At 41.8% G+C, this 144,179-nt stretch overlaps 3 protein-coding genes and 1 non-coding gene across 9 annotated transcripts in view; all 4 read right to left on the bottom strand.

Moving 5' to 3' along the window:
* Positions 1-15,705, bottom strand: part of ankrd39 (ankyrin repeat domain 39) — a 21,916-nt gene extending 6,211 nt beyond the window's left edge. The window contains exons 1-4 of the mRNA XM_063055341.1: positions 15,550-15,705; positions 13,262-13,413; positions 6,420-6,523; positions 1,383-1,586 (exon numbers count right to left, since the gene is read on the bottom strand). Of these exons, the coding sequence (XP_062911411.1) occupies positions 1,383-1,586; positions 6,420-6,523; positions 13,262-13,364 (411 nt within the window). The 5' untranslated portion in view covers positions 13,365-13,413; positions 15,550-15,705. The remainder of the gene's footprint in view (positions 1-1,382; positions 1,587-6,419; positions 6,524-13,261; positions 13,414-15,549) is intronic.
* Positions 15,706-19,451: 3,746 nt separating this feature from the next.
* c8h2orf42 (chromosome 8 C2orf42 homolog) lies at positions 19,452-55,668 on the bottom strand. Of its 6 annotated transcripts, none has more exons than XM_063057190.1 (9): positions 55,561-55,659; positions 53,343-53,508; positions 47,515-48,362; positions 45,190-45,306; positions 43,969-44,073; positions 41,676-41,783; positions 37,927-38,027; positions 32,812-32,974; positions 19,452-23,770 (listed from the first exon to the last, which is right to left on the bottom strand). In XM_063057190.1, the coding sequence occupies exons 3-9, from the start codon at positions 48,332-48,334 to the stop codon at positions 23,562-23,564; spliced, it is 1,623 nt and encodes a 540-aa protein (XP_062913260.1). In that variant the 5' UTR covers positions 48,335-48,362; positions 53,343-53,508; positions 55,561-55,659; the 3' UTR covers positions 19,452-23,561. The 6 variants fall into 6 exon arrangements, with proteins under 6 accessions (XP_062913260.1, XP_062913261.1, XP_062913259.1 ...); XM_063057191.1 differs by having other exon boundaries at positions 53,343-53,449; positions 55,561-55,587; XM_063057189.1 differs by lacking the exon at positions 53,343-53,508 and having other exon boundaries at positions 55,561-55,668.
* Positions 55,669-60,546: 4,878 nt separating this feature from the next.
* On the bottom strand, positions 60,547-127,891 carry LOC134351106 (cytotoxic granule associated RNA binding protein TIA1-like). Its single transcript, XM_063057187.1, has 12 exons — positions 127,653-127,891; positions 102,756-102,852; positions 99,253-99,348; positions 96,779-96,833; positions 95,447-95,534; positions 84,112-84,187; positions 77,637-77,745; positions 75,636-75,731; positions 71,493-71,577; positions 68,607-68,730; positions 67,754-67,905; positions 60,547-64,286 (listed from the first exon to the last, which is right to left on the bottom strand). The coding sequence occupies exons 1-12, from the start codon at positions 127,685-127,687 to the stop codon at positions 64,163-64,165; spliced, it is 1,137 nt and encodes a 378-aa protein (XP_062913257.1). The 5' UTR covers positions 127,688-127,891; the 3' UTR covers positions 60,547-64,162.
* A 2,781-nt stretch (positions 127,892-130,672) lies between these two features.
* Positions 130,673-130,743, bottom strand: trnag-ccc (transfer RNA glycine (anticodon CCC)). The gene has a single exon. It is a non-coding gene; the product is annotated as a tRNA-Gly (tRNA).
* Positions 130,744-144,179: the final 13,436 nt, after the last annotated feature.

The following is a 144,179-nucleotide window of genomic DNA, read 5'->3' as shown; positions in this document are numbered from 1 at the left end:
GAAGTCCGAACCTATTCAACCTTTCCTTGTAACTCAGGGCTGGCAGTGGAGGCAGATACATTAAGGACTTCTAAGACACGTTTGGATAGGCACATGAATGCAAGGAAAAAGGGGAGTTATGGACATTGTGTAGACGTAAGGGATTAGTTTGGTTGAGCATTTGATTACGAATTTATTTGGTTCAGCACAACATTGTGGTCCACAAAGCCTGTTCCTGTACCGTTCTATGTTCTTTGGTCTAAGCAAAAATAGAAGTCAAAAATAGATCACGGGACACAAAAGTGTAACTGAGAAGATGATTCATTTGGGTTATTTAACAGATACGATTACAATCAATTAGGTGGGTTTTTCCCCCCAGTTGCAAAACTATTGAGAATAGTAGCCAGCTTCTTAAAAACTATAGGCTGAACAAGGATGGGTGTTTTACAATTAGGTTGGTCTCCTCCCAGCTGGGAAAGAATTGTCAATAGTGGCCAGCTTCTTAGAAGCTATAGGCATAACAAGGATTGGCGATTTACTATGGGGCATTGTAAGGGTGTCATTCTTGAAATTGATAGCCACCCTTTAGCAAAGAGAAATGTATCAAAAGGGGGAAGGCAGAATACTGTAAACCTGACCACATCTTCAGCTCAATCTCCAAACGTGGAATTTTTAAATGAAGGAATAATGGATTGGAGCAAAGCATGATATCAGCACAGGTAGATAGAGTCATAAAGAAAGCTTTTGGCACGATGGCTTTCATAAATCAAAGTATTGAGTACAGGAGATGAGATATTATGTTGAAGTTGTATAAGACTTTAGTGGGGCCCAATTTGGAGTATTGTGTGCAGTTTTCGTTGTCTACAGGAAAGATATAAATGATGTTGAAAGAGTACAGAAACTTACAAGGATGTTGCCGGGACTGGAGGACCTAAGTTATAAGGAAAGATTGGATAGGCTTGGACTTTATTCCTTGGAATGTAGAAGATTGAGGGGAGATTTGATAGAGGTATACAAAATCTTGAGGGGTATAGATAGGGTAAATGCAAGCAGGCTTCCCCCCCCCCCCACTGAGGTGGGTAGAACAACAACTAGAGGTCATGGGTTAAGGGTGAAAGGTGAAAAATTTAAGGGGAACATGAGGGGAAACTTCTTCACTCAGAGGGTCATAAGAGAGCAGAACGAGCTGCCAGCGCAAGTGGTGCATGTGAGCTCGATGTCAATGTTTAGGATAAGTTTGGATAGGTACATGGATGGTAGGATGGAGAACTATGGTCCAACTGCAGATTGATGGGACAGGGCAGTTTAAATGGTTCAACATTGACTATATGGGCTGAAGGGCCTGTTTCAGTGCAGTATTTTTTTTATGACTATGGTGTGAAAATACAGCTACATTACCATACCTTGTGTAAAGGGGTCGCACCATCATCGTCTATAATAGCAGGAGTGGCTCCATAGGACAGTAGAAGCTTGAGCACAGGAAGGTGGCCACAGTAGGCAGCCCGGTGGAGTGGGGTTGCCCCTCCTTTGGTCTGAGCGTTGCTGTTTGCTCCATTCTTCAGCAAATATTCACAGATCTGATAATCGCCACGCCGGCTGGCATAGTGCTATGAACAAAAGGATAACAGTAACCTGGTAGAAACATGGTCTCTAGACCCAAAGATCCAATTGCTCACATGGAGAGAGCAAACGTAATATACCAAATCTAATATGGAGACTGCCCCAAACACTATGTCGGACATACGGGGAGAAAACTATCCACAAGACTACATGAACATCAGCTAACTGTAAGAAGACATGACCCTCTATAACCTGTCTCAGTACACAAAGACAAGTTCGTCTGGGAATCTACAAAAATCCTGGCAGAAGCACAAAACATGAAATCAAAAGAATTCTTAGAAGGATTGTTCTCAACGGAAGACTCTATTAACAAGCATGTTGAACTGGATGCAATTTACCAACCTATGCATCTGTGGGATTGGGGCTGAGGGAGTGAGCCACAGACACCCGAGGAACCAATGCTCACAATGACTGATAACCAGGGATACGGGCCAGTGGAGATTATTCAGCTCTCTGATTGGCCAGGACCCACCAGAGACTAGTGGCCAGCATGACAACCAACCAATCAGAACAAGTCGGGCCAACATAAACATGAGCACTCAGCAGAAAGAACACTCAGTTGCGCACTGATGATATCACCTCGATTGGTGACGAAACATTTGCAACCCAAACTCCAGGCTCAGTGAACAGCCTTACAAACAAGAATTAAATCTTAGCAACACACACACACACACACACACACACACACAAAGTGCTGGAGGAACTCAGCAGACCAAACAGCATCTATGGAAGAGTACAGTTGACGTTTCGGGCCAATACCCTTCTTCAGGACTGGAGAAAAAAATGAGAAGAGTTAAAGGTGGGGGGAAAGGGAGCGAGAAACACAAGGTGATAGGTGAAACTGAGAGGGGGAGGGGTGAAGTAAAGTGCTGGGAAGTTGATTGGTGAAAGAGATACAGGGCTGGAGAAGGGGGAATCTAACAGGAGAGGACAGAAGGCCGTGGAAGAAAGAAAAGCGGGAGAAGAGCACCAGAGGGAAGTGATGGGCAGGCAAGGAGACAAGGTGAGTGAGAGGATACGGGGCCATTACCGGAAGTTCAAGAAATTGACGTTCATGCCATCAGGTTGGAGGCTACCGAGACAGAATATCAGAATCCTTTATTATCGCCAAGTATGTGGACACATACAGGGAATTTGATGCCGGTTTCCCTGAGCTCTCGCTGTACAGAATCAAAAAGCAAACAAAACAATAGTGCAAATAATTGTGAACCATATACAATGAGGTGTACCTGTGTATGTACAGGTGGACTTGGTTTATAATAGACTAAAATTCAAGTGTTCGTAAGACTGATGGCATACGGAAAGAAACTGTTCTTGTACCTATTTGTCCTGGCATACAGTGATCTAAAGCGCCTACCAGAAGGAAGGAGTTGGAATAGGTGATGTCCAGGGTGTGACAGGTCTACAGTGATGCTGCTTGCTCATTGTATATAAAGTGTTGTTCCTCCAACCCAAGTATGTCCTCATCACGACAGTAGAGGAGGCCACGGGTAGACATACTGGAATGAGAAGTGGAATTAAAATGGGTGGCCATGGGGAGATACTGCTTTTTCTGGTGGACAGAGCGTAGTTGTTCGGCAACACAGTCTACCAATCTACATTGGGTCTCACCGATATATAGGAGGCCACACTGTGAGCACCGGACATGGTTTATGAACACAACAGACTCACAGGTAAAATGTCGCCTCACTTGGAAGGACTGTTTGGGGCCCTGAATGGTAGTGAGGGAGGAGGTGTAGGGGCAGGTGTAGCACTTACTCCTCTTGCAAGGACGTGCCAGAAGGGAGATCAATAGGGAGGGACGAATGGACAAGGGAGTTGCGTAGGGAGCAAACCTGCAAGAAGCAGAAAGTGGGGAGGGGAAAAGATGGGCTTGGTAGTGGAATCCCATTGGAGATGGTGGAAGTTGCAGAGAATTATGTGCTGGATGAGGAAGCTGTTGGGCTGGTAGATGAGGACAAGAGGAACCCTACCTCTAATGGGGTGGTCGGAGGATGGGGTGAGAGCAGATGTACATGAAATGGAAACGATGTGGTTGAACACTGCATGAAATGGATCACACCCTTTAATTGCATCCTGAGAAAAAAATTCACCTCCCCTTATATCTGTTGCCAATCAGCATAAATGTGTCCACTATTGATCAGTGAAAAGTCCTCCCCTATCGAAACTACAGCTGCAATGTGTACCACGTGCATAATGCACAGCACCTTCTCACCTCGGCTACCATGACAGTGCCTCATGCCTCAGCACTGAATGAGCAGCAGGCTCCCCTCGCAGCTCCCCTCACATCAGAGTTGTAACAGGGGAGAAAAAACAGACCATTCAGCCCACTATGTCAATACCTAACAACTGAAACATCTAGAATTGAAAATAAATGTGTTTAGTTTTTCCACTGATTCTCTTGTTTCTTTGTATCTACTGTGAATGACCACAAGAAAATGAATCCTGTGGTAGTATATGGTGACATATAGGTACTTTGGAGATAAATTTACTTGTACTTTAATTGCTATTCCTTCTCCATTGCCAGGCCTAGATACTGGAACTCACTACCCATGTACTGAACTACATGGAAAAAGGCACATTCTTAATTCTGGTAACGATTTCTGCATCTGGCATTGTTTAGATGGGCTGAAGAGTCCGTTTCTGTGCTTTATCTGGTCTGCAATGCTTACCAACCCTAGCTTCTCCTTCTGTGTAAGTTCCAAAAAGTGTGGTGTGTGTGGTATTGGAAGCAATATTTTTATTTTGCTTCTTTTATTTATGTAAAAGTTCAGTGATAAACTTCTTGCTTTCATATTCTGTCCTTCAACTTAAAAGAGAAACAAAATGATAAATGCTTTTCTAAACAACCTTCTTGACACCTACAGAGGGTCAAGTAACAGCCCAGGTACTGATGTTGGATTATATTGATTATTGGATTTATTGTGTGTGCCCATAAGAAAACTAATGTCGGGGTTGTATATGGTGACATAAGTACTTAGATAATAAATTTACTTTGAACTGGCCTAGTGCCCTCTAGTGAACAATTCAAGAACAGCAAGGAACAGTAACCTAAGTTAACGCCTTCAAGGAGGAAACCTAAGGAACAAATTCCACTCCTCCAAAATATTAATTAGAAAACAAGCCATAGAATATGCAGAATGACTTTCAAAGTGACTAGGCTTCAGGACACTGACAGGATTTCAATTCCAGTTTAAATGTATTAAGTCACAAATCTTCATCTATATCGGAACAAATAAGTTGATCTTTTCAATCCATTGCAAGATTCAAGATAGTTGATTGTCATCCTTTATGCAAGTGTAAAAGAATGAAATGCTTGTTACTCTGGATCTGATCTAGCTTAAAGAACACTAAGCATGAAACACAATAAATATGAAAGCAATCCTATAAAATTAAATGTAGAAGTACCTGCCGAGTGTGGTCATATATACACAGGATTAGCTGCTATACGTGGACTGTATAAGTGATGCTAAGTCAGGGGTTCCCAACTTTTTTTTTGTCGTACACCAACATCATTAAGCAAGGGGTCCATAGACCCCAGGGTGGGAATTGCTGCTCTTGGTGGAGGAGTATGTGAACATAAGGGGACTCTGACAGTAAATAACAAAGTGACTCTCGGCGAGCGGAAATCTTAGGTAGCAGCAGGACACATGAAAACACAAGACAGTGACTGTCAGTGTAGAGATCAGGTCTGGAGTGTAAGCGTAAGGTGGCAGTGCATGGGACCGAGGAAAGGGGCTGAGGGGCTGTGGCGGCGAGTGGCTGAAGCGGATATATTGCTGGAGGGATGGGTTAATGGTCCATCTCCAAGATAAAAATTGCTCTGGCACTAGAAATCCTGCAGATGCTGGAAATTCAAAGCAACTACACACAAAATGCAGGAGGAACTCAACAGGTCTAGGGAACATCTATGGAAATAAAAGGAAAGGAGAAAACAGAATAAAATGGTGGGGGGAGGGAAGGAGGATAGCTAGCATGTGATAGGTGAAGCCAAGTGGGTAGGAAAGGTAAGGGGTTGGAGAAGGAATCTCATAGGAGAGGAGAGTGGACCATGGGAGTAAGGGAAGAAGGAGGGGCACCAAGTGGGAAGTGAAAGGTAGGTGAGAAGTAATAAGGGGCCAGAGTGGGGAATAGAAGAATAGGGGAGGGGGAAGGATTTTTTTTAACCAAAAAGCGAAATAGATATTCAAGCTAGCATGTTGGAGGCTACCCAGATGGAATATATGGTGCTTCTTCTCCACTCTGAGGGCAGCCTTGACATGGCACAAGAGCAGGCCATGGACCGACGTGTCAGAACAGAAGTCAGAATTCAAACGTTTGGCCACCGGGAGGTTCTGCTTTTGGCAGATGGAGCAGAAGTGTTCAATGAAATGGTCCCCCAATTTACAGTGTGTCTCACCAATGTAGGGGAGCCCTGTAGATTTGCAGGTGAAGTGTTACCTCACTTGGAAGGACTGCTTGTGGTCCTGAATGGAGATGAGGGAGGAGGTGAATGGGCAAGTGTAGCACTTTGGCTACTTCCAGGGATAAGCGTGGGGAGGGATGAATGGACAAGGGAATCAGGGAGGGAGTGATTCCTGCAGAAAGGGGAGAGACGGGGGAAGTTAAAGATATTTTTAGTGCTAGGATCCCTTTGGAGATGGCGAAAGTTGCAGAGACTGATCCTCAGTTACTTTCCTATTAAATATCTATCTAAACATAGCACTTTACAGTCCTCTATCATGGACTGTCTGGACAGCAAATTTAATTGAAATTGTCTGAGGTAAGCTTCTGTCTCGCTGAGTTTACAAATGAGATCACTTTGCAAAGCATTAACTCACCAATGCTGTGTAGCCTGACAGATCAGGTGAATTGGGATCAGTTCCCTTCTCCAGAAAACTCTGCACCTTGCTGAATTCACCATTACAGGCAGCTGACCAGATGCCTGCACGGAGGGAAGAGGGGAAGTTGAGGCAAAACAATTCACCAGTTATTTATTCAATAGAACTACAGTAACTCCATGTAACTACCACTTTTTTTCCAGTTACTTCCTACCCAAATACAGATAATTTACAATTACATGATCTATTGAGATCCTCCAGCATTTTGTGTGTGTTACTCTGGATTTGTAGCATCTACAGAATCTCATGTTTATGACCAGTGCCCAAGTGTTGCATCTCAAACAATTAGGTTCATTTAACACAGTCCCTCAGCTTTACTGGTGATTTGCTTCCACATTGGATTGCTGTTTCTGAAGGGGCCGATAAGACCAATGGACTCTACAAGAAGCAGAGCTAGAGATACTTAAAAGGGTTGGTGGGTGGTCTGTGATGTGGTGCACTCCTTCCACCATTTACAGAGAGCTTTTGTTTGCTTCTATTGTAGCTCTGTCATGGTCACTAGCCTCCTCACCATTTATCTTCATCATGCGATGAATCAAAAAGGCAGCATTCATCATGAAGGACCCTTACCATCCAGAACATGCAACTCTGTGATGAGACTTGTTGGTAAATATTAAGTAGAAAGATGTGATCATTTAGGTGTTTGTCAGACCTTTATTTTACCAATGCCAATTATTGTCCTACGTACACTGTCTAGTATGAAAAGACCAATGCCTAGGATTGGAAAACGCTGCAAAGCATTGTAAACTCAGCCAGCTCCATTGTGGGCTCTAGCCTTCCCACCGTCGAGGATATCTTCAAAGGGGATGCCTCAAAAAGACAGAATCCATCATTAAGAATCCTGATCACCCAGGCCATGCCCTCTTCTCACTACTACCACCAGGAAGAAGGTGTGGGAGTCTAAAGATACCCATTCAATGTTTTAGGAACAGCTTATTCCCCTGGATTTCTGAAGAGCCCATGAACACCACCTCACTATTTTGCTTTCATTTGGCGTAATTTATTTGGTATTTCTTACTGGAACATAGTATTTTTATATATTACACTGTACTGCTGCCACAAAACAACAAATTTTATGGCATATTGTATGTCTCAGTTGGGTTCAAAGTTCTTAGTGTCATTCTGAATGCCCCTTCTCCACTTTGAACAATTGTGAACCAGGAATTCCCAAGAATCTGTAAGATGCTTCATTCTCTCAAGGAGGCTTTGAACATATGCATGAATCCGTTCCTCTGTCTGCCTGGTAATCCCTTCCCAGGAAAGAATTTAGAATGTTCATTTTGAAGTTTGATGCCAGCCATACAGGCAACATAGCATACCCAGCATGTAATCAGAGACTCAATTGCAAAAACATTGATTTGAAGTGTATGCAACTATTGCTTTACTTAATCTTCCCATGAATTTGGACAGCATTGATGGATTCTCTCTAGAGCTTCAAGGTGCCTGTTGTTGGTAATTCAGATGCTAGAAGCATATAGGAGGGTAAGATCACCAGTAAACCATGAGCTATGGCTCCCGGGTTTGAGGTTTTCCCTCCCTGTAGGTGATGTGAAATTTCATCATCAATTTCACATATACATGATAAAATACAAATTCCTTCTTCTCCAGCCCTTAACCTTTCCCACACACCTGGCATCACCTATCACCTTCCAGCAATCCTCCTTCCCCTCCTCCCACCTTTTTATTCCTGAATCTTCCCCCTTACTTCCCAGTCCCAAAGAAGGGTCTTGGCCCAAAACGTCGACTGTTTATTCTTTTCCAACATTTTGTGTGTTGCAGTGAAATACATCATGTATGTTTAAAACCAACATTTCAGATGATGTGCTGGGGTGCAGCCTGCAAGTATCCCCACACATTCCAGTGCCAGCGTAGCAGGCCCATAACGTTCAGCAGAACAACAGAAGCAGCAAAAACAACTTAAAGAAAGACAATGGCAAAACAGGCCCCTTTCCCACCCTCGCACTCACTCACACACACACAGGCCTCCAACCCCAGGACAGGACATCTCTGGGTCTCCAGTCCTTGGCCCCAGACTCTCAGATGTCAGGCCTCTAACTCCAGTCTTGCCTTTGCTGAGAGGTAGATTCTGAGGTATCACAGATTAAATGGTATAGAAGATTCAAGGTACATTTATTAGCAAGCTATGTATGCAGTATACAACTCTGAGATCTGTCTTTTCTTGACATCAATGAAACAAAGAAAACCATGGAAGCTGTTCAGAGAAACATCAAACCCCCCCCCACCCATGCACAAAAAAAAACATGCAAACAGCAACAAGAACATCAACCATCAACCAGCCTGTCCGCACTCTACCAATACAACAAAATCTAGGCTGATATTCTTTATTTAGTAGTTGTGGGGGCTGTGATTGTTGGACTTAAGTATTTTCAGCTCCTGTTGCTTTTTAAGAGTGGATATAAAAGGTCACAAAGCACTGTTAAACGAGATGGAGGGACTTCCCTGCTACCCTGGCCGATATCCTTCGAAGCAGCATTGCCACAAGAAAGCAGCATCCATCAGCAAGGGCCCCCACCATCCAGGCATGCTCTCTTCTTGCTGCTACCATCAGAAAGAGTACAGGAGCCTTAGATCCCACACCACCAGGCTCAGAACATTATTATCCTTCAACCATCAGACTCCTGAACCAGCATGGGTAACTTCACTCACTTCATCTCTGAAATGATTTCATAACATATGGACTCACATTCAACTCATTTTCTCTATATTCTTATTAATTTATTATTAGGGTTTTTTGTATTCTTATACATATTGGTTGTTTTTCCATCTTTGTGTAGCTTTTCATTGATTCTTTTGTGTTTCTTTGCATCTACTGTAAATGCCCACAAGAAAATGAATCTCAGAGTAGTGTATGGTGTACATTGATAATAAATTTACTTTGAAAGTACTGTGACCTCTTGAGTACAACACTGCCCATGAAAAACAGCATAGTAGTTAGCACAACGGTTGACAGTACAGGCAATCTGGTTTCAATTCCTGCCACTGCCTGCAAGAGTTTGTACACTCTCCCCATGACTGTGTTGGTTTCCTCTGGGTGCTCTAGTTTCCTCCCTCATTCCAAAGATGTACAAGTTGGTCATTGTAAATTGTACAGTGATTAGGCTAGAATTAAATTGGGGGTGTGGCTTGAAGGACCAAAAGGGCCTATTCTGCACTGTATTTCAATAAATAAATTAATAATAATAACACTGGGACTTCCTGTGAGTGACAAAATAAAAGTGAAATTCTACCTTTGATTCAATGTGAATTTGTAAGAGTGTAGATAAGCTTTCCACTGAAGAAATTTTGATAAGAAACCATCATGCCAGTACATTGGATGCATCACAGTACAAGAGCAAGATAAGACACCTAGTTGAGTGTTGCCACGAGAACCTCTCACTCAATGTCAGTAAAACAAAAAACTTGATTGTTGACTTCAGGAAGGGGAAGGAGGACAAAAATATGCTGGTCTACATTGGGGAAAGTCAGTAGTACAGAGTTAGTAGCTTTAAATTCCTGGGCATTAAAGATTCAAAGGTGTATTTCATTATCAAAGTATACATAATACAACTCTGAGATTCATCTTCTCCAGATAACCATGAAATACAGAAAGCCATGGAAGTCATTGAAAGAAGACATCAACCCCAACACATGAATAAGAAAGAGAAACAGAACTCACAATCCCCAACCCCTCCTTCGCACCAAAACTAACAGATCGCCCACCTGGGTATGGCAGCTAAAACATCAGACCCCTAACCTCCAAGCAAAAAAGCAGCGACAATAATTTCAAACCCCTAACTCTCTTATACACAAAAATCTAACAGATCACTCATGTAAAAAAAACAAGAACATCAGACCCCAAACGCCCAACCCCTTCTTCACCCAAAAAAGTAACATATCGCCCACCCATTAATGAATTAGGTTTATTATCACCGTCATGTGTCATGAAATTTGTTAACTTAGCGGCTGCAGTTCAATACAATACATAATCTAGAAGAAAAAATAATAATAAATAGATCAATTACAGTGTATGTATATTGAATAGATTAAAAATCATGCAAAAAAATAATATATATTTAAAAAGTGAGGTAGTATTCAAGGATTCAACGTCGATTTAGGAATCGGATGGCAGATGGGAAGAAGCTGTTCCTGAATTGCAGAGTGTGTGCCTTCAGGTTTCTGTACCTCCTATCTGATGGTAACAGTGAGGAAAGGGCATGCCCTGGGTGCTGGAGGTCCTTAATAATGGACGCTGCCTTTCTGAAACACCACTACTTGAAGATGTCCTGGGTACTATGGAGGCTCATACCCAAGATGGAGCCGACTAAATTTACAACCCTCTGCAGCTTCCTTTGGTCCTGTGCAGTAGCTTCCCCCCCCCCACCCCCCCACCGCCCCATACCAGACAGTGATGCAGCCTGTCAGTATGCTCTCCACGGTACATCTATAAAAGTTTTTGAGTGTATTTGTTGACATACCAAATCTCTTCAAACTCTTGATGAAGTATAATCACTGTCTTCCCTTCTTTATAACTGCATCAATATGTTAGGACCAGGTTAGACCCTTAGAGATCTTGACACCCAGGAACTTGAAACTGCTCACTCCCTCCACTTCTGATCCTTCTATCGGCAACAAGAAACATTGGTCGACTCAACCTAGGCCCAGCACAAAGCTGACATCACAAGGAAGGTGCCTTTACTTTTTTTGCATGGTTCAGCTTGTCAACAAACACTTTGACAACCATGCTGTATCACTAAAAAGAACCTTCTACAGATGTACTATTTATTTATTTCATTTAAAGATACAGCATAGGAACAGGCCTTTCAGGCCCAATTACATCCATGTGACCAATCAATCTACTGACCCAGATGCTTTGGAATGGGTGAGGAAACCCAAGCTGTCATGGGGAGAAAGTACAAACACATTACGGACCTGCAGAATTGAATCCGGGTCACTGGTATTAGCAGTATACCAATGTGCCACTCTCTTGAAAGTATCCTGACTGGTTGCATCATGGTCTGGTATGACAATTCACATGCACAGGAACATCAGAAACTGCACAGGGTCGTGGACGCTGCCTAATACACCACAGGCTCATCACTTCCCACTGTGGGTAGAATCATGGGACAGGAGATACAGAAGCCTGAAGTCACACACAATAAGGTTCAATAACAGCTTTCCTTTAACCATTTGGTCTTGAACCAGCTGCACAACCTTAATCACTACAGTTTAGCAACTAAAAACACAAGAGATTCTGCAGATGCTGGACATCTTGAGCAACAGACACAAAATGCTGGAGAAACTCAGCAAAGCAGGCAGCATCTAAAGAGGGGAATAAATAGTCAACATTTTAGGCCAGGGCTCCTGAGGCTGCTTGACTTTCTACATTCCTCCAGCATTTCCTATGTATTGAGCTACACTATGACCACTTTGCATTGAAACATTTTTTGTTCTACTTGTGTTCTTTCTTGTAAAAATTGTGTATATAAGTAGTTTTTCTCATGAATGCTGTTCATACGAGCCTGTGATGCTGCTGCGAGTAAGTTTTTCCATTGCACCCGTACATACAGTTGAAGTCAGAAGTTTACATACACCTTAGCCAAATACATTTCAACTCAGTTTTTCACAATTCCTGACATTTAATCCTAGAAAACATTCCCTGTCTTAGGTCAGTTAGGATCACTACTTTATTTTAAGAACGTGAAATGTCAGAATAATAGTAGAGAGAATGATTTATTTCAGCTTTTATTTCTTTCATCACTTTCCCAGTGGGTCAGAAGTTATCAACGTAACCTGAAAGGCTGCTCAGCAAGGAAGAAGCCACTGCTCCAAAACCGCCATAAAAAGCCAGACTACAGTTTGCAAGTGCACATGGGGACAAAGATCTTACTTTTTGGAGAAATGTCCTCTGGTCTGATGAAACAAAAATTGAACTGTTTGGCCATATTGACCATCGCTATGTTTGGAGGAAAAAGGGTGAGGTTTGCAAGCTGAAGAACTCCATCCCAACCGTGAAGCATGGGGGTGGCAGCATCACGTTGTGGGGGTGCTTTGCTGCAGGAGGGACTGGTGCACTTCACAAAATAGATGGCATCATGAGGAAGGAAATTATGTGGATATATTGAAGCAACATCTCAAGACATCAGCCAGGAAGTTAAAGCTTGGTCGCAAATGGGTCTTCCAAATAGACAATGACCCCAAGCATACCTCCAAAGTTGTGGCAAAATTGCTCAAGGACAACAAAGTCAAGGTATCGGAGTGGCCATCACAAAGCCCTGACCTCAATCCGATAAAAAAATTTGTGGGCAGAATTGAAAAAGCGTGTGCGAGCAAGGAGGCCTACAAACCTGACTCAGTTACACCAGTTCTGTCTGGAGGAATGGAACAAAATTCCAGCAACTTACTGTGAGAAGCTTGTCAAAGGCTACCCAAAACGTTTGACCCAAGTTAAACAATTTAAAGGCAATGCTACCAAATACTAACAACATGTATGTAAACTTCTGACCCACTGGGAAAGTGATGGAAGAAATAAAAGCTGAAATAAATCATTCTCTCTACTATTATTCTGACATTTCACATTCTTAAAATAGTGATCCTAACTAACCTAAGACAGGGAATGTTTTCTAGGATTAAATGTCAAGAATTGTGAAAAACTGAGTTTAAGTGTATTTGGCCAAGGTGTATGTAAACTTCTGACTTCAACAGTAGATGTACTCATGCATAAGACAATAAACTCAACTTTGACTTTAGACCATCCTAGAAGTAAAACTGAAATGCTGCCCTACCTCTGTCAAAATCCATTTCCTCTAATGTCTGGTGTACACTTCTGGGGACTGAGGAGTCAATGGAACAGCAGGTACAATCCAAACTATGGTTAGCCGATGCCATAGTTCTTGCTGAAAGTAGGAGCTGTGGCCCATAGACCAGTAAATCCCAGCTACAAGAGGAAAAAGTAAATACATTTAACAAGTTGTTAACTGCATTAATTAAAATTCACAAGTTTGCTGTCACCCTCCTTCATCTCAGCCGGTTTGCCTTAGACCATAAGACACAGAAACAAAATTCGGCTAGTTGGCCCATCAAATCTGCTCTGCTATTCCATCATGGCTGATTTATTTTCTCTTTGCCCTTTTCTCCTGTTTCTCCCCATAATCTTTAACACCCTTATTAATCAAGTACAATCTCTGCTTTAAATATACCCAATGCCTTGGCCTCTACAGCTGTCTGACAGTGAATTCCACAGATTCACCACCCTCTAGCAAAAGAAATTCCTCCTCATCTCTGTTCTAAAGGGACATCCTTGTATTTTGAGGCAGTACCTTTTTAATGCATTGTTTTCCCACTATCACAGCAAAGTTTAAGCAACATTTTTTTGTTCTTTGCATAATCAAATTTTACACTTTGTTATTCACTCTAACCATGGCACCTAGGTGGCATTCTGCAGTCAGGCTTCTAGCTCTTTGTGGAGCAAGATGTTTACAGTGATCTATCTCTCTCTCTCTCTCTCTCACACACACACACACACAATGGAACACAAACACACACACGAGGAATTAGTGTCCTTCAGAATGTTGAAGCCCCAGTCGTAATATATTTGCGAACAAGCTTGTTGGCCTCAAAAAAAAACCTTCCAGCTTTGAGAATTGATTTAGAGTTGATGCTGTAATTCAACTTGACAACTGGAGTACCTGCTGTTAGTAACTATGGATCACAATCGGGCTGCAGGTCCCGCTGTCACCTCTCCAAGATAATGGTGACGATACTGGAACTCAGTGCCACAAAGGACCAGAAGCAAATACAGTAGCAGGAATACATTTACAGGAAGGTTAAGCAAGTTCATGAGTGGGAAAGGAATTCAATGTATACTAAGGACAAAAGGCAAGTTTATATGGAATTAAAATAATCACGGATCGATTTCTAGAATTATATAAATCAATCTATTTGTATGATAGACCAATCGGCCCAACTAATTCATTCTGCTAAACTCCACTCTCTGATCCTTTAACTCCTACATCTTCAGCTACCCTTTAAATCTATCCGTACTTATGCCCTGTAGAATTGAGTTGTAAATCTCTCAAGGTAAAGATATTTTTAATGAATTGATTTTTCGATGACAGTTGTGCTATCCCCCTAAACTGGAGGACGGGTACTTCACGCCGTAAATGCAGGCCTCGCAGCCAGATCTTGTCCACAATTGGTCAGCATGGCTCGTTCATACAACACACACAAAATGCAGGAGAAACCCCAAGCAGCATCTATAGAAAAGAATAAACAGTCGACATTTCGGGCCAAGACCCTTCTTCAGGACTAGAGAAAAATATGAGGTTCTGATGAAGGCTCTCGTCGGAATCTCGACTGTACTCCTTTCTGTAGATGCTGCCTGGCTGCTGAGTTCCTCCAGCATTTTGTGTGCGTTGCTTGCATTTCCAGTATGTGCAGTTTCTCTTGTTTGTGATGGCTCGTTCAAACCTCGCGCCAATATTTCTCGCCAGACTTTAATGTGTCTGGTCGCCTGCACTCTGTCCGGTAAACTGATCCAGAAGCTGTCATATAATTGCGGGAAATACCAAACAAACTACTGATGGAGGTTCTAATTCCACGATTCCCTTGGTCTTCGACAGTCTGCCACATCCGGACTTTAAATGTTCCTTTCCACAGGTACTGCCTGATTCGTAGAGTTCTTTAGCATTTTCAAATTTAAACAAAACTATTTCGACACCATTTTTAAAAAAGGCTGCGTCAATGTGCTTTGCAAGGACCTGTCGGACAGTTCTCCGGCCACACTTACAGTTTGAGACTGTAGGTCTTGTGGAGTTCACGAACGTGGGATCAAAGTTACCTGGCGCTACAACACCAAGTTTCATAAAATGATAACCTTAACCACAAAGTGGGCCGTTGTCCAAATCCTGGAAGCGTTATAAGATCCGGCCTACTGAATATGGCCGCGAAAGCAGTGTGCACTTACAGACAACTGCCGGCAAATCAACACTTCCTATACAGTACCACCACCGTCGGAATAACAGCGGCCTAAACTCTGACCATTTCAACATGCAAACACCTCCGTTTTACTCACCTCTTACAAATCAAAGGAACCCGACCTGACTGAAAAGATACAACCAAATCCGCAGCCAATCAGAGCGGTGGGGCGGGACCCGACCTGAAGCGTTTGAAAACCAGCCGAGCTGGGGGGGATTGTAATTCCTCGTCGGCTACCCGTGCCGGAGTATTTGTTATTAACCATATTCACAAATAATTACTTTTTCACACTGACATTGTATGCGAACATCACATGAGTAAACACATATTAAATTACTTTGATTAAACCGACGGGTTGCATTGCGGTGTTCCTCACGAATCTCAACAATGTTCAACGCCGCATTGCTTTCCTCTCGAAACGATGGGGGTTTTAAAATCGGGCACATTGCAGGTAGTGTTTCCTGCCAGTAGCTCTTGTGCACTATGTAATGCTTACGAGACTCAGTTATAATGTTAGGCCAATATAATTATTTCTGAGATGAAAGCCGGTAGGTTAGAAGGTCTGTATTGTGCTGTTATGTTTTATGACATTTCTCATTTCTGGTCGTCTTGACTGATAGAAGTCCTGGGAAGAGGTGGAATGTGTAAGTAATCGTGGTGGGTTTCCACAGACCATTCAGGGTTCAAAGTAAATTTATTTTCACTTACATTATCCTGATATTCATTTTCTTGTGGGCATTCACAGCAAAACAAAGAAATACAATAGAGTCGATGAAAAACTACAAAGACTGACAATCTGCAGAAGAAGACGAACTGTGCAAATACCCAAAATTATAGATAAATATTGTGAGCATGAATTGTAGAGGCCTTGAAAGTGAGTCTATAGGTTGTGGCACCAGTTCAGAATTGAGGTGAGTGAAGTTATCCACACTGGTTCAGAGCCTCATGGTTAAAGGGTAAGAGCTGTTCCTGAACCTGGTGGTGTGGGACCTGACACCCGCAGCAGCGAAAAGGGAGCATGTCTTGGATGGTCGGGGTACGTGATGATGAACGCTGTTTTCTTGTGGCAGTGCTCCGTGTACATGTGTTTTTGCTGTGATGATGACTTGCTCACACAGCATATCATAAGAAGAGGTGCCAGATGGTGATGCTGCACACTGTTCTACATGGCATTGAAGACAAAATGTTGCTGTGTAGTCCTTTCTAAGGTGAGAATTCCATCATTCTCCTGTTGAATCCTGCATGGGGCGAAATTAAGTCCTTTACAGGACAATTATATGATGTAGATCACAATCCAACTATATTATGAAGGCAGCACACTATGAGCTGTTTTGTTTTAAGAAAAATGAAATTAAAAATCTTGATCATTTAAGGAAATCACCACCAAATTCTTTTAATTTACTTTGTTTTTGAGATACAGGGCCGAGTAGACTCTTCTGCCCTTCAAGCCGGGTTGTCCAGCAGCCTCGATTTAACCCTAGCCTAATCACAGGACAATTTACAATGACCAGTTAACCTGCCGGTACGTCTTTGAGCTGTGGGAGGAAACCAGAGCAGCCGGAGGAAACTCGTGGTCATCCAACTGTTACAAAAAGAAACTAAATCACAAATGTCCTTAAACAAAGGAAACCTGACATTTTTACAGATAGAACACTGACCTTGCATTGACGTCTCTGGCTCTGAATTGAAACAACAGTTTTATTCAGCTGTTACAATCAAGGCCTTTCCCCATCATGTTGCGGATGCAGCTAAAGATAGACAAGAAGTGTCAGGTACAGCCCGTCTTGAGAATTTCTTGTTCATGTTTTCTTCTTGCAGTCCTGTGCTGATAAATCTGATTCATTTCAGCTTTTTAAGGTGAGAAGTTTTTTTTAAAACACAGAGTTGTGGGTGTCTGGAATGCATTCCAAGGGGTGATATTGGAGGCAAATACAAGAGACATTTAAGAGGCTCTTAGACCACCGAGATGCAACACAGAGCGTCATAGGAAGTCATTCCTGCCTGTGGCCATCAAACTTTACAACTCCTCCCTTGGAAGGTCAGACACCCTGAGCCAATGGGCTGGTCCTGGACTTATTTCCTGGCATAAATTACATATTACTATTTAACTATTTATGGTTTTATTACTATTTAATTATTTATGGTGCAACTGTAACGAAAACCAATTTCCCCCGGGATCAATAAAGTATGACTATGACTATGACGGACACATGAAAGTGTTTATAACAAAGGGATATGAACATTGTGTAGGTTAAAAAGATTAGTTTAGTTAGGCATGTATTATTAGTTTGGCATTTTATTGTGGGTCAAACGACTTGTTCCTGTGTTGTGCTGCTTTGTGTTCTATTCAATGATTATCTTCCCCCTAACATTATAACTGAGAGATTGATTGCAAGTGGTGCCATAGAAGGTCAAGAGGAAATGGTTGGGCTTTTATTGTTTGAGGTTATTCATTGACATTTATGGTACATAATTATACAGGACAACAATTTTTTTTCAGAAGTGTATCTTCCTTGGAATTTTTTTTGTTTATGATTGTCACACCTCGCTCTCAGGTGTGGGTAAGCGTGTATGACTAGGGTCACCAATTGAAAAAAAACAGATGGTAAGTCACAACAGCATGTTAGCGCAAGAGGTTTTATTTAGTGCCAGGTGAAAAAAAAGGCAAAAGCTGGGAAGAAAAATAAATTACAAATAGACAAATGAAAACAAACATGTACAAAAATTTACAAATATACAAAGGCTTTCCGTATGGCTCACTTTGTCGTTATTTTTCCAATATAACTATTCTCCAATCTCTGCACCCCTAAGCAAAGCCAACTGAGGCCTGCGTAGGGTGTAGTGTGCCTGACCCACTAACTCAGGCATTATATTAGGATGCCCCAAACTGTCCCTCAGGTCTTTTGGGGCCGTCCTGTTGTCTACAAATTGATGTGATCGATGTAACGGTATGAGAGAAAATAAATTAAACTGTTTGGTTTGCTGGTGTCTTGAATGCTTATTTTTATGAGTTATAAACCAGTAGAGCACATTAACTGAGGGGATTGTTTTGATTAACCAAGCTAATGATTGTTTTACTGTTGGGGTGTGTAAATGGTAACCTCCCAAGAACTGCAGAATGGGAGGGCAAAGTGTGTGAACTACTGGGGAAACTAGACCAGGGACAGAACGAGGAGGAATGACTAACTAGGCAAAGGGGCATGATTAGCGGGAGAATTAGCATTGCCAACCTGTTCTGTCACAATGATAGACTGCTTGAAGCTGAACACAAATATAATTTTAGACTACTTGTGTCACGTAGGAACTTGAAAAACAAGAAGTTAACTATTATTGAATATAATGCTTTTAATTGCATGGCAGTGCTGATGCTTTAAACTAAGCTAAGAATGTTTTGTTAATGATTTTCATTTGGACTCTGAAGCTTCTTGCTTAAGTGTCCAACAATAATCAGCCAGATTTGATGGATTCCAGTTGCCCTGACACCATTTCTCCATGACCACAGTGTCCTGGTGAAACCTTTAACCATGCTCATCACTAACAAGGCCAAGATTTGCAGGGAAGAAGTCTAAATGGGAATGCAGAAAATGACTCTAGTGGCATGTTGCACGTCATGGTTCTGTATGCTTGAAGCATGTTATTGACCAGTGGCATGTAGTTTGATGCTCTGTAGTTGTCAAGAAAATTTTCAGCAACATCCTTGAATGCCTTCCATGTGATTTTCTCCGGTCCCACCAGAACTTCTTCAAATTGCCTGTCGTTGATGACCTGTTTGATTTGTCGACCAACAAAAATGCATTCCTTAATCTTGGCATTAATTATTCTGACTTGAATTATGAATTGAAATAACAAATAAAGGAGATTTCAAAAAACTGGCGTGTGCTGGGGAAATTTCATGATTAGCAGCCCAAGATCCATCACGCATCCAAAAGTATTCAGAAAGCAAAATCCTTATTGTGCAGTGTAATCATCAGACCAAGTGTGAATGTTGCCTAAAGAATAACTTTATTTGTCATATATACATCGAAACATACAGTGAAATCTGTTGTGCTTCAATGACCAGCACATTCTGAAGAGTGTGCTGAGGTCAGCTTGCAAGTGTCGCCATTCTTCTGGTTCCAACACAGTTTACTAACCACTAACCCTTGGAACATGGGAGGAAGCCAGAGCACCTGGAGGAAACCCGTGCGGTCACAGGGAGAACATATAACCTCATTACGTGGCAGGAATTGATCCCTGATCGGTGATCGCTGGCCCTGTAAAGTGATTGCGCTAACCACTACACTAATGTGCCACCTCTAAAGTATGGAATGATTCACTGTACTCACTGTAGTTTGGGCTCCTTTATCAACACTGCCAGGAATGGAACTGAATACTATACAAGCATTCATAAATAGCAAGTGCCTGACTTAATTATGGGGGGGGGGGGCAGGTGCTGGCATTGATTGAACCAAGGATGTCTCCCTGAGGAATTCCAAATAATGGCTTCGAGCTGCAGTAACAGGTCACTGGCAAAACAAACCCTTTCCTTACAAATTTTCCCTTTGATCAACTGAGCCATGTTTTATATTGTTAAGTCACATCTAACATGGTGATATATGTACTTACACAACAAATTTACTTTGAACTTTGAAGAATGCAGAGATGTGAATTCCTTATAATAGTCATACTTTATTGATCCCAGGGGAAATTGGTTTTCGTTACAGTTGCTCCATAAATAATTAAATAGTAATAAAACCATAAATAGTTAAATAGTAATATGTCAATTATGCCAGGAAATAAGTCCAGGACCAGCCTATTGGCTCAAGGTGTCTGAACCTCCAAGGGAGGAGTTGTAAATTTTGATGGCCACAGGCAGGAATGACCTTCTATGACACTCTGTGTTGCATCTTGGTGGAATGAGTCTCTGGCTGAATGTACTCCTGTGCCCAACCAGTACATTATGTAGTGGATGGGAGACATTGTCCAAGATAGCATGCAACTTGGACAGCATCCTCTTTTCAGACACCACTGTGAGAGAGTCCAGTTCCATCCCCACAACACCACTGGCCTTACGAATGAGTTTGTTGATTCTGTAATGATCTTACCATGGTGACCACAGACCTGTCAGCTAACACCTCACTATAGGGCGGCATGGTCGCATAGGAATTAGCACAACACTTTACAGTACCAGTGACCTGGGTTCAATTCCTGCTGTTGTCTGTAAGGAGTTTGTATGTTCTTCCGTTACTGCGTGGATTTCACCCAGGTGCTCTGGTTTCCACCCACAGTCCGAAGGCCTACCAGTTGGTAGGTTAATTAGTCGTTGTAAATTGTCCCATGATTAGGCTAGGATTACACTACAGGATTGCTAGGTGTGTGGATCGAAGCGCCAATTCTGCACGGTCTCTATAAATAAATAAATAAATGCACAGGAGCTTGCTCGCCCTACATTATCAATGCTGCACTTACAGTAGTAGTATTTCTTTTCAAAAATATATATAAAATTACTCAGCAAACTACAAATTTGGGAGAATGCAAAGCCTTATAATGTGTTACTGTGGACACAATGATGGAAGACCAAAGTACAATTCCTTATGTAGGTAGAATTTATTCCAAGCGCTTCCCACAAAACTGTCAGTTTCAAAATCGCCAGGCAGGAATAAACCAGTTAATGCTTTCTGTACATCCACATGGTTTCTTGAGGTACTGTATAACATAATCCATTAGAAATCTGGAAATCTGAAGTGATCCTGATAACGTGGTGTCAACACAGTTAACTTTGCTCGGTCTCCCTGTGATCTGAACAACAGAACAGAGGAATTTAAATGCTTAGACTCCAAATAGTTGTAATTGCTCTCAACAGCATGGGGGCTTCTCTGACAGAACAGTATCTACTGCACTCCAGAATATATTGACTGCCAAACTCAAATCTGCAGGTAGACTTTGACAAAGTGATAGCTTTGGAAGCCTACTCAGCCACCTGGGTAACAGAAAGCAAATGCAGGCATTTTAGCTGCTGGCAAAAGGCACTCCCTTCTGGGTACCACTACGCCAAGCCAGTCTGGAACTAGAGTTGATGGCAGTAAATCGGTCAGATTGTTATACCATGTCTACTATACTGCCTTCTAGATTGTGTACTCTTAGTTTACAAGCAGCAGAGATCAGTGCTTCACCAAATCAGAGCTGTATTTTAGGATCCCAATGATCAAATAAGTGAAGCCTGGAACATCAGAATAAATCAGGAGAATGTATGGAGGAACTTGTCATCCAGCCCAGAAGAGTCAAGAAATGTTGTAATTCTATCAATTTAATGCAAAGCGCTAAACCTTGGGCAATGATAACACTCTCCCGAGTCCCTAAACTAGGGGTGGAGATAGGGAGTACTTGAATTTATAATTTAGGGTCCCATTTCAGTGCAGTGTTGAGGAAGTGCTGCAATGTCACAGATAGTCTTCAGGTTAAGCTATTAAAAAGTGATTGTAGATAATTCCATGGCATTATTTTAAACAGCATACTAATTTACTTGTTTAAGTCAGTTTTTAATCCCCTTACCAACATGATAAAACTAAGATTATCTGGTTATAATCTCATTGGTATTTGTGTGTCCTTGTAGTTCACAGAATGGCTGCCACAATGCCACACAAATCGAAGGTGTTTAAATTTTCAAAATACTTAATTGGCTAGGAAGCACTTACAGATGTCCTGAGTTTGTGAAAAGTACTATATAAATTGCAAGCTTAAAAAATGCTGCATTTTAAAGGTCCCGCTATAGAATTAGCAGAGAAGAACAAAAAAAATGGCCATCTACCTTTTCCTATTAACTCTCTCCCCTGAGATAGAAGGTTGCAGGTTTGAGCTGCACTCTGGTATCTAATGAAATGATCCTAATTGACAATATACATATACCTAGTTGACAATAGACAATATAGTTGATAGTATGGAAGGGTGGTGTACACAGCTGAACTGAGACCATAGCTGCTTTTCAAGTGAATGTACTAGATTCTGCATAAAGATTCAAAAGGCAGTAGATTGTCATGGTCAACAATCCAACCCTGACCACTAACCACACAAAAAAACTGCAAATAGTTTCATTTGCAATTAGTGGGACTTTGTTTACCTGTTGAATAGTAGCTTCACTCAAAAAAAACTTGTGAAGTATTCTGAGGCATTCCAAAGACCCAACTATATCAACACAGAATTACTCAGTTCCCACTGTCTCCTGTTCACACACATTGCATACAACAAACAGACCACTGACAGGAGATACTACAAATGATTTATCTTTTTAAAAAGTTACTATAAAGTTGAAAATTCTTGTCTTTACTGTTCTGTTCTGAAGGTAACATTTAGAAAGCTTCAAAGCAAAGGAAAAATCTGCAAACGGAATGACTTAAAATGCTGGAAATAATCAGCAAGTCAAAGCCTCTCTCTTGATTTGCCAGACCTGTGGAAAGGTAATTGAGTTCTCTTACCAGAGATGCTGCCTAACCTGTTGAGTATTTTCAGCTTTTATTTTACATTTTAGAAAGTGTACTCCTCTTTCCCTGACAGAAATGAATTACAGGTGTCAAATGGCTGCTAGGAAACGAAGTTTCTGCTCAGCTGTACGCTCTTGCAGTCTTGTCACCGTCCTAGTAAAAATGTCTTTGTGACAAATACGACAAACTTAAATAACAAATTCCCTACTTTTGTGAGGCGAGATATACATTTCTTTGGATCTTTGTCACAAGTATATATGCCACAAGCAAATCTTAGAAAAATTAAGCCACATACAAAGAACATGTTCCCATTTTAAAATGACAACACAGTTAGTCTGTGGATGTTGACAGTCTCCCAGACAATGAGGGAAATACAAATTCATATCCTCATACAATGAATCTTTTAAATACTATGATGTGTTTTCATACTTTATATTGATGATCACTTTGGGCTGAAATTGCATAGGATTAAACATGTCAAGCAGCTTACAACTCAGTTCATGAGTTTGCTGCCCAGAGGTTCCAAATGTGTGCAGTTTTGAGCCACACTCCAGGATCTTGCGGAGTTACCCGTTTGAACGCTGTGGTGGACCCTCTTTAATTCCTCTACCTGCACAGGTGGTATTAGTGAAGACCGCATGAAGCCCAGATTTCAGTGAATATTGACGGTGGTTAGGGAAGGACTCAGTTCAACAGTCTGTTCTGGGGAGGTTTGCTGCTCTCGATATTCAATATGTCCATTCCGGTGGTGACCATACTCAAACTTAATCCTCATTTCACCGATCTTTGATCGAGGCAAAATATCTGGAATCCATTCAATGATAAAAGGAGTCGGTTCTTTCTGGTCAGGGGACATGTTCCCTGGATGAGGATGAAAATTCGACAGTGAATTTCATAAAAGGCATCATGATTCAAGACTCAAGATTGTTTCTGTCGTTCTTCAGCACATGAGTGTAAAAAAGAATGAAATAGAAACATAGAAAACCTACAGCACAATACAGGCCCTTTGGCCCACAATGCCGTGCTGAACATGCACTTACTTTAGAAATTACCTCAGGTTACCCATAGCCCTCTATTTTTCTAAGCTCCATGTACTTATCCAGGAGTCTCCTAAAAGACCCTATCATATCCGCCTCCACCACTGTCGCCAGCAGCCCATTCCACGCACTCACCACTCTCTGTGTAAAAAAACTTACCCCCGACATCGCCTCTGTACCTACTTCCAAGCACCTTAAAACTGTGCCCTCTCGTGTTAGCCATTTCAGCCCTGGGGAAAAGCCTTTGTCTATCCACACAATTAATGCCTATCATTATCTTATACACCTCTATCAGGTCACCGCTCATCCTCCGTCGCTCCAAGGAGAAAAGGCCAAGTTCACTCAATCTATTCTTATAAGGCATGCATCCTTGTAAATCTCCTCTGCACTGTTTCTATAGTTTCTACATCCCTTCTGTAGTGAGGTGACCAGAACTGAGCACAGTACTCCAAGTGGGGTTTGACCAGGGTCCTATATAGATGCAACATTACCTCTTAAACTCAATCCTGCGACTGATGAAGGCCAATGCACCATATGCTTCCTTAACCACAGAGTCAACCTGCGCAGCAGCTTTGAGTGTCCTATGGACTTGGACCCCATGATCCCTCTGATCCTCCACACTTCCAAGAGTCTTACAATTAATACTATATTCTGTCATCATTTTTGACCTACCAAAATGAACCACCTCACACTTATCTGGGTTGAACTCCATCTGCCACTTCTCAGCCCAGTTTTGCATCCTATCGATGTCCCGCTGTAACCTCTGACAGCCCTCCACACTATCCACAACACCCCCAACCTTTGTGTCATCAGCAAATTTACTAACCCATCCCTCCACTTCCTCATCCAGGTCATTTATAAAAATCACAAAGAGAAGGGATCCCAAAACAGATCCCTGAGGCACACCACTGGTCACTGACCTCCACGCAGAATATGACCCGTCTACAACCACTCTTTGCCTTCTGTGGGCAAGCCAATTCTGGATCCACAAAGCAAGGTCCCCTTGGATCCCATGCCTTTCTCAATAAGCCTTGCATGGGGTACCTTATCAAATACCTTGCTGAAATCCATATACACTACATCTACTGCTCTACCTTCATCAACGTGTTTAGTCACATCCTCAAAAAATTCAATCAGGCTCGTAAGGCATAACCTGCCTTTAACAAAGCCATGCTGACTATTCCTAATCATATTATGCCTCTCCAAATGTTCATAAATCCTGCCTCTCAGGATCTTCTCCATCAACTTACCAACCACTGAAGACTCACTGGTCTATAGTTTCCTGGGCTATCTCTACACCCTTCCTTGAGTAAGGGAACAACACCTGCAACCCTTTAAACCTCCAAAACCTCTCCTGTCCCCATTGATGATGCAAAGATTATTGCCAGAGGCTCAGGAATCTCCTCCCTCACCTCCCACAGTAGCCTGGGGTATATCTTGTCTGGATCCAGTGACTTATCCAGCTTGATGCTTTCCAAAAGCTCCAGCACATCCTCTTTCTTTACGTCTATATGCTCAAGTTTTCAGTCCGCTGCAAGTCATCCCTACAATTGTCAAGATCCTTTTCTGTAGTGAATACTGAAGCAAAGTATTCATTAAGTTCCTCTGCTATCTCCTCCGGTTCCATACACACTTCCACTTTGATTGGTCCTATTCTCTCACATCTTATCTTCTTGCTCTTCACATACTTGTAGAATGCCTTGGGGTTTTCCTTAATCCTGCTCACCAAGGCCTTCTCATGGCCTCTTCAGGCTCTCCTAATTTCATTCTTCAACTCCTTCCTGCTAGCCTTATAATCTTCTAGATCTCTATCACTACCTAGTTTTTTGAACCTTTCCAAAGCTTTTCTTTTCTTCTTGACTAGATTTTCAAAAACTTTTGTACACTATGGTTCCTGTACCCTACCATCCTTTCCCTGTCTCATTGGAATGTACCTATGTAGAACAACACGCAAATATCCCCTGAACATTTGCCACATTTCTGCCGTACATTTCCCTGAGAACATTTGTTCCCAATTTATCCTTCCAAGTTCCTGCCTAATAGCTTCATATTTCCCCTTACTCCAATTAAACACTTTCCTAACTTGTCTGTTCCTATCCCTCTCCAATGCTATGGTAAAGGAGATAGAATTGTGATCATTATGTCCAAGATGCTCTCCCACTGAGAGACCTGACACCTAACCAGGTTCACTTCCCAATACCAGATCAAGTACAGCCTCTCCTCTTGTAGGCTTATCTACATATTGTGTCAGGAAACCTTCCTGAACACACCTAACAAACTCCACCCCATCTAAACCCCTTGCTCTAGGGAGATGCCAATCAATATTGGAGAAATTAAAATCTCTCACCATGACAACCCTGTTTTTATTGCACCTTTCCAGAATCTGTCTCCCTATCTGCTCCTCAGATGGTCTATAAAAATCACCCAGTAGAGTTATTGACCCCTTCCTGTTCCTAACTTCCACCCACAAAGACCCCGTAGACAACCCCTCCATGACTTCCTCCTTTTCTGCAGCTGTGACACTATCTCTGATCAGCAGTGCCACGCTCCCACCTATTTTGCCTCCCTCCCTGTCCTTTCCGAAACATCTAAAGCCTGGCACTCTAAGTAGCCATTCCTGTCCCTGAACCATCCAAGTCTCTGTAATGGCCACAATATCATAGCTCCCAAGTACTGATCCACGCTTTAAGCTCATCTGCTTTGTTCATAATACTCCTTGCATTAAAATAAACACATCTCAAACTATCAGTCTGAGCACATCCCTTCTCTATCATCTGCCTATCCTTCCTCTCACACTGCCTACAAGCTTTCTCAATTTGTGAGCCAACTGTCCCTTCCTCCGTCTCTTCAGTTTGGTTCCTACCCCCCAGCAATTGATTTTTACTCTGGATACGATGCATTAAAAAAAAACATAATAAGCAAAAATAATTCAACAAAAAACAAAAATGAAACCGCAATAAATATAAATACAAAAATCAATTCTTTGAAACACAATGTAGAAGAAACCGTTGCTTTAAATTTTAATGATCTGCTAGCTGATGTATGACTGAGTTTAGCCGAAACTTGTTTTATCCCAGGACATACATCGACGAAAAAGGCTTCAAATAATTCATGGTGTGCCCATTATACCCAGTGTTTACAATGTGTCACCCTGCTTGGTTTCAGTTGACCAAGAAGGTAGAGGTAATCTCAATGCATTTCTGGGTATCTCCCATTTATCAATTACCTGTCTATGCAGAACTTGCTAAGAGACTCCAGCAAAGTCATTTTCCTTTATGAAGATTAATGGAATTGTTGATTTGGTACCTCAGGCATGCCCTCTGCCTCCCTGAAAAAATTTCACCCTCACTCCCCTTACAATGAGAATCCCTATACAGTAGATCCCTTATATACAAAATGCTGGAGGAACTCAGTAGGTCCAGCAGCTTAGCCCTGATAGGACATAGCCCCGAAGGGTCTTGGCCCAAAATGTTGACTGTTTATTCCTCTCTGTAGATGCTGCCTGACCTGCTGTGTTCCTCCAGCGATTTGTGTGTGTTACTCTGGATTTCCAGCATCTGCAGGATGTTTATCTTTAGGTCCCTTTTTACATTAACTGCCACTTTTACCCATCCTTTGCCTCTCTATTCCCTCTTTTATTTCCCATTTGGTTTTCTGTAATCTTATTTGTGTAAGTAACCAGCATCTTTTATATACAGAGAAAATTTACAAGTATGTTGCCAGGTCTGGAGGACCTGAGTGATAAGGAAAGATTAAATAGGTTAGGGAGTTTATTCATTAGAACATAGAAGATTGAGAGGAGACTTGATGGTATACAAAACTGTGAGGAATATAGATAGGGTAAATGCAGACATTTTCCCACTCAGGTTGGGTGGGCTACAACCAAAGATCATGGGTTAAGGGTGAAAGATGAAATGTTTTAAGGGTAACATGAAGGGAAACTTTTTCACTCAGAGGGTTGGGAGTGTGTGAAACGTACTGCCAGCACAAGTGGTGCATGCGAGCTTGATTTCAACATTTAAGAGAAGTTTGGACAGGTACATGGATGGTAGAGGTATGGAAGGCTATGGTCCCGGTGCAGGTCAATGGGAGTAGGCAGTTTAAATGGTTTTGGCATGGACTAGGTGGGCTGAAGGGCCTGTTTCTGTTCTGTACTTTTCAATGACTCTATTCCAATAAAAAGCCAAAATGCTGAAAGGACTAAGCTTATCAAGCAGGATCAAAAAGTGAGAAAAAGTTCTGTTTTAAGTTGATGACTTTTCATCAGAAAGTCACCAACCTGAAAGTTCAAATGCTGGAGGAACTCAGGCAGTCAGGCATCATCTATGGAAAGGAACAGAGCTGATGTTTCAGGCCAAGGTCCTTCATTAGGACCAAAAGCAAACAAAAAAAGATGCTTGAAGTTTGAAATAAAGGCACAAATGCTGGCATCTGTGCAGAGCAGGGGGTCCCAACCTGGAGCCCACGGACCCTTCGGTTAATGATGGGGGACTGTGGCATAAAAAAAGTTGGATACTCCTTGGTGCAGATAGCAAGTTAACTGAAATTAGCTTACTCTCTGTACTTTTGCTGATCTACCTGCTGAATATTGGCAGTAGTTTGTGCCTTTATTTCAGATTTCAAGCATCTTTTTGTGAGCGTTTAGAGCTACAATATGCAAATTTCCTTCTCAATTCTCTCTCTACATTTTTGGTAATCTAGGGAGCACTGGCTTTAACCTCGCCAGCCTTCTCCCTGGTAGAATTGTACTTAAACTGCAGCTGAAATATTTCCACCTGAAAGATCATCCATTTGCAGTTTTTGCCTCCTATGCTTTGATTCTATGAAAGGTCTATACTTGAAATATCAGCTTTGTTTCACTTTCCCCACAAGTCAAGGAACTCCAGCATGGAAGTAATTCAGAAAAGGTGTATCTTGGGTGGTTGATGTTTGGGTTGAGTTGTTCTCTGATCCTGGCAATTTACTTGCAAACGTTTGGTCACCATATGACAATGCCTCCTTGTAAAGTGATGAAATGTTTGCAAGTAAATTACCAAGATCAGAGAACAACTCAACCCAACCTATCTCTGGATTTTTCAGTTTTTATTATTCTCTCCATTTTAACCAGGCCACATCTTATCCCAATGAAATTGGCCCTCTTTTAGAAGTAGAATATTCCTTTCTTGGACTGGTCTAAATGTTTTTGAATAGCTGTAGGTCCTCCCAAGGTTATGACAGGATTCCCGTTCCTGAGAACTGTTCATATTGCATGTTAGAGGTGAGGCTGTGAACTGTAGCAGAAGATGCCTGCAGAAGTGGGTTGTCCCATAGGAATAAACAGCCTGGAGACACATTTTAAATCCCGTTTGGCCATTCTTATTAATAACACTCCTATTAACAAAGCTCCTCCATGAGGACTACAACCTTATTGTAGGGTTTGGAATGCCTGCCTCAATTTCCCAGAGAGCTATGTTGGCTGGTGTCAGCACCTTGTGCATTGGCTCTTGGTAGGGTTTTCCATGTCAAACACGTCAAAAGGTAGAGACCAGACTAAGTGTGGTCCACCAGTCCTCCAGGTCTGGGGGTTCAGCTCAGGGCTAACAATGCTATCTGGTCAAAAAAAAGTTGTTATGTGAAGAGCAATGAAAAATCCTTCTATTCTGTGTGTGCTGGTATGGACAGACAGAGATAGAGAACATTCATTGCTGCCCTAAATGTCAGCAGTGTAATGGGAGTAACTAAGTAAGTAGTATTAACAAAGTTAACCTGAGCCTTTCTCAGGCTAATAATGCTGTTCTTTTAGATAAGGTTTAAATGCTATTGACATTTTTCTACAAAGCACATTGCTGTTGGGCCAGGCAGCATGTCTCTAGATAAGGGTTCACAAAATGGACATTAACATGTTAACTAGAATGTTTTTTTCTCTTGGGTTTAATGTGGCAAGATTCCAGCTTGTGCCAAGAACGATAACCTATAGCCCCACAACTACCCAAATGTTCAATCATATGTATGGGCTGTACAGAAGTCGGGTGTTCACAGGCTGGGGAGGATTTGTATTCTGAAGTCTGTCATATTATGATTAAAATTCCCCACAAACCTGCTTCACTTGGCTTGGGTTATTTCCAAGATTCATTTCAACTTCCTCATGAGAAATATATTAACAAACAACATTGACTTGAAGTCTTCCACCTCTTTATTGAAATCCCAGTCTATATTTGGATAGTTGAATTACCCCCATCACATCTCTGAAGTTTCCTCACAAATTCACTCCTAGATCATCACTTTCTCAGCTAAATTCAAAAATGACCCTCACCATCAAGTCAGAAAGTAGTGGTTTCAGTCCCTTGACCACTTGTTCAGAAACTTGACCGCTAAGCTTTAGCTTGAAGCTACAGTGCAATTCTGAAAGAGTTCCTCTTGTAGACTTACCCTATATAAAAACCTGGACCTTACTTACAAGCCAAAATAGGCTTGTGCGATCTTTTAAATTCACCTGAGAGAGGAGATAAGGATACACTATCTCCTCCCTCAGATGAACATAAAAGATCGCACATGGCGGGAGGAGAGAAAGTAGCGCGCCGTGCATGCACAGCCCTCCGGTGAAAAATGATATCGTATCCGTTAAATAGGGGCCGTGGGCAATTCTGATTTGATGGAGAGGGACGTGAAAGCACAGAGGAACATCTGGAAAAATTTCTGAAACGCTCGTTCGCTGCTGTCGTTACTGCACGGTCGGGAATCTTTCGGAGGGAAGGCCTCAAAATCCCCAGCTTTGCCTGCTGTTGGCGACCGAGAAGGAGGTCGAATCGTTCGGATAGAGATGGCGCTCAGTACTCGGTGTCGGTGAGCTGATCAGAGCTCGAAGTTTTCGGATGACTCAGAGTTGGACCGTGGTCGGGTATGGCAGGGAAAGTTTTTCTTCCTTCTCCCGTCTGCGTGAGATGTGGGACATTTGAGAGACTTTGAACTTTTACTGTGCTCGTGGACTTCTTCATCAAGTTATGGTATTGTTGCACTGTTGTAACTATATGTTATAATTATGTGGTTTTGTTAGTTTTTTTCAGTCTTGGTCTGTCCTGTGTTTTGTGATATCACACCGGAGGAAATATTGTATCATTTGTTAATGCATGCATTACTAAATGACAATAAAAGAGGACTGCGTGTCTTCATAATCCAATCTAATACCCAAGAATCCTGGCAAATATTTATCCATTAATCAATATTACTAATAAATTCTTTGGCCATCACTACATTTCTATTAGAGGAACAAAATGAAAGGGTTAACATATGAAGAGTATACGATGACTCTGGGCCTGAACTCGCTGGAGTTTAGAAGATTGAGGGATCTCACTGAAACCTATTGAATACTGAAAGGCACAGCCTCAGAATACAAGGATGTCCCTTTCAAACAGAGGTGAGGAAAAACTCCTTTAGCCAGAAGGTGGTGAACCTGTGGATTTCTTTGCCACAGGCAAAGGTGGAGGCCAAGCCCTCAAGTATATTTAAAACAGAAGTTGCTAAGTTCTTGATTAGTAAGAGTGTCAAAGGTTACAGGGAGAAGGCAGGATAATGGGGTTGAGAGGGATAATAAATCAGCTGTAATGGAATGGCAGAGCAACCTCAATGGGCCAAATGGACGAATTCTGCTTCTACGTCTTATCGTCTAAAATTCTGGAGGAACTCTGCAGGTCAGGAAGTATCTATGGAGAGGAATGAATGATCAACATTTTGAGGCCGAGACCTGAGCTCCACTAGCATTTTGTATGTGTTACTCTGGATTTCCAGCATCTGCAGATCTGTTGAGTTTCTACTGCAGGGATTCTCCTTTGTGGCAGTTATATTGCAGTTCTGCATTGTTTACTGGGGTGTATGCAATATTTCATAAAAAACTCGGACTGAGGACTCTGTAAATCATGCAGTATATTGTTAAAGGCAGGACCTTTAATAGTGTTCATGTACAGAGGGCTCTTCATTTCTAAGTCCATAGCTTCTTGAAAGTGGCTGCACAAGTTGATAGGGTAGTAATCACTGCTTATGGAATGATTGCCTTTATTCATCACAGCGTTGAGTTCAAGAACCAAGAAGTTATGCTGCAGCTTTATTAAACTCTGGTTAGCCACATCTGGCCTATTGCATTCAGTTCTGGTCACTGCATTGCAAGGATGTGGAGGCTTCAGAGAGGGTGCAGAAGAAATTTACCAGGATGCTGCCTGGTGCTACAAGGAGAGATTGGACAAACTTGTGTTGTTTCCTCTGGAGTGATGGAGGCTGAGGGTGGATCCTGATGCAAGTTTATAGGATTATGAGAGGCATATGTAGGTAGATAGCCCAGAGTCACAATGTCGAATACTAGAGGCCATGCATTTAAGGTGAGAGGCCTAAGTTTAATTGAAATGTGTGGGGCGAGTTCTTTTTTTCAATACACAGATTGGAGGGTGTGTGTAATGCACTGCCAGGGGTGGTAGTGAAGGCAAATACAACAGAGGTATTTAAGACGCTCTTGAAGTTTGAACTTTGAAATTTGAGATAGGCACACAAATATGCAGGAAATGGATTTGTGATGGTAGAATGAACTAGTTTAATTGGATTTAACTCCTAGTTTAATTAGTTCAGCACAACACTGCAGACCGAAGGGCTGGTTCCTCTGCTGTACTCTTCTAAACTCTATTTTGCTTTTTAATAAAGTTCAATGTAGGATAGACAGGAAAATGTAGTTGATATATGCCAATTAATTCTCCAAAGATATCTAACAAAATACCAAAATTGATTCATAGTTCCCAAACTGGCTTTAATTTTGACTAAGGAACAGTTACAGTATTAACACTTACCCTTGGATATTAAAATTAAAGGCACCCAAACATCAGTCACTTTACCAGCTATACTCACCTACTCTCAGGAAGGTCTTGAGTTCCAGTGGCCGAATTGTTGGCTGCTTTTCCACTCGACTGTAAGCTTCAGCAATGTTTTCCACCTGAACCTTTGGGCACTTGAACAACTCATAGGTGCCATCACGGTTTTCAATAAAACTCCGGGTAACTTCCAGTGGCATCTGTGAGATGGAACAGGTGATCTGGTTTATGTTGGAAGTGTTTATTCCTATACCAAGAGCCATTTTCTGTCATACACAGACATTTTTGACTACTAACATTGCATTCAGCTCAGACATTCTATCTCTCAACCTCCGTGAATGAATGACTTCCCTTACTTATTATTTTCCTTATTCCGTACAGTAATGCTCTTTGCACTTCATTCACAATGACCAGCTTCCCACCATTAAGTTATCTAAATACATGTCTTCTTTCTTCCTCATAGATGCTTAATATTAATTACTTAAACAGACTTATTCTGATGAAGTCCTCAATCTGAAACGTTAACATTGTCTGTCTCTCCACTGCCCCTCCTGAGTAAATCCTGTGCTTTCTATTTATTGTTACTAGCAATACTGTGTCATAAGATATAGAAGCAATTTAGGCCATTTGGCCCTTTGAGTCTGCTCCATCATGGCTGATTTATTATCCATCTCAACCTTATTCTCCTGCCTTCTCCCCATAATCTCTGACACCCTTATGAATCAAAAACCTATCAACCTCTGCTTTAAATATACTTAATGACTTGGCCCCCACAGCCAATGAATTCCACAGATTCACCACCCTCTGGCTAAAGAAATTTCTCCTCATCTCTGTTCTAAATGGACGTCCCTCTATTCTGAGACTGTCCCCTCTGATCTTAGACTCCCCACTATAGAAACATCCTCTCCGCATAGGCTTTTCAATGTTTAATAGGTTTCAATGAGATGCCCCCCACCCCATTCTTCTAAACTCCAGCAAGTCCAGGCCTACAGCCATCTAAACACTGCTCATACATTAACCCTTTCATTCACAGGATCATTCTTGTGACTCTCCTCTGGACCCTCTCCAATACCAGCACATCCTTTCTTAGATAAATGACCCAAAACTACTCACAGTACTCCAAGTGCAGTCTTGATCAATGCTCTATAAAGCCTCAGCATTACATCTTTGCTTTTTATACTCTGGTCCTGTCAAAATGAAATGAAGTCTCCCAGACCCATTTTGTTAATTGGCAAGGCAATGATTCAGATCTACTGAGATATTGTTCTCTGAAAGGAGCACTGACTACTAAGGAAAACAAGTTCCTCACTATCTGGCCATTCCTTGTAGACTTTAATCCACAGTTCAGAAATAGCCATAGTTTTTTGAGGAACCACATGGACAATCATTTGTTCAACAATCACTGAACACTATTGCCATAGCATTTCAAAGCAAATCACTGCAATAACTAATATACTCTGACAGTATCACCCAAACCCCCAACCTGCATACTATCTGTTCCAAAAGCTCCCTTCTGGAAAGCACTACAGGGCTATTAAAACAAAAACTTCATGCAATCTTAGAAGTATCTTCCCCCAGGCACTTAATCTGATCAACCATTCTAGTTAGACCCCTCACCCTCCTCTATCTATTACCTCAGTCACTGCACTATGAACACTTTAAACCACTTCTTATAAAGCTATTTACATTGTAAATACACACTGGTGTTATGTATTTATGCACATTTTATTCCATTTCTGTACTTTAACCACTAACAATTTTATATAATGCTTTATAATTGTTGAATGTTGATTTTGTCATGCGCTGACCAAGAAACCACAGCAAATTCCTAATATACATAAATTGGGTACCACTCTTAGATAGTTCCAGACTTTGGAGTTCAATTCCAGTGCACTCTGTAAGGAGCCTCTGTATGTCTTTCCCGTGGAATGTGTGGGTTTTCTCCCAATGTCCAAAGACATACTGGGTAGGTTAATTGGTCATTGTAAATTGATCCTCTACCACCATTAAGGACTAGGGAACTAGAGCACCTTGTAGTTAATTAGGCCTTTGGTCACTAAAATAATTTCAACAACATTGCTGAGATATCTAAACATTATGTTATACCATTCTCTGGACCATTTGATTAAGATATTGAACAATCTAATGTGAAAGCACCTGAGAGAGTGCAGAGATTTACCAGACTGACAGATTGTGAGCTGTGGTTCAGAGGGCTACACTTTATACTTTATTGTCGCCAAACAATTGATACTAGAACATACAATCATCACAGTGATATTTGAATCGGCGCTTCCCGCTCCCTGAATTACAAATCGATAGTAAATATTAAACATTTAAATTATAAATCATAAATAGAAAATATAAAAATGGAAAGTAAGGTAGTGCAAAAAAACTGAGAGGCAGGTCCGGATATTTGGAGGGTACGGCCCAGATCCGGGTCAGGATCCGTTCAGCAGTCTTATCACTGTTGGAAAGAAGCTGTTTCCAAATCTGGCCATACGAGTCTTCAAGCTCCTGAGCCTTCTCCCGGAGGGAAGAGGGACGAAAAGTGTGTTGGCTGGGTGGGTCATGTCCTTGATTATCCTGGCAGCACTGCTCCAACAGCATGGATTTACTGGACTGATAGATTGTGAGCTGTGGTTCAGAGGGCTACACGCTTACTTTTCAGCACAGAAGCAGATCCTTCAACCCACCAAGCCAATACTCATTTACCATGCTCAATTCTGAGCCACAAAGTTTAATTCAAGAACTACTACTAGAATTCTAGAAACTTCTAGAAACTGGAGTATAAAAGTCCCAGTATGTAACTCCAGACCTATACTGATGGCCACTGCACGGATGAGACATTAAATGCTACTCTTTCTTTTGGACATAAAATAACGAGAGAGCTAGCCCTGTGCACCCTCGCAATAATTATCCTTAAACCATCACAATTGACTGTCTGATTGCTACTACCCTGCTTTTCATGCTTGCTGTATGCATATGTCTGCTACACTCCCTGAAATTAAAACAGTACCTGTCCTCCAGAAGTACTTCATTTGCTGCATTGCATGAGATTAAGCCCACTGTTCTTTGGAAGAAAGGACGAGGAATGAAGTTATGTGACAAGATTAAAGAAGCTTATTTACATCATCATCATGTGCCATGTTGTATGACGTGGACAATCATGATCTTTCCATAGACCATGATCATTCTTAGAAAATTTTTCTACAGAAGTGGTTTGCCATTGCCTTCTTCTGGGCAGTGTCTTGTAAAGATGGGTGACCCCAGCCATCATCAATACTCTTCAGGGATTGTCTTCCTGGTGTCAGTGGTTGTATAACCAGGTCTTGTGATGTGCACCAACTGTTCATACGACCATCCACCGCCTTCTCCCAAGACTTCACGTGACCCTGATCGGGGGCTAAGCAGGTGCTACACCTTGCCCAAGGGTGACTTGCAGGATAGCAGAGGGAAGAAGCACCTTGCATCTCCTTTGGTAGAGACGCATCTCCACCCCATCACCTTATTTACAGAGGTGATTAAATGTGGAGAAATTGGTAACTGTTTATTAACCAGAAGACATAAATTTTAAAAATATGGCAGAGGGAGAAGAGGAGAATGTTTATTGCTGTTGTTGTTCTGTGAACATGGTGGGCATGCTCTATTGGTATCCGAATGTGTGGTGATACTTGCAGACTTCCTGAAGAACATCCTTCAGTTATGTTGGTTGTTAACATAAACAACACATTTCACTGCTTTGAAGAACGTGTGATAAATAAATGAATCTGAATCTGCAATTGTTAAGTTATGGAATGCACTATCAAAGAGATTCAGTGACTTCAAAAGTTAATTGGATAAATACTTAGAAAAAACCTGTAGAACAACAGGGAAAGGTCTTGGCTTTCAGAGAATTCGCATAGATCAAGATGGACCAAATGGTCTCTTCTTCCTGTGATTCCATCATCCAATATAAAAATCATGCCATCATTTAATCAGTAAGTCAGTCTGAGTTGCAGCAACATCTCCAGCTCCACGTCCCCCAGAGCTGGTGTGCTCAGTCCATTGCTGACTCATGGCTGCATTGCCAGATCCGGCTCCAACTGCATCAAGTTCACTGATGATACTACAGTGGTTGACAACAATGAGTCAGCATTCAGAGAGGAAGTAGAGAGGCTTGTCAAGTAGTGTGAGATCAACAACCTGGGTCTCAATGTGGACAAGACAAAAGGGGTGATTGTGACTTCAGAAAGATGCAGGTTGACCTCTCTCCGTTGCACATCAATGGCTCTGCCACGGAGAGAGCGAAGAGTACGAAGTTCCTTGGTGTGCTCATAACGGACGATTCAACCTGGAACCACAAGCACCTCCTCATTACTCAAGGCGGCATAGCAGCATCTACACCTTCTAAGGAGTTTGAAGTGTGCAAGGCTCCCCACTTACATTCTAACAACTTTCTACAGGAGCACCATCAAGAGTTTCTTGTCTGGCATCAGACCGCGAGACCCCAAAGAAGTTAGTAAAAACCGTCGAGAGGATCAACAGGGACTCCCCCTCTCCTATTTGTGACATTTACCTTGAGCATTGTATATGGAGTGCCCAAAGCATTGCTGAGGGTCCCTACCACCCATCCCACAATCTCTTTGATCCACTACCATCAGGAAGGAGGTACAGGAACATCAGGATTAGGACTTCCAGACTGGGTAACAGCTTCTTCCCCCAGGCTGTGAAACGAATGAATACATTGGCACCACTGTGGTCTCGACACTAGGACAGTGAACTGTCGACTTCTGTTGTGCATTTCACGTGCATTTTGAATAATTTTTTTAACTTGTGGTAATATTTTGTTTTATGTGCTGCGTTTGATATATATATATATATTGTGTGTGCACTCTGATCTGGAGGAATGCTGTTTTGTTTGGTTGTATACTATCAGATAGCAATAAACTTGAATGTGAAGCAATTGTATTTACCTTCATAGTATACCTACATATAGTATTTACCTTCACATTTCCTTGGAAAGTGAAAAACTAAAGGACCAATGTTTTCTGTCAAAATCAAGGCTTGTCTTTGGTCAAAGGGACTACTGTTATACAATGCAGATTTAAACCATCTTGCTTTCAATTCCCACCATCAACCTTTTAGAGCCCCCCTTGAAAGCACTAATATCTACCTCGGGGGTATCAAATATCTGTTTGATCTGAAGAATATTTGTGATCTGCCAGGTGTACTTGGAGAACGTTCCCAGGGGTAATGCATCCTTCCGAACAAAACCTGTAGTGAAATACATGAGATAAAAGGAGAGCTAGTTAATTCCTGCTGCTTTTGCCTGACCCAACAATCCAACCTCACCTCATGACAAGTCAGATTTAAAACCAGCAAATTCAACAAGCAAAGCCTTTTGGGGGTACTTCACAAGCCTACCCTCTCCATAACAAGCAGAGGTTATTATTGGGATGTACTGGGTTAAACCCTAGCATTACCTCATTGGTACAATTTATGGTGGTGATTACATGGGCCATGCCACTAGAGATAAATTAGCAACTTGTGAAGAACACATGAAACTAATGGTCTCTTAATTCTGCAGGTGACCAGCCATTATTGTTATTGTTCCCAGCCACAGATACTGCCTGACCTGCTGTGTTTCCAGTACTTTCTATGTTTAGTTTCACTGTATCCTTAAAATAATTTCCTCAGAATTACATCCAACTTTGACCCATCTGGTTTATTATCCACACTATAAACTTGTTTCACAATGGTTTTATGTTCCAGGCACATCCCTAGAACATAACAGCACAGTACAGGCCCTTTGGCCCATGATGTTGTGCCCACCCTTCACCCCAGGGGTTCCCAATCTGGTGTCCACAGACTCCTCGGTTAATGGTAAGGCTTTATGACATTAAAAAGTTTGGGAACCTGCACCTATTCTAAGGTCTACCATCCATGTTTGAGATATAATTTCTATACTTAATTCTATTGAACATCAGGTTTCCAGCCCTGCTCCTGTCAGAGCCCCGAGCATCAGTATTGACTAACAATCACTTTTAACCATGACAAAGGCAATCTGTTCTTTGCCCATTGACAAACGTGCACCCTTTGACACAGTTGACTAAATCTGATAGATCACCGCAGACATATTCCAACACCTTTTGGCTGTCATCTGGGACACACTGTTCTTGCTTGCTTCCATGTTTATCCATGAAATTGAAGCCAGAGAATGGCTTCCTTTCCACGTCTGCAGTCACCGCCCCCCTCCCCACTAGTCTACCTCCAATTCCTCACCTACATCTGTCCCTCATATAAAAACACACCAGTTTCCTCATGTAACCTCACCACCATCCCAAAATTGTTGTCTCAGACCCTGTTCTTCAACTTAATGTAACATTTTATCATATCAAGATAATTTTCATGATGTTACCATTTTTCTCTCAGGCTAGCGGCACTGAAAATTCTCTGAATGAGCTCTATCATGCTTCTCTATTCTGCCCACCTACAGATGTACCACGGAGAGCATTCTGACTGACTGCATCACCGTCTGTAATGGGGGCTTGGGGCACTGCATGGTACTGATATAAGCTGCAGAAGGTTGTAAACTTAGTCAGCTCCATCATAGGAACTAACCTCCCCAGCATCCAGGACGTCTTCAAAGAGCGATGTCTCAAAAAGGCAACATCGAACATTAAGGATTCCCATCACTCAGGACAAGCCTTTTCTCACTGCTACCATCAGGGAGGAGGTACAGAAACCTGAAGGCACACCCTCAGTCATTCAGAAATAGCTTCTTCCTCTATGCCATCAGATTTCTGAATAGACATTGAACCCATGAACATTACCTATCTAATTTAACTTTTTTATATATACATACACGTACTTCTTACTGGAATTTACAGTTTTTATTATGTATTGCGTTGTGCTGCTGCTACTGCATAACAACAAATTTCATATCATATGCTGGTGATATTAAACCTGATTCTGATATGACAATCCTGTTCAAGATATGAATCAAAATTCCTATACAAGTCTCATCATACATACCTCTCAGACAAGTTCCCACAGTTCTTTTCTTTTATACTCTAATCTGTTAGGGTAAGTTGATGGCTTCATGCCTTTATCATTTTCTAAATCCACCGTGACTGCTGAACAGCCACATTATCTGAACTTATATTATCTCTCTTCATTGCTCCAAGACCACCATTAATTAACAGAGCCACTGCTCTGTTTTCCCTAGCTTTTCTTCATAAACCAGTCTCTCAGTGTCCAGTTTCCACTCTATTATTCCTACCGGCACGTCTCTAATGGTTATTAGATCAAAGTTATTTATTTTTATTTTCACCCTCAGGTCGTCAGTTTTCTTTCTAAGATAGCGATCAGATCAAAAGCATTTAGTTTTGTCCTTTACTCTCTCGTGTAATTTGCTCTCTGAAACCTAACCCTCTATCCTTTGCAGTGCCAGACCACTTATCCATTCCCACATTAATACTACCTCTAGTATTCTCAGGTTTTATTTGAAGGTTTCAGCATCTTCAGTTTTTTGGGGGGGTTCTAGTAGTTCACGGTTCAAAGTAAATCTTATTATCAAAATACATATATGTCACCGTATACAACCCTGAGATTCATTTTCTTGTGGGCATACTCAATAAACCTATAGAATAATAACCATGACAGAATCAATGAAAGATTGCCCAAATTGGGCGTTCAACCAGAGTGCAGAAAACATCAAACTGTGCAAATACTAAAAGAAAAAATAATATTATAATAAAATAAAATAATATTAGGATACAAGCAACATACATCAAAGTTGCTGGTGAACGCAGCAGGCCAAGCAGCATCTATAGGAAGAGGCGCAGTCGACGTTTCAGGCCGAGACCCTTCGTCAGGACTAGTATATTATTTTATTATAATATAATAAAATGATATGGTTCAGTGTCTTATTTTATAGTGTTTTTGTACAGTGTTTCGGGAAATTTTGCAAAGTTAAAGGCACCATACACGTATACAAACTGGTGTTGGAATACATTTGTAAGTTGATGGTATTGATAAATGTCAAATTTTCCTTTTGATAGATGAAGCATCTTTCTACTCTAATTTTCTACATAAAATAAAATCACATCTAAACCTAATTGTAACTCAAGCATACTTTCATAGTCAATATGTAAAACCAGGGGCTTCTTCTAGGATTGAAAATAATTATTAGATAGCTATTTCCAAATCTTACTGTAAAGTTGCAGAGAGTGGTGCTGATGCAGCTTTGGAAGAAAATCAAGGACAGGTTTCCTATGTGCATGTAGCTTCCAGTGCTTTAGTTTACTTTATCAGTATAAATACTACTGTGATTTTTAAGCTCCATGCAGAATGGAACAGTTTTTCAATACTGCCACATCACCACATCAAGATACAGAACAACTGCCACTTCACTTTGCTCCCAGTGTGGCTTTCCTCTTCAGCCTACTAGAACTTAATGGAAATGCTCTATATCCCGCATCAAATATTTCCCATTTCCATGAATGGGATTCTTCATTTTAAATAAAAACAATAGGAACCGTATACTGCAAGGAACGATATTGAATTTGTTGTATTTCTTGCAAAGAAACATGTTATTCAGTGCAAAACACCTATTTTATGTTTCACCTGAGCTTACTCAAACATTACTTCTTTGCAATCTTTTAGAATGGCCTTCCAATTTTTCTCACATATACATGTGATACATGAAAAATAAATACTGAGAGTCAGGAACAAATAATCTGAAACTCTCCAGGTTTTCTTTTCTCCCCTCTCTTCTAACTCACTAGAGGGGGATTATCAGAGTTTTCTGACCTTGCATAACCTGCGGCATTTTCAAACCCTGTTCTTCCCCACACAGGACACATTTGTCCAGGGGTGTGGTGCAACCCACTGCCCGCATGGTTGAGCAATTCATGTTACCTGTGGTAGAGTTGGGAAGCCGCTTCTTTTTACTGCCCATGGAAATCCTCTGCTGCAGAGCATCGAAGAAAGCCTGTGGGACGTGGAACACCAGTGGCTCCGGCTTGCCTGTATTAACAAGAGTCTGCATTTAAATTAACCCTTTATAACAAGAACTACAGCCTTCAACTCTTGCAGCATATCAGACAACAACAATGTGTATTTATTGTTACCTTTAATGGACAATATTTTTGCAAGGTTACACAGGAATGTAGTGAGACAAGAAAATATCTTTAGACACCAAACCACAAGAGGGCACATTAGTAAGTGAAAGATTAGCTTTATTTGTCACATGTACATCAAATTATACAGTGAAATGCATCATTTGTGTCAATTCAAATCAGCACAGATGATGCTGGGGGCAGCCCACAAGTGTCACCATGCTTCCGGCAGCAACGTAGCATACCCACACTCAGTAACCCTAACCGTACACCCTTTGGAATGTGAAAGGAAACCAGAACACCCAGAGGAAATCCATGCAGTCACAGGGAGAACGTACAAGTTCCTTGCAGACAGAGGCAGGAATTGAAGCCTGATCTTATAGCTGGCACTGCAATAGCATTACGCTATTGTGTCATCCGTAGAACAAGTGACCAATAGTTTGGTCAAAGAGGAAATGACTTCAGACAGATTTTGTAAAGTAAATAGTAATTATTGCTGTAAACAAACAAGAAGAAAAAAAATCAGAGATTAAATATATTATATCTGTTTGTATGGGCTCTCTGGAGTAATCTTTTAAAACACATCCGTTGACACCTGCAGCTGGAGCTGTCGATGGGTATATGTGAAACCCAACACGCACAGATTTATATACAGCTTGAAAAGATGGTGTTACCATAGAGGTTCAGTAAACCATATCAGATTATTATTTATTAACACTAGAGAGGTTGCTATCAAAATACAAGTGGCTGCTGTTGGTAGGATATTTGCTGAAGATAACATTCACCAAGTGTCTTGCTACCTTTATTGCAAATATAATAAACTTTATGTCCTCTTTTTCAGTACATTCAATGTACTATTAATATTTATTACGGGAACATGAACAAAGTTTCTCTTCCTGAGCTGCAGATCACAGTAACCAAACATTCTGCCTCCTCAATAAATCCTATGATCAACATTCTATAAATAAAGATTGAGTCGCAAATGCAATGTTAGCAGTCATTTCAAGAGGACTAGAATTAAAAACAAGGATGTAATGCTGAGGCTTTAATGCACTGGTCAGACCGTACTTGTAGAATTGTAAGCAGTTTTGGGCCCCATATCTAAGAAAGGATTTGCTGGCATTGGAGAGGGCCCAGAGGAGGTCAATGAGAATGAGTCTGGGAATGAAAGGGTTAATGTATGAGGACTGCTTAATGGCCCTGCACTTGTACTTGCTGGAGTTTAGAAGAATGAGGGAGAAATGTCATTGAAACCTATCAAATATTGAAAGACCTAGATAGAGTGGATGTGGAAAGGATTCTTCTAATAGGGGGAGAGTCTAAGACCAGAGGTTAGAGCCTCAAAATACAAAGATATCCCTTTAGAACAGAGGTGAGGAGGAATTTCTTTAGCCAGAGGGTGGTGAATCTGTGGAGTATACTGCCACAGACAGCTGTGGAGGCCAAGTCATTATGTATATTTGGAGCAAAAGTTGGTAAGTTCTTTACCAGTAAGGACATCAAAAGGTACAGACAGAAGGCAGGAGAGTAGAACTGAAAGGGATAATAAGTCATCCATGATCAAATGGTGGAGCAGACTCAAAGGACCTAAAGGCCTAATTCTACTCCTATGGTGTATGGTAGTGGGCACGTGGCCAAGTGGTTAAGGCATTGGACTAGCTACCTGAAGGTCGTGAGTTCGAGCCCCAGCCGAGGCAACGTGTTGTGTCCTTGAGCAAGGCACTTAACCAGACATTGCTCTGCGACGACACTGGTGCCAAGCTGTATGGGTCCTAATGCCCTTCCCTTGGACAACATTGGTGTCGTGGAGAGGGGAGACTTGCAGCATGGGCAACAGCCGGTCTTCCATACAACCTTGCCCAGGCCTGCGCTCTGGAGAGTGAAGACTTTCCAGGTGCAGATCCATGGTCTCGCAAGACTAACAGATGCCTTTACTTTACTTTATGGTGTATGGTCTTATAGATTAAGTTATATTGTTGCAAAGACAGATTAAGACATGAAACCATTATCAACTTGATTTATTATTATCACAAAATGTTACAATCAAAGATCCTTTAAAATACCTATAAACTTTGTAAAAGCATGTTGCTCACCATCGAACTGGTAATGCATAGTCTGGTTGATCCGTTCAGTGACACTAGCAAGCCATTCTTGAAATGATAGGTTCACTTGTGATTCGTCAATGGGCTGGCTCGCCACTGAAATGTAAAGAAAACATCAGTCTGCAGTCCGCGAGGTGCTTCTCCAAAGACAAAAGAACACTTACGTGGTGGATAGCTGATACCTTTTCTCTAGGTATGAGCTATCATCACTGTGGAATTCTGTTACAGTCCTGTAAGGCAATCAACACTAATCAAAGTTCAAAGTAAATTTATTATCAAAGTACGTATGTGTCCCCATATACCTCCCTGAGGTTCATTTTCTTACAAGCATTCAATAGAATCGATGAAAAACTACACACAAAGACTGACAAACACCAATGTGCAATAAAAGACAAAATGTGCAAATACAAATAAAAATAATAATAGCGATAAATAACTGAGAACATGTTGTAAACTCCTTGAAAGTTAGTCTATAGGTTGTGGAATTAGTTCAGATTTGAGGTGAGTGAGTGAAGCTATTCATGCTGGCTCCTGAACCAGGATGGATAGCTTCACTCACTCACCTCAAATCTTGGGTAGTGAGAAATTCTCAGCAAAGCTGGCCTAGGAACCTGCACAATGTCTTGGCATTCCACCACACCAATCTATTGAATACTGAAAAGAAAACTTTATCCTGTTTCACCACAAGCGTTGAAAACCACAGCCAATGAATACTATTGTGAAGGTTTCTCTCAATATAGAATTCCGCAAATGCTTTGTTCCCCTTTATCAAACACCATTAATTTATATCCACCTTTTTGGTAGTAGGAATACATTCCCAATGATAATTTTCAGCACAAGAACCCTTCCAATTTAAGTATGTGGCTTGGGAATGATCCCAGCGATAAAGGGATTAACGTATGAGGAGCATTTGATAGCTGTGGGTCAGTACTCAATGGAGTTTAGAAGAATGAGGGGGGAATCTCATTGAAGCATATGGAAAGGCCTGGATGGAGTGGAGGTAGAGAGAATACTTCCACTAGTGGGGCAAGCTAGGAGCAGAGGGTAGAGCCTCAGAATAAAAGGATGTACTTTTGGAACAGAGTGGAGGAATCTAAACTGACAAAGGATTCTTAAATGTTCTACTTGTTCCAGCATAAGCAATTTCACCTTGTTGACAGTGGCAATGTTCTAGGCAATAATGTAAAACGATATAACATTCAGTGAGTTTACCCATTACATCGTCCTTTTTCCTCTTCTTTGCTTTTGAAATGGCATTGGCTCCAGCCTGAGCTGTGTAGTCCTGGGGATAAACTGCCAGCAGTCGCCGCTCAGAATTTGGCTGAAGCCCTAATTTTTAAAAAAAAGTCATAACTGACGTTAAGTCAGCATCTCAAAATTCATATTCATGAATCCAAGTGAATTAAGAGGGAACTTCTTTATCCACAGAAATATGAATGAAAGTGAAACACTCAATCACAAGAAGTGTTTAAAGCAACCGGCATAGTTAAAGAACCGGCTAGATTGCCAGCTTGTTCTCCTTCCCCTTCCCCCACCTTCTTATTCTAGATTCTCCCTCCTTCCTTTCTAGTCTCGATAAAGGTTTCGGCCCAAAATATTAACTTATTTCTCTCCATAGATGCTGCCTGACCTGCTGAGTCTCTCCAGTATTTTGTGTGTGTTGTGTTAGGAATGGGTGGCGGTGTGGAGATACGCCCCTACTAAAGGTAGTGTAAGGCGCTCCTTCCCTCTGCCAGCCAACAGGACACCCTTGGGCGAGGTGTAGCACCTGCTTAGCACCCCCCCCCGCCCCGATCAGGGTCACTTGAAGCTATGGGAGCAGGTGATGGATGGTCATGTGAACAACTGTTGTTTATCACAAGTTCTGGTTTGCGGCCACTGACGCCAGGCAGACAATCTCTGAAGATATTGGTAATGGGTGGGGCCATCCGTCTTGTAAAGACACTGCCCAGAAGGCAGCAATAGCAAACCAATTCTGTAGAAAAACTTGCCAATAACGATCAAGGTCATGGAAAGACTATGATCACCCACATCATACGACGTGGCACATAATGAGATGATGACACGTTAGATAAGTGCAAGATAAGAAAGGAATATACGTTTATGAAAATGGTGTTAGATGAAGGGAGGAAGACTGAGTGGAACTTTAAGACACTAGGGTGGTGTGGTTGGTGTAATGCATTACAGAACCAGCAATCACCAATTTGGGTTCAATTCCTGTTGCTGCCTGTAAGCAGATGGTACATTCTCCCTACGAATGCTCTGCCCCAGAAGGCTGTGGAGGCCAAGTCTCTGGATGCTTTCAAGAAAGAGATGGATAGAGCTCTTAAAGATAGCGGAATCAAAGGTTATGGGGAGAAGGCAGGAACTGGATACTGATAGTGGATGATCAGCCATGATCACAGTGAATGGCGGTGCTGGCTCAAAGGGCCGAATGGCCTACTCCTGCGCCTATTGTCTATTGAATTTCCTACAGGTGCTCTGGCTTCCTCCCACATTCCAAAGGCATACTGTACGGGTTAGGGTCAGTAAGTTGTGAGCATGCTGTGTTGGCACTGGAAACATGGCGACACTTGCAGGCCGCTCCCAGCCCAATCCTCACTGATTTGGACTTCTCATCGCAAATGAGAGAGACAGCCTGTGTCAAAGTGCTGAGTTATGGACTGTGGTTTTGATGGACCTAGATCTTTGGGGGCTTTGCTATTGCTTGCCGGTTGGTGGTGTATGATGCTGTTTAAGCATGGGAGGAGGAGCGGGGCTTTGGGGTTCCAATGTTTTTCTGTCAGTTATTCTTTGGGGTGTTCTGTTTCATGGATATCTGTGAAGAGTAAGAATTTCAGGTTATACATTTTGTGTATTCTCTGATATTAAATGGAACCATTGAACCATATGACAAATAAAACTAATCTCTTTAATCTTTATATTGAAACGCTATTTGGAAATACGTTATTAATAACCATATAACCATTACAGCACGGAAACAGGCCATCTTGGCCCTTCTAGTCTGTGCCGAACTCTTACTCTCACCTAGTCCCTCCGACCTGCACTCAGCCCATAACCCTCCATTCCTTTCCTGTCCATATAGCTGTTCAATTTAACTTTAAACAACAACATCGAACCTGCCTCAACCACTTCTGCTGGAAGCTCGTTCCACACAGCTACCACTCTCTGAGTAAAGAAGTTCCCCCTCATGTTACCCCTAAGCTTTTGCCCTTTAACTCTCAACTCATGTCCTCTTGTTTTAATCTTCCCCACTCTCAATGGAAAAAGCCTATCCACGTCAACTCTATCTATCCCCCTCATAATTTTAAACACCTCTATCTAGTCCCCCCTCAACCTTCTACACTGCAAAGAATAAAGACCTAACTTGTTCAACCTTTCTCTGTAACTTAGGAGATGAAACCCAGGCAACATTTTAGTAAACCTCCTCTGTACTCTCTCAATTTTATTGACACCTTTCCTATTATTCAGTGACCAGAACAGTACACAATACTCCACATGAAGATTAATTTACACTTACAGAATTTCTGTACCTACCTACAGAATCAAAGTTGATGAAATATGAGAATTCTTGCCCTAACTTCTCATCACTAGCAAATGCACAGACGCAGGCATAAAAGTGGATGCAATGTTTGGGTGTCTCCTCTTTGCTGGTGCTTGATTTGCTGGCTTTGAATGCCTGGCACGAGCAGTGGAATTTGTGCTCCATAACGCCTTTAGTTCTAGTTTTCTCATGGAAGGAGACGTGCAGAAACCCTAGGCTGTGCTTTGGGCTGGCTTTGCACTTCACCACCATGATGGTCTTGGTGATGCGCTGCACCAGGGGCCCACTCGATTCCGTTGCCAAGGTCCAGATAGCCTGCTTCGTTTCCGTGGTCACTTGGAGAGAGTTGAGGACAGAGCTCTTCAGGGTGTGTGGAGTGGCCTCCATGTGACACTCAACAGCGAGCTTAATGTGCTGACACTGATTCTCCGCACCTCCTTGAGAAGACACTTTGAAACAAGTGGGGACCAAACACCGGCCCGTAATGTGGGTGATAATGGTCCCATCCACCGTCTGTATTGCCTCGGTTGTGCCCAGTTCCACAAAGCCTCTATAGTCAGGTCCTCGATCCCGAAGCCTCACTGAGTACACCTGTGAAGAAGATCCGGTCACAATTCGAACTGCGTCAACACTGGGTTGTTGCTTTCGAGCTCCATCCCTGAAGACAGCGCCACAGCTTTTATTCTTACAGCTCAGCCCTCGAGTACCATTGAACGTGCCACACTTTGGACACTTCTTAATGCCCCGTAGTGTGGGTTTGCCCAAGTCAGCTAGAAAAGCTGGAGTTTTCATTCTGTCTGGTTGTGGCTCCATTTCTTATACGTCTATGATTATTGGTAGCCTACAAGAGAGTAGAGGGATTAAACTTGGCAAAGAAAATGAAGTAGTGCCTTAGGGTATGATTATACTGAAACACAGAGATAAATTGGAAAACATGCCTTCATCAATAACAACCACCAGGAAGAGGTGGCAACCAGGTACCAGGACAAGTCAGTAACGTAGTTTATAAGAAACACAGAAGACAGTACAGCACCATACAATGTTGTCCCAACCGTTTAACCTACTACAAGATCATTCTAACCTTTCCCTCTCACATAGCTCTCCATTTTTTTCTTACATCCACATGCCTTTAAGAGTCTCTGAAATGTCCCAAATGTATCTGCATCTCTCACCACCCCGACAATGTGTTCTATGTACTTACCACACTCTGTGTGAAACAAAAAACTACCTCTGACATCCCCCGTATACTCTAATCACCTTAAAGTTATGCCCTCTCATCACACAAAATGCTGGAGGAACTCAGCAGGCCAGGCAGCGTCTACGTAAAAAGGTACAGTCGACATTTCAGGCCAAAACCCGCAGTCCTGCCCAATGGTTTCGGACCGAAACGTCAGCTGTACTTTTCTCCATAGATGCTGCCCGGCCTGCTGAACTCCTCCAGCATTTTGTGTGTACTACTCGGATTTCCAGCATCTGCAGATTTTCTCTTGTTTATGCCTTCTCATATTAGCCATTTTCACCCTGGGCAAAAGGCACTGGCTGTGCACAACATCTATGCTTCTCACCCTCCTTCACTGCAAAGAGAAAAGCCCTAGCTTGCTCCACTGGTTTTCATTTAGGATGCTATTAAGGAGACATCACCAGATTTCTGAATGGTCCATGACCATGTCATTATTCTCTTTTTTTTGCAATATTTATTTATTTTACAATTTTATATGTAGCCCCCGGCAAGCCTCAAGGTCGCTCAGAATGAAAATAAATTGCATGGTTTATTCTTGTAAATATTTTTAAAATTATGAATAATGTTTATCTTGATAAAAATAAGATTCTCCAGCAAGGTTCATAGTTATCTTAAAATTTAAGGAGTTGAGGTCACTGTTCCCTGACTGTTATTCCACTGTCAGTCATCTGGCCAGGCTCGTTACTCAACTCCAGGTCCAGTATTGCAGAAGAAATGCTCTTATTTCAGTTTCCATTTATTTTCAGTACGAATCCCTTGTTTGTAAGGTTGTTCATCGAGCCTAGAGGTTAGGTCGCAAACATTTTGTCCTCAGTTACGGTGACCTCATTTGTGCACAACGGTGTTGATTCTGCTGAGTGCTCACGTTTATATCGGTCCGACTTGTTGTTCTGATTGGTTGGCTGTCACGCTGGCTGCTCGTCTCCGCCGGATCCTGGCTAACTGGACAGCAGAGTGATATCCCCTGACCCGTACCTCTGGTTGTTGGTTATTGTGGGCATTGTGTCCGCAGCTCACTCCTCAGCTCCAGTGATGTCACCTCACTGATGACAAAATGTTGGCGACCCAACCTCCAGGCTCGGCAAAGAACCCTGAAAAACAAGCAGCCAACCCGAGCTACTAATCTTTCATTTCAATAATCCCTTACAACTCTCTATTGGCACAACTATGCAACTGTTTATAAATTCATAACTCCAGCCACAAATTTCTGAATGAGCATACCCTTTATCTTATCATTCAATTCAAGATCTTTCCGTCCTATAGCTCTGGCCTTTTGCAAACTGCACTATGCACTGCCATTGATATCTTCAATTATCTTAATTAGTTCAAGTCTTGCAAATTTCACTGGAGAGCATTCCAACTGGTTTTATCATCATCTGGTATGAAGGTGCCACTGTACAGGGTCAGAAAAAGCTGCAGAAAGTTGTAAACTCAGCATCTCCATCCTGGGCACTAGCTTCTGCACCATCTTCAAAAGAGATGCCTCAAGAAGGTGGCATAAGACCATAAGACATAGGAGCAGAATTTGGCCATTTGGCCCATCAAGTCTGCTCTGCCATTTAATCATGGCTGATCTTTTTATTCCCTTCTCAATCTCACTCCCCCGGCCTTCTCCCCATAACCTTTGATGCCATGTCAAATCAAGAACCTATCAAGCTCTGTCTTAAATACACCCAACAACCTGGCCTCCACAGCTGCTTGTGGTAACAAATTCACCACCGTCTGGCTAAAGAAATTTCTACACATAATAAAGGCATCCGTTAGTCTTGCGAGACGATGGATCTGCACCTGGAAAGTCTTCACTCTCCAGGGTGCAGGCCTGGGCAAGTTTGTATGGAAGACAGCAGTTGCCCATGCTGCAATTCTCCCCTCTCCACGACACCGATGTTGTCCAAGGGAAGGGCATTAGGACCCATACAGCTTGGCACCAGTGTCGTCGCAGAGCAATGTGTGATTAAGTGCCTTGCTCAAGGACACAATACGTTGCCTCGGCTGGGGCTCGAACTCACGACCTTCAGGTAGGTAGTCCAATGCCTTAACCACTTGGCCACAATTTCTACACACCTCTGTTTTAAATACACACTCCTCTATCCTGAGGCTGGGCCCTCTTGTCCTGGACTCCTCCACCATGGGAAACATCCTTTCCACATCTACCCTGTCTAGGCCTTTCAACATTCAAAAGATTTTAATGAGATCCCCCCTCATCCTTCTAAATTCCAGCAAGTACAAACCCAGAACCATCAAATGTTCCTCAAATGATAACCCTTTCATTCCTGGAATCATCCTTGTGAACCTCCTCTGGACCCTCTCCAATGCCAGCATGTCTTTCCTTAGAAGAGAAGCCCAAAACTGTTCACAATACTCAAGGTGGGGCCTCACCAGTGCCTTATAAAGCTTCAGCATCACATCTTGTATTCTAGACCTCTTGAAATGAATGCTAACATTGCACTTGCCTTCCTCACCACTGACTCAACCCGCAAATTAACCTTTAGAGTGTGCTACACAAGGAATCCCAAGTTCCTTTGTATCTCAGATTTTTTGGATTTTCGCCCCATTTAGAAAATAGTCTACACATTTAATTCTACTACCAAAGTGCATGACCATGCATTTTCCAACATTATATTTGATTTGCTACTTTCTTGCCCATTCTCCTAATCTGTCTTCTGCAGTCCTTCCTCAACATTACCTGCCCCTCCACTGATCTTCATATCATCTGCAAATTTGGCAACAAAGCCATCTATTCCATCATTGATACAAAGCTTAAAAAGTAGCTGTCCCAACATCCATCATTAAGGACCCTCACCAGCCAGGACATGCCCTCTTTCCATTGCTACCATCAGGGAAGAGGTACAGGAGCCTGAAGGCGCACACTCAATGTTTTAAGTACACCTTTTTCTCCTCCGCCATCAGAATTTTGAACTGACAACCCTGACTGAAAGAACAAAATTGTAACGGAAACAGCAATGAAGAATCCTTATTCATCTGAGTGTGATGGTATTCCTGAGTCTCCATCTGGGACTTGCGTGACTGACAGTGAAAACTGAGAGGAAGCTACTGACGTGATGAAGGGAGCCCTGACCCCCACCAGAGATGGAGGACTGTCATTGATGTCCTAAACGCCAGCGACGTAACAGGCATGATCACACATCAACCCTACCTCACCTTTTGCTCTCTTCTTGCATTACTTTTTTTTTCTATTTCTTATTGTAATGTATAGTAATTTTTATGTTCTGTACTGTACTGCTGCTGCAAAACAACAAATTTCACAAATATATCAGTGATGTGATTCTGATATGGGTCCTAAATTCTAGAGTACCCACCCACACTAAGCCTCAGACCTGTATTTTACCGGTGGCCAATTACCGCCCTCCTTGCATTGTCTAGTACACACGGGCCAATGCACAGGATGCAGAGGGGTATAAACTCAGACAGCCCCGTCACTGGCACCATCAAGGGCATTTTCAAAGCAGACGGCTCAGATAGGCAGCATCCATCATTAAGGATCCTCAGCACCCAGCCCATGCCTGCTTCTCATTGCTACCATCAGAGAGGAGTCTGAAGAACACACTCATACATTTTAGGAACAGCTTCTTCCCCTCTGCCATCAGATTTCTGAACGATCCATGAACACTGCTTCACTATTTTGCACTTTTTTTAGATATTTCTTATTACAACATAGTATTTTTATGTCTTGCACTGAACTGCTGCACAAAGCAACAAATTTTGCACATATGTCAGTGATAAAAAACATGATTCTGATATAAGACCGAAATCCTATGGTAGCCAACCATACTAAGCCTCCTTGTTTTTTTTTAATTTTTAATCTAACTTTTTGATCTCATTGTCCTTATTTTCCCTCTCTTCCCCTGTGTCAGTTTTAAAATTGGATTTTCCTTGGTCGGCCGATTACTGAGCTGATTGTTGACCACAGCATGAATGATGCTATGCTGATCGGTTCTAAAAGGTGCTATGCAAATAACAGTTTTATCATTTTCTTTACCTTCCTCCCATCTTTCACCTAAAACAATGTTGTTGCCCATTTCATCACAGGAAATCAAAGTTTTATATCTTTCACAATTGCAATCTTTAAAAAGTTAAAAAAACAAAACTACAAAATGTGCTCCTATTTTAGAACTGTAAGTTTATCTAGTAAAATTAATATTTCAAATTTACATGAAATATCTGAACATCACCATTACAATGACATGACTTTGATCAGCCTTATTTTCAGCGGTGATGAGACACCCCGACACAATGGTGCCATGATAACAACATCATTGTCCAAAAACCAAAAGAGCTGATCGCGGATTACAGGAGGAACGCAGACAGGCTCACCCCTATCAACATCAATGGGTCTGCAGCTGAGAGGGCGAGTAGTTTCAAGTTCCTCGATATACACATCATCAATGATCTTACGTGGTCTGTCCACACCGGCTGTGTGGCAAAAAAAGCACAACAGTGTCTCTTCCACCTCAGGCAACTGAAAAAGTTCAGCCCCCAAGTCCTCAAGACCTTCTACAGGGTCCCAATGAGAGTATCCTGACTGGCTGTATGACTACCTGGTACGGGAACTGTACCAACCTTGATTGCTGGGCACTGCAGAGAGTAGAACGGACAGCCCAGTGCATCGGTGGATGTGAACTTCCCTCCATTGAAGACATTTATAGCAGCAGGTGCAGTAAGAAGGCCTGGAAGATCATCAGGGACACCGGTCACCCCAACCATAAACTGTTTCAGCTGCTTCTGTCTGACAAATGGTACCGCCGTATTAAAGCCAACAGGCTACAGGACAGCTTCTTTCTACAAGCCAAAAATTCACGTGTCTGTACTTTCCAACAGAGTCATAACACAATGATTTTTACTCCCTCACATTGTGATATGGATGTAAGATTTAAATACATTCTTAATTCTAAGTTTTAAAGTTTTTCTTTGTTAGAAGATTGGCTGATTGGCAAGAGGCAAAGAGTGGGAATAAAGGGATCCTTTTCTGGTTGGCTGTCAGTGACTAGTGGTGCTCCACAGAGGCCTATATTGGGATTGCTTCTTTTTATGTTCTGTGCCAATGACTTGGATGACGGAATTGATGGCTTTGTGACCAAGCTTGCAGATAAATCAAGATAGGTGGAGGGTCAGGTAGTGTTGAGGAAGCAGTGAGGCTGCAAAAGAACTCAGACAGATTAGGAGAATGGGCTAAGAAGTGGGAGATAGAATACAGTGCCAGTAAGTGCATGGTCATGTACTTTGGTAGAAGGAACAAAAGCAGAGAATATTTTCTAAACAGGCAGAAAATTAGAAAATCTGAGGTGCAAAGGGAGTCCTCATGCAGAATTCCCTAAAGGTTAACTTCCAGGTTGAGTTGGTGGTGAGGAAGGCAAATGCATTTTGAGAGTGAGAATACTAGAACATAAAAGCAAGGATGTAATGCTGAGGCTTTATAAGGCACTGGTGAGGCCACAATTGGAGCATTGAGAGCAGTCTTGGGATCCCTATCCAAGAAAGGATGTGCTGACATTGAAGACGGCTCAGAGGAGGTTCACAGGAATAATTCTGGGAAAGAAAGGATTATCTTATGAGGTACATTTGATGGTTCTGGGCCTGTACTTGCTGGAATTCAGAAGAATGGGGGTGGAGAGTCTCTTTGAAATCTGTCAAGTGTTGATAGGCATAGACAGAGTGGATGTGGAGAGGGAGTTTCCTAGAATGGGGGAGTCTAGGACTAGACGGCAGAGCTTCAGAATACAGGGATGTCCATTCAGGACAGAGATGAGGAGGAATTTCTTTAACCAGAGTCTGTGGTGAATCTGTGGAAGTCATCGCCACAGGCAGCTGTGGAGGCCAAGCATTTAAGGTAGAAGTTGATAGATTCTTGATTAGTCAGGGTGTGAAAGGTTATGGGGAGAAGGCAAGTGAATGGGGTTGAGAGGAAAAATGGGACAGCCACGATGAAATTGAATTGCTTTGATGGACCATATGGCTTAATTCTGCTCCTATATTTTATGGTTCTTTTCCACTATACTGATGTTATAAGAGACAAAAAAAATCAGCAATAATAATTTTGACATCACCAACCTGAAATACTGATCTTCAGCAGTAACTTATGTTTAAACGATTTGACTAGAAATGCCTGGAATACCAGAGTTTATGTTCACATATGACCCTCCACAGAGTTGAAACCATCTAAGGTCTTTGTAGCCATCCAGGACTTTTTGTAAAGAAATGCAATTCGTAATAGCGAGCAACATACTGGCCAAATTGCAGAAGGTCCCTCGTAATGCACGGAGTTAAATGACCGGATGATGAAACCAGATAAGAGAGGAAAAGGATGCTAGGCAGAGTGACACAACCCATCACAGAAAGATACAAAGACACGACGAGACTCCAAAACCCTTTACAGCAGATAGAAGGATGTTCGAATCTACTGCATGAGTTGTATATAACTCGTGGAGTTCGGAGTAACTTCTAACTAAAAAAAAAATCAGCGATTAAGGTCTGAGAAGTGGAACTTGCGCTAAGAGCCAGGAGCTATTTACGACTGCCAGTTGATTGACACAGACCCTTCCTTCATTGCAATTCCTATTGGTTTAAACGAAGGACCAACCCGGAATATCGAAACCTGATTGGTTATTCCAGTTGTTAATCAGGCCGCGAGACCGCGCCCACTGGGACATTAATGTGCACCAGAAGACGACCAGCGTTAAAAGCTGCAAGATCAGCCTTCGTGGCGGGGATACGTCACTTGAGAGAAGGCTAGCCGCTAACTCCAAATTAATTTCCGCCGATAATGACATTAAAACCTTACCTTACTCTGGAGATAGTTTTCTTCCCTTTTTCTTTGATGTAAACGCCCGGTCAAAGCCAGGCTGGCATCAGACGCTCCGCCATTTCGCCTTACAAAAACCGCTCAGCGCTGCGCTGTAACGCCGGTGCCAATTGGCTGTCCATGGTCACCAGGGATAACCCCGGCCTCAATGCATTTTAGGAAATGTAGTCCTCCTGTAGTTTGATTCCGCGGCGGCCTGATAATGGTACTACATTTCCCAGAATGCAAAGGACCCACTCTCCCTTTCAATAGAATTCAGACCCGGCGATATTTAGAGCTTAACTATAAAAGCAGTCAGTAAAGAGATTGCAATATTAATAGTAAAACATTTACTTCACGTTCACACGCTTAAGCTCAATTATTCTAAAGTATACTTTAAATCAGAAAGAGATTTCCATTCGATCATTTCATTGTAATGGGGAAGACTACAAAAACATTAGAAAGGGTAGCTTCTGCAGTGTAAACGGCGTCCTTTCAGTCTCACAGCTACTGGGACATCTTAAGAACTCCAAAGCCAGTGCCGCTTCATGATTTAAACTATGGCTATGCCTCCAAAGTCAAGGCAGCCGAGAGAGCTTGCAACCATTCAGCGCACCTGTCTGTCACAGAGCTAATCCTACTGCGCTTCTTCGCTGGGAGGGTGGGGAATAACTGGGAAGTCTACCACATCCTGTATTCCTCACGCACAATAGGTTAATTTAATTTACCCATACGGAGAATGGGTTTTACGCCTCAATGCTTTTTATGCTTGTTTTGCCCCGTCAAAACATAGAGGAACTATCACTAGTTCCCGCAGCCCCTGATGATCCATCGTCCGAGGCCGACGTGCGAGCAGCCTTCAAGAGGGTGAACTCACGAAAATCACACGGTCCAGACGAGGTATGTGGCGAAATAATGAAGTCCTGTCTGATCAACTGGCAAAAGCGTTCACCGATATTCTTTAACTCGCTTCGGCAGTATGAGGTACCCTCCTGTTTCAAACAGACTTCACTTGGACCGCTGCCTAAAAAGAAGGTAGCAACCTGCCTCAACGACTTTCGTCCAGTAGCACCTGCATCCAGTGGTGAAGTGTTTTGAGAGGCTGGTGATTAAACTTAACAACTCCTGTCTGAAAAGCGACTTGGCTCCGCACTGATTTGCCTGCTGAAGCAACAGATCCACAGCAGATGCCATCTCCTTGGCTCTTCACTCAAGCCGGGAACATCTGGACAAAAAAGTTGGTAACTTATTTTTTCTTTCTACTTCTCCTAATATTTATATCTGTGCACATGTAATGCTACTGTAACATTATAATTTCCTTTGGGATCAATAAAGTATCTACCTATCAGGACGTCTTGATCAACTACAGCTCAGCTTTTAATACTATCATCCCCTCAAAACTAATCAATAATCTTCAAGACCTTGACCTCAATACATCTTTGAGCATTGGATCCTCGATTTCCTCATTTGCAGACGCCAGCCAGTTCAGGTTGACATCTCCATCAATAAAGGTGCACCCCAAGGCTGTGTGCTTAGCCCCCTGCTCTATTCGCTTTACATTTATGACTGAGTGGCTGAGCACAGCTCCAATGCCATATTCAAGTTTGCTGATGACACCACTGTCGATGGCCAATTCAAAGGTGGTGATGAATCAGCATATAGGAGGAAAACTGAAAACTGATTGAGTGGTGTCATGACAACAACCTCTTACTCAAATGTCAGCAAGACCAAGAAGCTGATTATTACCGTCATATGGAGGAAACCAGAAGTCCATCAGCCAGTTCTCATTGGAGGATCAGAGGTAGACAGGATCAAGATCTATAAATTCATCAAAGTTATCATTTCGGAGGATCTGTCCTGGGCCCAGCAGGTAAGTGCAATTACGAAGAAAGCACAGCAGCACCTCTACTTCCTTAGGAGTTTGTGAAGATTTGGCATACATCTAAAACTTTGACAAACTTCTATAATGTGCAGTAGAGAGCATTTTGACTGGCTGCATCACAGCCTGGTATGGAAACACCTGTGACCCTTTAACGGAATATCCTGCCCAGTCTATCACAGGTAAATCTACATTGAGCACATCTACATGAAACGTTGTCCCAGAAAAGCGGTTACCCCCAGCACCCAGGGCATGCTCTCTTCTCGCTGCTGTCATTCGGAAAAAATGTACAGGACACACAGCACTAGGTTCAAGAACAGTTACTACCCATCAACCATCAGGTTCTTGAACCAGAGGCGATAACTTCACTTGCCCATCACTGAAATATTCCCACCACCTATGGACTCATTTTCAATTACTCTTCATCTCATGTTCTCGATACTTATTGCTTATTTATTTATTAATAGCATTCCTTCATTTTTGTATTTGCGCTGTTTGTTGTCTTTTGTACGCTGGTTGAACATCCAATTTTGTGCGGTCTCTCATTGATTCTATTTCATTGCTTATTATTCCAGAATGAATTTTTAGTATGCTTGCAAGAAAATTAATTTCAGGGCTGTCGGTGACACGTATGTACTTTGATAAAATAAATACTTAGAACTTTTGAACATTTTCATACCGAACCTATCTAACCCCATCCCCCGGCCCCAACTTCTCGTTTCGATCACGGTTAAGGAGTTGCAACTGCTGGGAGAGACATAACTGTATGTAAAGCAGAAGTCCAAGACTGAGGGCCACCCTGGGACTGTCACGTGCTGTGTATTTAATTGTGAGTTTTGTAGTTTTGTTTCAGCGTAGCTCGTTATTCTGCTGAAAACTCGGGAGCAAGAATTAACCAGTCACATGTCAATCTAGACTACTATTCAATTGGAGTATGAGTGATTTATACTTCAATTTCTCCTCCGTACTTTACAAAAAATTATAATTATGCTGACTTCAATTGCTTTGGGGTCTACAGCCTATTGCAGGAAATCAATAACTTCTAAGTAGGCAAAACAAAAAAGACGGGATTCGTTCTATATGGGGGTGGGGGTGGGAAGAAGAGAGAGGAGACTTCTGTACGGGAAGAACTACCCACAACGATGAAGATAGAAACATAGAAAACCTACAGCGCTCTACAGGCCATTCGGCCCACAAACTTGTGCCGAACATATCCCTACCTTAGAAATTACTAGACTTCCCCATAGCCCTCTATTTTTCTAAGCTACATGTACCTATCCAAAAGTCTCTTGAGACCTTTAAAAAGTTTTTAAGCATCAGATTGATCTAGATATTCAACCTAAAACGGCTACTATTTATCCTGAAGGGTCTCTGCCCGAAACGTCCATAGATACTGCGAGCTGCTGAGTTTCTCCGGCATTTTGTGTGGTGCTTTGGATTTCCAGCAGCTGCAGAATCTCTCGTGTTGATTATTTCTCCTTCGTCAGATGTTGCCGGTCTCGCTGAGTGTTTGTGTTGCTGGATGCTGCTAGCTCTTTATTTTATTATTTCAGACTTCCAGCAACTTGCACTTTTGAAAGTCAAAAATGAACAAAAATCTATTTTCTTACGATAGGGTTTCGTATTAAGATTGTATATAACTCAATTTCTGAGAAAATAAATTAGATAAGCAACGTGTTAATTTTGCTTCGGGGGTTTACGCCAATTCAGCTACTTGTGAGATGATAGTAAATTTTGAAGGAAATTAATATATTTCACGTCCTTCTGATGAACTAAATTGTAAAATGCTCGTTCAAAACAAAGTTAGATTTATATTGAAAAGAATAATAGACAGTGTATGGCGATATGAAAGATTTAAGGGAAGTTGACAATTTAGCTGAAACGGCACAAACCATATCATCATACACCGTTTACAACTTCCTTCCATGTTAAGAACTGAGATAACGCAGAGGTGCTAAGGTAGCCGTGGAAACAAATGGACGCGAGGACCAGAAATAATCTGCAGTATTATTCCCAGAATAGCTTAGTCGGATACTACACTACCGATAGTTGTCAGCTGATAATAAATGTGGTATTCTTGCTTCGGGGGGTTATGCTAATTCAGTTACATCCGAAGGCAGAAGCACAATTAGATAAAATTTAGTACCTAATCATAAAGAGAAAACAGGACTGCTCAACCGCATTTTTGTCAAGAGTAAACATTTAAGATTATTAAAGGGGAGGGGAGAGGGAAGACATTCTAAAACTTTTGAGGTTAATCAGTGGAGGCTGAAAATAGAAAAACTCGAAAGGAATTCACGGAGGTGGATTAAAAACTAACAAGTTCAAAGGAATGCTTATTAGGTCAGTAAATAGGTAAAATATGGAATCATTAATTGTATAATGATGTTGAATGTTGTGAAAACTGGAGTTCTATCAAACCATTAAATATGAAAATAACACATCTTTCTATCACGACCTTAACCAAAAAAGACTTTTAAAATAGCTGAATTTTCACTAAATTGAACTTACCTTCATAAACACTACATTAATTATCAAACAATCCCCTTGCTCAGTACCAACTGGAACCAACCTAGACTCTCACCAAGAGTCAGGAAAGTATATTCCTCCACTTGAGAGTTTAACCTTTGCAAGGCTCAATTGACAAAGGAGAATTAGGTCATTCAGCCCATCAATTCCATTCCACAATTTGACCATGGCTGATTTATTATACCTCTCAACTTCATTCTCCTTTGATACTATTGCTAATTAAGAACCTATCAGATTCCACTTTAAATATACCTAATGACTTGGTCTCCTCAGGCATCTGTGTCCATGAAGGCAAAAATCTGTGCAAATGGGAATGAGTTTTGTATTATAATTTAATGTCACCCATATACTAATCCTTGAAATATTTTTACTGATTGAACATTGTGTGGCACGAAAATACTGTGAATTGAAATTCCAGTGGTTTAAGTAGCATGTTAATGGAATGATAAACACAAGAGATTCCACAGATATTGGGAATCCATAGTGCTGGAAGAACTGAGGTCAGGCAGCATCTGAAAGGATTAAGGACTCATCATGAATCTAGTTAAAAAAAAGTCTCAGCCCAAAACGTCGACTTTTTATTCTTTTCCATAGATGTTGATTGGCCTGCTGATTTCTCCAGCATTGTGTGTGTTGTTCATGAAATAAGGACATTTTCTGTTAAAGATACATTAATGTAACTGAAAGCAAACTCACGGGGTAACCACAATAGAATGTTGCTGTAACGATATCTGAAACAAGTTGTGTGGGGTCATAAAATAGAATATCGACACAAATGACAATGAGCATAAAATGGCAACTTGGTATTAATGCAATTCTCAGCCATGACTACCTTAGCTACAATCAAGTACATTTGGATACTAAACATAGAAATGACTAAACAAATACCTATTGCGATTAAATAGAATAAATGAGTTCAGTACGATGGCCCAATGACCGTTTTATTTATTGACCATTAATAACTGCTACAGTTTTAATACCAACAAGGTCGTGCAGTTAACAAACCCGAATGCAAGTCAATTGGTCCTTCACAAACCAAGTTCATGTGATTTTTGCCTGGAATAGATATCCCCTGAGGTGAAGTTTTATTTTAATGAAGATGCAGTTTAAACAGAAAATAGAGACTTTATCCCCTTATGGCCTGTTTAGCCTGCATTTATTCTCACAACTTCTCGACCTGAAAACCCGCTTACCCACCTGTTGCTCATCGCTCATTCCGCAGTTCCTGTAACTACAGGTTAGTCTACCACCCGTTCCAAAGATGACGAGGGAAGCTGCTGGATACACATATACTGAAATCCCCATTCCACCACTCCCTTCCCAGGATACAGTGCTGAATCTGCAAGAAAGGTGCAGACAAAAGATGTCCCAACCTATGACCCTATAACAGAGATTCAGTTCCAAGCTTATGAAGAACATTAAGCATGACCACTGCCTAGTACTTGAACGTGGCAGGTGGGATATATGCAAGTGGGGAGGAACGTGGAGGGTGGAATGGGGAGAGGAAGGGACCCAAATAAATACATGAAATTGAAACAAATACTATCACCTGGAAAGACCTCTGTTCCATTTGTTTCAACAGCTTCAACGTCCAAAGAACTTTAATACAGGAGAAGGCATAAAAGTAAAAGTTCCACATCAAAAATTTTAACCAAATGAAAGCATATTAACAGAATTTGACATCATATTTTTCAAGTGCCAGTTCTTGTAAAGTTAACAAAAAAGGGATACAGTTTCCAGCCCTTTCCAGTTTGGGACTTCTAAAAAATAAAAAGATCCAGCAGTTCTGTATGGTTAATCTGCAGTGCAACACACCACTCCAAGAACAATTTGCATGAACTCCCAGGGCTGTGCCAACCAACTTTGCATTTTGGTAAGTAAAGTACAATATTACAAGAAACAATCCAACAGTTTAAAAATAAGTAACCAATTTAAATGTGCATATAGTTATTCTAGCAAAAAGATTTGCAAACATTTCATTTTGGGGCACATCACCGACAGCCCGGATACCCTCTTGTCCAACTAATATACAGGTAAATTGACTTGTGAACATATTTTAAAGAGAGAACAGTTTCACATTTGATTCAATGCTGCAACCGCAAGTATTCTACATGAGAGGATCAGAAACCAGATCCTGCAGGTACACCGATCAGATGTGTACTAACTCATTTAACAACAAGTCAGTTGTCTCAGGTTTAATCAATTAAAATGTTTTAAGTCAGTAGAATTGGCACAGCCCAACTCAATCCAGAAGTCCAGGCAAACATGACAATCACATTAAGACGATATTGAAGAAAAGCTTGTGACGTTGGCAGTCTTCTCAGTTTTCTGACTGCAGAAAGTACAACTGGAAGGCTCTCCGAGACATGGTGCTGTCTGGGAGACAATAGGTGGAAAACACAAAATTTCCCCCCGCAAACCTAGGAAAGAGCATTTTTAAAACCAATGTACAACTGATATGCAATAAAATACATTTACAGTACCTCTTATGCATATGCAGCCAATATTGCGAGCATAGCTGATCATTTACACTAGTATATACTACATTCTGAACACCCTCTGAAGAGACACGTCAAATTCTGAAATTAAAAACGACCTTTTTTTGTTTGAGGTGCTCCAAATAGTGACTTAGCCAAGAATAGACAAAACGTATCAACTGTGACAGATGAATTTGTTGCATGGTTTGCGTACAATTGCCCATGTAACAGAGCCTACAACTACCTGGTTAAGAAGCCAGTGGTGCAGCTGCCATACTGGCATGTCACTGGGTGTATTTAAATTTTTACCTACCACTCCTCCCCACCCATCCCACCCCTCTCCCAATTTCCATTCATGTGCACAGGCTTTTTCTGTTGGGTGGAGATGCACAATCTCCTATAATAAAACGTAGCCTTATGACACTGCTGCGTCAACAAGCCAACATATCAACTGTCAACCACAACAGTGAAATGATTCCTACCATCAGCCTCTTGAAATCATCAAAAACACACACAAAAAAAAACAGAAGTAGAACTGCCATGTGTTAACGGTGGAGTTTGTGAATATTTTAATCATCTTTACATGCAAATTGCATATTCTGGAAAAAAAAACAAATAACAGCCACAGATCCAAGTGCATCGGGACTTTCCTCATCCTGGTTCCCTGTGCACCCACCACCTTCAGTCAAACACAATTTGGCAGAAACGATGCAAGTGTTATTGTGCCAGTGGCCATCTCTAATAAAAACAATGAAAATGTGTATTAATTTTAAAATGGAAACTCAAATTCAAATTTTGGAAGCAGGCTGATTCCCCAAAATGCCTTCTATTAATAGTTATGCTTCATCTTCACCTCTGGCCATGTCAGTTTTAACCAGCTCCTGAGGACAGCCTTTGCAGTGCCAAGTGTATCACCACTGTTCCGTGCACTGCTAAGGTCAAAAAAACTATGCTCCCAGAAGACAGATGCCTCAGGTACTACTGGGAGAACAGCCCAAATCCTAGCCAACACTCAGAAGTGCTTTCACTATGACATCACTAAGTTTTTAACTTGGTTTCTTAAATCAAATGATTAAAATACTATTTCAAAATAACAAAGGAACACAGAAATAAACATTTTACTAGAGAATTTCATTGCTTTAAACTATGCTGTGTACATGCTGAGAGCTCACGGGACTCTACAATTTTTCACGTTCTGAAGGATCATAGTAACTTTGAACGACCTTCTAAATTTACAAAGTATGGCCTTGTACAATAGAAATGTGGAAAACATAGGTTTTTAATTTTACAGTTTGAAATCAAATTTGTGGAATGCAAAACTAAACTGCCCAGTGTCTGTATAGAAACACAGCATCTAATATTGTGCAATATGTCCGCCTCATTTTATAAAAGTGGCAGAATCATTTAGAAATCCCTGCTTTTATTTATACTCTCCAATGGCCATAGGAAATAGATTGTAACTTTTGTTTGAAACATCTCAAAGAAAACTGGACACAAAAATTGGCAGACATCCAGCACCCTTAGACAGAAGCTTGGATGAGACAGATTTCCATGATTTCTAAAAATGAATTGCTTTCCTTTTAAAATAAATACAATGCAGTTGACATCTTTCATTGATCTGGCTTTGAAAAAAAATCTTTTAAGTAAACAAAGGCTTGACGTGTCCGCTGTGGCAGGAAACCACTGGCTTTAGGTAGGAAGAGAGAGTCCTTTCTGCTCACTGGGTTTGGTAGCCTGCCATGCCAAATCCTGCTTGGTTGGTTATCACGCTGGGACTTTGACCTTGTGGAGGCTGAACTCCATAGTTGGCACCCATCCAGGCGGCAGTGGATGGTGTCTGACTGCGAGAGAAAGGAGGAAACAAAACACTGCAGTGAGCCAACATTAAATGACTTGTTTGACACATTCAATAGAATCAAAACAGGACCACATATTTTCCAAACTTCAATGCTCTCAAAATAATTACAGAATGAATGATACTCAGGATGGAAGAGCAACATGTCAAATTCCATCTGGGTATTCTACAACCCGATGGTATGAACATTGATTTCTATAACTTACAATAATTTCTGGCCTCTCCCCTTTTCTTATTTTCCATTCCCCATTCCGATTCCCCTCTTACCCCTTTTCTTACTCTCACCTGCCCATCACCTCCCTCTGGTGCCCCCTTCCTTTCCTTCCCCCTGTGGTCCACTCTCCTATTAGACTTCTTCAGCCCTTTACCTCAGTGGTCCCCAACCTCTGGGCCGCAGACCAACATATTGCCACGAAGAATGCAGCAGTACTGCGGCAGCAAGAACGCACCCAGCACATCTTTAAGAAAAAAGCAGAAATAAACAAGCTAATTAATTAGGTGCTGCCCGGCATGTAAATGTCAGCCCAGATCAGAGGCGATTGCCGATTGCGTCACCTCTGATCTGGGCCGACATTTACGTACCAGGCGGCACCTAATTAATTAGCTTGTTTATTTCGGCTTTTTTCTTAAAGACGTGCTGGGTGCGTTCCGGCCACCGCTGGACCCCTGCATTCTTTGTGGTAATGTGTCAGTCCGCAGCCCAGAGGTTGGGGACCACTGCTTTACCCCATCCACCTATCAGCTCCCAGCTTATTACTTTATCCCTCTCCTCCACCTAGTCTCACCTAGCCAGACCTCTTCCTCCACTTCTTATTCTGGCATCTTCCCCTTTCCTGTCCAGTCTGTTCATTCCTTTCTATAAATGCAGTCTGACCTGCTGATTTCCTCCAGCATTCTGTGTGTGTTGCCCATGATTTCCAGCATCTGCCAAATCTTGTGTTTATAATTCTAATAGATGATGTACCAAATTATTTGGTACAGCATCATTATGATGTTGTTTCAGGACAAATATAAAGTCCAAAGTCTGTTTCAAATAATGATCACACTCAAACCACTGAAATAGCACTAGAAGAGATTTGTATGTACGTATTGCAAAATTTAGGAGTATACTTGGGAGAGAGGAATTTTTTTTAAAAATCAGATGAACAGAAGAAATAGGAGCTGGAGTTGACCACCCGGCCCGTTGAGCCTGCTGCGTTATTCAGTAAGATTATGGCTGATCTGGCCATACAAGTGAAATCATAGTATCTGAAATTGCTCTGTTTAATATGATCATAATGATCCTGTGCCTCAAATGCAATCTGTTTATCACCATATCCTACAATTTTCCCCCCGGTGTCTTAAAATATATCGCTGGTAACTAAATATACTTAACAACTGAACATCTAAAATGGCCTGTTATCAAGGACTCTGCAAAGATTTATAAAACTCTGCACAAAAGTTTTTTTCCCCACAAGTCCTAAATGCATGACCCTTATTCAAATTCCATGTTCTCTGGTCCTGGAGCTGAGGAAACTGCTTCCCATCAATTATTGGTCAATCCATTTCCAATTCTTCTGCCCTCAATGAAATAATATTTCACTTCTCTGGAAAGTACAGACCCAGCTTCCTCAGTGGGCCTCATACCTAAAAATCTTGAAAAACTGCCCGCACTGGTTGGACATATCTGTCACGGCATAACATTGGGGTACAGTACAGGTGGAGAAAGACCCATCACTTTATAACACCAGGGTACAGTACTATTAGGGAAGGGCCCATCGTTATATAACACTGGGGTACAGTACCAGTGGGTATGGGCCTGTCAGTGTTTAACACTGGGATACAGTACCAGTGGTGACTTGGCCTGTCACAGTGGGGTACAGTACCAATGGGGAAAGGTCTGTCACTGTACAACTCTGGGGTACAGTAGGTCTCTTTGGAAAATATATCTTTCTTTCTTTATTGACCTAACACGCTGAAGTGAGGTCTCACTATAATCCAGTATAATCTCAGCAATTATTGCAAGGAGGTTAGACTACAGCAGTAATGTCAAACCATTCACCTTTCCAATTGATTGTTGTACCCTCATACCTATTTTAAGTATATCCTGTTCCCTCTATAACAACTTTTTTCCAGATAAAGTCATGAAACACTACAGCAAAAGACAGACCCTTTGGCCCATCTGGTCTACACTGAACTGTTATTCTACCTAGTCCCATTCATTCAAATCTCTGCTTTTTAAAAAAAATTCTTCCTATCATCTTCCTGTCCAGTCAATTAGTCTGTCTAACTCTTTCCATACCATCACTTCTCTCAAGTGTTTCTCCTGTCGGGCTTCTTGTCAGCAGAAAACTTGGAGATTACATTCAAATTTTACATCCAGGTCACTCGTCTAAATTGTGAACAGATGAAAGCCCCATGCAGGCCTCCAATTAACCCATTCACGAAGAAAACACCAAACAGAATGAAAATACTTTGTTCTGTCCATAGTTCTGAAGACAAATACAGATTTTATTTACTCAGTTGCTGGTGTTCTAAAGGCTACCTTTGGTGAACACAAAGCAGTCTCCAAACAACAGGAATTCTGCAGATGCTGGAAATTGAAGCAACACACATACAAGTTGCTGGTGAACGCAGCAGGCCAGGCAGCATCTCTTGGAAGAGGTGCAGTCGACGTTTCAGGCCGAGACCCTTCGTCAGGACTAACTGAAGGAAGAGTGAGTAAGGGATTTGAAAGCTGGAGGGGGAGGGGAGATCCAGAATGATAGGAGAAGACAGGAGGGGGACGGATAGAGCCAAGAGCTGGACAGGTGATAGGCAAAAGGGATACAAGAGGATCATGGGACAGGTGGTCCGGGAAGAAAGACAAGGGGGGGGGGGACCCAGAGGATGGTCAAGAGGTATATTGGCTCCATCCCTCCCCCTCCTGTCTTCTCCTATCATTTTGGATCTCCCCCTCCCCCTCCAACTTTCAAATCCCTTACTAACCCTTCAGTTAGTCCTGACGAAGGGTCTCGGCCTGAAACGTCGACTGCACCTCTTCCTACAGATGCTGCCTGGCCTGCTGTGTTCACCAGCAACTTTTATGTGTGTTGCAGTCTCCAAAGATAGGTACTCATACAGCTATCATTGTCATGTGGAAAACAGGCGCTCCACAAAATTCAACATCAATTTGAATTTGAAAACATCGAGCCAACTCCCATGAATCCTTTAGTAAATTATATGGAATGAGTTGCTAGATTAAAGGGTGGAGACAAGCACAACTATAGCATTTAAGAGACATTTGGACATGAAAATGGCATGGCAAGGAAAGGTTCAGTTATATGAACCAAAAGCAGACAAATGGTAGTATCCTGGTCAGCATAGATAATTTGGACCCAAAGGGCCTGTTTCCCTTGTACAACTCCGAATCTGTACAATATTGTTGGCTAGCACATAGTTCCCATCGATACAGAAGAAAATACATTCTCTTACTCCATTCTGAATCCTTGTTGATTCCAAGCTTGTCCATAAACTCCATACGGAGGCATTTGCCAGCCATTAGGCATATACTGCCCAAATTGTTGAGTATTTCCATACCACTGGCCAAACTGGCTCCAAGGTTGAGGGTAGCCCATTTGGTTTTGCTTAAAAAACAAACAACAGGAGGGGGTGAGAAACAGAGCAAGAATACATTTCAAAAACTTCACAGTATGTTTATAATAAAATTCTTGGAACATACATTTGGTTTCACAATATTGGCAGCTTTTAACAGTACAGATGAAAAATTTTTCATCCCCCCACCCAATATTAAACAGTTTACTGAACAATACTCCTCATTCAAGTCAGTTCTGACTGAATCCCATCACAACTTGCCACTGAACCCAAACTTTAGAGTCTCACAAAATGCTGTACTTCATGACTATGAAAAGAATTAATACACTGATTACAGTGATAATGAACAGTTTTACTCTCATGCTCTATACTCTATACTATCCCATTGCCTTCCTTCTGCTTTTGTTCTGTTTTCAACACTTTCTGGATATTTTTATCCTACCTAGATGAAAACCAAGCCAGTTGTTAATAGCTCAAAGCTCAAGCAATTGAACAGTCAGAACTTCTCTTTTTAATTTAAAAACGTAACTTGTTGATCAGGACTGCTGGCTAAAACAATGACAATTTAATGGAGAATATCACATTTAATGAAAGCAGAGTATTGAACTTGGTCAATTATTGTCACCCAAATTAGAAATATATTTAAACAGAAATCAGAAGCTGCTTTTTGAAAATATCAATTTGTCAGATATTAAATCTGCTTTAAATAATCAGAGACAAAATTTTAACTCACTTGTTGAAATTGTCCCATTCCATCGGGTGTTTCCTTTCCCCAGTAACATTTGACAATGTGTCCTTCTATGGTAGTTCCATTGACTGAGACAATAGCATGCGCAGCACTTTCATGTGATGAAAAACTTAAACAAAACAATACAAAGTTAATACACTGACTTTAAATTGTCCATGCTGAAGATATCATAATGCATGGTTTACTCTGTTTGATACCGATGAGAATTGGTCTTTGGAACAGATTATAAAACTCCCACTCATTTCATCTATGTAACAATTTAATCCTAAAAGGGCAGTAGACTTTTTAGATTTAGATTCCTTTAAAATCAGAGTGTATACAGTATACAACATGAAATTCGTGCTCTTCACAGGCATCCGCGAAACAAGATACCCCATAGAATGAATGATAGAACACTGAAGCCCCAAAACACACCCCTTCACAGCAGCAAAAGCATCACCCCTCCTCCCCCACTCGTAAATTCTCACAGTCAACATTTTCAAATTATTAAATGTATCTAAATTTACTTTGAAGCCTGCTAACATCATAAAATTACTTAGTTTCAGTGTGGAAATGCCTGAAATGATTCACTTTGGAAGGTCGAACTTGCAGGATACAGGGTTAATGGCAGGATTCTCAGCAGTGTGGAGGAACAGATCCCATAGATCAGTTCCCACATAAATCAATAGGGTGATTAAGGCATATATTGACCTTCATTAGTCAGGGGACTGAGTTCAAGAGTCACGAGGTAATGTTGTAGCTCTATAAAACCCTGGTTAGATCACACTTGGAATACTGTGTTCAGTTCTGGTCAGTTTATTTCAGGAAGAATGTGTAAGCTTTAAGCCTGATTTATACTTGTGTGTACGGGCTACACCGTAGGCCTGATTTATACTTCTACGTAGCCCCATGCTGTAGCAAGCATGCATTGTTGTGTCTGCAATTCACTGCCAAACCGCTAGTTGGCGGTGGGGTTTCTATGCCACTGTGTTGAGCTTCTTTGTGAGAGACATGGACGAGGAAATGCAGTTCAAATATTTTCAGATGTCGGCAAGTAGATTTGACGAATTCGTTCATCGTCTCCAACCACTTATTTCGCACCACTGTACAGACATGGCGGAGAAAAGCAACTGAAAATGCGTAGGGGGAAATGCGATGCTACCAAGCGGACCAATCACAGTTGTTGCGGTCTGTGTCGCCAGGACGCACGAGTTACTTTTTTGGGGAGGTGCACGTCACCCTACGGCGTGGAGTACGCAGTACCTACGGTGTACATTTGATGCAGAAGTATAAATCAGGCTTTAGAGAGGGTGCAGAGGAGATCTACCAGGATGCTGCCTGGATTAAAGAGCACATCTTATGAGGATAGGTTGAGTGAGCTAGGACTTTTCTCTTTGGAGCAAAGGTGGATGAAATGTGACTTAATAGAGATGTATATGTAAAGCGTTTCTTCTTTTATGTTACTACAAAGGCTAACAAAATGGCTTCTTTGTAATGTTATAATTAAAATGGCTTTTCTGTAATAATAACTGCGATGTAAGGAGTTCTCTCTCTGTCTCTGCTTGTTTAGGTTATATTATTGATAAGAGGGAACAAACCAATTGGGATAGATGTTATTCTTTCTTGTGTGTCCGTAAGCTATTGTGTTTCGCGGGCTTTGGCGGAGAAGGCGCGATGGGGACAGAAAGAGGAGACGCGATGCTGTGACCCTGGGCAGCTGGACCAACCCTGAGCGGGAGTCCGAGGCCCAGGGTCTTCGGCGAGGAGAGGAGACGAAGACAGATTCATGTGGAGCGTCTGGTCAACCACCATGGTTGGTTCCAGGCGGCGGGTCGAGGAGGTCGGAGAGGATCAAATGGCGGAAAGACGACTCCGTTAATTGAGCTCCAACTGTTGTGCACGAAATGGTTGAACTTTGATAAGTTTGGCGCCTTTTATTTTCCTTTTATATTTTATCTCTATTAATTACATAGTTCCAGCAAGATCTATAAAGTGTAATCATTTAATCGCATATGGTGTATTGTTTATTATTTTGCGGGGTGGGGCACATCACACAGCATCCACACAAACTTGATTACCCAGTTTGGCGGGGTCGAAGGCAGAAGCGAGCTGAGCAAGCCTGAGGCTTACCAGGGGGCTACATATATGATAAGTTGTGTAGATAGAGTGGACAGCCAGAGACATTTTCCCAGGAAGGAAATGGCTTCACATAGAGTGTAAGGTACGTGGAACTTGTTGCCAGGGGTGGTGGTAAAGGCAGATGCATTAGAGACATTTAAGAGGCTCTTAAATAGGCACACGGATGAAAGAAAAATGGAGAGCTACGTAAATGGCTAGATCAATCTTAGTGTAGATTAAAAGGTTGGCACAACATTATGGGCTGTAGAGCCCATCTTCTACAAAATGTGGGCATTAATTTGCTAAAACCATGAACACCATTAGCAGCATCAAAATATTGATTTCAAACTAGCACAGTGAATTACCAGGAGGCTGTTACATTTATCAACAACTAAGTCTAAACTGCTTCAATTTGTAATGAGGCTTAGAAACAGCTGGCAAATATGGGATTTACAATGTTTAACAGTTTTGGATCATTACTGTAGTCACATCAATAATATTTTCAAGAAAAAGATCTGGACGGAAAAGAATTTTTTAAAAATTCAAAACCAATTCCAGATACAAACAAAATATGACAGTGGATACAGATGTGCACCTTGAAAAGCCAATGCTGCAGCATCAGTTCTCTTTGTCATACTGATCAACTTGACTGAAACAGTCCAATTTTCTCACTTTACAGCTATCCAAAATTTGTTCTCTCAAAGATGCTATCTGATGTAATGAATATTTTCAGTACTTTGCTTTTTATGCTGATTATTCAAGGACTGAACATACCGTACAAATGAATATCCTTTCTCAGGAAACACCCTAATTTCCATGATTTGTCCAAAGGGTGAAAATGTCTGACGCATGAGTTGCTCTAAATAAGAAAAAAATATTTTGAAAGTAAGGTTAACAGATTTCTTCAACAGTTTAAGAATTTATTGGATGTTATACACTGGAAATAATTGTATCTCTATTTATCTATATACACCTATATCTATAAATAAAAGCTATTGAAACTTTAATCAGTAAACAAAAACAGATGTGTGCGCCTTGAGGAAGAGGGCGCTGAAGGGTACTTAGGAAATTAAAAGGGTAAAGGAGACCAAGAAATATCTTTTACAGGTAAGATTAAAGAGAACCCCAAGTCATTCTATGAGGAACAACAGAGTAGTCATGGTAAGTATTAAATAAGCAACGTGTGTGTGTAGAGCCGTGGATTGTGGGCAATGTCCTAAATGAATACCTATCTGTATTCACCAAGGAGAAGCACATGGAGGGACATGCTAATAATCTGGGGCAGCTCAGTATTAAGAAGGTGGAGCCATTAGTTTTTTTTGGAAGTAATAAACTCCCTAAAGTTGGATTATGAACTAAGAACTATCTCAAATAATTGATTATGAGAGGCACAGATAGGTTAGAAAAACAAAATCTCTCCAAATGGTAAGTTACCAAAACCAAAAGGGTACTAGTTTGAGATGAGAGGAAGGGGTTTTAAGGATGACTGAGTGTTTTGTTTCTATATGCAAAAAGTGTTTAAAAGATAGTGGTGGAATCAGATGCAATCATTATGTTCAAGAAGCATTTAGACAGATGCTTATATAAGCAAATTATAAAAGAATAATAATACAGGCAAATAGAATTAGTATAGACAGGGGAAAAGTCAGCATGGACTTGGTGAGCCAGAAAGCCCATTTCAGTAGTGTACTGATGGTACCCTATAACAACTTGTGGTAGATGTAGCACTGGTGAGGCCTCACTAACAGAAGTGAGAGCTGTTTTGGGCCCCTTATCCAAGAAAGGATGTGCTGACACTGCAGAGAGATCAGAGGTGGTTAACTAGAATGATTCCAGGAATGAAAGGTTATCATATGAGGAATGTTTAATGGCTCTGGGCCTGTCTATACTCACCAGAATTTAGAAGAATGAAGGTGTGGGGGTGGGATCTCATTGAAACCTATTGAATGCTGAAAGGCCTGTATAGAGTATATGTGGAGAGGATGTTTCCTATAGTGGGGGAGTCTAGGACACTCAGAATAGAGGGGTGTCCATTTAGAATGGAGATATGTTGCAACTTCTTTAGCCAGAGGGTGGTGAATCTGGAATTTGTTGACACAGGCAACTGTGGAGACCAGGTCATTGACTGTATTTAAGGCAGAGGTTGACAGGTTCTTGATTAATCAGCATGTAAGAGGTTATGGGGAGGAGTCAGGAGCATGGGGTCAAGAGGGAAATGGACTAGCCTTGATAAAATGGTAGAGCACACTTAATGAACCAAATGGCCCAATTCTGCCCCTCTTATGGTCTTGTGTGAAGAGAAGCAGAATTTCACTAAGTAGTTGTGCTTAGTGCTCTTAGTTTTATTCAATGATATGCTGCTGAAGTGAGAGTGTTTTAATCTAGTGTAGAAAACACCACATCAAATATGAAAGTGTGTGATTATCACATTGGCCATTTTATTTTCTAGCTTTACCTACTCCTCTCCAAAAAGTGCTGATCAGTCATCAGGATACAAACAGACATAGATATTTAAGATAATCACTGATAAATAGTGATTGACAACAGTAGCTTGTTAGCTTCAACTGTTAAATAGAAACCATGTACCACCTGCTTCAAATTTTACAGCAGATAGTGTAATTAATACATAACCTTGAATGAAGTGAGGGGGATAAATGGAGGATTTTTAATAATGAGGAAAAATACAATAAATTTCCAGATACACATCAATAAAAATTATAATTTCTCCACAAAGAGAATGCTATGTCACTCTAAGTATATTAAAAGCAAGAGAGTCATTAGTGAAAGAGTTGATCTCTGTCAAAACCAAAAGGAGCAATATGTTTGTAGATCACAGATGTCAGACTCATTAGTCAATAACTTAGTTTTCTTTCTACTTCCTTTTTATATATTAGGTTACATTAACTGCTCTCCAATCTATTGCAACTGTTCCAGAATCCAAAGAATATGGGCAAGTGACCGACATAACTATTTCCTGGCTCACCTCCTGAAACACTGAGCTACAGGGTATCTTTAATCCCTTCTGTAATACAGATTTTAGTTTGCTTTAATTGGTCTCCCATTTCTTTGTTCCCAATTATTAATTCTAGCTTCTGACTAAAGACACCTAGAGTGATCACTCAAGTTGAGTATGAAGTTCTAAGACATTGTGTATTAGTGGATCGTCAGGTGGCTGTAGAGGCCAACCCAGGATCCACATGTTCTGGAGCAGTGTGGGCAAGAGGCCTACCTAGATTTGCCTTCACTGATCTTTAGCTCTTCACAAAATATTAAAGCTGTTATGTTCTCGTTATTTTCTCCTTCCCAATTAATCCCTTTGTCCTTCTATGCAGAGCTCTAAACTGTTTCCAACCCTCAGGTTTTGCTGGCCTTGATCTAACACCTTCTCCAATTGCTTTTGAAATCCATGGTTGAACTACCTTTACTGTTGCACCACACAGGAATGAATAACCGTTACACATAATCTAGGTACCATTTAAATGATTGCCACTGACAACCCGTCAAGCAACATTCCCCAATCTATCACAGCCAGCTCATACCTCTCTATAGCTTCCTTCATTTAAATTCAGGACCCTAGTCTGAAAATCAGTTCTCTCACTCTCTAACTTCATAAAGGATTTGTTAACAGTGGCTCTTCCCTCAAGGGATCCCACAAAACAAGATTGTTTATTAATATTTTTCATTACACACCAGTCAACAATGGTCCACACTCTTAGCCATTTCCTCAATATGTTAATTCAAAAGCCGCACTGAGTGCATTCTAGAAATTCCTCCTCCGCAGTATTAATGCTAGTCTGGTTTTCCCAATATGTTGAACAAAATCACCCACAATTAGAATTGCATCCATCTCTAATTTCCTAATAAATACCATCACCTAACTGCAATTCCTTAGTTCCACCAGAACAGATTCTGCAATAGGACTCACAGAGAAAATATTTTTCCTCGCTATTGTATCGGTCTGTTCTTTTACCTAGCATGCCATTCTAGCTCCCTTCCTTTTCTCACCCAATCTTGCTTGAATATCAAGTTTCCCTTCTGTTCAGTTCCCATCCATAGTCACCCTGCAGCATGTCCCTGTAATCACAACTATTTCACATCCATTCACATCTAGATCTGCAGTTAAATGATATACCTTACTGTGACTACTTGGCACATTAAGACACAATGCCTTCAGGCTTTCGCCTTTATCATTCCTGATAGTCTTAGCATTATCTTGAATAATGCCTCGAAAAGCTGCCATCCATCATTAAGGAACTCCACCACCCAGGATGTGCGCTCCTCTCACTACTACTATCAGAAGCCCAAACGCACAAACTCAACATTTTAAGAATAGCTTCTCCGCTCACCATTCAGATTTCTAAATGGTCCATGAACCTACGAACACCATCTCACTATTTTTGCTCTCCTTTTGCACTAACTTTTATACTTCTTATTGTAATATACAGCACATCTCATGTATTACACTGTACTCTTTCGTTCATATGTACCCTGTTGTATGACGTGGGGCTTCATGGTTTTTCTATGACCATGGCTGTTCTTGGCAAAATTTTCTACAGAAGTCGTTTGCCATCTTCTTCTGAGCAGTGTCTTTACAAGACAGGTGACCCTAGCTATTATCAATACTCTTCAGAGATTGTCTGCCTGGAGTCAGTGGTCTCATAACCAGACTTGTGATCTGCACCAGCTGCTCGTACGACCATCCACCACCTGCTCCCATGGCTTCACGTGACCCTGATCGGGGGGATAAGCAGGTGCTACACCTTGCCCGAGGGTGACCTGCAGGCCAGCGGAGGGAAGGAGCACCTTACACCTCCTTTGGTAGAGACATATCCCCACCTCACCACCCAGTGTATTGCTGCATCACAACAACAAATTTCATGAGATAATCTGATTCTAATTCTATGTATTAAATCTTACCTGTAAGTCCAACAGCAATGCCACCACAATAAACGGTACAGTTGCTAGGACTAGATTGATTGACAACTTCTTCATAGGACAACTGTTTGGTATTTGCTGTAAAAGGGAAAACTGAACATTAAACATCATATTCATATTACCCGAATTTCTTTTTATAAAAATCTGATTCTTTGATAATCACAAAATAAGCTTTCAAACTTTTGAGGATGTGACTAAACACATTGATGAAGGAAGAGCAGTAGATGTAGTGTATATGGATTTTAGCAAGGCATTTGATAAGGTACCCCATGCAAGGCTTATTGAGAAAGTGAGGTGGCATGGGATCCAAGGGGACATTGCTTTGTGGATCCAGAACTGGCTTGCCCAGAGAATGCAAAGAGTGGTTGTAGACGGGTCATAATCTGAATGGAGGTCGGTGACCAGTGCGGTGCCTCAGAGATCTGTTCTGGGACCCTTACTCTTTGTGATTTTTATAAATGATCTGGATGAGGAAGTGGAGGGGTGGGTTAGTAAATTTGCTGATAATACAAAGGTTGGGGTGGTTGTTGTTGTTGTGGATAGTGTAGAGGGCTGTCAGAGGTTGCAGTGGGACATTGATAGGATGCAAAACTGGGCTGAGAATTGGCAGATGGAGTTCAACCCAGAAAAGTGTGAAGTGGTTCATTTTGGCAAGTCAAATAAGATGGCAGAAGATAGTATTAACGGTAAGACTCTTGGCAGTGTGGAGGATCAGAGGGATCTTGGGGTCCGAGTCCATAGGACACTCAAAGCACCTGCGCAGGTTGACTCTGTGGTTAAGGCGACATACTGTGTATTGGCTTTCATCAAATGTGGAACTGAATTTAGGAGCTGAGAGGTAATGTTGCAGCTATATAGGACCCTGGTCAGACTCCACTCGGATACTGTGCTCAGTTCTGGTTGCCTCACTACAGGAAGGATGTGGAAACCATAGAAAGGGTGCAGAGGAGATTTACAAGCATGTTGCCTGGATTGGGGAACATGCCATATGAAAACAGGTTGAGTGAACTTGACCTTTTCTCCTTGGAGTGACGGAGGATGAGGGGTGACCTGATAGAGGTGTATAAGATGATGAGAGGCACTGATCATGTGGATAGTCAGAGGCTTTTTCCCAGGGCTGAAATGGCTGCCACAAGAGGGCACAGGTTTAAGGTGCTTGGGAGTAGGTACAGAGGAGACGTCAGGGGTAAGTGAGTTAGTTTTTTTTTGTGTGTTTTTTTAAAACTCAGAGAGTGGTGAGTGCATGGAATGGGCTGCCGGCAACGGTGGTGGAGGCGGAAACGATAGGGTCTTTTAAGAGACTTTAGGATAGGTACATGGAGCTTAGAAAGTTAGAGGGCTATGGGTAACCCTAGTAATTTCTAAGGTAGGGCCATGTTCGGCACAACTTTGTGGGCCGAAGGGCCTGTATTGTGCTGTAGGTTTTCAATGTTCTATGTTTTTTTCTAAAATGACAATTCAAATTTCCACATATTTCACAATCCAAGAAATGCTCTTAAACAAATCAACAAAATAATCCATCATTAAGGACCCCCATCACCCAGGACATGGCCTCTTCTCATTGTTACCATCAGGGAGGAGGTACAGAAGCCTGAAGGCGCACACACTGATTCAGGAACAGCTTCTTCCTCTCTGGCATCCGATTGCTGAATGTATATTGAACCCATGAACACCTTAATACTTTTTTTAAAAATTTCTTTTTGCACTAAATTTATATATAAATATATATAAAACTGTGAATTATAGTATATTTACTGTAAATCCATTATTTCCTCTATTTATTATGTATTGCATTGTACTGCTGCCGCAAAGTTAACAATCTCATAATGTATGCCAGTGATATTAAAGCTGATTCTGATCCACAGAGCAAAACTGCCAGTCATACTACATCATGTTTATGAGCATCTTTCATTACAAGGTATACATTTGTACTGTTTAAACATAGCAAATACCATTTCCTTTTAGGTTATTTTCTGTACTTACGTTCTGATGTACTCTTTGGTGCAGGTGGCTTCCGGGTTGCCCAGTTTGTTCGGATCTGCCTTCCTCCAAGCCACTGCCCACCCATCTGCTGAATGGCATTCTCAGCATCCTGACAAGTGAAAGTAAAATGGAAGCCAACCCTCAATAAATAGACAAAACCACCAAAATACATACCAACAAAATTAGAAAAGATAATGGGCTTTCAGTGAACACTTGCAGTAAATCTGACAAGTGACTGCAACTCAAGTTCCTTTACTTCCTTGAAGTTCAATTTCTCAATTCTGGATTGAACTTGAGATGGGCACACATGGATTTCACCTTCAACTGAAATAAGACTTTCTATTCTTGTACTTGATGCTTATTAAACAAGAAAAAGCTTGCTCACATATGTAAGAAATTGAAAACTGTAGCAAAATGTTCATTACTTTCCTATGAATGACAGGATACTCTTCTTTCACAGAAATCCAGAACTTGTCCAGGATGATGAGGTCAGTAAATCTCATCTCGAGTGCGTGATCAGAGTGCAGCTCCCAAAGTTCTTCCTCTTCTCTTAAAGTCAAGTTCAAAGGCTGAGCAGAAGATTCAGAGAAAGGGTCCCTCACCCAGTAATATACTTGTGTTGAAAGGGAGGAAAAATATTGTCCAATTTTGATCTGCAGTTTTTGCAGGTGGTTTTCAATAAGACTCAAGACTTTCTGATATCCTTCCTCATTCTCAAGCCCAAGCAGCAGTGGAATCATTTCAAGATTTCCTTTTGCAACATAATTTTTCCAAAGATCGGTTTCCTTTTAAATCCAGAAATCTTGTCACTTGAATTCAAAACATTTTCTCCAGGGCTTTGCAGAGACTTGTTCAATTGGTTCATATGATAAAAATGTCTTTTAAATACTTATACTTTATTGTCGCCAAACAATTGATACTAGAACGTACAATCATCACAGCGATATTTGATTCTGCAATAGTTTCTGTAGCCATTCTTCATCTTCAAAGCACGCAGCAAAATCTGGCCAAATATATTCTTGAAAGTACTCCTGCATTTCACCTTGCAGCTCAAACACCCTCTTGAGAACTCTTCCTCTGCCAAGCCACCGGACTTCTGTATATAGCAGGAGATTGGTGTCCTCTTTGTCCAGGTTTTCACAGCTGCTTTTTTAAAAACATTCTCCAGTGAACTGGTCTTAAAGCTACTAAATAACTTGCCTCCTGAGTCTTTTTAATGACTGTGACTTTATTTTCAAAACCTTTAATCTGTTTGTTTTGAGACTACAATGGTCATTTAAAATAATAAGCACTCTTATGTGTCATATGGCTGTGATTTGTAGTTAAGTGTCTTTTCAATTTTGCTGGAGCCATTGCTACATTTGTAAATTGTTTGCCACAGACTAGACACAATGGAATAGGATAGCCTGGATCACCAGTCCATGTAAAACCTATTGATAAGCGGCTCTCACTGTAAAGACAGACTTCCTTTGTGTCCATTGTTGCACTAGCGCAGTGAAATGACTCTGAAGATTGTAATTCTTCATCATTAACCTTATCAGAATTGTCCATAGGCCTAGGCCTAGAGACCTCCTCTTCCATCTCACACCTCCTTTTCAAAAATTGCCACACTGGACTGTCTTTAGAATAAAAATTTCTTTCCAATTTTCTACTACACTGGTAGTTTTTTCACTCCCACAAGTCAGTCAGCAGCGCACAAGGGGAAGTTAAGGGAGGTAGGTCGGGAAGGAGAGGCCCGACGTCACAGCCCAAGTTGGGCGCGTCCATACAATGCTCAGAAAACACTTCACGCTTCTGATCAGCCGAGCATCCTCCCCTCTGTGCAATACAGCGCTCACCACCAGCCTAGCATCCCCCCCTCTGCAATACAGCGCTCACCACCAGCCTAGCGTCCCCCCCTCTGTGCAATACAGCGCTCACCACCAGCCTAGCGTCCCCCCCTCTGCAATACAGCGCTCACCACCAGCCTAGCATCCCCCCTCTGTGCAATACAGCGCTCACCACCAGCCTAGCGTCCCCCCCTCTGAACAATACAGCGCTCACCACCAGCCTAGCGTCCCCCCCTGTGCAATACAGCGCTCACCACCAGCCTAGCATCCCCCCTCTGCAATACAGCACTCACCACCAGCCTAGCATCCCCCCCTCTGCAATACAGCGCTCACCAACAGCCTAGCACCCCCCCTCTGCAATACAGCGCTCACCACCAGCCTAGCAGCCCCCCCTCTGCAATACAGCGCTCACCACCAGCCTAGCATCCCCCCCTCTGCAATACAGCGCTCACCGCCAGCCTAGCACCCCCCCCGCAATACAGCGCTCACCACCAGCCTAGCACCCCCCCTCTGCAATACAGCGCTCACCACCAGCCTAGCGTTTCCCCTCTGTGCAATACAGCGCTCACCACCAGCCTAGCGTTTTCCCCTCTGCAATACAGCACTCACCACCAGCCTAGCGTTTCCCCTGTGCAATACAGCGCTCACCACCAGCCTAGCGTTTTCCCCTCTGTGCAATACAGCGCTCACCACCAGCCTAGCGTTTTCCCCTCTGCAATACAGCGCTCACCACCAGCCTAGTACCCCCCCTGCAATACAGCGCTCACCACCAGCCTAGCATCCCCCCCCTGCAATACAGCGCTCACCACCAGCCTAGCATCCCTCTTCTGTGCAATAAAGCGCTCACCACCAGCCTAGCTTCCCCCCCTCTGTACAATACAGCGCTCACCACCAGCCTAGTACCCCCCCCTGCAATACAGCGCTCACCACCAGCCTAGCATCCCTCTTCTGTGCAATAAAGCGCTCACCACCAGCCTAGCATCCCCCCCTCTGTACAATACAGCGCTCACCACCAGCCTAGCATCCCCCCTCTGTGCAATACAGCGCTCACCACCAGCCTAGCGTCCCCCCCTCTGCAATACAGTGCTCACCACCAGCCTAGCGTCCCCCCCTCTGTACAATACAGTGCTCACCACCAGTCTAGCGTCCCTCCCTCTGTGCAATACAGCGTTCACCACCAGCCTAGTGTTTACTCCTCTGCAATACAGCGCTCACCACCAGCCTAGCATCCCCCCCCTCTGCAATACAGCGCTCACCACCAGCCTAGCGTCCCCCCTCTGTGCAATACAGCGCTCACCACCAGCTTAGCGTCCCCCCCCTGCAATACAGCGCTCACCACCAGCCTAGCGTTTTCCCCCCTCTGCAATACAGCGCTCACCACTAGCCTAGCATCTCCCCCCCGTGCAATACAGCGCTCACCACCAGCCTAGCATCCCCCCCCTCTGCAATACAGCGCTCACCACCACCCTAGCATCCCCCCTCTGTACAATACAGCGCTCACCACCAGCCTAGCGCCCCCCCTCTGTGCAATACAGCGCTCACCACCAGCTTAGCGTCCCCCCCCCGCAATACAGCGCTCACCACCAGCCTAGCGTTTCCCCCCCTCTGCAATACAGCGCTCACCACTAGCCTAGCATCTCCCCCCCGTGCAACACAGCGCTCACCACCAGCCTAGCATCCCCCCCCTCTGCAATACAGCGCTCACCACCAGCCTAGCATCCCCCCTCTGTACAATACAGCGCTCACCACCAGCCTAGCGCCCCCGCTCTGTGCAATACAGCGCTCACCACCAGCTTAGCGTCCCCCCCCGCAATACAGCGCTCACCACCAGCCTAGCGTTTTCCCCCCTCTGCAATACAGCGCTCACCACTAGCCTAGCATCTCCCCCCCGTGCAATACAGCGCTCACCACCAGCCTAGCATCCCCCCCCTCTGCAATACAGCGCTCACCACCAGCCTAGCATCCCCCCTCTGTACAATACAGCGCTCACCACCAGCCTAGCATCCCCCCCGCAATACAGCGCTCACCACCAGCTTAGCGTCCCCCCCCGCAATACAGCGCTCACCACCAGCCTAGCGTTTTCCCCCCTCTGCAATACAGCGCTCACCACTAGCCTAGCATCTCCCCCCCGTGCAATACAGCGCTCACCACCAGCCTAGCATCCCCCCCCTCTGCAATACAGCGCTCACCACCAGCCTAGCATCCCCCCTCTGTACAATACAGCGCTCACCACCAGCCTAGCATCCCCCCCGCAATACAGCGCTCACCACCAGCCTAGCGTTTCCCCTCTGTGCAATACAGCGCTCACCACCAGCCTAGCGTTTCCCCCTCTGTACAATACAGCGCTCACCACCAGCCTAGTGTTTACTCCTCTGCAATACAGCGCTCACCACCAGCCTAGCGTTTCCCCTCTGTGCAATACAGCGCTCACCACCAGCCTAGCGTTTCCCCCTCTGTACAATACAGCGCTCACCACCAGCCTAGTGTTTACTCCTCTGCAATACAGCGCTCACCACCAGCCTAGCATCCCCCCCTGCAATACAGCGCTCACCACCAGCCTAGCATCCCCCCCCGCAATACAGCGCTCACCACCAGCCTAGCATCCCCCCCGCAATACAGCGCTCACCACCAGCCTAGCACCCCCCTTTGCAATACAGCGCTCACCACCAGCCTAGCACCCCCCTTTGCAATACAGCGCTCACCACCAGCCTAGCACCCCGCCTCTGCAATACAGCGCTCACCACCAGCCTAGTGTTTACTCCTCTGCAATACAGCACTCACCACCAGCCTAGCATCCCCCCCTCTGCAATACAGTGCTCACCACCAGCCTAGCATCCCCCCCGCAATACAGCGCTCACCACCAGCCTAGCATCCCCCCCTCTGTAATACAGCGTTCACTACCAGCCTAGTGTTTACTCCTCTGCAATACAGCGCTCACCACCAGCCTAGCATCCCCCCTCTGCAATAGTGCTCACCACCAGCCTAGCATCCCCCCTGCAATACAGCGCTCACCACCAGCTTAGCATCCCCCCCCGCAATACAGCGCTCACCACCAGCCTAGTGTTTACTCCTCTGCAATACAGTGCTCACCACCAGCCTAGTGTTTACTCCTCTGCAATACAGCGCTCACCACCAGCCTAGCACCCCCCCTCGCAATACAGCGCTCACCACCAGCCTAGCATCCCCCCCTCTGCAATACAGCGCTCACCACCAGCCTAGCATCCCCCCCCGCAATACAGCGCTCACCACCAGCCTAGCATCCCCCCCGCAATACAGCGCTCACCACCAGCCTAGCATCCCCCCCGCAATACAGTAGCATCCCCCCCCCCGCAATACAGCGCTCACCACCAGCCTAGCGTTTCCCCTCTGTGCAATACAGCCCTCACCACCAGCCTAGTGTTTACTCCTCTGCAATACAGCACTCACCACCAGCCTAGCATCCCCCCCTCTGCAATACAGTGCTCACCACCAGCCTAGCATCCCCCCCCCAATACAGCGCTCAACACCAGCCTAGCATCCCCCCCTCTGTAATACAGCGTTCACTACCAGCCTAGTGTTTACTCCTCTGCAATACAGCGCTCACCACCAGCCTAGCGTTTACTCCTCTGCAATGCAGCGCTCACTAATTATCAACATCTTCCCCTACCTCGCGTCAAAAACTGAGAATAACTTAACCAAATTAACATGGTCCTACTGCACACTGCCATACTGGACTGAGACTTCTAATGAGATCGCTGATGGGGCTGCTCAGTCACTGCCCACCACTGCGAGCGCTAGCATCGAGTGTTACATGAAGTTCAAAAAACTATGTTGATTTTTCTTTAATCATAATCTCTCACGGAACTCCTAGCAACCTCTCATGGAACCTTAGGGTTCTGCAGAACCCCGGCTGAGACACCCTGCTGTAGAGTGTAGCAATGACCGTTAACCTAAACCAAATGATATTATCAGACCTTTCTACCTTGGGAATATTTCCTTTCACTACTTGATTACACACATTGAAAGGGAGCTAATGAAAGTAAGATCAAAGACTTAAGGGGACTTTATAAGAGTGAAAATAACTCTGTCATGGATGGTCCCATACCCAGGCTGCGAAAGCAGGCGGGTTGGACAGGGATCTAGCAACCAAATCCCGTAAAAACCTAGGGCTACAGAAACACCAACAGAAGCTCCAAAGACCTCATCCCTTGGAGAGGAAGGATCTACACCTGGGAACAACCTGAAAGACTGGCCCAGGATAGCGGACTCTGGTGAGCTGCTGTCAGTGGCCTATTCCCCGGTAAGGGTGATAAGCTTAAGAAAGAGGTGAAAATGGTAAGAGCTTAGGCAAGACTATCACAGTGTTGCCTGAAAATGCTAAAGATCCTGCCAAAGGAGTCAAATATGTGATGTTAAAAACATACACAATTGGAGAGGGGTGAATAACAACAGCCCACTATAAACAAACAGAATCTGCAAGGAATAACAATCACAGTTTGTATGAGTCTTTACCACTGTTCTTGACGATTTCTTTAGTCACAATCAGACACACAAGTTTTTGTTATTTTCTTACATACATGAAGTATTGGAATTGTGAAAGCGTTATTCAGATGACAAGTTAATCAGTTTAATTAAAAGTTTGCCAAATATGATGCTCCCATACTTACCCATTTATTATAGAAGGATACAAAGCCATACCCTTTGGATTTTCCAGTTGCCAAATCTTTAACCACTCTAGCATCACTAAAAATATAAATAGACAAGGCATAATGAATAAATACATTTCTTGTTGGAATAACTTTACCGTAGAGAATAAAAGACAGGAACCACACACACAAAATGCTTATTGTCAAGACATCACATCTCACCTTGATAAAGGGACCACTTAATGCAAGAGCGCCATATTCTACAAAGCACCTTTCCTCCTTTCCACTATAAAATGTACTACATCTCCCACTGCTAGTTTTACTACATCTTGACTTTCTAATTCAGTTATTACAGCAGTTAACTTTAACGTGGTAAACATGCAAACTGTGGCTCAGCTGGCTAATGTACTTACAGAAGTTTATTTTAGTTTTTATTTTTAAAAAAACTATTCAAATAGTTTGTAAGTTCATTCATTAAAAAAAAAGTTAAAATGTCTGATAGGCATGGTCAAAGCAGCTATTCCTAGTTGTATAAATAACCAGGCCAAATCAAAAAAGAAAAAAAACCAGTTGAGATTGCAAAATTAATTGAATGGCTTTCCTTAACCATGCACATTACACAGTACTTGTTGCCAACAAGTTTTCTACCTATTCTTAAAAATACAGTATATGAAATAGAAAAGACTAGAAAAATAAAAAATAGGAATTAAAAGGCATACATCGCCTGTTAACAATTCTTTTAGTTTCTCGGTAGGGTGAATTCGTTACCCCCTTTTTGGACTGTGGGCAGCTGTAAATTTTGAGAAATTGAGATTTTCAGAAACGGTTGCAATATTCAGAGAAAACTAATAAGACACTGTACTTCCAAAAGTGTTAACAGAACTACGCAGACTAGCATAAATATATGAAAAGTGCATTATATACAGACAGGATCAGATCACTAAAGAATTGATCATGAACTATTTTAAGCAAAATTGAGAAAAAACCAAAGTCAATTATCTGTTTACAAAGAGAAAAGGAAATAAGAAAACTACAACTGAGTGAACGATTATCCACTGTGACAGTCCCTTGCTGTTAGCCATGGAAATCCTGTCCATTCTTCAGAGACATTCTGTAAAATAACCAGAGCCCTATTATTTGAAATTGATTCAGAATCCATCTATGGTGTATCTTCTTTTCTCTTTCCCAATTATTGGTAATTATGTGGAAGTCCAGATAAAATGCTTCTCAGGCAATTTGTTAACTCGAGAATAATTTTGCAAAATGCTTTTTTTAAAAAAAAAAGTAAGGTCTATTGCTAGTATGAATAAATTGCTTTTTTACCTTCAGGTTGGAAAGCTTTGGTAACATCTATGACATGCTTCTGTATAAAATGCATTTGGAGTCCATGTTTAACGTGAGATTACCATGCAACCGCACGTGAAAATACCAACTCTGTGTGGATCAAGAGTAGAGGACACAAACTGTCTGTGAGGATGTGTTGTTTAATCTCGTACCAGTATTTTGTCTTCACTGCGCCATCACTTTAAACCTAACACCTGACTTGTTTTTGTTGGCCCACATAGACTGGATTTTGTCCTTCATCTAAAAGAAACCCACATCATCAGCACCAATACTTTAAGTTAAAGGAAGCTGTGAAGTAATGACCAAGTTGCAATAAATGTAATCTGAGAAAACTAAGAATTGTATATTCAATATATTCAAATCATTTCACAGTTACATTTCCAATACCATCATAATCCCCAAACAAAAGAGAAGCACGCTTGGTCTCCTCCCAAGTCTCTCAACCTATCTTACAGAAGGTACTTACTGATGACGAGGGAGATTTCCATTCAAACCAGAATATTTCCCATTTCTGCTTGATATTCAAACATCTTGCTAGGTTTAGAAACTCACCACCTCATTGGTTATTGATGGCAGAAACCCACATATTAAGCTACACAGGGTGTCAAATACACTCCTGTAACCTCAAAAATTAATTTGAATTAGTAAGAAGAAAAGCACTCACAGCTGTGAACTGGTTTTATAAATCATCTGAACACCATCATTTCACACCATAACCTCTTGGTTTGTAATTGCTGGTGATAAGCTTTTTTTTTGGGTCAAAAACATAACCAGAAAACTTGCTTGATAGTTTTATTTATCAACATCAAAAGCTGACGTTGGAAAGCCTACGAGAGGCTAAAACTAACCAACAGCAACTTTGCCAACAGGTGTTATTGGTGCAAAAGTACTGTTTGCTGCTGCTGGACCACATCCATGTAGGCCAACAAATGTAACATCTCAAGCTCAAATGGATGAATGTTTAACATTATAAAAGTCAGATTGAATCCAAGACTGTAATGCTGCTCTAGATGTTAATATAGTATTAAAAAGAATCAATAACCTGTACCTTCTACATGGAACAGACGGGCAGCATTCTGCAAACACACTGAAGTGAAGGACAACCGAGAGGAATGCATTAAAATTCCTAGAGCCCTTTTGAGTATTGGAAGATTATTTCAATCATCAAATTACACACCCTTTGCGAGAACACCTTCAAAATATTCAACACAAACATACATAGATTACTTTTTTGTTTCAATGCAGAAATGCTTCTGCAGTCTTCCAAAGGAAAGAAGAGTTAGTTTAATATTTGAGGTTAAGGTAAGCTTTGTGAGAAAGCTAGGTGATAGCCCTCTCCAACATTTTTTTTTTAAAAAGACCTTATGCAATAATATTTGCTTCTCCACTTCAGACATTGAAGATCTTCTATTGTTTGCATACACTGAACACAGAAGATTGCAAAGTTCTGTAGTGATGTTAGTCTCTGCATCATGCACTGACAATTGTACATAATCAAAGATCACTTCAATGTCTATATCACTGCAACTCAACACAATGCTAATGGCCCTGCTACAACTGATATTTTACAATCACAAAACCCAAACCAAACTGACTAAAATTCTAGTTTCTGGTTTCAATGGAACCAAATGTTTCCCTGAGATAAATGCACTTTAACTGATCTGAATTAACGGCTAAGTTTCACGATTTATAGGAGTATAGGAATAGAATGAGGTGGAGGATAAATGCGTGGCTGAGGGATTGGAGAGGGGGGCAAGGGTTCAGATTTTTGGATCATTGGGACCTCTTTTGGGGCAGGTGTGATCCGTACAAAAAGGACGGGTTGTACTTGAATCCCAGAGGGACCAATATCCTGGCGGGGAGGTTTGCTAAGGCTATTGGGGAGTTTAAACTAGAATTGCTGGGGGGTGGGAACAGAACTGAAGTGACGGAGGAAAGGGAGCTTGGCTCACAAATAGAGAAAGCTTGGAGACAGTGCGAAAGGGAGGATAGGCAGGTGATAGAAAAGGGAAGCATTCAGACCAATGGTTTGAGATGTGTCTATTTTAATGCGAGGAGTATTATGAACAAAGTGGATGAGCTCAGAGTGTGGATCAGCACTTGGAGCTATGATGGTGTGGCCATGACAAAGACTTGGATGGTGCAGGGGCAGGAATGGCTACTTTAAGTACCAGGCTTTAGATGTTTTAGAAAGGACAGGGAGGGAGGCAAAAGAGGTGGGGGCGTGGCACTGTTGATCAGGGATAGTGTCAAAAGGAGGAAGTAATGGAGGGGATGTCTACGGAGTCTCTGTGGGTGGAAGTTAGGAAGAGGTCAATAACTCTGTTTTTTCTAATATATAGACCACCCAATAGTAACAGAGATATCGAGGAGCAGATAGGGAGACAGATTCTGCAAAGGTGTAATAATAACAGGGTTTTTGTGGTGGGAGATTTTAATTTCCCCAATATTGATTGGCATCTCCCTAGAGTGAGGGGTTTAGATGTGGTGGAGTTTGTTAGGTGTGTTCAGGAAGGTTTCTTGACAGATAAACCTGCAAGAGGAGAGGCTATACTTGATCTGGTACTGGGAAATGACCCTGGTCAGGTGTCAGATTTCTCAGTGGGAGAGCATTTTGGGAAATAGTGATCACAATTCTATCTCCTTTACCATAGCACTGGAGAGGGATAGGAACAGACAAGTCAGGGAAACATTTAATTGGACTAAGGGGAAATAGGAGGCTATCAGGCAGAATTTGGTAGCGTAAATTGGAAACAGATGTTCTCAGGGAAATGCACAGAAGAAACGTGGCAAATGTTCAGGGTATATTTGACAGGGAAAGGATGATAGGATACAGGAACCATGGTGTATAAAGGCTGTTGTAAATCTAGTCAAGAAGAAAAGAAGAGCTTACGAAAAGTTCAAAAAACTAGGTAATGATAGAGATCTAGAAGATTAAGGCTAGCAGGAAGAAGTTTAAGAATGAAATTAGGAGAGCCAGAAGGGGCCATGAGAAGGCCTTGGCGGACAGGATTAAGGAAAGTCTTAAGGCATTCTACAAGTATGTGAAGAGCAAGAGGATAAGACTTCAGAGAAGTGTGACAGTGGAAAAGTGTGTGTGGAACTGGAGGAGATAGCAAGGTACTTAATGAATACTTTGCTTCAGTATTCACTACAGAAAAGGATCTTGGCGATTGTAGGAATGACTTGCAGCGGACTGAAAAGTTTGAGCATGCAGATATTAAGGAAAAGGATGTGCTGGAGCTTTTGGAAAGCATCAAGTTGGTTAAGTCACCGGGACTGGATGGGATGTACCCCAGGCTACTGTGGGAAGCGAGGGAAGAGATTGCTGAGCCTCTGGCGATGATCTTTGCATCATCAATGAGGACCGGAGAGGTTCTGGAGGATTGGGGGATTGCAGATGTTGTTCCCTTATTCAAGAAAGGGAGTAGGGATAGCCCAGGAAATTATAGACCAGTAAGTCTTACTTCAGTGGTTGGTAAGTTAATGGAGAAGATCCGGAGAGGCAGGATTTATAAACATTTGGAGAGGCATGACATGATTAGGAATAGTCAGCATGGCTTTGTCAAAGCCAGGTCATGCCTTATGAGCAGGATTGAAATTTTTGAGGATGTAACTAAACACGTTGATGAAGGTACAGCCGTAGATGTAGTGTATATGGATTTCAGCAAAGCATTTGATAAGGTACCCTATGCAAGGCTTATTGAGAAAGTAATTGAGCATGGGATCCAAAGGGACATTGCCTTCTGTGGGAAAGCCAGTTCTGGATCCACAGAGTGGTTATAGATGGGTCATATTCTGCATGGAGGTCAGTGACCAGTGGTGTGCCTCAGGGATCTGCTCTGGGACCATTACTCTTCGTGAGTTTTATAAATGACCTGGATGAGGAAATGGAGGGATGGGTTAGTAAATTTGCTGATGACACAAAGGTTGGGGGTATTGTGGATAGTGTGGACGGCTGTCAGAGGTTACAGCGGGACATTGATAGGATGCAAAACTGGGCTGAGAAGTGGCAGATGGAGTTCAACCTAGACAAGTGTGAGGTGGTTCATTTTGGTAGGTCAAATATGATGGCAGAATATATTATTAATGGTAAGACTCTTGGTAGTGTGGAAGATCAGAGGGATCCTTGGGGTCTGAGTTCATAGGACACTCAAAGCTGCCACGCAGATTGACTCTGTGGTTAAGGCGACATACGGTGCATTGGACTTTATCAACCATGGGATTGAGTTTAAGAGCCAAGAGGTAATGCTGCAGCTATATAGAACCCTGGTCAGACCCCACTTGGAGTACTGTGCTCAATTCTGGTCACCTCACTACAGGAAGGAAGTGGAAACTATAGAAAGGGTGCAGAGGAGATTACAAGGATGTTACCTGGATTGGGGAGCATGCCTTATGAGAATAGGGTGAATGAACTCGGCCTTTTCTCCTGGACCAATGGAGGATGAGAGGTGACCTTTTAGAGGTGTACAAGATAATGAGAGGCATTGATCATGTGGGTAATCAGAGGCTTCTTCCCAGGGCTGAAATGGCTAGCACGAGAGGGCATAGTTTTAAGGTGCTTGGAAGTAAGTACAGAAGAAATGCCAGGGGTTAAGTTGTAGTTGTTGTTTTTTCTAAAAAAAAAGCAGAGTGGTGAGCGTGTGGAATGGGCTGCCAGTGGCGGTGGTGGAGGCAGAAACGGTAGTGTCTTTTAAGAGACTCCTGGATAGGTACATGGAGCTTAGTAAAATAGAGGGCTATGGGTAAGCCTAGGTAGTTCTAAGGCAAGGACATGTTCAGCACAACTTTCTGGGCCGAAGGGCCTGTATTGTGCTGTAGGTTTTCTATGTTACTATTTTTGAACCCGTGTTTTAAACCACTTACATACAGATTTTTCTTGTTAAGCATGAATTCCTTGTACAATGAATTCTTAACCAATATGGAGGCAAACAACAGTACAAAAATGTAAATACTATACAGTTTTTAAGTTAAAGAATGCAGATAAACAAGCTCGTGGCTGGTCTAAACCACAACACTCAGATTTAAAATGCTGACAACTGCACTGCAAGAACATTCCACGTTTCAAAAGCTACACATCAACAGCACATTTGTCAATCACCACTTACTGTATCCAAAGAAAGTCAGTTGCATGAATTTATTCACTGAATTAATACAGTGAAGCACATAAATCTATGTCCAAGCCTTTGTTCACACACACGTTATCTACCATAAGGGCATAAGGAAGTAGCCACCTTTACTCAGACACAAAAGATGCGATGCACAGAAAGGATGCCCACCTATGCTTTTTGCTTCCAGAAGGAAACCTTGAGACCACAGGTTGAGTTGTTGAATATTTACACTTACATCTCCCAGGGAAAGCGAATCTTCATTTTTGTATCCATTTGGAGAATATACTCATTCCCCTATCCTATTATTCCCCAAAGCTGTGAGTCTGAGCAACACTGGGAATATTTCTGTGAACAAGTCTGCTTTGTCCTTCACAAGTACCACATGTAATAATGATGAATGTCCCAAGGAACCCAATCACACCACTACTATGCTTTCGTCATATTGCTTGATCACAATATAATTATCAGCAAGCTTCTGCCCAGGCTGGTGCAGTCTGTCAGGTAAGACAACAAGCAACAGAGAGGAGACACCCACCATCCAAGCCTCAACATTCACAGCTAGAAACTAGTGATGCTCCCTTTATCATTCTTTCTCATAGTTCAATAACTAAGGGGAGAACCGCAGCACCTCAGACAACCCCGATTTAAACCTAACCAAATCATGGGACAATTTACAATAACTAATTAGTCTACTCGATACATCTTTGAACAATGGGAGGAAACAGGAGATCCGGAGAAACCCCACACATTCCACAAGGAGGACCCATAGACTCCTTACAAAGGACCCCTGATTGAACTCCAAATTCCGATGCCCCTGAACTGCAGGATTACTAAATTTGCAGATGACAACAAAATTGGTCCTACGGTAGATGCTGATAAAGGCTGCCCAAGGTAACAAGATAAATCAACTGGGAAAGTGGATAAGGGAATGGTATATGGAATTAATTCAGAGAGTGTAAGGAAACATTTTGGCAAGTTAAACCAGGCAGGACATACCGAGCATATGGCAGAGCCCTGGGGAATGTTATTCAACCAAGACTTTGTGGTACTAGTGCATAGCTCTCTGAAAGTAACAACACATGAAGGCAAGATGATGAAGGAGTATAGCGTGCTTGCTTTCATTCTCTGAGGCACTGAGTATAAGAGTTGACATGTTGTATTGCAGTTATACAAACCGTTAGCTAAGCTGTATTTAAATTATGTTTAGCTCTGATTGCAACATAAAGGAAAGATATGACTGAGCTAGAGAGTGGGCAGAAAAGAGTTAAGGATACCTGGACTGGAGGGTTTAAGTTATAAGGAAAGATTGGAAAGGCTGACTCTGCTCTTCCTAAAGATAAGGGAAGCTGAGATGTGACATGACATAGGTATATAAAATTAAGAGAGGCACAGATGGGGTAGATAGCCAGGACTTGTTTCCCAGTGCAGGGAGTTTAAAACTAAAGGGTTTAGGCTTAAAGTGAAAGGGGGAAAGGTTTAAAGGGTATCTAAGGAGCAAATTTTTCCACACATAGTGGATACAAGAAATGAGCTCCAGTGTAAAAGGTGAAGGCAGGAAGAGTAGCAACATTTAAGAGGCACCTGGACAGGTACATGGATGAGCAAGGCATTGAGGGACATGGAACTAATGCAAGTGGGATTAGGATGGGTTGGCATATGCATGGCAGGCATCTACGTTGGCTATCTATCCATGCTGTACAACTCTCTGACATTTCCCCACCCACCTCCAAACATTATCTGACACTACTTTTGTGCTAATCCTAGCTTCTTCCTCCAGTCTTTGCCAAAAGTTTTTCTGCCTACAGATTCCCCATCACATTTGGACAACAATTTTCTGAGGAGTGATGTACTAGATGCCAATCTTACCTTCATCATAACTGAACTTCTATGTGGTGACATTAGATTGTCAAACCTCAATTCAGAGATGGAAAACAGCAGCCACAGTAGCAAAACCTCTCCCATTTGAATTACACAGCTTTGAATGTTATAACTGTTCTCAGTACACAAAAACTGCTTCTATTTATTATATTTGTGTAACTAAAGTATTCATGAAAAGGCCAAGAAGCATACAAAATTTTCAGGAGTACTAGTCTTTCCCACAAAAAGTGACATTACAGCCTGTCACAATTAATACCAAGGCATAAGAAACAAAAGGAAAAGCCAACAAACAGAAATTGAACTGTGATGCAGTTTTGATTATAAATGGAAATGAACTATTAGTACTTACCCAAACAGAAAACTTGAAAACAAAAGGCTCAGAAAAGTACAGCAAAGCAACAGGTACAGAATTACATTAAACCAGAAAAATGTTACTTAAAGGGAAACAAACAGAACAAACCCGCGAAAGAATTAAACATCAACATTTCTGTTCAAAACCTAAAACTTTCCACACAAACAAAATATATTAGTGTGTTCCCTGATGGTACAGAACTTTCATTAAACCAGTATTTATTTCAAAGCTTTTGCAGAAAGCTCTACCCAAGATTTGGCAGAATACTCACACATAATGAAGTTTTAAAATGAAAATTTAGTAACAACCAGTTTGATTTAGTCATTATAGCTGTGCCACAAAAAAGAGCCACTTTCAGATTTGTTAAGAAAGACCCCAAAAATTCCAAGATGTTCCAAGTATTTTACAGCCTATAATACTTTTTGATTTTTACTATAATGCAACAAAACACAAGAATCCATTTGTATTTGCAGTATTGTACAAAACAGCATATAAACTAACGACTAGATAATTTAGTGATGATGTCTCAGTGATGAACATTATCCAGCAACCAAGAGTATCTCCAAGCTTCTTTAAAGGAAAAAAACATGGGATCTTTTCTAACCATATTTAAGGTCCAGGTAACTTAATTTGTTTTAATGGATCAGAACACATCTCTAATTAAAACGTTGACATTTTGCTCAAGACCCTTTATCTGATCACGGTCTCAACCTGAAATGTCAACTGTCCAGATCCTGCCAACGCTCTGAGCTCCTCCAGTACTTCAGGTGACGCTCCAGATTCCAGCATCTGCAGTTTCTGTGTTGCCATTTTAAAATGTGAGTGATAATGCCGTATTGAAAATTTTTTCCATGTGCTCGACCCAGAGGCATTTTATAGTGCAAATCCAGGCACTGGGAGCTACATCAACCCAGAATTGAAACACCTGGATTTTTATTTTTAACATTTTGAAATAAATAAATGAGTCCATGCATCAGAAGCTGTGGGCACTAGTTTCAAATGTGAACATTTACTGAGCAAGCTCCAATGAACTGCCTTGCTGAGTCCCAAATTTATGTACAAATGCACTGATCAAATAATCTAAATGCACTGAAAATGATTTTTACATGTCTTTGAGACAAAAAGGCTGCACTTCCCTTTTATACTGAAACAAAATATTTTAATTCCTAGTTTAAAAAATTGTTTCCAAAATTTTACTTTCCTCTTCCCCACCAATTCAACGTATTACTTTTTTTTTAAAAATCCCTCTTCTTTCCTTGTACAGATGTAGCCAGGTAAAACAGCATACAGTCATTTTGTAAAGTGCTTTGCTTGTTACCTAAAGAGATCCCATGCGCTTCCACAAAAATTTGGCCTGCAACCTCTTGTTCCCTCGTAAAGAATCACTTATAGCCAAAATAAATGATATAGGAACACTTCTTCCTAGTAATCCTGCCGTTGCAATTTACTCAAGGTAAACAATTCTGAAATATTATTAAGCAACATGTAACTTTCCAATAAAAAGGATCTTTAAGATTCAAGAAAAGTGAAACTAATTATTCCAGATGACAGAATACTTTAAGAATTTAACATTTTAAGAATCCAGCTTCTTTTCAACAGGCAAGTGTCAGCACAAAACTCATCAGAAGACATCAAAAATTAAAAAGATTTTAAACCTTTCCAGTATGTACTGAATTACTTTTACAGTGAAAGTTATCACAAGACTTTGCAAGGCTAAAAGTTACCAATGTTTATTTGGAACAAACTATGCAAACTAGATTCAATAATGAACGTACATGATGGACAGAACAATACCCTACTGTTCCTTCAAAAGTGCCATCCCGACCAACTTCATTTATCTAAAAACATACTGAAGTAACAAATGGAAGTACCTATCTGGCCTTGGTTATTGGAAGAAACTCATTAACTGTCAGAGGAATTTAACATATCACCCCACTAAACTGGAAATGAGAGAAAATTAACCATGATGCACTTCACCAAGAGGATTACAAAAACTGTTTCACAGAACTATTCAAAGTACGATCACTTCCTCATATAGGTGGCAAAAAATCCAATATGCTTATCAATGTCTAACAGGTTACACTTGGAAATGGAAGCTTAAATTCTACCTTTAGTTCAAAAACACAAGACAGCCTACTCCATATGTATTTTCACGTAACATGTACACTAACAGAATTGCTAAAGTTAAAGAAAAAAGACAACATGGCTTGCCACAATTTAAAAAAAACAACAGAATCACAGTTTCATACCCAATAGCTTATCAATGTTGTCTGCACATAGTTCAATTTGAAACAGTATATAAAAGATGTATTTTAAAATGCATAAACCAACCATTCACACAAAAGTAGCAGATTTTACTGCTGAATTAGACAAATTTTGAATCTGTAGTTACTCAAAATAATGCAAAATGTTTCATGATGCTGACCTCAAAATAAAGTTTGAGAGAATACATATTTTTCTGATTGAGCTCTTATTCTGAAAAGCATCAATCCACAAGAAACAATGATGCAATAACATCTAGATTGGTTTTAAGAGGTTCCTGAGTTGATTGGTAGAGATGCCACTATACAAGAACCCAGACAGAAAAGTTGAATCATACAAAATGAACTTACTGAATGTGATTTAGCTGTTTAAAGCCACAGTGTAAAAATTCACACCAAGGTATACTTACGATATTCTTCCAAATGGTGCAAAAGCTGCTTTTATATCTTCTGTGGTGATTTCTGGACTCAAGTCACCAACAAATACATGGAAATGATCTGTTGAGTAGAAGAAAGTTTATTTTCAATTCAGTGAAAAAAGGTAAACTTGTTCCACAACAGATCCAAGAGGACTTCAATGTTATGACAAATATATGCTGACAGTATATTTATACATGCCATTTGTTTGCTCTGCAAAGTACTCAAACCTAAAAGACCCAGAAGGTCCGAGCTGAAAAAAATTTGCTTTGTTAATCAGAAACAGCAGAACGTGATCCCTTCAATTTGGAGATTATTCTTGCAAAACTATACATTGAGGAAGATCTGAAAATTAAAATCCTAAATTACCTCATGCTCAGTTGTTTAAACTCTGGTTCTGATTAAATACAAATCCTCAACAGTTGAGGGTCTAGTTATAATTTTCTGAAACCAGAAGGAACATCTTGCCCAAAAGATTTTTAGCATACTACTAAAGAACAACAGATAGTTTACACACTTGACAATTACTGTGTAGACTATTAACACCCCCCAAAGATACTTTTCAAAAATGTGCAACTTCCTCTAAAAAATGGATCACGCTTCAATACTGACGAAAGTTCAGTATCTATAAGTGTATGGGTTAGGTTCAAAAAGTATATTATGCAAAAGGATGAGATTATGTACATACAGTAAACTAATAGGTCCTAAAAATCGTAATCAACTAAACTTAAGGGCATTTTCCAAGTCTTCGGTTCTAAACATTTAATTTCAACTATTCATCCTTGGTGAATTAGGCAATGGAGTGGAATCAAAATCATGATACCCAGAAAACTGGAAGACAGCAGCAATATATCAGATTAAGAATAAAAGCCCAGTCAATTTCAGATTTATATGTCAAATGCAAATATAATCATGTACAATGAAGCTTCTTGACACAGCACAGTGACATTGGAAAATATATAATGGTAAATGTTGATTTTGAAACTACGCAAGTCTAATTCAAGTGGAAATATTACATTGATCTAGAATGTTGTACAAACTGAATTTGTGACAATTTTATGTCAATCACATTAAAATTGTAAAAATATATCTGGTATTTTAATTTACAGATGCCTGAACCATTGCCAGAATGATACCAAACTATTTAAATGTACAATAAACTACCAAATCCCGAAAGGTGTTCCCCCCCCCCAGAAACAGCAGAACATGATCTGAAATAAAACGAATTGAAAAGCTGCAAACCTCCCCAGGCTTTTTAGAATTTTTGCCAGTGACAATTTAAAGTAGAGCTGCAGAAAGGAGAAGGGGATCAATCCAATACTTACTACTTGTGTCTTTCTTCTGGCTACTTGGAGTTGTTGCCCAGTTCACTTTAACTTCCTGAAAGTTATAACACAGTGATTAGAAATTAGGTTAACCACTTCCATTTAACTCTGCATCTTACATACACCAACAAAATACAAATCTGCACTTGATAAGACATAGGAGCAGAATTAGGCCATTCTGCACATCGAGTCTGCTCCACCATTCCATCATGATCGACTTATTATCCCTTGTAACCCCATTCTTCCCATAACCTTTAACGCCCTTACCTATCAAACTCCGCTTTAAATATACCCAAAGACTTAGCCTTCACAACTGTCTACGACTCCCTCTACATGTCTATATAGTTAAATATTGACAGACTAATTCTAATATCGAGCTCCCAGCCTTTTATATTCCTCTCCAAGTTACAGATTTAAATGAAGTCCAACCATCTACAACTAGTGGATTTGACCTCTAGTAGCTCTTTTGGATATACTGTAGTATACTTCAAGACAAGCTGCTGCTAAAGTAATAGAATGGTTAAAACAATAAGTTACAAACAAGGGAAACAAACAAGTAATGTGATGATATTTTCTTTTGTCATCAGGAGTCAGATTACAACATCTGTCAACTGAGACTTGTGGTGGCAACTGCTAGAGCTAATTGTACTTGAATATTATCAACAATTGGGGGTGGCAAGTATTCCTAACTGCAATCCAATTAGCAATTACACAAACAACAGGAATTCTGCAGATGCTGGAAATTCAAGCAACACACAAAGTTGCTGGTGAACGCAGCAGGCCAGGCAGCAACTTTGATGTGTGTTGCAGCACTTACACAAAGCATTTTTGCACTGGTTTAGAAGCTACAACAGGTTATGGGACAAAGCTCACTACAGTTAACATCATTTTAAAGACATTGATCAGGCATTAGGGTATTTTCAGCATTCTAAAATGAATCTGTTCAATCACATACAAGAGACATATTATTCAAGGTGAGTTGCTGTAGCTGCTAACGTTCTGCCTTCTGAAAACAAAGTAGTTAAGACAGTAAAGAAGGCAGATTATATTATGGCCTCAAATCTACTAACTTTGTACTCGTGATTAGCCAGCAAATATACATTTGCTTTTCTAGCATAACAAGGAACAATATATACTCACTTCTTAATTTGTGCGCCCCATTATTAAACATTAGCTTTATTTGTCACATGTACATCAAAACCTACAGTGAAATGCGTAGTTTTGCGTCAACAATTATCAGTCTGAATATATACTGGAGGCAGCCCACAAGAGTCGCTAGCTTCCAATGACAACACAGCATGCCCACAACTCACAAACCCTAACCCATATGCCATGGGAATGTGGAAGGAAATCAGAGCACGTGGAGGATACCCACGTGGTCATGGTGATTATGTACAAACTCCTTACAGGTAGCAGCAGGAATTGAATCATGATCACTGGTGCTGTAAAGCATTACACTAACCGTTACACTACCGTGCTGCCCTTTAAAGGTCCATGTAAGTTACGGTATATCTTTTTTTAAAAACGATCTGTGTGCCGCTCGCAAAGCCAGCATATATTGCGCACCCTTCAATACCTTTCGAAATATTGATCCATGTTCCTGAACTACTATAGTCCTGGGTAAAGGTACTACCCACAATGCTCTTGGCAGGGAACTCAAGAATACATTTCCAAGTAATAATGCTGTACAGCTTCAATGTGAACCTTCTTATTGTGGTTGTGCACTTGGGTCTCCTTGGTAGAATGAATCATAACACTGTTCTTATTTAGTCTAATGGTAAAATATTTCATCACAATCCTGATTCGTGTGTGATGGAATGGCCTTGGGAGTGTTTAGAATGAATTAGCTGCAGCCAGTCCCTGTACTGGTGTTTTGTGAGGAAGCAATCTTCCTTTGGCTGAACATTCATTACGCATGGAAAGTGTAGAAAACACATCACCAGAGTCTATGGCACTGGATTTAGTCTCTGGTGTGTAGAAAATGGAAACCGATCTCTGCAAAGCATCCAATAAAAGGTTTGCATTTTGAGCTGTAACATACCCTTTTCCTTCAGATACAAAGATTGTTATGCACTTTTGCTTTCCTTACAACTTATCGTTTATTGTTTTCAACTTGGCAAAAAAAAAGTGATGTTTTCAAAAACTTGAGCAAACTAGTGAGTTTTTTTTGTGAAATGCTGAATACACCTGAGTTCCTCTGGATTTCCAGCATCTGCAGAATCTCAGCAAATTTAATCTTTTGACTCAGAAGGGGTATACAGCTTCTTTGCAATGAATATATTTATTTTATACATCATCGAGATCATCTGAGAGCGCTGTGGTATTAAAGTAGCTACTTAATGAAGAAAGCTGAAGTTAAAGCTTCAAGTATGACATCTTGTTTTTTTTGCTAATGACAAATGGGCATAAAACAAGCCACATATACATATTCCTTTCCATTTACCACTCACCAGTTAGACTAGATGATAGCTTACCTTACCCATAATTTTACGTCCATTCATAGCGGCTAATGCTGCTGCTGCATGCCGATGCTCATAGAACTCCACAAAGCAATACGGATCATTGCCCGTCTGTTGGAATAAGGAAAAAAAGACTAATATACCTATGGAAGACTGTTTTTTAAAAATGTATTAAAATATAGTTCAAACATATTAAAAAATAATTCCGATTAATGTTAGGGATGGAATCGGATGCACGTCAGCTCTGGCAGGGTTTGCAAGCCAGTATTTCCTCCAAAGTAAAACCTATCATGAATGATTGTGATACATCAGTTCCAGATGAGTTCAATGCCTTTAATGCATGATTTGAAAGGGAGAATAAAACTATACTTGTGCAAATTGCTGTAGTATCTGGTGACCCTGTGATCTGTGTCTTGGAGGCAGATATCAGAACCTCTTTCAGAAGGTTGAACCCTCAAAGGTGTAAAACCCTGGTAGGGCTCTGAAAACCTGTGTCAACCAACTGGGAGTGTTCAAAGACATCTTCAATCTCTCACTGCTGTAGTCAAGAGATTCCCACCTGCTTGAAAAGGGTAACTCTCATACTAGTGTCCAACAGCAGGTGAGCTGTCTCAATGGCTATTGAGCAGCATCCACATCTACCACAATGAAGTGCTTTGAAAGGCTGGTCATGACTAGAATCAACTCAAGCCTAAGCTAGGACCTGGACCCGCTGCAATTTGCCTATCGCCACAATAGGTCTACAGCAGATGCAATCTCATTGGCTCTCCATTCAACTTTAATAGAAATGCCTATATCATGCTGGTGTTTACTGACTATAGCTCAGTGTTCAACACAATCACACACTCGGTTCTTATCAATAAGCTCCAAAACCTGAGCCTCAGTACCTCCCTCTGTAACTGGATCCTTGGCTTCTTCACTGGGAGACCACAATCTGTGCAGATTGGAGATAAAATCTCCTCCTTGCTGACAATCAACATGGATGCAACTCAAGGATGCGTGCTTAAGTCACTGCTCTACCCCCTCTACACTCACAAGTGCGCAGATAGACACAGCTCAAATATGATCTATAAATTTGCTGATGACACAACTATTGTTGGCAGAATGTCATATGGTGATGAAGAGGCATACAGGAGCAAAACAGATCAGATGGTTGAGTGGTGTCACAGAAACCACCCTTGATTTCAACATCAGTAAGACCAATGAATTTCTGCAGGGGGAAGTAGACACCAGTACTCATCAAGGGCTCAGAAAAGGAAGGGATGAGCAGTTTCAAGTTCCCAGGTGTCAACATCTCTGAGCCAATGAGAATGGATCTGCTGTAATCCTAATGTGGCAATAGGCAAATCCTGGGCCCAACATATAGATGCAATTACGAAGAAGGCATGACAACAGCTATATTTCATTAGGGGTTTGAGGAAAATTGGTATGTCAAAGGCACTTGCAAATTTCTACAGATGTACCGTGAAGAGCATTCTAACCGGCCGCATCACAAACTACTATGAAGAGGCCACTGCACAGGATTGGGAAAAGGTGCTGAAAGTTGTAAGCTCAGCTAGCTCCATCATGGGCACTAGCTCCCCCAGCATCCAGGACACCATGAAAAGGCGATGTCTCAAAAAGGCAGCATCTACTAAAGACCCCTATCACCCAGACATGTCATCTTCTCATAGCTACTATCAAGGAGGAGGAACAGAAGCCTAAAGACACACACTCAAGTGTTTCAGGAACAACTTCTTTCCTTCCAATATCAGACTTCTGAATGGACAATAAACCCATGAACACTCCTTCAGTATTTCCCCCTATCTTTCCGCACTATTTAATTTTTAATACATACTTACTGGAATTTATAGCTTTTATTATTACATATTGCAATATACTGGTCCTGCAAAAATAATTCGCCACTATGCCAATGATATTAAACCCGATTGATTCTGTTTCTCTGTAAGACTTTTGACAAAAGTGGGTAGAAAAACCTGAACAACCTGTTAAACTGCTTTCCTTTAAAGTGGCACAGCAAAACTGCTATCATGTAAATTGATCTTGAATTCTCTGGCAGTTAACTAAATTTATCTATCTTCCTCTCAAATTCAAAAATGTTTTGCAGGACCTAAATGCACTTTCAAATATCCGTATTTTTGCTGTAAGTGTGGGCACTTAAGTGTCATCTTGTCTGATTGCAAGGATCAACATAGACCTGTGTTTTGCGCCAAAATTAGACACATTCAGTAGGAGTTATGGGAAAGGATCTGCGTCCAACTTCTTTCTACTAACTCAGAGAAGCAGAGTTTTTTTTTTGGAAACTAATGGTTCCCCTAATGAAGGTTAGTCTACAGGAAAGGCCAAGGATCAACTGTAAACCCTCAACAGTCACAAAATTGAAAGATAAATAAATGATACCAATGTAACAGATGTAGAAAACATTATTCACTCCTCTTTATCAGCCATAAAGGAAAAAGGGTTTTGTGCAAAATTTCTCAATTTTTTCACTGCTCTATTTAAAATTCCACAGCAAACTTTGAATTATAATTCTTCCCTCAAGACACTAATCCTTTCAGAAGCAAACTGTGTAACAGTTTGGAAATTACAAAAATTTTAAACTCTACTGTCAAGAGATTCTGTTGTACCATTCTCTTGCAACACCTGCAGTGCTGAAAACTAAGGAAGAAATTTCTGAGAAATTCATAGATTCATAGTCTTCAATACAAAACAAACTCTGCAGCCCAACTCGTTGATGCTGACCCAAATACCTACCCAAGCTAATTCTCGTCTTAGGCCCATGTCCCTTTTAACAATTCCTGTCCAGAATACTGCTACTGTACCTACGTTCACCACAGGAAGCTAGTTCCATACACTCAATGCCTACTGAGCACTGAACTTGCCGTTACATGCCCTTTAAATCTCTCCCCTCTCACCTTAAGCTTTTGCCCTCCAGTATTAAACTCTCCTACATTGGGAAAAAGATTTTAAGATTGTCTCTTTGTCTCCTTATCAAGGGAAGACAGCTGCAGCACTTCAAATTCCTATGAATCTGATTGCAACCATCTTATGAGTCATTCAGTACCCCCTCTAGCTTAATCACATCCTTTCTCTGACACGAAAACCATTACTGCACACAAAACTCCAAGTGCAAGCTCATCAAGACCTACAGCAATGTGTTGTCACAACACCTGTACTCGGTGCCCTGACCAACAAAGTGTGCCATGTGCCTTCTTCATCATCCTCCCTACCGGAGTCAAACCCCCACAAACCCAGTACCCCCACTCACCTTCCCATACTGAGAAAACCCCCTCCAGCTCCCAGACCTTGGAATCCCCATCCTGCTGATAGCACAGCTGTTCCTACAGCAGGCTGGGTGTCTTGCAGCAGGCATTGGAACTTCTCCTGGGCAGGAGTCACAGCAACTCCACATTATGGAAACATATTTTTTTTAAATAACCACTTTTCGTGTAGTCTCAAATTTGGATTTGTCTAACAACTATTAATCCAAGATTTTTTAAGCAGAAAGGCCAACATACCTCAACAATCATTTTGCAGCTTTTGCATGGTCCAATCTGACTGAAAAGTTGAAGAATCAGGGCTTCCGTCACATCCCTGGAGAGATTTCCCACATATCTATCAAAACAAAAATAAAACATAACCATATAGACAGGTAAGAAATCTGAAAATCACCAACAAAACCTGCAACTAATTCATATTACAACTGTTTACAAACCCTGTCCTTAAAAGTGTGTCTACTCCAATACTGATCCTGATAATAATGGCACAAGATTTATTTTAAAAATAAAAAAACATTCGAAAATGGAAGTTACTACTTTAAAACCAACTTTTCCTTTAAAATAAAATAATTAGATTATGAGAACACTTAGTTCTCTTTTATTGTCATTTAGAAATGCATACATGCATTAAGAAATGATACAATGTTTCTCCGGAGTGATATCACAGAAAAAAATAGGACAAACCAAAGACTAACACTGACAGAACCACATAATTATAACATATAGTTACAGCAGTGCAAAGCAATACCATAATTTGATAAAGAACAAACCATGAGCATGGTAAAAAGAAGTCTCAAAGTCCCTGAGCCCCCGATAGCAGGCGGCAAAAGGGAGAAACTCCCTGCCATAAACCTCTAGGCACCGTCAACTTGACGATGCCTTGGAAGCAGCCGACCACAGCCAACACTGAGTCCGTCCATCCGAAAACTTAGAGCCTCCGACCAGCCCCTCCGATACAGCCTCCCGAGCGCCATCCTCTGCCAAGCGCCTTCGACCTCGCCCCGGCCGTTGAAACGAGCAAAGCCCAGGATTCGGGGCCTTCTGCTCCGGAGATTCCAGTTATCATACAGTAGCGGCAGCAGCGAAGTGGGCATTTCAGAAGTTTCTCCAGATGTTCCTCCATACTCTTACGTCTGTCTCCATCAAATCAGAATTGTGCACGGTACCCTACTTGACAGATTACAGATATCATTCACCGGAGAGGCCGCACACACTGCCGTTGCGCCGCCATCTTCTCCTCCTATAATTATTGGCTTAAGGTAGCAATAGATGCAGATTGCATTCAGATAATTTTACTGTAGCCTACAATATTTAATTTATGCACTTTACTTTATCTATGTGTAATTCATTTGCAGATTTAACTTTTTTTCTTAAAGAAAAAAAGATAGATAAGATACAAAAAAAGAAAAAACAAAATACCCCCCACTAATGTTGTGAATGAAAGGATACACAACACTACCCCCCTCCATTTGTGGGTCATGGCTAAAGCCACGCTTGCACACATGATTAGCGTAGCAATTGGTCAGTGCTTCTTCCAGCACCCCGTAACAAAAAAATTATATATTATATATATATATATATATATAAAAAATTAATGTTACTATTCCCTACTAGTATTCCTCAAATTTTAACCTTACTTCCCCTCCCTCATATAATAATATATTTATATATTCATCCGCCTTCAAAAATCCAACAAGTCCATTCTTTGACCCAGTCTTCATCTTCAATCCATCTCGCTCCCCTGGGTTTGTTCTTGTATCTGGTGAATATTCAGAGAATCTCGCACAAACTGCTCCGCTTTCCGGTAATCATCAAAAAATCTTTTTTCTCCACCAGCCAAATAAATCTTCAAGGTTGCAGGATAACGCAATATAATTTGATAACCATGATCCCATAGGATTTTTTTCACCGGATTAAATTTCTTCCTTCTCTTCAAGAGTTCATAACTTATGTCAGGGTAGAAAAAAATTTTGTTCCCTTGAATCATCAATGGCCCTTTTCTATTCTTGGCAGCTTGGGCAGCTGCCTGTAGAATCCTTTCCTTGTCTTGAAATCTTAAGAATTTTATTAAAATTGCTCGTGGATATTGGTCACCTTGTGGTTTTGGTCTTAGAACTCTATGTGCCCGCTCAATTTCAATTGATCGGTCCTCCTCTTTCATTTGCAAAACTTCCGGGATCCATCTTTGAAAAAATTCTACTGGATTTTCCCCCTCCATACCTTCTTTAAGACCAACAATTTTAATATTATGTCTACTGAAATTTTCCAACATGTCCACTTTCTCCAAGAGTCGATTTCTTTCCATGTTCCAGACAAGCAGATCATTTTGTTTTTTCCACTCTATCATTAATGTGTTCCATTGTTCTTTCCATCTTCTGAAGCCTCTTATCCATTTTATCCTGTCTTTTCATAGCTTTATTATAGCACATCTTCATGTCTCTAAACTCTGCTCTTACTTTTCTTAGTTCAGCCGTTAATTGCAATAAAGCCTCTCTTATCTCTCCGTCATCTCCTTTACTTCCAATCTCTTCCAGTTCTTCCTCCTCTTCTTCATCTGTATTCTCTGCAGTATCCGATTCTGACTCTGAGTCACTTTCAGTTGCAGTGGCTGTCGGTTCTTGTAGTTTGAGTTGTGTTGATTTGTGCATGCGTTCTTCTTTGCGCTGCGCTTTCCGGCATCTTCTTCCAAGAGACCGCTACCGCCGCCATTGCTCCCTGTTCTACGCCAGGGATAGAATGCATCTCCTCCGAAGGAGATCCAACCTGAGTCCGAGCCTCCATCGCTGCAGTAGGCCCTTTTTCCTTCCCATCTCGCGGCGGCTTCGCAACAACAGACTTCTTCTGTTGCGGTTTACAAGGCATATCGTAGTCTTGCAAAGTTTATAAATAGTTTTCGGAAAATATTTATTAACTTTGTTTTGTTTAAACGGTACTTTGCTGATTTTTTACGGGAGAGCTGGATTTACACGTCTCAATCCCACGTCATCATGTGACGCCCCCCGCAGATTTAATTCTTACCTTCATAAGTTATTTGTGCATTGTGTACCACTGAGTTTTAAACCGTGATCTGGAGAAACGTTGTCTCATTTGACAGTATACACGCATATAGTGAATGACAATAAATGACTTGGATTTGGACATGGAAAGCATTAGAAATAACATACTTGGAGAGAGATGTTTGTTTAAATGTGATTATTAAGTAATCAATAGTCCTACATTGAGGAAGTGTTTATGTAAAAAAAACTAAAATGTCAGTTCCGGCTGATTGTTTTGCTAGCATTCCCAGAAACTGACTTTCATAGTTTCATTAAATGTCAGGTTTTGGTGAAGATTACGTGAAACTCATTTGATTATGTAGTTCAAGTTTAGTACATTCTGAATAAATTACCCAAAAGAATATTAAAACAAAACTAAAGAAGCCCAGAAAAATAGCTGAAAACTACAGCACAATACACAGAACATAAATATTAGGAAACACACAAAATGCTGGAGGAACTCAGCAAGCCAGGCAGCATCTATGGAAAACAGTAAACAGTTGACATTTCATCAGGAGTGTCTCTGAGCCTAAAATGTCCACTATTTACTCTTTTCCATAGATGCTGCCTGGCTTGCTGAGTTCCTCCAGCATTTTGTGTGTGTTGCTTGGATTTCCAGCATCTGCAGAGTTTCTCTTGTTTGTTTGTGATAAATACTAGTAAAATCATTTGAAACATCACATGGAAATGTTTAAATATAAAGGATAACTACAATCTATTCAAAAACTACACACTGGAGAGAGGAAAAAATAGGAAAAACACACATTGTAAATACTGTCAGAATACATAAAAACAGGAACACAAAATCAATTAGTAAAAAATCCATCAGGGAACAAATTGCTATATATCTGTAACGTGCTGTAGACGTCTATACAGGTTTCCCCCGCCATCCAAAGGCAGAATGTTCCTATAAAACTGTTCATAAGCCAGAAGGTCGTAAAGCGAAGAAGCAATTACCATCTATTTATATGGGAAAAATTTGTGAGCGTTCGCAGACCCAAAAATAACCTACCAAATCATGCCAAATAAGACATAAAACTTAAAATAACAGTAACATATAGTAAAAGCAGGAACGATACGATAAATACACAGCCTATATAAAGTAGAAATACTTCTGTACAATCACTGCCTGCACTGTTCTCGTAGCGAAAATCTCATGCAAGCACTCTCGGCAGAAAATCTCTCTCCAGTAACCTTTAAGCTATGAAGCTGCCAAATCATACCAAATAACGCATAAAAATACACTGCCTATATAAAGTAGAAATAATGTATGTACAGTGTAGTATCACTTACTGGAATCAGGAAGACAGCGCAGAGCACACTGATGATGGTGTGTTAAGCTGAGTCGTCGGAGGTTGGGGTGGTGCAGTGGCCCCCACCCTCCAGGCCACCGACTGATACCGATCTGCGAAGAATGCAGCGGTAGCTGGGACGCACGCAGCACATCTTTACAAGAAAAGCCGAAATAAACAAGCTAATTAATTAGGTGCTGCCCGGCACATAAATGTCGGCCCAGATCAGAGGCAACACAATCAGCAATTGTCTGTCTGTTGCCCGGGGGTTGGGGTGGTGGGACACTGAGGTGTCGTCTGTTTCCATCAGGGCAGGTAGGTCATCTTTTTCTATGTCTGCCTGCCTCGATGTCGAAGATTGAGGTTTGTCACCTGCTGTGGCTGATGTGGAAGATGTGCTTGACTGTTCAGCCTCGCGCATTTTTCTATCATACAGTTCTTTGTAAGCACTCAAACCATCCTGCAAATATCCCCTAAACCGACGTACCCTTTCAAAATTAAAGTCGTACTTTTCTGCAATCATTGCAGCGAAAATCTCACGCAGTTGCTTCACGTTCAGTTCCTGCACGACTTCACTTTCGGTCCATTCGTTACTGCATTCAGTTTCGATTATTATCCTTTTCTCTTCCAATTGCATCAGCTCTTCATCTATCAGTTCTTGGTCATGGGATGCCAAAACCTCTTCAACATCATCTTCGTCAACTTCCACAAGCCAAACTCACTTTGTCCTTGCTTCGTTCACCACGATCAAAACGCTTATTTATGTCTAGTTTTACGCTAAGTGTAACACCCTTACGAGCTCTTTTAGGCTTTTCCGATATCTTAGAACTCATCTTGCAAACGGAGATGCTCACAGGCACGTGTTTAAGCAATGCCGGCTAGAATGCAGTTCCGAATCTGGGGGAGAGCGGCTGTTCGGGGCGTGTGCTGCTTTTTTTCACGCGCTGCTTTTTTTTTGTAACAGTGAAAACACTTTCTGTTAGTGAAAACAGGGACCTAATATAGGTCTTTCGTAACAGTGAAGTTTCGTATAGCGAACGTTCGAAAAGCGGGGGACACCTGTATACAACAAACAAATGGAAAGTAGGGAAATGGAAAATTATCAATCTAATTTGAATAGAGAGAAGTTAATGCTTTGGGCTAGACTTCTGTAAGAACTAGACAAACATGCTTCCTAGCTTCAGTTCATGTGGACTTCTCACTGGTTGAAGTTTTATAAATCATAGCATCTTTTATAACCTAAAAATAACTAAAATGAAGAACATGAAGTCCAACAAATTCCCAAATTTAAAAAATAATGGAAGCATTATGGCCAGATAGATATGGACTTGACAAAAAGATTATTTATTCTTATCCTGCTCTCAGACAATTTTATTTTTAGTATAATTTATTCAAAGTTAACATGATCTATGGCACTAAACTGGATCTTAATGCACCAACACCAAATATATCACTATGGTATCTGAAATCACTGAACATTAGGAGCAACTGATCTTACAGTATAAATGGATTAATATTTGCAGCATAAACATATTCATCATTATGTGCTGTGCTGTATGACGTGGGTGATCATGGTCTATACATGACTACAATTGTTTTTGGCAAAAGTTTCTACAGAAGTGGTTTGCCATTGTCTTCTTCTGGGCAGTGTCTTTACAAGACGCGTGACATCAGTCATTATCAATACTTTTCAGAGATTGTCTGCCTGACGTCTGTGGTCACATAACCAGGACTTGTGATATGCACCAGCTGATCATAACCACCCACCACCTGCTCCCATGGCTTCACATGACCCTGATCAGGGGGGCTAAGCAGGTGCTACACCTTGCCCAAGGGTGACTTGCAGACTAGCAGAGGAAAGGAACGCCTTACACCTCCTTTGGTAGTGACGCATCTCCACCCTGACACCCAATAAACATATTAAACTATTCAAACATAGAAGTCTGGACAATGATTATAACACAAATTTGTTTTAACTAATTTACAAAAATAATCCCATTGTAAACAATGCATAAATCATACGCGAGGCTCTCTAGGTAACTAAGGGTATAAAAAAAATTTCAGAGTCCATGTGAAAAAACAGCCTCAGAAATCAATTAAATATCCAAAGTTTGTGTTCTTTAAAAAGGCCAATAAAACATCCATATGACATTTTCTTTTTATTGCTCTGGACCAACTCAGTGCAATAAACATTGTTGAGTGCTAATCTATCATTTTGCAAAGGAAATTTTAAGGATATTATATCCAACGTTTTGAATAAATACAAACTAGGTAGAGAGAAAAAAAATCTCAAATCTTTCCTTCATTATCAGACTACAGTAATAACACAAGCCCTTATGCCACCATAAGCAATAGGATTTTTCTCCACACGACCAACTTTCTGTACAATAAATTAATCAGAAAGATAATCCAGCTATTTTACACTCACCCTTAATGATATGAGCTTTGTATTTCAGATTTTTTAAACTGAACTCCGCTAACTTGAGTATGAACTACTGATGAGGTTCCTGTGATACACAGCTGTCAGAATAAATCAGGCAAATGTCTCTGAATCATTCCCGTGGCCTTCTTCACCAAGATGCATTTTCTAGGGAGATGGGCAACCGTCTCAATTCAATGTAGCTGTCATAAGAGATGCATACTGTGCATCCAGTAGGCTAACCTGATGGGGAGAGTTCTTTCTCATCAATCATGGCACTTGTCTGAAAGATTTGGATAAGGCATTCTGCTAAATCACTTAGGAAACCACCTCAACCAATGCCCTTACGTCATTTTGTCTAGACTACTGACTGACTTGTGATCACCAATATTACACTACTGTTTGTGAAATTATAGATTTTGGTAGAAAGCAAGCAAAAAGGCAACATGAACATCACCTGCCTCCACTTTAACATTAAAGTGAAAGGTACAAGGACAAAGGAGATCGAGAGATGCATGCATGCACATTTTTGAAGGTAGACAAACAAATTGAAAAGACTGATACATAAAGTATAATAAAACACTGGTTACACTCTGCTAGGGTACTGCTTAAATACTGCAAATTACTCTTTATAAGACGGTCAAGACCTTAAGTTCTTATGTACTAGAACTGTATTAGGATGTCCTTTCATCATCATGGTTCATGAACACTATCTTGCTATTCCCCTTTCGCACTATTTCTTTATTTTTGTGACATAATAATTTTATGTCTTCCACTGTACTGCTGCCACAAAACAACAAATTTCATGGCATATATCAGTGATAATAAACCAGTTTCTGGATTTAGGCATATCTCTAATACAACTGATGGAAAGTGAGGTTCTGCTTAATACAGGAAACATCCAAGCTTTAAAAAAAGGCAGATTTCACTTTAATATTCATGAGTCTCTATGGATTGATATCTCTGGGGTGAAGGGGGCAGGGGAATCTAAAATATCTGGCTTATAATGCTTCTATCAAGTAACAATTGAAGATACTAAAGAGAACCTAAATTGTGGCCAGACTCAAGACTGAAAACTATTGTGCTCTTTAATTGTTTTGTACCAGTGTGGTTTAGTAACTACAGCACTGCTTCTCAATAACATGGCAGTGCTGCAACAACAAACACTTCTCCACGCACCAATGAGGTCTCCAGAACTCTCAAATATTGATGCAGCTATAAGGGCAGCTAGACAGCGGTTATATTTCATCAGGAGTTTGAGGAGATTTGGTTTGTCATCTAAAACACTCAAAAACTCCTACAGATTCATACACACAAATACAGCCAAACGAAACGTCTCAGGCCAAGGTGCAAATCGCAGAACAGTCATACACAGCACATATAATTATGATAGCAGAAAAACATACAGTTACAAAAGAAATGAATGTCATGGCCTGTAGATTGATGGTGCATGGATGTTGTCCTGGAACCATGATTCTGTAAGACCAGCCTACAGTAGTTCTCATCTCACAAAATCTCATTTGACAGCTCTTGCCTCACCATTCCTCACCCCTTTAGAGGGACCATCTTCACTCTCAACCTGATTCAGTGTCTTGACCCAAAACATCAACAATCCCTTTGCCTCCATAGATGCTGCCTAACTGAATAAGTTCCGCCACTTGTTCCAGATCCCAGCATCTGCACTCTTGTCTCTCAGACTTTGCTTGCCTGGCTGAGAATGTGCGCGCCTGCACCCCACCCCACCCCCCACCAAACTAGGTCCTCCATGCACAGCCAAAGTCTCTCTCTCACTGGACACTGTCCACAAGATTGCTGCAAAGTGGATGAGAAAATCATTCACATCTTCTTGGTACGTGCACTTGCCAAGGTCTGGAAAATAATACAATGGTTCATCTTTAGGTTCATCCCAGGCACCGTGTAACACATGACTCTGAATCACTAGCCATTATATAATCTGAAACAAATATCAACTTCTGCTGGAAGACAACTCAAAAGACGCACTTTGCTCTGACCGAAACTTGTTGGTCTTCCAATCTAAAGAGATGTCCATTAGTGAAAGCTGCTGACCAGTACATTCCAGTATGTGCTGAAGGGCACAATGAAGCTCCAATCACCCACTGTAGAGGCTTTGTGCAGAATGACCACAGTCCAAGTACCTGTTGCCACTCAACACCAAGGGGCTGAGTGCAGTGCAACAGCTTCACAAATATTTCTAGGAGGAAACACGAGTAGCATGAACTTAGCAAGATAGCATGTACTGATTTGATGTTAGAATACAGTGAAAATAAATGCACTGATTATATTTCATCTCCACGTTATAGAAACATAGAAAATAGGTGCAGGAGTAGGCCATTCGGCCCTTCAAACCTGCACCGCCATTCAATATGATCATGGCTGATCATCCAACTCAGAACCCTGTACCAGCCTTCCCTCCATACCCCCGATCCCTTTAGCCACAAGGGCCATATTTAACTCCCTCTATGAATAATGAATATTATGAACAAAATATATTTCTGAAATAAGGGAAAACAGTCATTAGCAAAAAATGTGAGAAACATCAGATTATAGAATGATTTCTTTCCTGTCCTCGTGAAGCAGTTATGCTAAAATATGGTTCTATGACTGGTGGCAATCTTCCAGTACTTCTCATGTGAGCTTGAATAGTTTGTTCTGGCACATTATTTCTCTCCAGGGATCTGATTATGTTCTCACCTGGCATACATTCCTTTACTTTCCATCCAAATCCCAGGACAGCAATTTGGAGCAGAAATCTCTGAATGTTACTCCACCCCTACATCCACAAGACAATCTTTGTGCTCTGAATGCTGCAAATATGCGACATCATCTAACTGCATAGACTGAAGATTTGTCAAGCAAAACTGAATAACTGTTACATTTACTCATTGAGTTTTGGTGAAAGTAGTTACTATTTTTAAGTAGCATGGAAGTTCCTTGCATAATTTTCAAAAACAGATTTTGTCCAATAATCATCTTCACAACAATGAATTATTATTCAAAGTGCAGGGTAATGTACATTCGCCTCATGACCACTTGGGTTTCCTCCAGATGCTCTGGTTTCCACCCACATTCCAAAGATGCACAGGTTAGTAGGTTAATTGGTCAGATAGGTGTAATTAGGTTGAGTGGGCTCGTTGCACTGGAAGGGTCTGCAACAGTACTGTATTTCTATATAAGTAAAAATAAAATAAGCAGTTCCATTTTCCTGATGAAGGGTCTCGGCCTGAAACGTCGACTGCGTCTCTTCCTATAGATGCTGCTTGGCCTGCTGCGTTCACCAGCAACTTTGATGTAAGTTCCATTTTACAGATGTCCAAAAATCAATTCTGCCTCAGTCAGAAAATACTTTAAAATCACTTAACATAGTAACCACTTCTCCATAGGACCATAATTAATGGGAAAAATGCACAACTTTTAAGCAAGCTCAATTACTGAAAGCAAATTAGTTGCGCAGTTTTCAGAAATGAAACATGTTGGATTTTTGAACAATATCATGGGCACTCATCTTTAAGACCGCAAGACATTGGAGCAGAATTAGGCCATTCAGCCTAATGGAGTCCGCTCTGCCATTTCATCATGGCTAATCCTGGATCCCATTCGACCTCTCACACCTGCCTTCTCACTATACCCTTTGATGCCCTGACTGATCAGGAAACTGTCAACTTCCACCTTAAACATACACACGGATTTGGTCTCCATCACTGTCTGTGGTAGAGCATTCCACAGATTCAATACTCTGGCTAAAATAATTCTTCCTCACCTCTATTCTAAAAGGTCACCCTCAATTTTGAGGGTGTGCCCTCTAGTCCACCATAGGAAACATCCTCTCCACATCCACCCTATCTAGTCCTTTCAACATTCAGTAGGTTTCAATAAGATCTGCCCCCCACACCCACACCTCACCCCCAGATTCTCATTAATTCCAGTGAGTACAGGAACGAGTATGTCATTCATAAGTAGACCATTTATGATCTGGGTGCAGACAGTCTGTTTTTGTTTTACTAAAGAGAAAATTAATTTACAGTATATTTTAGAAAGTCTCAATTTCATTCTAACAATTTAACTTGCCTTTCTCAAATGCAACTGTTTTACAGTGATTAGGAATTCATCTTGTGAGAAAGCATTTCTAATTATCACTGCATACAAGAGCAGATAATGATCAACTGCAAAAGCAGTTCAGCTGACATTCAGCTCTTAAAACGAGTAACCAACTTCAAGCGATTTCCAATAATCTAACTGGAACTTTGTTCTCAAAGATTGTTGTTTTGTATTTATCAATGCTGTTATCAACATATGAAGATAATTACCCCAGTGCACCTAGCTTAGAATACAAAGATATCAGTAAATGTGAGTTGGAATACTGGAGATTTATGGAATTCTTCCAGACACACTTTACCTATTACCACATAGTCTTGACTGCTGTAGTCTGTCAGCCTGATCGACTTGACCTTCCTATATGTGCTGGGTTCATGTTAAGTACATGTTCTCACAAACAGCATAGCTAAATCAACATAGCTCAGCATTTATCCAGGTTAAGACAAATTGCTTACACAGGCCTGCTCTTCAGAATCAGATTTATTATCACCAGCATGTGATGTGAAATTTGTTAACTTAGCAGCAGCAGTTCAATGCAATACATAATCTAGCACAGAAAGAGGAACAAAAATAAAGTAAATCAAAATAGATTATTTTTTTTTAAATTGCAAAAACAGAAATACTGTATATTAAAAAAAAGTGAGGTAGTGTCCAAGGCTTCAAAGTTCATTTAGGAATCGGATGGCAGAGGGGAAGAAGCTGTTCCTGAATCGCTGAGTGCATGCCTTCAGGCCTCTGTATCTCCTACATGATGCTAACAGTGAGAAAAGGGCTTGCCCTGGGTGCTGGAGGGCTTTAATAATGGATGCTGCCATAATTTATTTGCAGCACAGCATACTTTTATCCCCCAACTTTCCTGTAAAAGCCTCTGGCTGTGGTCAGATCAGCTTTGCATTTTCTTACCCAGCAAACCTCACTGTAGCAGTTGAAATGGCTCACCACCAGTTTTTCAAAAGATACAAAGGATGGTCAATAAGTGTCTGTCAGATTCTGATGTCTGATATTCTTTCTGAAACTCATATTTCTTCAGCGGCATGCTTTGGTCCTCTGCTTTAAAACTGCGTTGCAAATCTCTTAAACCTTCTCAAAAGTTCAAAGTACGTTTATATGCAAAGTATGTACAGGTATCCCCCACTTTGAGCATTCGCTTTACGACACCTCGCTGTTATGAAAAAAGGCAGCATGCAGAAAAAGCAGCGCGTGCCCCGAGCAGCCGCTCCTCCCCCAGAACTGCATTCTCGCCGGCACTGCTTAAACATGTGCGTGCGAGCAGCCGTTAGCAAGAAGTTCTAAGGTATCAGAAAAGCCTAAAAGAGCTCGTAAGGGTGTTACACTTAGAGTAAAACTAGACATAATTAAGCATTTCGATCGTGGTGAACGAAGCAAGGACAAAGTGAGTTTGGCTTGGGGAAGTTGACGAAGATGATGTGAAGAGGTTTTGGCATCCCATGACCAAGAACTGATAGATGAAGAGCTGATGCAATTGGAAGAGGAAAGGATAACAATCGAAACCGAATGCAGTAGTGAACGGACCAAAAGTGAAGTCGTCTAGAAACTGAACGTGAAGCAACTGCGTGAGATGACAGAAAAATGCGCGAGGCTAGCAGACAAGCATGCTGTCGTTTTTCAAGCCTTCCACATCAGCCACAGCAGACAACGAACCTCCACCTTTGATGTCGAGGCAGGCAGACATAGAAGATGACCTGCCTGGCCCGATTACACCCCAGCCCCTGGGCTGCGAACCGATACATTGCCGCGGAGAATGCAGCGGTAGCTGGGACGCACCCAACACATCTTTAAGAAAAGAGCTGAAATAAACAAGCTAATTAATTAGGTGCCACCCAGCACATAATTAATTAGCTTGTTTATTTCAGCTTTTTTCTTAAGAAGTGCTGGATGCGTTACGGCCACCGCTGTACCGCTGCATTCTTCGCAGATCAGTATCAGTCAGCGGCCCAGAGGGTGGGGGCCACTACACCACCCCAACCTCTGACGACTCAGCCTAACACACCATCATCAGTGCTGTCTTCCCAATTCCCCTAAGTGATACTACAGTGTACATACATTATTTCTACTTTATATAGGCTGTGTATTTTTATGTATTTGGTATGATTTGGCAGCTTCATAGCTTAAAGGTTACTGGAGAAAGTGTTTCCGCCAACAGCGCTTCTGTGAGATTTTTGCTACGGAGAACAGTGTGGCAATGATTGTAGAGAAGTATTTCTACTTTATAGAGGCTGTGTATTTATCATATCATTCCTGCTTTTACTATATGTTACTGTTATTTTAGGTTTTGTGTTATTTGGCATGATTTAGTAGGTTATTTTTTGTGTATGCGAATGCTCACAAATTTTTCCCATATAAATAAACAGTAATTGCTTCTTCACTTTATGATATTCCAGCTTACGAACCGTTTCATAGGAACGCTCTACCTTTGGATGGCAGGGGAAACCTGTATACAGTATACAATCTTAAGATTCATCTTCTTGCAGGCAGCAACAAAACAAAGAAACACAATAGAACCTGTTCAAAGAAAATCCAACACATGACCACCTAACACCCAATATGCAGAAAAAACAAATCATGTGAACAATGAAAAGTAAGCAAATAACATTGACCGCAAGGTCACCAAAAGTGAGTCCTCAGTGCCTTGTCAACGGCCACAGGCTACAGCTACAGAGTTGGTTCAGTAGTGAAGCACCCTGATAAAATTGCACAAATAGTTTAAAAAAAAGAAAAAAAACACAAGCAACATGAACTACAGAGACCCCAGAGCAAGTTCACAACTGTAGAGCACATTCAGCACTGAAGAGAGCTAATTCAGAAGACAAATGGCCGCAAGCAACAGCCACCCCCGACCTGGTGGCGTGGCATCCAAGACCCAGCACCTTCTGCCTGCCAGCAGCATTGAGAGAGTGAAAAATCAGACCAACGGCACAGGCACACCTGCTTGTTTTCTGCTCTCATTCTCAACTATTCTAATCTTGTTCAATACTTTAATCAGCTTGGAGCAATGGAGCCAACCATAGGTTCCATTAGTAACCGACACAGAATCTCATCCACACCAAATCCCCCAACAGACCACAGAAGTGCCAGATCACTCAGTTTAGCCCAAAAACACATTCTGAAAAGAGAAAGGCTGCAATCATTCGCAATTCAGTAGTAGTAGTAGTAGTAGTATATTTAGAAGAGTATCCTATAGTTTTGTAAGCTGTCTGCACAATGTTGCCATTGGTAACTGGCACCATATTGGCAGAAGTCACTCCCTCCAACCTTACCTATGCCCTCCAGTATTTGACATTTCCACCCTGAGAAAAAGACCCTATGTACTCACCTCATGATTTTATGTTCTTCTATCAGGTCACCCCTCAGCCTCCAAGGCTCCAGAGAAAACAATCCAAGTGTGTCCAACTTCTCCTTATAGCTAATCCTTTCTAATCCATTGAACAGCCTGTTCTGCACCCTCTCCAATGGCTTCACATCTACACTGTATTGCAGTAACCAGAACTGCACTCAGTACTCCAAATGCTGTCTAACCAAAGTTGCATACAACTACTATAAAACTTTCCAACTTTTACACAAGACCCCAAACAAAGATAGGTCTGTAGGTGTCTTCTTTACCACCTTATTTACTTGTTGCTATTTACCGCCCTAAGATCCCTATGTATATCAATGCTCTTGAGAGTCGTAATACATACTGTGTACTTTTCTCTTGCACTTTAATCACCCATAAGTGTGCAATACCTCACACTTTTAAAGTTCCCCAACTATCCAATCTTTCCTCATAGCTGAAACATCACGCAAATTTCCTGTGCAATCATACCTTTCACATCATGTGGCAACCAGAATTGAGCACAGTACTCAAACTGTATAATTAGCACCGTAAACAGCTGAAACATAAACAATAGTATAAATTAATTATAACATTCTTAAAAGATCAGCAAGCGCTAATTTTATGTTGCCTCACATTTCTTGCTAGCTCGATGTGTTCTTTACCCAAATTCATTTAGTTTCCCCCTGTAAACCTCCAGAACTTGCACATTTAACAATGTAAGTGTTTTTTGCTTTTTATAGCACCTTCATAAGCTCAGAACATCCTGGAAACTCCTCAGAATTGTACTTTGGAAGTATGATCACTACTACAATACAGGAAACACGGCAGGAAATTTGCACAGATCAAGAATCCAAAAGCAGTAATAATGACAAAGTAATCTTCAGCAATGGTGAGTAAGAAACAAAGGGAAACTCCTCTGTTCCTCTTCAAATGGTGCCAAAGCAATTATTTATTTATTTTTATTGACATTCAGCACCAATGTGCCCTTCCAGCCCTTCAAGCCATGCTGCCTAGCAATCTCCTGATTTAACCCTAATCACAGGGCAACTTACAATAACCAATTAACCTGCTAACCAGTACATCTTTTGGACTGTGGGGAAAAAGCAGAGCACCCGAAGGCAACCCGCGCAGTCACGGGGCAAACTTACCAACACCTTACAGGCAACGGCAGGAATTTTAACTTCTATCAAGTGCATGCATGACGCATATTAGAAAATCATTTACAATTACAAAATTGATTGTCTACATTTTTCTCCCCAATATACCAAGATGAACATTCTGAATAATTGTTTCCATTGATATATATTGAATATTTAACCTTCATTAGGCTGTACTTTTGCACAAATAAACCATACCCAATTGGGACACCATCTAAAAAAAAAAGGGCTTTAGAACTAAAGGGTTTAAAACTACCAGTGATAAAGCAACATTATGTTCTTCCTAGCTGCTACAATAAAAACAACATCCCATTTGGCCAACCACTTTTAATTTAAAATTATAAGCAACTTCTTTATTCGTACAAATGGTTTGGGGCTGAAGTGAAAACTAGGATCTCCAGACACTATTTTTGCAGTTCACTTAAAATAATGGCACTAATTCTAACCCAGTTCCATTGACGTCTGATTAGTAATAATTTAATGGAGAAACAGAAAAAAGAATTTTAATTGAAAACATCTTCTTCCCGAACCTCCTGCCCCATGATCCTCTCATATCCCTTTTGCCTATCACCTGTCCAGGTTTTGGCTCCATCCCTCCCCCTCCTGTCTTCTCCTATCATTTTGGATCTCCCCCTCCAACTTTCAAATCTATTACTCACTCTTCCTTCAGTTAGTCCTGAAGGGTCTCGGCCTGAAATGTCGACTGCACCTCTTCCTAGAGATGCTGCCTGGCCTGCTGCGTTCACCAGCAACTTTGATGTGTGTTACTCTATTTAGTTAAACACTTGTCCCTTTACAAGATAGCTCCTTGACATTACAGGAAATGGGAGTATCATACTTCCACCATGAAATCACTCCTCCAATGTAACAGCTCGCATTTTTAAAATGTGCGTCAACAATTGTTCGACTGGCCATAAATAAATCTTGGACGTTTACTCTTAGTCATCAATAAATCCTCCACAGTACTGAAAAAGTTTTGAATGCCGAATTAAGAACATTCACAGAGTAAACAAAATCATAAACAAGTACATAATGTGTCTAAGTAAACAATATACTCATTATTAATCAGTTTAATTTGTTTGCCATTGTACACCATTACGAAAGTACATTGTGGGTTTACTGGAGGGAAATACAAAATTACTTGCTCACTATTACTTACTTGAAGAATCACAATGCAACTTCATTAAATAGGAGCAAAGAAACTTCACTTAAAGTCTAGATAATAATCTGCAAAGGTTAAAGATGAAAATTAAAATGGAAAACACTCACACTGACAAACAGGTTGCAGTCACCCACCTTTCTCCTTAATCCCCACTGCTGAAAAACAAGCCTGCATTCAGAAATATAACAAAATCTAATAGTTTACATTTACATTTCATGAAAGATTTATAACTGAATTTCCAAAATACTGCCCTCCTAATTGCCGACCTGGTTATGACAACTGAGCAATATACAAAATACTGGAGGCACTCAGCAAGACAGACATGATCTATGGAGGGGAATAAACAGATGACAGCTTGGGCCAAGCTCCTTCATAAGACCTGTCTGTCTTGCTGAGTTGCTGCAGAATTGTGTGTGTGTGTCGCTCAAGATTTCCAGCACAACTGAGTAACTGTCACTCACTGAAAAATATTTTAAAACATCCTCAACTATACACATATTCCATTAAAAGTTTTTAAAAGTTCAATGTCAAGGTTGTTTAAAGTCATTTCCTGTACATAAGCGCAAGGTGAGCGAAGTAATAGTTACTCCGGATCTGATGCAGCACGAAAAACCCCACAAAAAATAAAGAATATAATAATAATTTAAAAAGCAAACAATAAGCATAAATACACAAGATATCTTATATACATAAATTGACTGTATGTGAGACGCAATGTTATATACAAGGTGAATGACAGGAAATAATAAAGCAGTGGTGGAGTTACTGAGTGAAGGTGTTGATCAGGCTTACTGCTTGGGAAAGTAACTTTTTTTAGTCTAGTAGTCCTGGGGAGAATGTTGCATAGCCTCTTCCCTCATGGCATTAGTGTGCTTTCCAATGTGTTTTGTAGAAGGTATACACTACAGCCATATTGTACCATTGGTGCTAATTAAAGGGGCTGCACTGTCCTGGATCTTGAATTGTTAGAACTGCACTCATCTATTCAAGTATTAAGCATGCAATCATGTTCTCGACCCCTGCTCGCAGATGATAGAAAAGCTTTAAGACATCCAGGCCTTCTGATCTGCTCTTGTAGTCACTGTATTTTCATGGCTGATCCAATTGAGTTTCTGGTTAACAAAAACCATCCCTCCCCCAGTACATTGATGGTGGAAGATTTAACAACTCCAATGGCAATGCCACTGAATGCCAATGTTGAGACTTGGCAATCAATCAACACACATCAAAGTTGCTGGTGAACGCAGCAGGCCAAGCAGCATCTGTAGGAAGAGGTGCAGTCGACGTTTCAGGCCGAGACCCTTCGTCAGGACTAACTGAAGGAAGAATGAGTAAGGGATTTGAAAGTTGGAGGGGGAGGGGGAGATCCAAAATGATAGAAGACAGGAGGGGGAGGGATAGAGCCAAGAGCTGGACAGGTGATAGGCAAAAGGGGATACGAGAGGATCATGGGACAGGAGGTCCGGGAAGAAAGACAAGGAGGTGGGGGGGGACCCAGAGGATGGGCAAGAGGTATATTCAGAGGGACAGAGGGAGAAAAAGGAGAGTGAGAGAAAGAATGTGTGCATAAAAATGAGTAACAGATGGGGTACGAGGGGGAGGTGGGGCCTTAGCGGAAGTTAGAGAAGTCGATGTTCATGCCATCAGGTTGAAGGCTACCCAGACGGAATATAAGGTGTTGTTCCTCCAACCCGAGTGTGGCTTCATCTTTACAGTAGAGGAGGCCGTGGATAGACATGTCAGAATGGGAATGGGATGTGGAATTAAAATGTGTGGCCACTGGGAGATCCTGCTTTCTCTGGCGGACAGAGCGTAGATGTTCAGCAAAGTGGTCTCCCAGTCTGCGTCAGGTCTCGCCAATATATAAAAGGCCACATCGGGAGCACCGGACGCAGTATATCACCCCAGTCGACTCACAGGTGAAGTGTTGCCTCACCTGGAAGGACTGTTTGGGGCCCTGAATGGTGGTAAGGGAGGAAGTGTAAGGGCATGTGTAGCACTTGTTCCGCTTACACGGATAAGTGCCAGGAGGGAGATCAGTGGGGAGGGATGGGGGGAACGAATGGACAAGGGAGTTGTGTAGGGAGCGATCCCTGCGGAATGCAGGGGGGGGGAGGGAAAGATGTGCTTAGTGGTGGGATCCCGTTGGAGGTGGCGGAAGTTACAGAGAATAATATGTTGGACCCGGAGGCTGGTGGGGTGGTAGGTGAGGACCAGGGGAACCCTATTCCTAGTAGGGTGGCGGGAGGATGGAGTGAGAGCAGATGTACGTGAAATGGGGGAGATGCGTTTAAGAGCAGAGTTGATAGTGGAGGAAGGAAAGCCCCTTTCTTTAAAAAAGGAAGACATCTCCCTCATCCTAGAATGAAAAGCCTCATCCTGAGAGCAGATGCGGCGGAGACGGACGAATTGCGAGAAGGGGATGGCGTTTTTGCAAGAGACAGGATGAGAAGAGGAATAGTCCAGATAGCTGTGAGAGTCAGTAGGCTTATAGTAGACATCAGTGGATAAGCTGTCTCCAGAGACAGAAAGATCTAGAAAGGGGAGGGAGGTGTTGGAAATGGACCAGGTAAACTTGAGGGCAGGGTGAAAGTTGGAGGCAAAGTTAATAAAGTCAACGAGTTCTGCATGCGTGCAGGAAGCAGCACCAATGCAGTCATCGATGTAGTGAAGGAAAAGTGGGGGACAGATACCAGAATAGGCACGGAACATAGATTGTTCCACAAACCCAACAAAAAGGCAGGCATAGCTAGGACCCATACGGGTGCCCATAGCTACACCTTTAGTTTGGAGGAAGTGGGAGGAGCCAAAGGAGAAATTATTAAGAGTAAGGACTAATTCCGCTAGACAGAGCAGAGTGGTGGTAGAGGGGAACTGATTAGGTTCCTCTTTTCTCATCAATGGTCAAAGACTGAAAATTCTGTGGAATGAATCTTACTAGTCTCTAATCAGCCCAAGCCTCACTCCATGTATAAGGAATCAGTGATCACCCATTTTCTGATGATAAATAAATAGCAAAGAACACTAAAGGACCTTTGATGCTCTGTTGAATTCTAGAGAGTGTAAAATAGTATGTTTGCAGATCAAGCTTGACAAGCTGAGTGGCTTGTGTGTATGTATAAACGTTTGTATATATACACACACACATACATATGAACATATATCTATACACATAGTGCCTATAAAAAGTATCCACCTCCCCTTGGAAAGTTTCATGTTTTATTGTTTTACAACATTGAATCACAGTGGACTGATCAACAGAAAAAGACTCTTTCATGTCAACGTGAAAACAGATCTCTACAAAGTGATCTAAATTAACTACAAATATAAAATATAAGATAATTGATTGAACAAGTATTCACCCCCTTTAATATGACACACCAAATCATCACTGGTAAAGCCAATTGTTTTTAGAAGTCACATAATTACTTAAATGGAGATCAAGGTGTTTCAACTCATTGTATTAAAAATACACCTGTATCTGGAAGGTCCAACTGCCAGTGAGTCAGTATCCAGGCAAAAACTACACTATGAAGACAAAAGAACACTCCAAGCAACTCTACAAAAAGGTTTGTTGTAAAGCACAAGTCAGGAGATAGATATACGAACATTTCATGTCACTGAATATCCCTTGGAGTACAGTTAAGTCAGTCATCAAGAAATGGAAAGAATATGGCACGGCTATAAATCTGCCTGGAGCAGGCTGTCCTCAGAAACTGAGTGACTGTGCAAGAAGTGGACTAGTGATGGAGGCCACCAAGAGACCTATGACAACTCTGCAGGAGTTACAAGCTTCAGTGGCTAAGATGGAAGAGACTGTGCACACAATAGCCCAAGAATTTCACCAGTCATATCTTTTACGGAAGAGTGGCAAAGAGAAAGCCACTGTCTAGCTGAGAAAACTCATGAAATCTCAGCTAGAGTTTGCCAAAAGGCAAGTGGGAGATTCTGAAAACAGCTGGAAGAAGGTTCTATGGTCTGATGAAATCAAAATTGTGCTTTTTTTTTGGCCATCAGATTAAACACTGTTAGGAGTAAGCCAAACACTGCACATCATCAAAAACACACCATCCCTACCGTGAAGCATGGTGGTGGCTGCATTGCGCTGTGGGGATGCTTCACTGCAGCAGGCCCTGGAAGAATTGTGATCATCATCATCAGGAGTCATGCCCAGTTTGAGCTTTGACTGCCATGGCCCACACACTGTTTCGGGTCAAGGAGATCAATTCATTGGTATTCATTTCCAGTTCTCTGGCTACTGTCCTCATCATCATTTGTCTTTGCCTTCCTCTTGCTTTCTTCCCTTTAATCTTTCCCAAAGTTACCATGCATTCTAACTCCTCTTTCCTAATCACATGTCCAATGAAGTCACGTTGTCTTTTCATGATCTCATACATTTCTCTTTTGGTGCTTGCTCTGTTCATGACATCCTCATTAGATATTCGTTTCATCCATGATATTCTTTGCATCCTCTTCAAAAACCACATCTCTGCTGCTTCAATTCGTTTCCTCATGTTACTAGATATTGTCCAACATTCTGAGCCATATAACATAACTGGATAAACGTAACGTTTCAGTGCTCTGAGTAATTCTTAAACTTCCGTTAAAAAGAATTGTGAAGGTAGAGAAAAAAATTAATGCAGAAAACTACAGGGAAATCCTGGAGGAAAACCTGATGCAGTCTGCAAGAGAACTGCGATTTTGGGAGATTTGTTTTCCAACAAGACAATGACCCCAAGCATAAAGTCAAAGCCACACAGGAATGGCTTAAAAACAACAAAGATAATGTCCTGGGGTGGCCAAATCAGAGTCCAGACCTCAATCCATTTTGAGGATTTGTGGCTGGACTTGAAAAGAACTATTCACTCACGATCCCCATGCAATCTGACAGAGCTTGAGCAGTTTTGTAAAGAAAAATGGGGAAAAATTGCGGTATCCAGATGTGCAAAGCTGACAGAGACCAATCCTTCCAGACACAAGGCTGTAATTGCTGCCAAGAGTGCATCTATTAAATACTGACTTGAAGGGAGTGAATACTTCTGTAACCAATTACACTCGCTTTCTGCTTTCCTCAATGATCACTCCCTAGGCAACTCCCTTGTTCATTTGTCCCTCCCGGCACTTATCCTTGCAAGTGGAACAAGTGCTTCACCTGCCCCCTACACCTCCTCCCTCACTACCATTCAGAGCCCCAAACAGTCCCACCAGGTGAGGCAATACTTCACCTGTGAGTCTGTTGGGGTCATATACTGTGTTCAGTGCTCCCGGTGTGGCCTCTTGTATATCAGTGAGACCCAATGTAGACTGGGAGACTGCTTCACCAAGCATCTACGCTTTGTCCACCAGAACATGCTGGTTCTCCCAATAGCTACCCATTTTAATTCCACTTCTCATTCCGATGTCTATACATGGCCTCCTCCACTGTTGGAGGAACAACACCTTGTATTCCGTTTGGGTAGCCTCCAACCTGATGGCATGGATATCGATTTCTCAACCTTCCAGTAATGTCTCTCTTCACCATTTCCCATCCACTTGTCCCTCTCTCATGTTATCTCCTAGCCTGCTATTGCCTCTCCCTGGTGCTCCTCCCCTTCCCCCTTTCTTCCATGGCCTTCTGTCTCTTTCACTAACTAATTTCATAGCACTTTGATTCATCCCTCCCCCTCCAAGTTTCACCTATCGCCTGGCGTTTCTCTCTCCCCTCCTCCCACTTTTCAAATCTACTCCTCAGCATTTTTTCTCCAGTCCCGCCGAAGGGTTTCAGATGTTGCCTGGCCTGCTGAGTTCCTCCAGAATTTTTTGTGTGTTGCTGTAATATCAAATATTTTCTGCTTTATATTTGTAGTTAATTGTGATCACTTTGTAGAGATCTGTTTTTACTTTGACACAAGTCTTTTTCTGTTGATCAGTGTCAATAAAACAAAATTAAATCTACTGTGATTCAATGATGTAAAACAATAAAACATGAAAACTTTCAAACAGGGCGAATACTTTTTATAGGCACTGAATATTCCAAAAATTTAAAAAGAATAACACACTCTCCACAAAGGAAATGCAAGCTTGTCAAAAGACAAATAGTCCCACTCTTGTGAACTGAAATTATTGCTTACAAACTTCAAGACCACAAGATGAAAAGACTCTCTCGCATTATATCAGGTAATCTCTATGGTACCAGATACTATTCCAAGATACTTTGCATAGAACACCACACCACTAGGCAAATACATAGAGTGCCATTTTCATTTTTTTCTTCTCTAGGGAGATCAGTAAATAAAATGTGTACGTTGCAAAAACTAATTTTACTCACATATAGCACTGCTGTATCTAAATATTTGATTATTTTTCGGTAATATAAATGATTACACTTTCTACCATGATTTCAGATACAGGTATTGAATCATATAATTATGCAATAAATGCAACAATAAACACACCAATGAATACCCACAGTGAATGCACCAATGCCCAACGCAAACACCCACAGTGGGCGCACCAATGCCCGATGAACACCCACAGTGAACAATGCGAATACCCAGTGAACACAATGAACGCAAATAGCCACAGTGAACACAAAAATGACCAATGTGAGTACCCACAGTGACCACACTAATGACCAACACAAATACCCACAGTGAACACACTAATGACCAATATGAATACCCAGTGATCACACTAATGACAATGTGAATACCCACACTGAACACTCTAATGACCAATATGAATACCCGTGAACACACTAATGAACAATGTGAATACCTATAATTAAGCCATCATTCTGTGATTATATTTTCTTTAGTCTAACCTAATCCACACCTGGTAGACTGCCTTTTTCTCTTTTGACACCCTTGTAAACTGAAACTTGCTAATTTACATACTTTCCCAATTAATTATCTTAAATTTAAACAAAGCTCATCCTTGTTTCTATATCTCTCTATGACACCACTCTCCATCTATAATCCTTCTACCTTTACAAACTTCCAAATTGTGTTCCTCTATCTCCAATACTGGATTATCCATACATTTTAATTGCCACTGTGCTCTCTGCATTCTAGACTGGAAGCTCCAGAGTTTACCCCCAACTTTCTTTTTCAAAAATTCCACCATGGATGGCCTGAAGTCTGCCTATGAAAGGAAGAGGGTTGGGCATGGGGGTAGAAACCCAATCCTGTAAAAACCCAGTGCTACAGAATTCCCAAAAGAAGCTCCAGAGACCTTTTCTGGGAAAGGATTGATACACCAAGATGGGCTACACCTGGAGACAACTTGAAAGACTGGCCCAGGACAAAGAACTATGGTGAGCTATTGTGGGTGACCTATGCCCCAATGCCCAAGTAGGGGTGATGGGGCTTAAGTAAGCTTCTTCTTGAAATATGTTTCTTGAAATTCACCTTTTACTAAATACTTCCTTGGGCATTTCAATGTTAAATTTTCTCAATAACATTCTCCTGAATCTTCTTGGACTTTTTTCCTGCATTAACACTGTGTATCAATATATTGCTATGTATGTGTCCAATTGAGCAAAAATAACATACAAATCAGTGTATTCACAAAGACTTTTTCACTGATAGTTCATTTTTGACCAATATTGAATAGATTCATTATTCATATCTACTCAAAACTGTATCTTCCATTTTTATGAGACGTCATCCAAGGTAAAAATTTAACAATATTTAACAATGGTTGGATTGGGATGTGAACTTAAAAGTGTCTCGATGTTAACTATAATATTGTTCTGCCTTTACTTATACACAATCTAATTCCACTACTGATATACTCATAATTGCGAAATCGCTCGTCTCAATTTTAAAAAGTCAGATGATGACAAAGCAGGAAATATTGATACTACAACCGTAACACGGCATTAATCGTCATTTTGCGAAGTCAATCTCGGCACAAACAAAAAGGAAACACTTGAAACGGAGGTGTTGCGTTTTGAATTTGTCGCGTTAATCCGGGAAATGAGTGAGGTGGAAAGGGGGTGCTTTATCTTAAAAGGAATTTGTTTCAATAGCCGAACTCCAAAATTGTGGGAGACAATAGGCACCTACGTGCCTTAAGTTAAATCCCCAATAAGTTTTGTCAGCGAACAAAACGAAAGGAACGTTTTCTTTCACACGCACACACAACCTAGGGTGGTGAGAAAAAAAAGGCAAGTAAATCCGTTACATCAATCTCAACAGAGACGTTTAAGTGAGGTGATGAAATCGTTCAGTCACAAAAAAAATGAAATCCGATGTTGGGAGTGACATTGGGCAACTCAAGGCTGAGGCAACTTTGTGGAAAACAAATACTCCTTTCACTTCAGGAGAAATGGAATAACACTATTATTTGATATTTTATTTATTATACGACTGCGATGGAGAGAGTGCGGCTTTTGACTGACCAGCGCACCGCTCTCTCCCCGAGCACCGTCACGTCACCAAAAAAAAACCGGCTAACTCGAGGACCGAGGCCTTCCGGCGAAAAACGACAAGGCCCGAAGACGGGCCTCGGACCCAGTTTTAAAGCATTTCTCCGACCTGAGGCGCCGGGAGAGCCGGGTGGCTGCTTGACTGTTTGCTTGGGAGAGAATTGGCGAAGGCCCGAGCCCCGCCGTCTCCGTCCCTCCCTCAACCGCGTACTTACAGGGTTCTCGGCTGCCCGTCGTCCTCCATCATCATGGCGGGAGCGTCGTGTAAAGCGCTGAGGGTTCAATGTGTTAACACACAATGATTATTTTCCTCACTCTTCTAGTGTTTAAACTACACGGTCCCGCCTGGGTTTTATTTCAGGGGAGCAGCAGAGCAGCAGCCGAACAAAGCCAGAAAGAAAATAACTCCACAAACACAAGCGGAGAAAATGGCGACCTGGCCAGGCCCAGTGCGCCTGCGCGGCCTCTTTTGGCAGCGCGGCGCGCGACCCGTCACCCGCCAGCCACAAGTGGATGCAAAACTTTCGGGAAACTTTCAGCGAAATAATTCCGTGTAACTCAGTCGGAATTAAATCCATTGATCTGTTTAAATAAATAAATAAATAAATATACATAGATAAAGAAATGAATATAAAATATACACAAAGAAATTTCAATGGGCGACATAAGAACTTGGTCGCTTTAGATTCATCAATAAATAAAAGTTGCTAAGTATCTGGAGATCATTGAACATTTAAGGATGTAAAAATCGCTAACATTTTAATTTAGATTTTTGGCATATACAGTGATGTATTTCTATTGCATATATTCCATCAAAATATTATTTTTGCATGCATCTAATGCGTTATTTAATTGTTTTAATTTATTTTCTGATGATTATAGTTATTGCTTTTTTTAAAATTGTCTATCCTTAATTAGGATCAGAATATAAAAGTGAGGATGTAATGTTGAGGCTTTTTAAGGCACTAGTGAGGCCTCACTTGGAGTATGTGAGCAGATTTGGGCTCATTATCTAAGAAAGGACGTGCTGACATTGGAGAGGGTTCAAAGGAGTGATAAAAATAATTCTGGGATTGAAAGGCTTATCATATGAGGAGCGTATGATAGCTCTGGAATTCAGAAGAATGAGGGGAAATCTCATTGAAACCTATCGGATGTTGAAAGAGCTCAATAGACTGGATGTAAAGAGGAGGTTTCTTACGCTAGAAGAGTCCAAGTCCAGAGGACACAGCCCCTTAAAGTAGAGGGACATCCATTTAGAACAGAGATTAGGAGACTTGGTGTTTACCCAGAGAGTGTGAATCTATGGAATTTGGAGCCAAAGGCAGTTGTGGAGGACAAGTCCTTGGGTATATTTAAGGCAGAGGTTGATAGATTATTGATTTGTCAGGGCATGAAGGGATACTGGGAGAAGACAGGAAATTTGGGGTTGAGAGGGAAATGGATCAGCCATGATGAAATGGCAGAGCAGACTCAATGGCAAAATGGCCTAATTCTGCTCCTATATCTTATAGCCTTATGACCTTAATTAACCTGGTAGTAATACACCTTTTATTATTGCTACAACCTTTGTGTTGATGGTAAGGAGAGGTCTTAGGAAGGAGTATAGGTCTTACCATTGATGAAACATTGATGATACAACTCAAAGTCAGAATGGTGTATGGCTTGGAGAGAAATTGGAGGTGTTCAGATGTACCACTTGCCATTTGCTCTGCTTATTGTTGGTTTTTGTGGCAGCTTGATGTATCTGAATGGTTTTCTACTAGAGTTCAGAGGTAATTTAAAAAATCCACTTCATTGCTGAGGGTTAGACAAGCCAAAGTAAGGATATCAGATTTCCTAGTTTTTAGTTTAGATCGCATAGTGTCCAAATAAAAGCAGAAAATCCTGGAGGCTATCGCCAGATTGGGCAACATCTACAGAAAGACAAAAGCTATCTGCGTGACTTCATATTGCCATCATTTTCTCTGAGAGGTTGTGTGTGTTCTTTTGCCTTTTCTTCTTACCTCAGGGACATTAATGAAACAGGGAAACACACACAACATGCTGGAGGAACTCGGCAAGTCAGGCAGCACCTATGGAAATGAATAAACAGTTGACTTTTCGGGCTGAGACCCTCCTTCAAGACTAGAAAGGAAGGGGGAGGGGAAGGAGGACAGTTAGAAGGTGATAGGTGAAGCCAGGTGAGTGGGAAAGGTAAAGGGTTGGAAAGGAGGGAATCTGATAGAAGAGGAGAGTGGAGCAAGGGAGAAAGGGAAGGAGGAGGGGACCTAGGGGGAGGTGATAGGCAGTTGAGAAGAGGCCAGAGGCCAGAGAGGGGAACAGAAGAAGAGGAAAGGGGGAGGGATTTTTTTTAACCAGAAGGAAAAATCAATATTCATGCCATCAGGTTGGAGGCTACCCACACGGAATATGTGTTGCTCCTTCACCCTGAGGGTGGCCTCATCTTGGCATAAGAGGAGGCCATGGACTGACATGTTGGAACAGGAATGGAAACTAGAATTAAAACCTTTGGCCATGGGGAAGTTCCACTTTTGGCAGATGGAGTAGAGGTGCTCTACAGTTTATGGCAGATCCCACCAGTGTAGAGGGGGCCACATCAGGAACACCAGGTACACCTCAGCAGATTCACAGGTGAAGTGTTGTCTCACCTCGATGGGCTGTTCTGAAGGTGAATGGGCAGGTGTAGCACTTTGGCTGCTTGCAGAGACATGAAACAGAGGAATATCCTTATCAATACTCCTGATCCACCAATCCTCACTTGTTAAAACCAGTCATAATGTAGTACTTGTATGCCACTTACCATACCAAGCCTGACTGTGTCTAGGACTTGCATGCAATCCATAATTATAGACCCCCATTGCCCAGGACATGCCTTCTTCTCATTGCTACCATCAAGGAGGAGAAACACACTCACTGTCTCAGGAGTACCATCTTCCCCTCTACCATCAGATTTATGAACGGACAATGAACCCATGAACACTACCTCTTTTTCTTCTGCTCTCTTTTTACACTACATACATTTTAATTTTTTTAAATATATATTTCTTACTGTAATTTATAGATTACCAAATTAATATGTACTGAAATGTACTGCTACTGCAAAGCAACATATGTGATGACATATGCTGGTGATATTTATCACATATGTATGGTGTGCACATGACAATAAACTCCAATGTTACAGCGTTTGACAGTAAAATACCCGGCACAATCATGTCGTTGCAAAACGAGGTGCGCTGCCCGGGAATCGAACCCGGGTCGCAAGAATGGGAATCTTGCATGATACCACTACACCAGCAGCGCTCGGGCTTCCCGCCCGCAGCGAGCTTTTAGTGTGGGTAGAGGAGCGAATGACGGCTGTCAATTCTGTGAGGAGAAACGGCGACTCATCTTCATCTTATTCTGCTCGTATGAATTATAACCGCGCGGATCATTTCCTGTTGGTGGGCGAAGCCTAAAATATGCCACCGAGCAGCGCATTTTTATTCACCGTTTCAGAAACGAGCAAGTCTGGGACCTGTAGAAAATTAGAATAAATATTAGTCATCATAATGAGGCCCACATCTGCTCTGGCTGGCGTGACGTAAAAGTTATGCCGGCTCCAAGCAAGAAGGCCCTGAGTATTTTAAGCACACAAGCCAGCAGATAATTATTCATGCCCAGAATGATCAAACTACTCTGGGTAAAGGGATGAAGGGGAAACACTGGCCTAATTTCGCAGAAGGCAGCAAGAAAAAAAAGGCCATTCAGCCCACTGTGTCTGTACTGAGACAATAGGAAAGCAATCCTCTCCCCATAACCCTGATTTCCACCCCCCACCCCCATCCCTTTTAGATACTCATCTAGATTCCTTTTGAATAATTGTACTTCAACTATTGTGGATAGTTCCATTCTGGGAAAGATATGGTACAATAAAAGACTTTCATTAGGGTGTTGCCAGAGATATTGGACAGTCTATTTATTCTCAGAGGAATGTAGGGGTGAGTGGCATAGCTAAGATAGTTAGTGATAGTATTTTTCAGAAGGTGGGTGTCTAGAATGAGAAGGTAGAGAGAGGGCAGGAATTTAGAGGCCATCTGACGGGTAACATTGACATGTAACTTAAAAAGAAGTGGTCCTAATAAACAGGCCCCTGTGGATCACCACTAGTCACCAGCAGCCAACCAGAAAAGGCTCACTTTATTCCCATTTTTTGCCCCCTGCCAATCAGCCACTGCTTTATCTTTCCTGTAATACCATGGGCTCTTAGCTTGTTAAGCAGCCTCATGTGTGGCACCTTGTCAAAGGCCTTCTTAAAATCCAAGTACACAACATCAACCAAAGCTCCTTTTCTGTTCTGCTTGTTATTTCTTCAAAGAATTCCAACAGATTTGTCAGACAAGATTTTCCCTTGAGGAAAGCATGCTGACTATGACCTATTTTATCATGTACCTGTACCCTGAGACCTCATCCTTAATAATTGAGTCCAACATCTTCCCAACCACTGAGGTCAGACTAACTGGCCTATAATTTACTTTCTCCTGCCTTTCTCCCTTCTTGAAGAGTGGAGTGACATTTGCAGTATTCCAGTCTTCCAGAACCATTCCAGAGTCAAGTGATTATTAAAGGATCATTACTAATGCCTCCACAATCTCTTCAGCCACCTCTTTCAGAAACCTGGAGTGTACACTATCTGGTCCAGGTGACTTATCTACTTTCAGACCTTTCAGTTTCCCAAGAACTTTCTCTCTGGTAATGGTAACTTCGCACACTTCATCTGACATTTGGAACTTCCACCACACTGCAAGTGTCTTCCACGGTGAAGATTGATGTAAAATACTTATTCAGTTTGTTTGCCATTTCCTTGTCATCCATTACTACTGCCCCAGCATCATTTTTCAGCAGTCCAATATCCATTCTCACCGCTCTCTTATACTTTACATATTTAAAGAAACTTTTTTATTATTGGCTAGCTTACTTTTATATTTCATCTTTACCTTCTTAATGACTCTTCTTAGTTGCCATCTGTTTGTATTTAAAAGCTTCCCCAGTCCTCTAACTTCTCACTAATTTTTGCTCTATTTGGCTTCTCTTTGGCTTTTATGTTGGCTTTGACTTCTCTTGTTGGCCACGGTTGTGTCATTTTGCCTTTAGAATCCTTCTTCCTCTTTGGGATGTATATATCCTGTGCCTACTGAATTGCTCCCAGAAATTCCAGCCATCATCCCTGCCAGTGTTCTTTTGTAATCAATTCTGACCAACTCTTCTCCCATGCCTCTGTAATTTCAATTACTCCACTGTAATATTGATATATCTGACCTTAGTTTCTCCTCAAATTTCAAGGTTAACTCAATCATATCATGATCACTTTCCCCTAAAGGTTTTTACCAGAAGCTTCTAATCAAATCTGGTTCATTGCACAATACCCAATCCAGAATAGCTGGTCCTCTCACAAACAAGAAGAAATCTGCAGATGCTGGAAATCCAGGCAACACACACAAAATGCTGGAGGAACTCAGCAGGCCAGGCAGCATCTATGGAAACGATGCCCGAGACCCTATGTCAGAGCTGATCCTCTAGTGGGTTCAACCATGAGCTGCTCGAAAAAGCCACCTCGGAGGCACTCCAGAAATTCCCCCCGCCCCCCCCCCCCGGGTAGGTCATCCCCCTCAGTAGTATCTAAAGTTAAACTGCCACAGATGTACTCTGCACTGGCTGTCCATCACCCCTCCTTCTCCTGACTGTCACCCATTTAACTGTCTCTTGCAACCTAGGGGTGACTACTTCTCTGTAGTTCATGTCTATCACCTCTTCATTCTCCCGTATGAGTCAAAGGTCATCAAGCTGCAGCTCCAGTTCCTTAATAAACTCTTCCCTCATAAACTACAACTTTGTGCAAATGGTGCAGATGTGTTTACCTGCGAGACTGGACGTCTCCCAGACTTCCCATATTCCACACACAATACAAAGCACAGCCCCTGGAGCCATTCTCACTATACAATGCACAAAGAGATGAGGAATGAACAAATAAGACCAGAGAGAGAGAGTAACTTACAAGACTATCTACCTCACTGAAGTCCGATCTCACCTAAACCTGATGAGCTAAAGCCATTCAAAAGACTGGCACACTCCAAATGAATGGCTGCTCTGCTTGAACTTGAATTATTCTTACTGGCCCTTTCTAATGAATCCCTCTTGCTGATTGGTTGCTCCTCAAATCAGAAAAAAACTGCTGTGAATCTTTCCCTTTGAAATCTCAATTGCCGCCCTGATTTTAAAAAGTAGTTCTTTTCACACAGCCCTGGTGTGGGTTGTCCAACTCCAGGAATCCATCAACAATAATCAAAGAATGATTCTCTGCGGCTCTCCAACTTAGAGAATACCAAATATTAAGCACCATTCAAGTGACGAAATTTGTCCCATATAACTATATAACAACTATAGCACGGAAACAGACCATCTCGGCCCTTCTAGTCCATGCTGAACGCTTACTCTCACCTAGTCCCATCTACCTGCACTCAGCCCATAACCTTCCACTCCTTTCCTGTCCATATACCTATCCAATTTTTTCAAATGACAAAATCGAACCTGCCTGTACCACTTCTACTGGAAGCTCATACCACACAGCTACCACTCTCTGAGTAAAGAAGCTCCCCCTCATGTTACCCCTAAACTTTTGCCCCTTAACTCTCAACTCATGTCCTCTTGTTTGAATCTCCCCTACTCTCAATGGAAAAAGCCTATCCACGTCAACTCTATCTATCCCCATCGTAATTTTAAATACCTCTATCAAGTCTCCCCTTCAACCTTCTACGCTCCAAAGAATAAACACCTAACTTGTTCAACCTTTCTCTGTAACTTAGGTGATGAAACCCAGGTACCATTCTAGTAAATCTCCTCTGTACTCTCTCTATTTTGATGACATCTTTCCTATAATTTGGTGACCAGAACTGTACACAATACTCCAAATTTGGCCTTACCATGCCTTGTACAATTTTAACATTACATCCCAACTCCTATACTCAATGCTCTGATTAATAAAGGCCAGCATACCAAAAGCTTTCTTCACCACCCTATCCACATGAGACTCCACCTTCAGGGAACTATGCACTGTTATTCCTAGATCCCTCTGTTCTACTGCATTCCTCAATGCCCTGCCATTTACCATGTATGTCCTATTTTGCTTAGTCCTACCAAAATGTAGCACCTCACACTTATCAGCATTAAACTCCATCTGCCATCTTTCAGCCCACTCTTCTAACTGGCCCAAATCCCTCTGTAAGTTTTGAAAATCTACTTCATTATCCACAACGCCACCCATCTTAGTATCATCTGCATACTTACTAATCCAATTTACCACCCCATCATCCAGATCATTGCTGTGTACGTACATCTATTGCTGCTTCTGGATACATCTTCAGTGATGTTCCTGGAATCATCGGGTGTTTCGGGTCTTTCAACATCATACAACCTCCTCCAGTTGACCCAGCTGGGGCTGATCAGACCCCAGCTTGTGTCCAGATGGCTAGCTACTTATGACTCCATGGCTCCCCTCTTTTGAGCCACAGCCATCTTGAGGTCCTCTCTGCTGCATCGGTGGTACTGCGGATGGCTCTCCTCTTCCTCTCTCCCTCGATGCCCAAATTGCTGAAGGCTCTAGCTAAGGAACGGGCTGCGAATCCCCTACAACCAACCTCCACTGGGAGACACCTCGCTCTCCATCCAGCCTGCTGACAGTTGCTGACCAGTCCTGCATACTAGGAGAGCTTCCTTTCAAAGGCCTCTTCCAAGCTATCTTCCCATGGGACTGTCAGCTCCAGCAGCACCACTTGCTTAGTTGACTCGGACACAAGGACAATGTCTGGTCGCAAGGTGGTGGCTGCGATATGGTTGGGGAACTTCAGCTGACAAACAACATTGGACCCAGTTGAGGCACACCACTAGTCACCGGCCTCCAACCTGACAAACAGTCCCCATCTAGTCTCTTGGTTTAAGGCCATAAGACACTGGAGCAGGGTTAGCCCATCTGGCCTATCAAGTCCTCTCTGTCATTCCTGGTTTATTATCTCTCTCAACCCCATTCTCCTGCCTTCTCCCTGTAACCTTTGGTGCCCTGACATATGAAGAACCTATTAACCTCTGCTTTAAACATACCTAATGACTTGGCCTCCATAGTTGTCTGTGGCAATGAATTCCATAGATTCGGCACTATCCGGCTAAAGAAATTCCTTCTCATCTCTCTTCTAAAGGGTCATCCTTCTATTCTGAGGCAGTGCTCTGTGGTCCGAGTCTCTTCCACTGTAAGAAACATCCTCTCCACATCTACTCTAACTAGTCCTTTCAATATTCAATAGGTTTCAGTGAGATTCCCCCCCACCCCCCTGGTCATTCTTCTAAATTCCAGGGATCATTCTTGTGAACCCTTGGGGGTGGTAATGGGGACAAGCTCACACTATGTATTAAGTACTCCCAATGGCATGCACCTCAAATACTCCGACAACCAAGTCCAGCTCCTGGCCTTCACATGTGGCCTGGCTACTATGCCCGGCAGAACCATTTTTACTGATAGGAGAAGGAGCAAAGGCGGGTTACTGGCACCTTAAAACCAGTAGATTCAGGCAGATGGGGCTCGTCAACCCTGGTTAGGAGCTCTGATCTCAAACTTCCGCTGCCTTGCAGCTATACCCACTCATGGGGAAGGCTTCAGGAGTAAACCCCGAAGGAAAAATCCAGAGCTGGAGATCCTATGTTGAGTTCAACGCTGACCGGCAACTCCTGCTATGCTGCTGGTGCCCAAACTCTAGCGGTCTCTGATTTTCCTTTGGGTTCATCAGATATGCGGAGAGGGGGAGCTTGCTACATGGGCAACAGCCTGCTCTCCATATCGTACTGCCCAGGCTTGTGTATCTAGACAGCTAGGATGCAACATCCATCGTCATCCCTGATTGTTGGAGGCCTCAGTCAGTCAGTCAGAATCACAAATCTCCTCTGGACTCTCTCCGGAGTTTGCGAGTTTGAAACTATGATCCATAGTTCAATATTGTTTAGCCAGGAGAGCTGTCTTCCCTGTTTCTACTGTGTCCAGCCTACAAAGTATCTTCTACATTTTAATAAGATCACACCTCATCTTTCTCAGCCTTGGAGAACAGTCATTATCTCACCTGGAACCAGGGTTGATCAGGCCCTGTCTTGAGTCCCAGCAACAATGGTCCATGGGTCAAACCTCTTGATCCATAGCCACCTGGAGGCTCATTCAGCAGCCTTTGTGATGGTCTTGATGGCTGTTTTCTTTGCAGCCCCCGTATTGCCGAGGAGAGAGTAGGTTCTGCAGAGCAAGCAGCCAGCAAAGCCTCTACACCCCACCTCTATAGGCTCGCATCGTGCCCTCCACCCCTGTCCCTGGCACTGCTCTGCCAGCTCCTGCTATTTGGCTTTCTTGTGCTCGAATGCCTCCTCAATTCGGTCTTTCAAAGGCGCTGTCAGTTCTACTATGACCACCTGCTTCATGGTTTTTTGACAGAATGACCATGTCAGGCCTCAGCAATGATGCGATGAAGTGAGGGAACTTTAATTGCTTGCCAAGATCGATTATCAGTTGCCATTCAGATGCTGTGGCGAGCAAGCCTGCTGGTGATCTGGGCTGAGGCTGTTGTTAGTCTCCAGTTTTGACCAAGGCTATGGGCTTTCTGGGTGCTTTATGCATTCTTGTAGAGGAACCTGGTGGATAATGCCGAAATCAAACTGCCTGTGGATCTGTTACATTGCTTTTCTTTTGTCTTACAATTGCTGCAACATCCTGTGTCTGGTGGAGCGCACAGGATCAGAAAAAACTGCAGAGCTTTCTGCATCTACACTGCCCAGGGTCAAGAAAATAAACTACAGAGATCTGTAGATTCAGTCAGCTCCATGATGGGCACCAGCAACCCCCCCCCCCCCACCATCGAGGATAGTTACAAAAGGCGATATCACAAAAAGGTGACATCCATCATTAATGACCCCCATACCCATTGTGGCGAGTGGAGATACGTCTCTACCACAGGTGGTGTAAGGTGCTCCTTCCCTCCGCTGGCCTGTAGGTCACCCTTGGGCAAGGTTAGCCCCCTCCCCTGAGCAGAGTCACGTGAAGCCATGGGAGCAGCTGGTGCTTTATCACAAGTCCTGGTTATGTGACCACTGACGCCACTCTGAAGAGTATTGATAATGGCTGGGGTCACCTGTCTTGTAAAGACACTGTCCAGAAGAAGGCAATGGTGAACCGCTTCTCTAGGAAAACTTGCCAAGGACAATCATGGTTATGGAATGACCATGATCGCCACATCATACAGAATGAATGAACGTGACACCCAGAGCATTCCCTCTTCTCCTTACTGCCATCAGTGAGGAGGTACAGGAGCCTGATCATGCACCCTTAATGTTTTAAAAGCAGCTTCTTCCCCTCCGTTAACACATCTTGGAATGGTCCATGAACTCAAGAACTCTCCCTCATTGTTTCCTTCTCTATTCGTACTATTGATTTATTTTTGTGTGTTTTCTATTGTAACTTCAAGGATTAAGGATCAAGGGTTAACTTTTTTCACCATATTCACTCTTTGGCCACTTTATTAGGTACACCTGTAAACCCGCTCGTTAATGCAAGTATCTAATTAGCCAATCATGTGGCAGCAACTCAATGCAAAAAAGCATGCAGACATGGTTAAGAGGTGCAATTGTTGTTCAAACTGAATATTAGAATGGGGAAGAAATGTGATTTTAGGGACTTTGACTGTTGGTGCCACCGTAGACCCCTGGACCATTCAGAATTATTACTGCACTCTTCTGATTCAAACCACCAGATGGCACTTCAGTCAATCCATCTGTAGCTTTGCTAAATCGTCTGATTTCAGCATGAAAACCAATCGTAACATTTTGTTTTTCCCACTTGAATCTGGACCTTAACACCATCAATCTAGGAGAATTTTTTGGGTTTATAAAAATGAATGAGGTGGGATCCAACATTAAGTAGACAGGAAAGTAATGTAACAGAATCTTTAAATCAAAGTTCAAAGTAAATTTATTATTAAAATACATTTATGTGACCACATACTACCTTGAGATTCATTTTCTTGCAGGCAGTTACAGGACAAAGAAATACAATGGAATTTTACGGCGAACTATACACGTGGAGACAAAGACTGACACACATCCAATGTGCAAAAGAAGGCAACAGTGTAGATAAAAATCATACTGAGAACATGAGGTGTAGAGTCCTTGAAAGTGAATCTGTTGATTGTAGAATCAGTTTAGAGTTGAGGTGAGTGAAGTTATCTAAGCTGTTTCAGGAGCCTGGTGATTGTAGGGTTATCCAACCTGAAGGAGATACAGGAGCCTAAAGACACACACTCAACAATTCAGGAACAGCTTCTTCCTCTCTGTCATCTGATTTCTGAATGGACATTGAACCCATGAACACTACCTTATGACTTTCTTTATTTTTGTTTTTGAACTGCTTATTTAATTTAACTATTTAATATATATATATATATATACTCACTGTAATTCACATTTGTCTACTATGTATTGCATTGCATTGCATTCAGCCAGAGACTCATTCCACCGAGATGCAACACAGAACGTCATAGGAAGTCATTCCTGCCCGTGGCCTTCAAACTTTACAACTCCTCCCTTGGAGGGTCAGACACCCTGAGCGAATAGGCTGGTCCTGGACTTATTTCCTGGCATAATTTACATATTACTATTTAATAATTTATGGTTTTATTACTATTTATTTATGGTGCAACTGTAATGAGAACCAATTTCCCCCGGGATCAATAAAGTATGACTATGACTATGACTATGACTATGTACTGTTGTCACAATGACAAGAAATGCCAGTGATGTTAAACTGTTTCTAAACTTGATGATGTGGGAACTAAGGCTTCTGCATCTCCTGTGTGAACCCTCAGGCTTCAAGTTTGATCGTTTCTCTGGACCGGAGTTCTATGAGCAAAGTTATTCCAGCCATCCAGAATGATGCTGACTCTTTGTATTGCTGATTGCAGATGAAACAAGTTACAGTGTTAAATTTAGCTGCTTGGTTTCCCTGCAGTGCAACAGAGACTGCAGTAAAGCCCTCAATGCATCTGAAATGCTTTGGCACAACTGAGAGTCAGGGAAATCATTGGTGAGACCGATTGTCAATTGGGGGACCACTTCGTCGAGCACCTCTGTACCACCCGCCACAAGCAGGACTTCCCAGTGGCCAAGCATTTTAATTCCCATTCCCATTCCGACATGTCGATCCATGGCCTCCTCTTGTGCCCAGATGAGGCTGCCCACAGGGTAGGGGAGCAACATCTTATATTCTGTCTGGGTACCTTCCAACCTGATGAATTGAATATGGATTTCTCCTTCCAGTGAACAAATACCACCTCCCCATTCCTGACTCACTTCTTCTCAGCTGCCTATCACCTCCCTCTGTGTCCCCTCCTCCATCCTTTTCTCCTATAGTCCACTCGCCTTTCCTATCAGGTTTCCTCTTCTCCAGTCCTTCACCTTTCCCACCCATCTGGTGTCATCTATCACCTTCTGGCCAACCTCCTTCCCTCCCTCCCCCTTCCTTCACAGTCCTGATGAAGGGTCTCGACCTGAAACATTGACTGTTCACTCTTTTCCACAGATCATGCCTGACCTGCTGAGGTTCCTCCAGCATTTTGTGTGTGTGCTGATTTGTATTTCCATCATCTGCAGACTTTTTCCATCTTTCTGAATGATATCTTTGGTTGGCCTTATTGAAACCACTGCTTTCTATCATGCCACAATTTTACCATCTCTCTCTCTCCACCTCCCCTCTCTCTCTCCACCTCCCCTCTCTCCCCCCTCCCCCTCCCCCTCTCCTCCCCCCTCTCCTCCCCCCCGCTCTCTCCCCCCTCTCTCTCCCCCCCTCCCTCCCTCTCATCAACCTATTAATCAGAGAGCTTTGTAAACAGCTTATCACTGTAACACTGGCCTCATGGCTGTCTTTCTGATAAATAAACCTAATTTTGCATACGAACATTTGTTCTGGATTCACTCAGTGGGGAGAACTGCCTTCCTCTATCTCCCCTACCATCTCTTTTAATCAATCTAAATAGTTCAATTGGATCAAGGCTTCATTTGTTTCCTGGAAAATGCAAACCTACCTATTCTATTCAAACTTTGCTCCGTGTTTCATTACAAAAAGTAGTGGATATGAGCCAGACCCAGTCCATCGCAGGTATAGCCCTCCCCGCCATTGAGCACTTCTACACGGAGCGTCTGTGCAGGAAAGCAGCATCCATCATCTGGGACCCCCAACACCCAAGTCTCTTCTCACCGCTGCCATCAGGAAGAAGGTACAGGAGCCTCAGGACTCACACCACCAGTTCAGAAACAGTTATTACTCTTCAATCATCAGGCTCTTAAACCAAAGGGGGAACTTCACTCAACTTCAGTTGCCCTGTCATTGAAATGCTCCCACAACTAAAGGACTCTCTCTCAAGGACTCTTCATCTCATATTCTCAATAGTTATTGCTTATTTATTTATTATTATTATTATTTATTTCTTTTTGTATTTGCAGTTTGGTGTCTTTTGCACACAGGTTGAATGCCCAAGTTTGCGTGGTCTTTCATTGATTCTATTATAGTTGTTATTTTATTATGGATTTATTGAGTATGCCTGCAAGAAAATGAGTCTCAGGATTGTATATGGTGACATATGTACTTCGATAATAAATATACTTTGAACTTTGAGGTCCATCTGTTCTCCATATCTGTTGGACTGTAACACAGAGCTGGACCGTATCACTCCTCCGAGATGGAGACTTTCCTTAATACAGTCTCCTCATACAAATTTAAAGTTTAATTTTGTTCATTCATAAGATATGGTGGTTGGTGAGCCATCTTAAATCTTGACTGTTCTTCTGGTAAAGGTACGTCTATGGTGTTGCTCTGTGGGAAGTTTCAAGATTTAGAAGGATCAGCAATATACTTCCAGATGGGGTGGCACGGTAACATAATGGTTAACACAACACCTTACAACACAGGTGACCCATGTTCAATTCTTGACACTGTCTGTGAGGAATTTGTACGTTCTCCCTGTGACTGTGTGGGTTTCCTCCGGGTGCTCTGGTTTCCTCCCACAGTCCAAAGATGTACCATTCGGTAGGTTAATTGGTCTTTGTAAATTGTCCCATGATTAGGCTAGGATTAAATTGGGGGACTGCACATCTCCAAGGGCCGGAAGGGCCTATTCCTCACTATATCTTAATCAATAAATAAATTAGGATAATGTGTGACTTCAGATTCAGATTTACTAATCACATTATATCAAAACATACAGTGATGGTCCAGAGATGTGCTAGGGCAGTCCACAAGTGTCGCCACATATTCTGGCGCCAACGTAACTTGCCCACGATGCACATCACCGGACAACACGAACAGCATCAATAACAGAACAAATCCTGACAACAACAAAACCCCTTACCCTCCCAGTCCTGGCACGCACAGCCCCAACCCCTCCTCTGTCTCTGGGCCTCTAGTCCTTGGCCCTGATGTCTCAAGCTCACAGACCTTGGGCCTTCAATCTCTAATCTCTGGCCCAGACATGGAGTCTCAACCTCGGAAGGAGCTAGTGTTCCCATGCACCCAATCCCCTCATTCCTCCTGATGGTAGAGGCTGTGCGTTTTGGGAATACCGCCAAAGTCCACTGAAGTAGGGTAGGGCTACAACCAGAGTTCATGGGTTAAGGGTGAAAGGTGAAAAGTTTAAGGGAAACATGTGGGGAAATTCAGAGGGCCATGAGAGTGTGGAATGAGCTGCCTACACAGTGGTGGATGTGATTTTGATTTCAATCTTAAGAGAAGTTTGGATAGGTACATGGATGGCAGGAGTGTGAAAGGCTATAGTCTGGATGCAGGTCAATGGGAGTAGGCAGTTTAAATAGATGGGCCAAAGGGCCTGTTTCTGTGCTGTTCTTTTCAATGATTCTATGACCCTAAGTAGCCTCTGCAAGTAACTGTAGTGAACATCCTAGATGATAACCACTGTGTGCTATTGGTGGAGGGACGATCATCAGGCTGCTTTGTTCTGGATGGTATTGGGCTTTTGTTTTAGAACATAGAACAGTACAGGCCCTTCAGCCCATCATTTTGTGCTGCTCTTTAACCCACTTCAAGATAAATCTAGCCCCTCCCTCTCACATGGCCCTCCATTTTTCTGTCACCCATGTGCCTATCTAAGAGTCTCTCCAATGTCCCTGGTGTATCTGCCTCCACCACCACCGCTGGCAGTGCACCCACCCCACTCTGATTAAAAAAAAATCCCCCCTCTGATTTCTCCAATCACCTTCAAGTTATGCCTCTTTGTATTAGCCATTTAAGCCCTATGAAAAAGCCACTGGCTGTCCACTCAGTCTGTGCCTCTTATCAGCTTATACACCTCTATCAAGTCACCTCTCATCCTCCTTTTCCACAAAGAGAAAAGCCCTTGCTGCCGAGCCTATCCTGATAAGACGTGCTCTCTGATCCGGGCAGCAGCCTGGTAAATCTCCTCTGCACTCCCTCTAAGGCTTCCACATCCTGAAGCTGCAGATTGGAAGAACTCTTGAAGGAACCAAAATGAGATGTTTGTTGTCTGATGTGGACTGGATGAGCTGTAGGGCCTATTTCCATAACAGATGACTCAATGAAAGGTGGAAAAACATTGGGGTATTTTTTAATTTATTGAGATACAGCATGGAATAGGCCCTTCTGGCCCTTTAAACAAGGCCACCCAGCAATCCCCTGATTAATTCTAGCCTAATCACGGGACAATTTACAATGAGCAATAACCTACCAACCAGAACGTCTTTAGTCTGTGGGAGGAGATCGGAGCACCCAGCGGAAACCCACGTGGTCATGCGGAGAACGTACAAACTCCTTACAGGCGCTGGCGGGACGTGAGCCACTTAGCACAGGGCACCCTTCCTCTCTCCAGCTCATGTAGCCATGGGTTACAGATTAAGTGATGTTGATAGTGAGACATCAGTATGGGCCAGGGATCATTACCTGCGTCGCCTTCCTTGCTCTGTATCACACAGACTGTCAACTTCCAGCCAAGCGCTATCGGCGAGCAGCTTCGATTAAGTAAGCAAGTCAAATGAAGCTAAAATAATTTGCATTTGCCAGGTCTGCCAGATTGTCTAGAGATATTTAATGTGCATTACCAGTCAGTCAGGCTTCTTCACAACAGGCTCTGAAAATGGTGTGCCTGCAATGCAGACATCTATATTTAGCAACATGCAGGCTAGGTACAGTGAGGCTACAGCACTACAGCCTTGGTCCAGACATGCGGTTACCTGGTAGTACACTACTCCACACACTTAGTTTTCAATAATGTATATATATACACACACACACAATCACACATTTACAACCCATTCCCTATAATGTGCACATGCCTTTCTACATAAATTTAATCTAGAATTAATCATAAACACAAGAGATTCTACAGATGCTGGAAATCCAGAGTGAAACACACACAAAATGCTGGAGGAACACTGCAGACCAGCCTGAAACATCATCTCTTTATCCCTCTCCACAGATGCTGCTTGACCTGCCGAGTTCCTCCGGCTTCTTGTGCTGCAGCGTAGCGGTTCGCGAGACACCATTACAGTTGGGGGCACAGAGTTCAGAGTTCAATTCTGATGTATGGAGCTTGCGTGTCCTCCCCATGAATGTGTGGATTTCCTCTGGGTGCTCTAGTTTCCCCCACAGTCCGAAGATG

The sequence above is a fragment of the Mobula hypostoma genome, chromosome 8 (genome assembly GCF_963921235.1).
Source record: "Mobula hypostoma chromosome 8, sMobHyp1.1, whole genome shotgun sequence".
NCBI classification, from domain to species: Eukaryota; Metazoa; Chordata; class Chondrichthyes; order Myliobatiformes; family Myliobatidae; genus Mobula; species Mobula hypostoma.
Note: the sequence above shows the minus strand (reverse complement) of the source record. Positions and strands in the feature narration are given on the sequence as shown.

What these genes read in the sequence shown, in the direction of transcription:
- c8h2orf42 (XM_063057189.1), bottom strand. Translation starts at nt 48,334, where the DNA reads ATGGAGCCACAACCAGACAGAATGAAAACTCCAGCTTTTCTAGCTGAC. An exon ending in CATCAACTTTGATTCTGTAG is followed by an intron (nt 45,307 to 47,514) that starts GTAGGTACAGAA and finishes TTTAAAAATTAG; the next exon opens with GGCTTCAGCCAAATTCTGAG. An exon ending in TATGCATTACCAGTTCGATG is followed by an intron (nt 41,784 to 43,968) that starts GTGAGCAACATG and finishes TTGTTAATACAG; the next exon opens with GCAAGCCGGAGCCACTGGTG.
- LOC134351106 (XM_063057187.1), bottom strand. Translation starts at nt 127,687, where the DNA reads ATGATGATGGAGGACGACGGGCAGCCGAGAACCCT. An exon ending in GACGTAAAATTATGGGTAAG is followed by an intron (nt 96,834 to 99,252) that starts GTAAGCTATCAT and finishes TATAACTTTCAG; the next exon opens with GAAGTTAAAGTGAACTGGGC. An exon ending in GAATGGGACAATTTCAACAA is followed by an intron (nt 67,906 to 68,606) that starts GTGAGTTAAAAT and finishes TTGTTTTTTAAG; the next exon opens with CAAAACCAAATGGGCTACCC.